A 144179-nucleotide genomic window follows, 5' to 3' on the forward strand; every position below is an offset into this window, starting at 1 on the left:
CCTCATCACCTCCATGGCTTAGGACCACTGCCTGGCCATCTATAGGCACCTGGTGTATGGGGCAGCCATGAGTTCCCAGGTCTGTGTCTCCCTGGTGGTGGTGGCCTGGGGTGGCGGGATCCTCTTCTCGGCCTCCCACACGGTCAACACCTTCTCCCTGCCCTTCTGTGGTCCTACCGTGATCGATCACTTCTTCTGTGACATCCCCCCACTCATGCGCCGGGCCTGTGCCAACGCTGATGCCCACGAGGCTGCCGGATTTGCAGCCAGTGGCTGTGTCATCATGAGCTGCTTTGCCCTCACCGTCCTCTCTTACATCCGTATCTTGGCCACAGTGGTTCAGATCCGTTCAGCAGCCGGCCGCCGGAAGGCCTTCTCCACCTGTTCTTCCCACCTGGGCACGGTGCTCCTGTTCTATGGCACCGGCAGCTCCGCCTACATGCGACCCACCACCCGCTGCTCCCTGCTGGAAGGGCGCTTGGCTGCCGTCTTCTACTCCGTCCTCACACCCACCCTGAATCCGCTTATCTACAGCCTGAGGAACCAGGACATGAAGAGAGCCCTGCGGAAGCTCTATCTCCAGGTGCCATACTCGGGTCTGCCATCTGGATGTGGGAGGGAACCAAAAATCCACCTTCCCAAGATTTCCCTGTGGTCAGGGTGGAAGTGTTACGCCTCCAGAGACCCCCAGGAACACACCTATTCACCACACAAAGTTGGATGGCAGTGAGTCATGCAGGAGGACCCTGACGGATGTCTGGATAAAATGGAGACAAATCCAACGTGCATTTAATTTAGGCAAATAGTACTAAATGTACCCAGGAGAGGAGAGAAAGAGGAGGAGGAAATAATTTAAATAGGGTGGGTGATTCCACCCAAGAGCCCACTCAGTAACCTTACGACCTGGACTACGAATCCAACAGGAGACTCTCCTCTCAGCCCGCCTCGGTTTCCATGAACCTCCCCGTGTGGACATGTTTTATCTCGCTCAATGTGGTTCTCATGTTTAGTGGTACACATTTCTTCATCTAGCGTTTGTCCTAAATGCAGGCCAAAGCCTTCATCACAAGCAGTAGCATCTATTCCAGAAGAAAAATAGGCCATATCGGACGTGCAGAGAAATGGTTGGTAGTCTTCACGCGGCTGCTTCCTAAGGGAAAGTCACGGGAACCTTTATCTTTCTGCAATGTTTCTCTGATAGCAAACCCTGTATTTGTTGTATTTCTGGTTCAGCTGCTTTAACAGAAACAAAATAACAGTGGCCTAAGTAATACAGAAGGCTTGTTTCTCTTTTTTGTAATCATTTGTGCTTGGAGGTGACCCTGGGTATCTCTATGCCACAGTCATCCCGAGGCCAGGTTCGTTCTATCTCGCTGCTCTACCATCCCCAAAGCTTCCTTTATTCCTATGGTGGGAGTTGGATCACTAGCACCTCATTTCACAATCCGGCTGCTGGAAGAGGGACAGAGGAAATGGAGGGCAAGCTACATGGTTTTAAGATGTGACTCTGGCCTTGGGCATTGAGAAATCAGAAAGGTTCTCTCTCTCTCTCTCTCTCTCTCTCTGAATTAGCATTAGGAAAACTAGACACAAAAATCCTGCTTTCTGAAAAAATGAGAAACTTCCTAATTGTAACTAAAATGATCAGTAAACAAGCCACTTGCTGGTTTGAAAGAAACAAAACACACCAATGTGTTCTCTCTCTGCCAACACTCGAATTCTCTGGTCCGACGGTTATGCCTTCTGCATGACTCCCATTAAGAACAAGCAGCACCCTTAAATGCATCTCAAGTGTTGTATGTCCCTAAAGGCCATGACCGGTTCTTGGTTTTCCTTATCTCCAAGCTAAGCCTCAGTTTCTGCAAGTGCAAAATGAGGAAGATAATATCCACCTATCTACAACTCTCAATGCATTGAGTCACATGAAGTTTTGTAGACAGGAAAAGTTCTGTGGCACTCGGCCTGATCAAGTCAGCTTTCCTGGGTGTTGCTGAGTTAACTAGAAGGATTATATGGAAGGACCATCCCTAGACTAATTCTAGACCTGGCTCCTAAGGTGCCGGTCAGCAGTTCTTTCCATGACTGGCAAGTCTGAGGTCATTTGCAAGTTAAGGAAGAGAAATGTACCAATATCTGGCTTTGTTTGCTCCAGAGATGATTTTTTTCAAAAGATGTATTAACTGGGTTGGGTGCAGGTGGCTCACCCCTGTAATACCAACACTTTGGGAAGCTAAGGCCAGAGGATCGCTTGACCCTGGAGTTCAGGACTAGACTGGGCAACATATCAAGATCCCATCTCTACAAAAATAAAAAATAAATACAAAATTAGCTGGGGGTGGTGGCCCTTGCCTGTAGTCCTAGCTGCTTGGGAAGCCGACATGTGAGGATTGCTTGGGCCCGGGAGCTCGAGGTTGCAGTGACCAATGTGATCACGTCACTGCACTCCAGCCTGGGCAACCGAACAAGAACCTGGCTCTTAACACAAAAACTTATTCACTGGAGAGTTAGGCTTCTTCAATGGTTGTTTCAAACGTAAGAGCCGAATGCCCCACATAATATTAAAGCTGATTTTCAAGGATCTCTTTTCTCAGTGTAAGAATGAGTCCCCAAAGTGAGAAAAGATCTGTGAGGGCTGTGGTGGGGCAGTGAAAAGCATTGCAATTTTCTTGACTCTTTGGGCCAAACATACAGGATGGACTTCTTTCCAGTAAAGAGGAGGGAGGAAAAGACAAGGACTTTCTATATATCTATGTATGCTCTGCTAAATGCACAAGCTGTGGAGTGTAAGTTAGAAAGATCCAGCCATCTTTCATGGTGGACAGCAGATGGACACAGCTTTGCAGAATTGCAGAACTTGGGTGATTGAGATACCTAAACCTGGAGTTTTGAATCCCCGCCTTGTCACTACTAGTTGTGTGGCCTTAAACAAGTCACATCACCTCCCTGAACCTTAGTGTCTCTGTGTGGAAGATGGGGCATTGTTACGCGTCTCACAGTGATGGTGTCACTGACTGGTATGTATCGCTTAGCATCCGGAAAGGTCCTCCAGTCTAGGAGGGACCCTGAGGCTATCAACACTGGCCAGTTAGGACAAACCAAACTGAAAATAACCATTATCAAGCCTTTATTCACTGACTTCAATAACATAAACAGAGGCCCAAAAAGAAAAATGGGCCAGCTCCCCTGTTCTTTTTCCCATGTAGCGGCACCCAGTGAGGGTCAGATGAATCTATACAGGTGGTAGGGATCATCTCCCCGCCAGGTAACCCTGAACAAAGGGCCCCAGATCAGACTTCTCAAGTGGGGATGATTTCACCTCCCAGAAGACATTTGACATTTTTGCTTGTCACAATTGGAGAAAGGGGGTGCTCCTGGCATCCATTGAACAGAGGCCGGGGATGCTACTAAACACCCTACAATGCACTGGATGGTCCACAGGAGTCACCCAACACCAAATGTCAGCCACACCAGTGGAGAAATCAATCCCGACTGCTGCTCCCACATCTGATCCTATCACTCTCCCTCTCACTCGCAACTCTTCTCCTGTCTCCTCCACCAACACACAAAGCTATTTTCTGACCAGAGCTTTGCTCATGCTGTTTCCTCTGCCCGGACACTCTCTTCTCCAGGATCCCAGGCTGACTTCTCATCTGATGGTCTTTGTTTAAAGGCCATCTCCTCAGAGAGCCTTTTTTGGACTAACCTGTTTTAAATGAGCCCTCTTGCATGGTAACTCCCTACCCTTTTTCCTGGTTTTTTCTTCATAGCATTTACCACCTTATTTTGCTTATTGCCTGTCTCCCCCATATTGCACATTAAAGTCTGAGAAATACTGGTTTCAAGAAAGGGTTGAAAACTCAGGATCCTACAGGGGCCAGCAGAGATGATCTTGGGAGACTAATAAAGCAGCCAAATGTAGTTAGTCTGGTTCTAAAATTTGAGAATTCCTTGGCAATGCTGAAGTGACCCTATTCTTGAGATGCTGGCTTTTTACGAGAAATATAAGAAAAATTCTATAGAAGAAAACTCACAACTGCAAAAACATGCAGAAATAACTAAGGAAAACTTGTGGCATTCTGATAAGAAAACTACATATAAAGCTTTACTGATTGATACAAAAGCCCAAATGAATGAAAAGACAGTATCATATTCCTGGATGTTAAAATTAAATGTAACAATGTTAATCCTCCCTAATTTTTAAGTTCATTGCAATAATAATCAAAAGGTTTTTTTTATTACTAAAGATAAATTTTAATCTGGAATGACAGAAACGTACATGTATAACTTCACATAAGTTTATGCATACATACACATACACTTTTTAAAGGCACAATGATGGAAAACATTAAATATAGCTACAAAAATTACAAAGAATATAGATCTAGGATAAAACAGGGCAATAAGCCAATAAAAGCAAATAGATGGTCCAAATATAGATCCTACATTCTAAAATATAACTATTTATAATTTACTAATAATGTTGGGGCAATTAACAATGAGAAATAGTATTAGTTCTCTTTTCATACCATATGCCCAAGTAAATTCAAGAATGACTAAAGCATATTTTTTTTTTTTTTTTTTTTGAGACAGAGTCTCGCTCTGTCACCCAGGCTGGAGTGCAGTGGCCAGATTTCAGCTCAGCAGCACAAAGCATATTTTTAAAACTCCAGAATACAACACTAATGTTTACAGAGGGTTAGATTTCGTGGGGTTGGAAGAAAATAGAAGGATTGAAATATATAAAAATTGAAACATTTTCAAAAAATAAAGAAAATGCCCAGCAGGGAAAATCATTTGCAGCCAAGATGACAACAAAGAATTAAATCTTTATTACACAAAGAGATGGATCAAATTGATAGGAAGCTACTGAAGACACATAGACAAATGCTTAAAAGACAATGCAAAGAGAGGAAACACAATGGCTTAAGAAGCTTACAGGAAAAAGTTCAACATCCTTAAAAATCAAATAAAGACAATGAAAATGAGATACCCTTTCCCCTATTAGCAAAGTTGCTACTAAACACCCTACAATGAAAAGTGCTCTTAATACATAATGCCAGCTGGGGGGAGGGTGTGGAGGGTAGTGGGTGTGTGTGAGGAACACACATCCCCAAGCGTTACTAGCAGTAGCAGCAGTGCAAACTGATGTAATGTTTCCAAAAGGAACTTGGATATATCAAAAATCTTAAAAGCAATTATACACCTTCTGACCCAGCAATTCCTCTTTGGCAAATATATATCTTAAAGAAATCTTACATTTGGAAAAATGTTTAAGCACCGAAATGTTCATTATAGTATATTTATAACTATGAAAAATTGAAACTAAATTTTATCTCCCAACAACAGAGGAGGAACCATACATAGAAAGCACTGGGTATGCTGTGCGACTGTTAAGGAGGTGATAACCAAAGACAAGTGAGTGATGAAAGCAGTTTTGTGAGGTATAAGATTGGGTAGAGAAACAAGGTATACTATTGCATACATGGAATGGTCACAGCTATAATGACAACTATCTATGAATACCTTAAAAATAGGTTAATACAGGGCTGGGTGCAGTGGCTCACACCTGTAATCATAGCACTTTGGGAGGCCAAAGCAGGCAGCTCACCTGAGGTTAGGAGTTCCAGACCAGCCTTGCCAATATGGCGAAACTCCATCTCTACCAAAAATAGAAAAAAAAAAAGGCCGGGCAGGGTGGTGCACGCCTGCAGTCCCAGCTACTTGGGAGGCTGAGGCAGAAGACGTGCTTGAACCTGGAAGATGGAGGCTGCAGTGAGCCGAGATCGTGCCACTATACTCCAGCCTGGACAACAGAGCGTCATACAGTCACAAGGGTAACAAAGTGGACAGGTATAGACCATGAAAATGAGATCTTTTCTTCAGCCACCCCCCAGAGGCAGCTACCTTCATAAATCTGGTCATTAATTTTAAGTTACAAGAAAACAGACTAAAATGTTAATGGTGTTTATAGTGTATTTTTCTGTTTCGGGGGCAGAGGGAGGGAGGGAGATCTACGTTTCTGTAAAGTAGTTGCCTTGAATGAGTCAAATATTACTTTAAAAAGAAAAATAAACATTAATCCATCAGAAATGTGTACTTAAGAAAAAGGAAAGCGAGTTCACACAAATTAGTAAGAAAAAGCATAAAGACAAAAAAGCTAAAGGGCCTAGGTTATACATAAAGAAGCTTTTAAAACTTATTTGGAGAAACATGCATAATAATAATGCAAAAATGGATTAATTATTGTTAATTAATAATCACTTTTTGGGTTTATCAAATAGGTAAAGATTTTTTGGTTGTTGTTTAAGTGAATACATACCCAGTGCTGGCAAAGTTATTTAAAGGGAGTATTTACTTGGCTCCAGGGTGACAAAGGCGGTTCTTTGCACATACAGAAACTGCTTAGTGTGTCTTGTCTGTCTTGGGTGCTGTGCTGAGAAAGATCCCAACCCTGTCCTCAGGTTCACCGGAACCAGAGAGTGGGTAACTGGTTAACGATGCCTGCCAGGGACTCGAGAGGGAGGATGGTTTACCACCTGTTTCATACCTCTGGCCTTCCCTATGCTGAGGGCTACAAATGGCAGAGCCCCTCCAGAAACAAATCCAGCAGCATCTTTCGAGGGCCTTAGAAACGTTCATCACGTGTCATCTAGTAAAACCACTTTTTGGAAATAGATTCTAAAAAAAACTGTAAATACAGTACTTTATGCTTTGTTAATCAGTTTTATATAAAGTCATTAAAAACTGTCACAAATCAGAAAACTTTAAACTTGTTATTTTTATTGTTTTTTTTTTTTGAGACGGAGTCTTGCTCTGTCGCTCGGGCTCGAGTGCAGTGGCCGGATCTCAGCTCACTGCAAGCTCCGCCTCCCGGGCTCACGCCATTCTCCTGCCTCAGCCTCCCGAGTAGCTGGGACTACAGGCGCCCGCCACCTCGCCCGGCTAGTTTTTTGTATTTTTTAGTAGAGACGGGGTTTCACCGTGTTAGCCAGGATGGTCTCGATCTCCTGACCTCGTGATCCGCCTGTCTTGGCCTCCCAAAGTGCTGGGATTACAGGCTTGAGCCACTGCGCCTGGCCTAAACTTGTTATTTTTAAAAACCTACACAAAGAAAAAATTATTTGTAAAAAAAATACTAAAATATGATAAAATGTGGTTGCATTTTGATGTGTTAACTGTGGTTTACAACTCTAGTTTATCACTGCTAATAAAACGTTTTTAAAAATAAATTTTAGGCCAGGTGCAGTGGCTCACGCCTGTAATCCCAGCACTTTGGGAGGCTGAGGCGGGCACATCATGAGGTCAGGAATTTGAGACCAGCCTCATCAACATGGTGACACCCCGTCTCTACTGAAAATACAAAAATTAGCTGAGCATGGTGGCACGCACCTATAATCCCAGCTACTCAGGAGGCTGAGGCAGGAGAATCACTTGAACCCAGGAGGCGGAGGCTGCAGTGAGCTGAGATCATACCACTGCACTCCAGCCTGGGTAACAGCAAGACTCCATCTCAAAAATAAAATAAATTAAAATTAAAATTACATTAAATTAAATTAAATTTAAAATATTCCCTAATTGCAGCTACTCGTTACTGAGTGCCTTCTAAATACCAGGCACTATTAGGCTCTTTCCTATAGATGAACTCTAGGCCTTTCAATGGTTCTCCCAGGGGAGGATCCCCATTTCCTAAGAAAACGAGATATAATCAGCCTCTAAGGAGGACCCTGAGATTTGACCTCAGCTTTCCCTAGCTCCAAAGCCCACCCTGTCTCTTCTTTGCCAAAGGTCTCTTCTACCTGTGAATGTAACTACCTCCCTGGACTTGTACTAGTTGCGTACCTAGAACGATTAGGAAGTTTATTAGCCTTCTCTGTTTTGCAAAATTTTCTTTAATATGCTTAATATTATTTGTATAGTGAGGAAACAATACCTAATAAAACTATGTTAAAAATCAGAGTTCAAACAAAAGACTTGAATTAATCTGTGGCTCTTTCCAGACCTGACTTAAATCCTGTTATATCCTAATATGGGTTCATCATGCAAATTCTTCAAGGAGAAGAGGGTTGTGGAGGACAGGTAAGTGGTTTACAGTCCTTCCCTAGAGAAAAAAAATCAATACACTTTTAAACCCTGCTAGGACGAGGCTAGGAGTGCTTCTAAAACCTTCAAGATACACACAATTTGGCTCAGAAATTCCACTGCTGAGAATTTCCCCTTAGGAAACAAGACCAGATGCAAAGACGTTAGAGCAAATCAATAAGGAAAAATGCCAAAACCCCAAAACCCAAGGGCTACAGGGGTGGAAGCATAACTATAGCAGTAACGTGTATATAAGATAAACTGGCCGGGCGCAGTGGCTCACGCCTGTAATTCCAGCACTTTGGGAGGCCGAGGCGGGCGGATCACAAGGTCAGGAGATCGAGACCCTCCTGGCTAACATGGTGAAACTCCATCTCTACTAAAAATACAAAATATTTAGCTGGGCGTGGTGGTGGGCACCTGTAGTCCCAGCTACTCGGGAGGCTGAGGCAGGAGAATAGTGTGAACCCAGGAGGTGGAGCTTGCAGTGAGCCAAGATTGCGCCACTGCACTCCAGCCTGGGAGACAGAGCGAGACTCCATCTCAAAAAGAAAAAAAAAAAAAAGAGAGAAATTATAAGCAACCCTAGTTTCCAACCCTGAAAGGCCAGATGAAATAAACGAGGACACATCCATGCAACCAAGTTCTAAAAGGAAACTCAGAAATGTACATCTGCCTATGGACAGGTGTTCACAATATATGAGAATGAAAATGGTAGCCCTCAAAACAGTGTTTATGGTAGTATAGTTCATTTCATAAAAATACAACTTTTTTTTTTTGAGACAGAGTCTCGCTCTGTTGTCCAGGCTGGAGTGCAATGGCGCGATCTCAGCTCAATGTAACCTCTGCCTCTCAGGTTCAAGCGATTCTCGTGCTTCAGCCTCCCAAGTAGCTGGGATTATTGTTTCGTATTTTTAGTAGAGACGGGGTTTCATCATTTTGGCCAGGCTGGTCTCAAACTCCTGACCTCAGGTGATCTGCCCGCCTTGGACTCCCAAAGTGCCAGGATTACAGCCATCAGCCACCATGCCCAGCCTAAAAATATAACTTTTAAAAACTATACAGAGATTTATGCGTTAAGAAAAAATGGGCACAAACTTTTACCAGCAAGTATATCTGGGAGCGGGAAATAGAAATACTCAAAGAAAAACCAAACATATTTTCTAGTGTTCTTCTGGGAATGTATATTACTTGCATCACCACTAAAAAACTTAAAACATGAGTGCTTCTAAATTTATAGGCGTGAGCCACCATGCCCGGCCTACAGTGTGAATATACTTAACATTACTGAACTGCATGCTTAAAAATGGTTAAGACACTAAGCTTTATGTGGTTTTTACCACAATGAAATATAAGAATTTTTAAATGAGTTCTTCTAAATTTAAAAATGTAAACATGAAGAGGAGTGTCTGAACTGTTTGACATATCAGGAACTGGGTAGGAACAGGAGGGAAATTCTGTATTAACCTCAGGGTCGCACAGGCCTTAACAACGTGAGAGGGGATTGCTTTAGATTAAGAGACTTAAGAGCTCAGACGACCAAATGCGATCTGTGGAGCACGTTTAGATCCAGATTGAAACAAGCCGACTGTCCAAGGACATCTTGGGAGATACTCAGGGAAGTCTGGTTATGGTGTGAGTAAAACGCTTTGTCTGAGGTGATTTAAAAATTTCCTTTTTTTTTTTTTTTTTTTTTTTTGAGGCAGAGTCTTGCTCTGTCGCCCAGACTGGAGTGCAGTGGCGCAATCTCCGCTCACTGCAAGCTCCGCCTCCCGGGTTCACGCCATTCTCCTGCCTCAGCCTCCCGAGTAGCTGGGACTACAGGCGCCCGCCACCTCGCCCGGCTAGTTTTTTTTTTTTGTATTTTTAGTAGAGACGGGGTTTCACCATGTTAGCCAGGATGGTCTCGATCTCCTGACCTCGTGATCCGCCCGTCTCGGCCTCCCAAAGTGCTGGGATTACAGGCTTGAGCCACTGCGCCCGGCCAAAAATTTCCTTTTTAAGTGGAGGTACTGAAGTTTAAAAAACATAAATGAGTCCATTAAACATATGTTAAGTAAATAACAGTTCAAGCAGAATGTAGATTTAGCAAAAACGGCAACGGGAGAAGTGAAATAAAAGACCGATCAGGCTATGAGCCTTCTAACCATGGGGAAAGAAGTGGATTTCATGAGAGAGTGAATGAGGTAGAAACTACCTTAAAGACATGACAGGCGGAGGTGAAGGGAGAAAAATTATGGAAGATGTAGAAAGGAAGTGGTTCCTGAAAAGGATGGGAGCTTATTGAAAAGGCACAAGAGCCAACTTGAAAGAGCTCCCAATGGCCAAAGCTGCAGCCATTTGAACAACAAAATAAATGACAGTACTGAATTACAGCCCATAGAATACATATCCATTAATCCATTCTCATATAAAGAAATGAGGGCGGCCAGGCACGAGGGCTCACTCCTGTAATCCCAGCACTTTGGGAGGCCGAGGCGGGCAGATCACGAGGTCAGGAGATCGAGACCTCCTGGCTAACACGGTGAAACCCCGTCTCTACTAAAAATACAAAAAATTAGCCGGGCGCGGTGGCAGATGCCTGTAGTCCCAGCTACTCGGGAGGCTGAGGCAGGAGAATGGCGGGAACTCGGGAGGCGGAGCTTGCAGTGAGCGGAGATTGCACCACTGCACTCCAGCCTGGGCGACGACAGAGCGAGATTCAGTCTCAAAAAAAAAAAAAGAAATGAGGGCAATCCTCCCTCACGATGAATAACACTGAAAAAGGTAAAATTAGCTATTTTCCTATGCAACCAAAATATTCTTCGTAAGCTTTTCACCTCTGTGACATGTGAGGAATCCCCCCTTGGAAAAAGGTTTTCCTACATCCTTGCAACACTTTTTTTTAACCACACTTTGATGAATTTTCAAGTTGTTAAAAGAGTGTGGGGGCTAGTGAAAGGCCTTCTCACATTCAGAACACTCTTTCTAGGATGAAGCCAAAAATGTTGAGAAACATGTGTGCCGGGACTGAAGGTTTCTCAACAGTGATTGGACGCAAGAGTTTTCTCTTGAGAATGGAATTGATAATGTTGAGTGAGGTATGAGGGTCGGCCGAAACATTTCCCACACAGCCCACACTGGTAAGGCCTCTCTTGAGTGTGAGTTCTATAATGCTGAATGAGATGTGAATTCTGACTGAAGACTCTGCCGCAGTCACAACACTGGCAGGCTCTCTCTCCAACGTAGTCATGTTTCCGCTGATAACGAATTAAGTATGTCTTGCTGCGGGACAACCCAGGAGAAAGGACTCTTGCTGCCTCATGGGCTTTGAGATGTTGAAGAAGATGCACATTCTGGAGAAAAGCTTTGCCACACTGAAAACATTCATAGTAGTCCTCCTGACTATGAATTCTTACACGTTCACAGAGATTCGCATACTGGATGGAAGGCTTTCTACCTTCATTGCAGCCAGAAGGCTTCCTGCCAGAATGGGTCTTCTGATGTCTGTTGAGGTGTGGCATGAGATAGAAGGCTTTACCACACTGTTTACATTCATAGCGTTTCTTCCCAGTATGGATCTGTTTGTGTCTCCCAAGGGCTACTTGAGTACTAAAGGTTCGTTTGCAAAATTCACATCTGTTGTGTTTGTTATCTTGGGAAGCTGACTGGGGACTTGTACATATTCCAGGAGCAGTGTCTTCCTGGGGATCCTTTCCTAGAGGATCCTTGGATTGTTCACTAAGATTAGAGCTTCTCTTAAATTCATCACTGCCACAGCTTCTTTCCTGAGTGAGGGTCTTGGGGTCATTCATTGTTATAGGACTCAAAAGTTTCTGCTGGTTGCCCTGGTGTGGTTCCAATGGATTGTCATGAGACTCTCCTGCAGAGACATGCCAGAAGTTACCTACTGCTAAATTATCCTTTCCTGCCCCCCAGTAATGACATTTCCATAGGCAGGCTTTGCCCTGGAGTTAGTGCTTTGGTTTCAGGTCTCTTTTTCCTAATCTAAAAAAAAAAAAAAAGTAAAAATTCCTCTATTCTTTTTACTCAGAGAGACATACCAATATAATAGAAATAAAGAGACCAAGGGTAACAGATCTTATGGAGGTTGAGAGTTTTCTGAAAACCTAAAGAGAAAACAGGAAAAGGACAGAAAGGACAGGAAGGGGCCAGGCACAGTGGCTGACACCTGTAATCCCAGCACCTTGGGAGGCCAAGGTGGGCGGATCACAAGGTCAAGAGATTGAGATCATCCTGGCCAACATCGTGAAACCCTGTCTCTACTAAAAATACAAAAAATTAGCTGGGCGTGGTGGCAAGTGCCTGTCATCCCAGCTGCTCAGGAGGCTGAGGCAGGAGAATCACTTGAACCTGGGATTCACCCAGGTTCACCCGAGATTGTACCACAGCACTGCAGCCTGGACGACAGAGTGAGACTCTGTCTCAGAAAAGAAAAAAAGAAAGAAAGAAAAAGAAAAGACAGTAAGCAAGGAAGAGTGAGGAAGCAGCAGAAAAAATATCATCCAGGAGGATGGCGTGTCAAAAAGATGCCACAAATGTACAGAGTTAGAATGAGCAGAAATCAGAGAAAGAGCTGGGGTTGGGGTTTGCCAGCATTTTCCAAACCATGTTTGGCAGATCGCTAATATTCTGAAAAACAAATGCCATGAAGGGGGTTCCATTGTCAAGTTAATTTGGGAAATGTTGTATGACACAAATCAAGAAATCAAGCAGATTTCATTCCTGTAGGATTCAGAACTTTTAATATGCACCTCAAACTCCAAAAAGGGAAGGTACAGAATGTGGCATTTCTTAAACTGATCTTGCCATGAAACATTTTTTTTTTAGAACACCTATTACTGTGGTTCTTCAGGACTACTGAGGAGACACTGGAGTAAACAGGTCAACAACCTCTTGTTCAGAATTAAATAAAGATTCTCCTTTCTTAGCTCCAAATCTCTTGTTTTACCCCAATCTACACTGCCAACCAATTCCCTTTAATTCAGTATTTATTAAATGCCTGTTTTGTGCAAGGCATTATCTAGCCAGATGGGTCAGAGGTCTGTAAAAGGGACTCTAATCGGACTATAAATGATGACAGGAGCAGAGATGGGGAACTGACTCCACTTAGGAACAGGAAATGATTAGTGGAGGGGACAGCATTTGGCCTCAGCAAACGGGGAAGGGGGGTGAGTTTATATAAAACAGCCTGAGCTAAGCTATAGAACTGTGAAAGTATACAGTCCTGGGGAGCTAGAAACAGGATTTTAGTTGCAAGATCTGTAGATGAGGCTGGGATGCAAATTTCAGGCCAGACTGGGAGGAACTTCAGTGTTTTGCTAAAAGTTTGAATTTTATCTTGACGGAGGTTAAGAAGCTGATAAAAAAGTCCATGCTTTATAAAGGCAACTCTCTGGTAGGAAAAATACTGAAGCCAAGGGAGTCAAGTATAAGACTGTGGTGAGAGGTGATGAACACAGTGGTTGCATCCTGGCAGACACTCAAAGTATGTGAACAGAGTACAGGTAAAACAGCAGAGCCAGAACACGGCTTAGGAAGTCATCAGGAAAAGAGGGATAGCTGGGCCCGTCACAATGGATTGACTCTTTTAGGAAGTGGTCTTTGAAGAGAACACTCAAGAACGGAAGAATAGAGAACACCTAGTCCTCACTGGCTCTTCTGTTTTCCTCACCCTGCTGTACATCCAATATTTCAGTATGGTCTGCCAGTTCTCCTTTCAGGGAATACCTCAAACCTTACCACTCTACAACCACAGCCTCAGCCTCCATCATCTTTAGCCTGGTGGACTTCAATGGCCTCTTGAACTGGTTTCTCTGGCTTTTCCTCTTAAAGCCCATTCTCCATAGGACAACCAGATGGATCTTGCTAGAATAGCACTGCCCAGTAGAACTCCCAGTGCTGACGGAAATGGTCTACACTTTTGCTGTCCAGCACAGTAGCCGTTAGTCACATGTGGCTATCAAATGCTTGCCATGTGGCTTGTGTGACTGAGGAACTAAATTTTAAATTTTATGTAATTCTTACTAGTGTAAATGTAAGTAGCCACATGTGCCTATTGTCTACCACATTGGACAGCAAAGTTCTAAAATGTCAATAACACTACCTCATTTCCCTGCTCAAAACTTCCCACTATCTTCGCATCTCACTTATAACAAAATTCTTTAACAGATTCCTAAGTGGGCTGGCCCCTGACTATTTCTGTGATCTCATCTTCTATCTTCCACTTAACTCAGACCATATTGCCCTTCTTCCTGTTTTTGGAACACCCAAGCTCATTCCAATCTCAGGGTCCTCGCATTTGCTGTTTGCTCTGCCTGTAACAGTCTTCCTCAAGATTTCTACATGGGTAGAAATCTCATTCAAGTCTTCCACAGTGAGGCCTTCTCTGACTATTCCATCTTAAACAACCTCCCATATCTCATTCTGTATCCGCTTTACACTCAGTTATTATTTGTCTATTTTTTAAAACTACTGCTTCCATTAGAATGCAAGCTCTATGAAGGAAGAGATTTGCCTGTCTTGTTCATTATTGTATCCACAGATGCTAGGACAGTAACCGCTCCACCACAGAAGCCTGATAAATATCTATGGGATGACTGAATGAATGAAGAAGCCAGAGTAGGGAAAGAAGAGAAGACCATGAAAGAAACAGAGAGGAGTCTTCCTGGTAACTTCTTGCATTTTGACATCCCTTTTCCACTCACACAGAAAAAGGTGGAGGAGGGCTGTGTCAATCAGCACTGTACTGGACACAGCTACTAGTTCAGGAAAGGGATACAACCCGATATGGAACAATGAAAAATGAGGAGAGCTGGAAAAGATGTTTCTTCTCTCTTGAGAATGCGTCTTGGACACACCAGCTCTTTCTTGCTCCTTCTTTGTACACGAACAACAACAATAAAAAAATGCATCTAGGATTTATTGTCAGAGTTGAAGCCAGAGTAGAAGGAGAAAATGAAACTAGGTCTTCAATGACTTCACTGGGTCCCTGAATACAGGCCAGCTGATCAGTACTATAGGCTAATAATCCCTCTATGACTTTAGCCAGTTTGGGTGTGGGTTTTCTGTTAACTACAACTAAGGACAACAGTGATCCCAGTTGATGCACATAGTGACCCAATTCAAAGAAGGGGATTTCATGAAGATGGTAAGTGTTATTAGACTGTAGCCACAGAGTTTGGAGGATGTGAAGTCTATCGTTCCAGAACCATAAGGATGCTAGTGGGAACCTTTTGTGGAACTTTCAGAAAAGAGCGTATACGTGTATCTACGTTGGCAGAAGTAGGGGGATGGAAACCAGAGGGTGGGGGTTAAGAAGAAAAGGGAAGGGAGCCTCTGGATGTCAACAAGTCTGAGGAGCTGATGTGAGGGAAAGTGGGAGGGCAGTGAGAAAGACAAGTGGTATCAGGCCAGGGTTTTTTGTTTGTCTCAGTTAAAGAGGAAAGATCTATGACTTCTAGCTGCAACGAGAAAAGCATGAGTGAATGGAAGGGCTGGAACACAAGAGTAAAAGGACACTGGCCACCCTGGAACTGAGCAGGAGAGGAACTGATGTTGCAGGAAGAGATGAGCTCCAGAAAGATGAAGGGGAGTACTGAGGAGAAAGAGGCCCTGAGGTGAGAGCACCTACCAGCCTTCTCCCTGGCCCAGGGGTCTTTGAGGAAAGCTCCCTGACTAGCATTTCCTGGTCCCCCCTCCTACACCTCGGGCTTGCCCCTCACTACTCACCTTGACAAATCACTGTATGTCTGCTGTCTGTCACCATTGCATGTGATTCCTCCGCTTCCAGGCGTGAGATAATGTCAGGTTTAGAGAATTGGTACCCTGTTGGAGAGGAAGATTCAGAACTCAGGGTTTCAGTAACTCCCAACCCGGGGTCCCAAAGACTCTGGGGTAATAAGGAAGGAATAAACTCTTGCAGGAGTGAAATGAAGCCTGTTTCCAGCCTATAGAGATTTTACCCCCAAGGGACATCTAGAATGTATGGAGGTATCTTTGGTCGTCACAACTGTGGGAGCAGAGGGAGGGGTTCCTGGTGTCTAGTATGGCTGGAGGCAGGGACATGGCTCAACATTCTGCAAGACAGCCCCACAACCCAGAACGATCTGGCCCCACGTCAAGAGCGCCAAGGTTGAACAACTCTGCTGTGAAGACTAAAAAGGGGGCATGAGGGCAGTGTGCTGAGCTCTACACTTCAGCACCAACAATCTGACGTAGCTGCTCAAAAAGTCAACAGTTTGGTTCTTTTCCTTCCTGGGATAACGTCCACTGCCTCTTTGTCTCGAAGTGCTGCTCTTCCCCCTCCCTTAGTTCCTTGTTTCCCAAACTTCTATCATTTGCACACCAAATTATTATCTATTTGTCTACTGTCTGACTCTCTCCACTCAAACGTTAACATCCATGAGAATGGGAAATGTCATCTATTTGGTAACCCCAATGCCTATACCAGGCCTTGTACATCTGAATTCACTGACAAGTAAATGAATGACCCTTGCATTCTGGCATTTCTATGTGCCATTTATAGTCGTATTCAATATTTATTTAATGTTTTTCTTTAGATCACCTTTCTTGTTAACTTAAATACACTTATTTTATTTTTTATGTTTTATTTTTTGAGACAGAGTCTCGCTCTGTCACCCAGACTAGAGTGCAGTGCAATCTCGGCTCACTGCAGCTTCTGACTCCCAGGTTCAAGTGATTCTTCTGCCTCAGCCTTTCCAGTAGCTGGGACTACCCAGCTAATTTTTCATATTTTTAGTAGAGATGAGGTTTCACCATGTTGGCCAGGCTGGTCTTGAACTCCTGACCTCAAATGAACCACCCACCTCCGCCTCCCAAAGTGCTGGGATTACAGGCATAAGCCACTGTGCCTGGCCAATATGCTTATTTTCAATGGAAGCTTTATATCAACCCTATAAATGGAAACCAATGTCACTCACTCACACACACACAAAAATGGAAGGTAACATCATGGTAAATATAACAGAAACTAAGGTTATTGAGTGCTAGCTAGCTTCTGTTGCCTATCTAACACTCAGGGTTTGATGTCTGCTCTCTCTTTGCTAAAATGGAAGAATAACAAGATAGACATGCTAACACCAAACGGATATTCTCTACTTGATAGAGTCAGAAGGCTTAAAAGAAAATTAGAAGAACTTTTTTCTCACCAACAGATTGAAGGATTATGTCATGCTGTCCACGTACTGCCTAAAATAATCTTCTATTTAGCCCACTGTACTCATTCCATACTTAGGAAGACAATGTCCCAGGTGACATATAAGATTGCTATTAACACGAAACCTTTAGTGTTAAAGAAGCCAAGGGCTCACAAGATAGAAATGCCTCCAGGTCACTGCATAAGAGCTGGAAAGATAAAATTAATTTATTTCCTCTATTTTGATACTATTCCCTCTATTTTAAGTCATAAAATGTGGTAAGCCAGAGAAGAGTGTAAAATATGCTGGAAAATGTACTTCCTGGTAACCGATAAGAACCAGAGTTAAACGTATGCATCCCTGTGCTAGGTTTGAGGTAGGATGTGTGTGTCTTCTCACTAGGTCTCTGACTTCACCAGGTTACGGCCAGTGGAACAGTGTTTGTTTCGGATTCTGTTTTTCAGGAGACCTCAAGCCCCCAAAAAAGCCACTGAAAAAGGATCTTGGCACCGGCAACATCAACTTTTCACTTTTCACTTTCAACTTTACCTGTGAGAACAGGTAAAACAATTTTGCCTCTGCATGTAAAGAGAGATTGGCAACCTCTGACTGTTAAAACTCAAGCCAGTAGAAGTCTTTGGAACTCCTGGAATTTTTAGCAATTCCTTCGCTCATTCAATAAACATCATTTCGAGCCTTCCATTGTGCTGAGAAGTGGTGGAGCAAACCCCCGTCAGGTAGCACATCAGAGTTTAAGACAGCAGATTCTGGAGTCTGCTTGGGGTTAAATCCCAGCTTTTGACAAGTAATTTAACCTTTCAACGACTCAGTGTCCTCAACGTTAAAAATGTCGATAATAACGACGATAAGCATACCTCCCCCTCATAGGACTAGTGAGGGGATTCAAGGAGTTGGAATATGTAAAACACTTACACAAGTGCCTGACACGTATGTAGTGCTCAAGAAATGTTAGCTATTTTATAATGAACAGTGAATTTGATATTCAAACATTAAAATATTGCCTCTGACCTGGGTTGAGACTCACTGACATGCTGAACCGCCATTACTGATGAGAGGACACAAAGGAGTTGAGAGCCACTGCTCTAGTGGGAAGAGACCAAGTCCTGTGGAGAAGGCACACTTACCCAGGGATACCAGGTTCCGGTAATTCTCCAGCATCACCTCCCTGTAGAGGTTTCTCTGAGCAGCACTAAGGGAGCTTAATTCCTCCGGGCTGAAGTCCACAAACACGTCCTCAAAGGTCACCAACTCCTCAAACACCAGAAATGCTCCTAAGTGTTTGAAGTCCAGGAACTATCCCAGAGAGAGAAGAAGGAATGTGATGAGAGGACTGAACATGATGCAGGCATTCAGACCAGCAGAGAGCTTCCACGTGCTCTAATGCAGAGCCACAGGCACCGGGCATTGCATCTTGCTTTGTCTTAGAGTCTGAGAGAAGTGGGAACATTACTGAAACAGTTCCTGTTGCTAATTACTACAGATTTGGGCTGAGGGGGAAATAGCCTTTGAAGCCACTTTATAAAGATAGAATGCAAGCATGCAAATACTTAAAAGCTCAGCAATATACCTCAGCCTCAGGAATCAGAGTCCTGGCTCTGGTTCTTTGTGAGTTTGGGTAGGTTAAGCCTCAGGGTCCCACCTGTAAAACAAAGTGCTCATAACATGAAGAAATATTCAATCTTGTTAATAAACAAGGAGATGAAAATCAAAATGACAAAATACCATTTTATACCCATTCAATTAAGTATTGGGTACAAATTAAGTAATTGAGTAAAAATTAAGAAGTGGGACAATACCAAGTATTATATAAAACATGGATCCACTGGAGATGCTAAGGGAAATGTAAATTGGAAAACCACTTTTGATCCAGAAATTCTTTTTTTAATTCTTAAAAATTTTTGTGGGTACATAGTACTTGTATATACTTCTGGGGTGCATGAGGTGCTTTGATACAGGCAGGCAATGTGGAATAAGCACATCCTGGGGAATGGGGTATCCATCCCCTTAGGCATTTATCCTTTGAGTTACAAACAATCCAGTTACACTCTAAGTTATTTTAAAATGTACAATTAAGTTATTATTGATTATAGACTCCCTACTGTGTTATCAATAGTAGGTCTTATTCATTCTTTCTACTTTTTTTTTTGTACTCGTTAGCCATCTCCACCTCCCTCCAGGCCCCCAACTACCCTTCCCAGCCTCTGATAACCACCCTTCTCATCTCTATTTAACCCCAAAATTCTATTCCTAGGTATATTTGCTCATATGTACTTAAAGACATGGATGGGTAGGTATGTTTATAATGGCATGTTTGGAACATCCAAAATCTGGAAATAACCCAAACATTCATTAACAGTAGAAGAGATAAATATGGTATAGCCATACAATGAAATAGTATTCTAGCAATAGAAATCAATTAACTGGCCAGGAACGGTGGCTCACGCCTGTAATCCTAGCACTTTGGGAGGCTGAGACGGGCGGATCACGAGGTCAGGAGATCGAGACCCTCCTGGCTAACACGGTGAAACCCCATCTCTACTAAAAATACAAAAAATTAGCCGGACGTGGTAGCAGATGCCTGTAGTCCCAGCTACTCAGGAGGCTGAGGCAGGAGAATGGCGTGAACTTGGGAGGCGGAGCTTGCAGTGAGCCGAAATCATGCCACTGCGCTCCAGCCTGGGCGACAGAGCAAGACTCCGTCTCAACAAAAAAAAAAAAAAAAAAAAAAAAAAAAGAAATCAATTAACTACAGTCATATATAACTACAGTTATATATAACAATCTTGATAGCCTAAGGTTGAATTTAAAAGGCAGATACCATATACCCAAAGGAAAATAAGCCATCCTACCAAAAAGACACATGCACTCATATGTTCATCACAGCACTGTTCACAGAAGCAAAGTCATGGAATCAACCCAACTGCCCATCTACAGTGGACTGGATAAAGAAAATGAGGTGTGTACACACCACTGAATGCTATGCAGCCAAAAAAAGAACAAAATCATGTCCTCTGCAGCAACACAGATGCAACCGGAAACCATTATCCTAAGCAAACTAAAGCAGAAACAGAAAACCAAATACCACGTGTTCTCACTTATTAGTGGGAGCTAAACACTGGGTTCACACGCTCATTAAAATGGGACAACAGGCAGAAGACAGGTGATTTCTGCATTTCCAACTGAGGTACCGGGTTCATCTCACTGGGGCTTGTTGGACAGTGGGTGCAGGACAGTGGGTGCAGCACACCGAGCGTGAGCTGAAGCAGGGCGAGGCATCACAGGAATGCAGGGGGTCAGGGAATTCCCTTTCCTAGACAAGCAAAGCTGTGACAGATGGCACCTGGAAAATTGGGTCACTCACATCCTAATACTGCGCTTTTCCAATGGTCTTAGCAAATGGCACACCGGGAGATTATATCCCGCACCTGGCTTGGAGGGTCCCATGCCCATGGAGCCTCGCTCATTCCTAGCACAGCAGTCTGAGATCGAACTGCAAGGCGGCAGCGAGGCTGGGGTACAGGCACCCGCCATTGCTGAGGCTTGAGTAGGTAAAAAAAAGCGGCCGGGAAGCTCAAACTGGGTGGAGCCCACCACAGCTCAAGCAGACCTGCCTGCGTCTGCAGACTCCACCTCCAGGGGCAGGGCACAGCCAAACAAAAGGCAGCAGAAACCTCTGCAGACTTAAATATCCCTGTCTGACAGCTTTGAAGAGAGTAGTGGTTCTCCCAGCATGGAGTTTGAGTCTGAGAACAGACAGACTGCCTCCTCAAGTGGGTCCCTGACCCCCGAGTAACCCAACTGAGAGACCCCAGCAGGGGCCAATTGATACCTCATACAGCTGGGTGCCCCTCTGAGACAAAGCTTCCAGAGGAAGGATTAGGCAGCAACATTTGCTGTTCAGCAATGTTCGCTGTTCTGCAGCCTCCGTGGGTGATACCCAGGCAAACAGGGTCTGGAGTGGACCTCCAGCAAACTCCAACAGACCTGCAGCTGAGGGTCCTCACTGTTAGAAGGAATACTAATAAACAGAAAGGACATCACACCAAAACCCCATCCGTATGTCACCATCATCAAAGACCAAAGGTAGATAAAACCACAAAGATGGGAGAAAAACAGAGCAGAAAAGCTGAAAATTCTAAAAATTAGAGCACCTCTTCCCCTCCAAAAGAATGCAGCTCCTTGCCAGCAATGGCACAAAGCTGGACGGAGAATGACTTTGACGAGTTGAAAGAAGAAGGCTTCAGACGATCAAACTTCTCTGAGCTAAAGGAGGAAGTTCGAACCCATCGCAAAGAAGCTAAAAATCTTGAAAAAAGATTAGACGAATGGCTAACTAGAATAACCAGTGTAGAGAAGTCCTTAAATGGCCCGATGGAGTTGAAAACCATGGCATGAGAACTATGTGACGAAGGCACAAGCTTCAGTAGCCGATTCAATCAACTGGAAGAAAGGGTATCAGTGACTGAAGATTAAAGAATGAAATGAAGCGAGAAGAGAAGTTTAGAGAAAAAAAAGTAAAAAGAAATGAACAAAGCCTCCAAGAAATATGGGACTATGTGAAAAGACCAAATCTACATCTGATTGGTGTACCTGAAAGTGATGGGGAGAATGGAACCAAGTTGGAAAACACTCTGTAGGATATTATCCAGGAGAATTTCCCCAACCTAGCAAGACAGGCCAACATTCAAATTCAGAAACTACAGAGAACGCCACAAAGATACTCCTTGAGAAGAGCAACTCCAAGACACAAAATTGTCAGATTCACCAAAGTTGAAAAGAAGGAAAAAATGTTAAGGGCAGCCAGAGAGAAAGGTCAGGTTACACACAAATGAAGCCCATCAGACTAAAAGCGGACCTCTCAGCAGAAACTCTACAAGCCAGAAGAGAGTGGGGACCAACATTCAACATTCTTAAAGAAAAGAATTTTCAACCCAGAATTTCATATCCAGCCAAACTAAGTTTCATAAGGGAAGGAGAAATAAAATCCTTTACAGACAAGCAAGTGCTGATTGTGTCACCACTAGGCCTGCCCTACAAGAGCTCCTGAAGGAAGCACTAAACATGGAAAGGAACAACCGGTACCAGCCACTGGAAAAACATGCCAAATTGTAAAGACCATCAATGCTTAGGAAGAAACTGCATCAACTAACAAGCAAAACAACCAGCTAACATCATAATGACAGGATCAAATTCACACATAATGACATTACCCTTAAGTGTAAATGGGCTAAATGCTCCAATTAAAAGACACAGACTGGCAAATTGGATAAAGAGTCAAGACCCATCTGTGTGCTGTATCCAGGAGACCCATCTCACATGCAGAGACACACATAGGCTCAAAATAAAGGGATGGAGGAAGATCGACCAAGCAAATGGAAAACAAAAAAAGGCAGGGGTTGCAATCCTAGTCTCTGATAAAACAGACTTTAAACCAACAAAGATCAAAAGAGACAAAGAAGGCCATTACATAATGGTAAAGGGATCAATTCAACAAGAGGAGTTCACTATCCTAAATATATATGCACCCAATACAGGAGCACCAAGATTAATAAAGCAAGTCCTTAGAGACATACAAAGAGACTTAGACTCCCATACAATAATAATGAAGACTTTAACACCCCACTGTCAACATTAGACAGATCAATGAGACAGAATTTTAATAAGGATATCCAGGAATTGAACTCATCTCTGCACCAAGCGGACCTAATAGACATCTACAGAACTCTCCACCCCAAATCAACAGAATATACATTCTTCTCAGCACCACATTGCACTTATTCCAAAATGGACCACATAGTTGGAAGTAAAGCACTCCTCAGCAAATGTAAAAGAACAGAAATTATAACAAACTGTCTCTCAGAACACAGTGCAGTCAAACTAGAACTCAGGATTAAGAAACTCACTCAAAACCACTCAACTACATGGAAACTGAACAACCTGCTCCTAAATGACTACCGGGTACATAACGAAATGAAGGCAGAAATAAAGATGTTCTTTGAAACCAATGAGAACAAAGACACAACATACCAGAATCTCTGGGACACATTTAAAGCAGTGTGTAGAGGGAAATTTATAGCACTAAATGCCCATAAGAGAAAGCAGGAAAGATCTAAAATTGACACCCTAACATCACAATTAAAAGAAACAGAGAAGCAAGAGCAAACAAATTCAAAAGCTAATAGAAGACAAGAAATAACTAAGATCAGAGAAGAACTGAAGGAGATAGAGTCACAAAAACCCTTCAAAAAATCAATGAATCCAGGAGCTGGTTTTTTGAAAAGATCAACAAAATTGATAGACCGCTAGCAAGACTAATAAAGAAGAAAAGAGAGAAGAATTAAATAGACACAATAAAAAATGATAAAGGGATATCACCACTGATCCTACAGAAATACAAACTACCATCAGAGAATATTATAAACACCTATAAGCAAATAAACTAGAAAATCTAGAAGAAATGGATAAATTCCTGGACACGTATACCCTCCCAAGACTAAACCAGGAAGAAGTTGAATCTCTGAATAGACCAATAACAGGCTCTGAAATTGAGGCAATAATTAATAGCTTACCAACCAAAAAAAGTCCGGGACCAGACGGATTCACAGCTGAATTCTACCAGAGGTACAAGGAGGAGCTGGTACCATTCCTTCTGAAACTATTCCAATCAATAGAAAAAGAGGGAATCCTCCCTAACTCATTTTATGAGGCCAGCATCACCCTGATACCAAAGCCTGGCAGAGATACAACAAAAAAGAGAATTTTAGACCAATATCCCTGATGAACATCGATGCAAAAACCCTCAATAAAATACTGGCAAACCGAATCCAGCAGCACATCAAAAAGCTTATCCACCATGATCAAGTGGGCTTCATCCCTGGGATGCAAGGCTGGTTCAGCATATACAAATCAATAAACGTAATCCAGCATATAAACAGAACCAAAGACAAAAACCACATGATTATCTCAACAGATGGAGAAAAGGCCTTTGACAAAAGTCAACAGCCCTTCATGCTAAAAACTCTCAATAAATTAGGTATTGATGGGATGTATCTCAAAATAATAAGAGCTATTTATGACAAACCCACAGTCAATATAATACTGAATGGGAAAAAAACTGGAAGCATTCCCTTTGAAAACTGGCACAAGACAGGGATGCCCTCTCTCACCACTCCTATTCAACACAGTGTTGGAAGTTCTGGCCAGGGCAATCAGGCAGGAGAAAGAAATAAAGGATACTCAAGTAAGAAAAGAGGAAGTCAAATTGTCCCTGTTTGCAGATGACATGATTGTATATCTAGAAAACCCCATCATCTCAGCCCAAAATCTCCTTAAGCTGATAAGCAACTTCAGCAAAGTCTCAGGATACAAAATCAATATGCAAAAATCACAAGCATTCTTATACACCAATAACAGACAGAGAGCCAAATCATGAGTGAACTCCCATTCACAATTGCTTCAAAGAGAATAAAATACGTAGGAATCCAACTTACAAGGGATGTGAAGGACCTCTTCAAGGAGAACTACAAACCACTGCTCAACGAAATAAAAGAGGACACAAACAAATAGAAGAACATTCCATGCTCATGGATAGGAAGAATCAGTATCGTGAAAATGGCCATACTATCCAAGGTAATTTACAGATTCAATGCCATCCCCATCAAGCTACCAAAGACTTTCTTCACAGAATTGGAAAAAACTACTTTAAAGTTCATATGGAACCAAAAAAGAGCCTGCGTTGCCAAGACAATCCTAAGTTAAAAGAACAAAGCTGGAGGCATCACGCTACCTAACTTCAAACTATACTACAAGGCTACAGTAACCAAAACAGCATGGTACTGGTACCAAAACAGACATATAGACCAATGGAACAGAACAGAGCCCTCAGAAATAAGACCACACATCTACAACCATCTGATCTTTGACAAACCTCACAAAAACAAGAAATGGGGAAAGGATTCCCTCTTTAATAAATGGTGCTGGGAAAATTGGCTAGCCATATGTAGAAAGCTGAAACTGGATCCTTTCCTTATACCTTATACAAAAATTAATTCAAGATGGATTAAAGACTTAAATGTTAGATCTAAAACCATAAAAACCCTAGAAGAAAACCTAGGCAATACCATTCAGGACACAGGCATGGGCAAGGACTTCATGTCTAAAACACCAAAAGCAATGGCAACAAAAGCCAAAATTGACAAATGGGATCTAATTAAACTAAAGAGCTTCTGCACAGCAAAAGAAGCTACCATCGGAGTGAACAGGCAACCTACAGAATGGGAAAAAATTTTTGCAATCTACTCATCTGACAAAGGGCTAATACCCAGAATCTACAAAGAACTTAAACAAATTTATAAGAAAAAAACAAACAACTCCATCAAAAAGTGGGCAAAGGATATGAACAGACACCTCTCAAAAGAAGACATTTATGCAGCCAACAGACACATGAAAAAATGCTCACCATCACTGCCATCACAGAAATACCAATCAAAACCACAATGAGATACCAACTCAAACCAGTTAGAATGGTGATCATTAAAAAGTCAGGAAACAACAGGTGCTGGAGAGGATGTGGAGAAACAGGAACACTTTTACACTGTTGGTGGGACTGTAAACTAGTTCAACCATTGTGGAAGACAGTGTGGTGATTCCTCAAAGATCTAGAACTAGAAATACCATTTGACCCAGCCATCCCATTACTGGGTATATACCCAAAGGATTATAAATCACGCTGCTATAAAGACACATGCACACGTATGTTTATTGTGGCACTATTCACAATAGCAAAGACTTGGAACCAACACAAATGTCCACCAATGATAGACTGGATTAAGAAAGTGTGGCACATATACACCATGGAATACTATGCAGTCATAAGAAAGGATGAGTTCATGTCCTTTGTAGGGACATGGATGAAGCTGGAAACCATCATTCTCAGCAAACTATCGCAAGGACAAAAAACAAACACTGCATGTTCTCACTCATAGGTAGGAATTGAAAAATGAGAACACTTGGACACAGAAAGGGGAACATGACACACTGGGGCCTGTTGTGGGGTGGGGGTAGAGGGGAGGGATAGCTTTAGGAGATATACCTAATGTAAATGATGAGTTAATGGGTGCAGCACACCAACCTGGCACATGTATACATATGGAACAAACCTGCACGTTGTGCACATGTACCCTAAAACTTAAAGTATAGTAAAAAAAAAAAAAAAAAAGAATTGCCAACAAATTTGAATGTGAAATATCTGAAAGGTCAAAGCTGTAAAAAACTCTACTTAATTTTTAAGAATATTTTAGGTAATATTAAAATACTAAAAATAATAAAAGCAGTTAATTGTTGTCCTAAAAAAAATGGGACAACAGACACTAGGGAATACAAAAGGAGGCAGGGAGGGAGGGGAGTAAGGGTTGGAAAAAGCCATTTATTGGGTACCATGCTTAGTACCTGAGTGACATATTCATTCATGCTCCAAATCTTAGCATTGTGTAATACACCTTTGTAACAAACCTGCACATGTGTGCCCTGATTCTAAAATAAAAGTGGAAAAAAAAAAAAGATAGACTGACCTCTTCAAATCTAACATTATCCTGAGGCAATAGGATACTTACCTTCCTTAGCAAATCTGAATATCTACCAACTAGAAAATTGTAACACGTATGAGAAAATGCATAGGATCTCCCCACTCAAATATGCTAATCCAGTAACAGTCTTCATAAACAGTTAATGACAAAAATTGAAAATTAAAACTTACTAGCCATTTTGCTCAAAATGTTATAGCAGTTAATAAGTTTTCTGTTTGTTTCCAGTTATACTTTGGCAATGAAACAAATGATTCAAAACCAAAGGTACATTGTCAGGCTGAGGTCTTAACCTGGCAATCAAGGATTCTTAAGGCTGAGCTTTGTAGTACATGTGCACCTTTCTGGAAGATAAAAATTCCAAGTTTCTCAAAGGAGTCTGTGACTCAAAATATTTAGAATAGACAGCAATCTCAGTTTTTCATAATCATTTTTCTTGTGCCTTATTTTACTTAACTAATACAGTTAATATGCTATAATACCTTGAATATAATGGATAATCAATATTATTATATATAAAAATTGTTAAAAGGGAAATGTTACCTGATTCACTATAAGACAACTGAATTTAGCTGTAGCAAAGGTATCTATTTCAAGTAAGAATCACTGTATGGTAGGTCATGATTTCTCAGTCACAGCGTCCTTTTTAAACGATGGTGGTCATGTGGTAGAGCATTTTTAAGACTGCTCTCTTACTGTTCCCAACTGTTTTCCTACTATAAACTGTCAATCAACCCTCCTTTCTTTTTTCCATCTCATTCTCTGTAACTATTAGAGAAAATTATGGGAACAAACCTATACTGGAATAAGGAGTTTTGAGTTCTGCTATTAGCTAGTTGTGAGGTATGGGTTAATTAATCTTTGATTCTCATTGTCTCATCTTTAAAATAAAGAGATCCATTACATTATCTCTAAAGTCATTTACACTCTAAAATTTTACAATAAAACACATAAAATTGCTTGATACTATAAAAATAAAAAGGCAAATATCAGAAGATTACATAAGACTAGGATAGTCATTTTATTAATACACATCTTTTGTGTTTTAATTGAAACTTTTTAAAACTTTATGCAAATCAACAAACATTGGATTAAATTAGGGATCACATACTGGCTGCCCAGCTCCTTCAGATGGGTTTATTTGGCTCGCGTGGTCCTTCTACTCTTTTTAAAAAATTTGTATTAGCTGCCAACACCAAAAAATTAGGAAATATCATTATTAACTGGTTTTGTAACTTCTGATTAACGACATTAGAAAATCTGGGGACCTGGGTACACACTCTCACCTGGGCACCATCAGCAAAAGCTGAGTCACAGCTGCCCTTATATATGGGACAGGCACTCCCCTGTTTGTCATAATCCACCCAGACCAGTTCCTTATTTATATTCCCTTGGTAGTCCCTTGGGGGCATCTTTGCTTGGAATCCCTGGCACAGACAAGGTAGGGACAGAGGGCTACTCTCAGGAGCAGATATTCTAGAACATCGTTTCTCAGCCTTTTTTCCTTATCTCACTCCCTCCACCCCAGCAATCTTTATAGACCATTTTTTTCTAATCACAACTCCCATGAATTTTTTCTGGTTCTAAAGAAAGCAGAGTATATTAATTTCATTATTGTCTTTTAGGTTTCTAAAACATGACTTAACAAGAACACTGGAGAACATTTTTGAAACAAAAAATCAGAAAACCTCGTAACAGTATCATGTCCCTGTAAGAGCTGCCATTTGTTAAAGGCCTACAGTAAGCCACACCCTTTGTGTGGGTAGAAGGGGTTGTCTTCATTTACACTATTTTCATTTTTGCAAAGTACATTCCAGTCCTTGGCATGGATATACTTTTTCAAACAATTGTAAATTAGCATTGATTCACATACACAGTTATTGGATGCTTCCAATTTTAATGTGCACACAAATCACCTGGGGATCTTGTTAAACACAGATTCTAATTCAGTTGGTGGAACTGGGGCCACAGGTGCCGTATGTCTATTTTTTTAATAACAGCTTTATTGAGATTTAATTTATGTATTATAAAAGTCACCTATTTGGAGTATGCGATTTAATGGGTTTTTAAGCATATTCACAGCGTTGTGCAACCATCACCCCAATAAGTTTCAGAACATTTCATCACCCCAAAAGAAACCCTGTACCTTCCAGCAGTCACTCTCCATTTCCCTCCAACATCTTCCCACCCTCTACCCCAAGCCCTAGGCAACCACTAACATACTTTATGTCTCCATGGATTTGCTGATTCTGGATATTTCATTAAAATGGAATACACGGTACCCCATACATTTTAATATTGCAAATATACTGTGTATCTGTGTATGTACTGTATGTATGCCTGTGCTATATACATAAGAAGAATAGTATGTGTTCATCCCCAAGAACCAATTTTCTTCCCCTTGAAGGCAATATCATCCTCCTTAAGAATGCATGTTCTACGACATGACTTTCAAGGAAAACGCCCTTTTCAATTGCTCTGTGACTTTCTGGCACGTCCTATATGGTTCTAAGAACATTCTTTTTTCCCTCAAACAGAGCCTGACACCGGTAGACATTGGTGAATAAACAAACAGATGATGACACTACCAGAATCATTTGTATAATCTTGTATAACGAGAAGAAAGTTTTATGTTTGATGATTTCATTAAAATATTATTCATTATTTTGGAGGAAATATATGGTAGGACATAATTACCTTTCCTTTTTTTTAAAATTCTGGGGTATTCTAGCCTATCCATGCTTCCCAGTGGACCCTATTGTCTCAAATCTCCAAATCCAAAAATTTAGTTGAAATAGGATGGCCAGATAAAATTCAGCATGCCCAGTTAAATTTGAATTTCAGTAAGTTTTAAGGGGCTGAGTTTTCTAAAATCTTTGACAATTTCAAGGATAGTGTGTTGGGTGGGAAGAGCACTGGGCTGGCAGTTCAGAGACCTGGGTTCAAGTACTGTACTGTTTTTTTCTTGTTTGTTTTCTGAGATAGAGTCTCCCTCTGTCGCCCAGGCTGGAGTGAAGTGGTGCTATCTCAGCTCCCTGCAACCTCCACCTCCTGGGTTCAAGCAATTCTCGTGCTACTCCCAAGTAGCTGGGATTACAGGTGTGTGTCACCACGCCCAGCTAATATTTGTATTTTTAGTAGAGACGGGGTTTCACCATGTTGGCCAGGCTGGTCTTGAACTCCTGACCTAAGGTGATCCGCCAGCCTTGGCCTCCCAAAGTGCTGGGGTTACAGGTATGAGCCACTGCACACGGCCTGTACTGTTATTTAATTGCATTGGACAAGACAGGTAACATCTCTGATCTGGACCTTGATCTATATAAATGGTCATCATACTTTTTGTATCATTGGGTTTTGTGAAGATCAAATTTTGTTATGTGTCTATTAAAAATCTTTTTTTTCTTTTTTTTCTTTTTTGACATGGAGTCTCACTCTCACCCAGGCTGGAGTGCAGCAATGTGATCTTGGCTCACTGCAACCTCCACCTCCCCAGTTCAAGTGATCCTCCTGTCTCAGCCTCCCAAGTAGCTGGGATTACAGGCACGTGCCACCATGCCCAGCTAATTTTTGTATTTTTAGTAGAGATGGGGTTTCACCATGTTGGCCAGGCTGGTCTTGAACTCCTGACCTCAGGTGATCCTCCTGCCTCAGGAAGGATATTGGCCTGAAATTTTCTTTTTTTTTGTTGTCTCTGCCAGGTTTTGCTATCCGGATGACGCTGGCCTCATAAAATGAACTTCTTTTTCTATTGTTTAGAATAGTTTCAGAAGGAATGGTACAAGCTCCTCTTTGTACCTCTGGTAGAATTTGGCTGTGAATCTGTCTGGTCCTGAGCTTTTTTTGGTTGGTAGGCTATTAATTACTGCCTCAATTTCAGAACTTGTTATTGGTCTATTCAGGGATTCGACTTCTTCCTGGTTTAGTCTTGGGGGGCGTGTATGTGTCCAGGAATTTATCCATTTCTTCTAGATTTTCTAGTTTATTTGTGTAGAGGTGTTTAAAGTATTCCCTGATGGTAGTTTGCATTTCTGTGGGATCAGTGGTGATATCCCTTTATTGTTTTTTATTGTGTCTATTTGATTCTTCTCTCTTTTCTTATTAGTCTGGCGAGCAGTCTATCTATTTTGTTGATCTTTTCAAAAAACCAGCTCCTGGATTCATTGATTTTTTGAAGTGTTTTTTGTGTCTCTCCTTCAGTTCTGCTCTGATCTTAGTTGTTTCTTGTCTTCTGTTAGCTCCTGAATTTGTTTGCTCTTGCTTCTCTGTTTCTTTTAATTGTGATGTTAGGGTGTCAATTTTAGATCTTTCCTGCTTTCTCCTGTGGGCATTTAGTGCTATAAATTTCCCTCTAAACACTGCTTTAGCTGTGTCCCAGATATTCTGGTACATTGTGTCTTTGTTCTCATCGGTTTCAAAGAACTTATTTATTTCTGCCTTAATTTCATTATTTACTGAGTCATTCGGGAGCAGATTATTCAGTTTCCATATAGTCGTGCGGTTTTGAGTGAGTTTCTTAATCCTGAGTTCTGAATTATTTTCCTTAAGAATGTTGAATATTGACCCCCCACTCTCTTCTGGCTTGTAGGGTTTCTGCAGAGAAATCTGCGTTAGTCTGATGGGTTTCCCTTTGTGGGTAACCCGACCTTTCTCTCTGGCTGCCCTTAACAATTTTTCCTTCATTTCAACTTTGGTGAATCTGACAATTATGCGTCTTGGAGTTGCTCTTCTCAAGGAGTATCTTTGTGCTTGCTGTTCGCTGTATTTCCTGAATTTGAATGTTGGCCTGTCTTGCTAGGTTGGGGAAGTTCTCCTGGATAACATCCTAAAGAGTGTTTTCCAACTTGGTTTATTCTCCCCATCACTTTCAGGTACACCAATCAAACGTAGGTTTGGTCTTTTCACATAGTCCCATATTTCTTGGAGGCTTTGTTCATTCCTTTTCATTCTTTTTTCTCTAATCTTGTTTTCATGCTTTATTTCATTAAGTTGATCTCTAGTCTCTGATAACCTTTCTTCTGCTTGATCGATTTGCTACTGATACTTACGTATGCTTCATGAAGTTCTCATGCTGTGTTTTTCAGCTCTATCAGGTAATTTATGTTTGTCTCTAAACTGGTTATTATAGTTAGCAATTCCTCTAACCTTTTTTCAAGGTTCTTAGCTTCCTTGCATTGGGTTACAACATGCTCCTTTAGCTTGGAAGAGTTTGGATAAACAACAGTTTTTTACGTAAGTATGTCCTAAACATTGCATACTTATGCAAAAAATTGTTTATCTGAAATTCAAACTTCATACTTATGCTAAAAATTTATTTATACTTATGCTAAAAATTTATTCATAGTTTATCTAAAATTCGAATTTAATTTGGGCATTGTGTATATTTACTTGCTAAATCTGGCCAGCCTAAGTTGGAGTAACAGCACTACATTAGGCAGCAATAACTAAGGGTTTATGAATGTGGACTCTAAAGCCAGACTGCCTGGGTTCATGTCTCAATTGTATTATTTAACAGCTGTGTGACCTTTAGCATATTACCTAGCCTTTCTGCTTCCACTCCCTCATATATAAAAAGGGGTACAACAATAATGCAAACCACATAAGGGTTTTTTAAAATAAAATAGAATACTAAAAAAAGTAAACAATTAATTCAAAAGACAGGGAAAGAGGAAAAATATTAAATAAATAGTATGTGGGATGGTGATAAGTACAACAGAGAAAAGTAAAGCAAGGAAGGAGGATAAAAGAGTCAGAAGGACTTTTCTTGGAGAAATAAGAAAAAAAAGAATCATAAGCAAATGTTACATTACTCAGAAAAAAGGCTCAGTAAGGTGATATTTAAATAAAAACTGAACGGAAATGAGGATGTGGTTTAATTAAATAAGGAAGTCCACAAATTAGGAAGATAAGATCCCCATATTTGATAACCATGTCAGAGGAAAGCCTGACTCACCTGGGGCCCAGCAGATGGCAGATTGTCTAACATCTCTGTGTTCTTCTTTTCTGCAGGGACAGAGTCCTGAGCAAGGAAACCTAGAAGGGAGAGAGGAATAACCAGGGAATTGAGTCCTGTCTGGCAGCACTGACAGACACAGTGGCCAGCCACCCTCATGCCACCCTGTCCTGCCATGGGAAGGAACAGCAGCTCTAGAGTTCCTATGGTGAGAAAGACAGAAATCATTTCTCAACTCAATATAACAAGTTCCAAAAGACAGCTCTGGTTATTTCCCAGCTCTAAATGCTTCAATGGCTCCCATGCCTTCCAAATAAAGTGAAAGTTCCCTCCACATCAGTCATTTCGGGCCTCACTGTCCAATCAAGGTCACCACAGAACCTCTGTCTCTCAACTGTAAAGCAGAAATAATGACAATACCTATACAGTAGTCCCCACTTATCTGAGGTTTTGCTTTCTGCAGTTTCAGTTACCCATGGTCAACTGGGGGTCAAAAATATTGAATGGAAAATTCCAGAAATAAACAATTCATATATTATAAATTGTGTGCCATTCTGGTGATGCAATCTCACACTTTCCTGCTCTGTCCCACGTGGGACACGAATCATCAGTGTATCCACTCTGTATACACTACCTACCTGTTAGTCACTTACTAGCTGTCTTGGTTATCAGATCAACTGTCATGGTATCACAGTGCTTGTGTTCACGTAGCCCTTATTTTACTTACTAATGCCCCCAAAGCACATGAGTAGTGATGCTAACCTACTGTTATAATTGTTCCACTTTATAACTAGTTGTTGTTAATATCTTACTGTGCCTAATTAATCAACTTCATCATAAGTATGTATGTAGAGGAGAAGACATAGTATGTGCAGGGTTTGATACTATCTACACTTTCAAGTGTGTTAGAATGTATGCCCCTCAGATAAGGGGAGTATACTATACCTGTAAGGGCTCTTGTGAGAATTAAACATTATATATGTAAGGCACACAGTAGGTATTTTGTTTGGTAAATGGCAGCTCTTATGATTAAGCTTTTCCTACATATTTCTCACTCATTGATCTAAAAGACAACCACCACGTTCCCTCCAGGAGCCTTAACCTTGATGGCCTTCCTTGCCTATATATTCTTTTCTGGGTAAACCCTTCATTAATCTGTTGTTTATTTCTGGTACCCTAGGGAACTCTTTCCTTCTCACTGAACTCTAGCTTCATCAATAGCTCAGTGCCTCTGGCCAAGTTTTTAGCCTCTGGGACAACATCCACTATATCTATATGAGGCACTCACTGTAACACCGTGATTAAGAGTACAGATGCTGGAGCCAGCAGCCTAAGTCTGAATCCTGACTGCCAATTATTATTATAAGTTGTGGAACCATGGTCAAGTTACTCAACCTCTTTATGCCTCTGGTTCCTGGTCTATGAAATGAAGGTAATACCTATTTCACAGAGCTATTAATAGAAGAAAATGAATTAACATGAAAGAACACCTGTGATAATACATTAAAACATTCTAAGTGCTCAAGTGTTCACTGTTAGCATTTTTAAAATTCTTTTAAGTAATGTGGGAGCACAGAATGGGATTAATCATAATCCTTAGTTAATGATATGCTATCTTTATTGAGCCATGCATGGCCCTCATGGTTATTTTAAATCCATTTGTTTATATTTCTAAGTATAATTAAGGCCTGTGAATTTACTATCCAACCCCAAACTAGAACATTCCCAATAACTTACATCTGCCTGTGTGCTTCTTTCATGTCCATATTCCAGCCTTCCCGCTAGAGATAACTATGCTCTGAGGTCTGGTGTTTGTATTCATTTTTCCCTTGCTATATATATGCCCCAAACAATACTTTGCTTTTGGTTAGTATTACTTTTTTCAAAGGACTATAAGGACCCAGTGACTTTCTTCTCTCATTCTAGAAATACCTCCTTAGCTCTAATCTAATAACTTGAGTTTCTAAGATACCAGTCAAATTTTGGCAGAAGTTGGACTTCCAGTCTTTGTATCTCCCACATTTTATGCCCCCTTGCATCTAAAATTTAGCTAATCATTCTTGTTCTTGAATAGAAAGACTAAATAATGTAAAGACCAATTTTCCCAAATTTATACTTAATATATTAATGCCACAAGCAATCCCAGGAGATTTGTTTTTGTAGTGTGTGTGTGTTATTTTGTGTTGAAACTAAGGTTTACACTGGATAAGAAATGTGAGGCAAGGTGAACAAAGCTGGTACACTCAGAGAAACAGTAAATGTTAAAAGCAAAAACCAAACCCACACAGGCATAAAAAGGAATGAAATCATGTCCTCTGCAGCAATATGGTTGCAGCTGAAGCCATTATCCTAAGCAAATTAACACAGAATCTGCGGTGGCTCACGCCTATAATTCCAGCATTTTGGGAGGCCGAGGTGGGTGGATCACAAGGTCAGGAGTTCAAGACCAGCCTGGCCAACATGGTGAAACTTCGTCTCTACTAAAAACACAAAAATTAGCCAGGTGTGGTGGTGGGCGCCTGTAATTCCAGCTACTCAGGAGGCTTAGGCAGGAGAATTGCTTGAACCCGGGAGGTGGAGGTTGCAGTGAGCTCAGATCATGCCACTGCACTCTACCCTGTCTACCCTGGGTGACAGAGCAAGACTCCATCTCAAAAAAAAAAAAAAGAGAAAACCAAATACTACGTGTTTCCACTTTTAAGTGGGAGCTAAACATTGGGTATACATGGACACTAAGATGGGAACAATAAACACAGAGAATTCCAAAAAGGGGTAAGAAGGAAGGAGGGCAAAGGTTGAAAAACCGCCTATCCAGTACTATGTTCACTACTTGGGTGACAGAATCATTAGAAGCCCAAATTTCAGCATCATCCAATATACCCATGTAATAAACCTGCAAATGCACCCCTGAACTTAAAATAAAAATTTAAAAATAACCCAAATCCCAAATTTCTTTCATCTCACATGAGATTAGGCAGATCAGACTGAATGTATAAAATGCATTCTTTCATTCATTCACTCAACAAATTTCTATTCAGCTCCTATTATATGCCAGGCATAAAGCAGATATTCAATAAATAGAAGCAGCCAGTTGCTTCCTCCTTCTCACATGCCTGAATAAAGTTTGCCACCATGGTTCCTGCCTCTTTGCTGTTCTTGGGTTGTTTTGACCTAACCCATGTCTAAATCTCCTCTGGCAGGGTGCTCAGAAACTGTGCCAGCACTAGTTGCTCTATCATCTGCTCCTTACTGAGGAGCTCCAGCTGCATCCATTGCAAACTGAACTCCTGGATTTGGCTCACAGCTTCATAAGGCCTATTCACTGACAGGTACTGAAAATCCCCAAACTTCTGAGGAGAAACTTTCAGTGCCTCCGTTTCTAGTTTCTTCTCTTGACCACGCATACAAAAGATGTAGGGATTCCTCAAGATATCCGAAACTCCTGTCACATCCGGCATCTCTACACCTTGGCCCTTTACAAGACAGAGCTACTCTTAAAGGCAGGCTGCTCTGGTACACAATGCTGTGGAAGATGGTGGGCAGAGTTGTATCAGCTGAAAGGATACAGAAACCTCAGGAACTGCAGAAATTACGTAGAGACTTACAACTAGCCTGCAGTGTTATGACTGGACAGTGGAGTAGAGGTGATCTGAGCAAGTATTACACAAAAGATGACAGCTATAAATAGCCAATCAACATAAAACAAGGCTAAACTTCATTAGTTATCAGAGATATAGGAATTAAAACCCCAATAGGGTAACACTACACACCCTCCAAAACATCCAAAATGAAAAAGTCAGACAACACCAAGTGTTGGCAAGGAGATACAGCCACAGTAGGCTGATATATTTGTATACTGGAACACTAAACAAAAAATACGAATGTAAGTTGCTGTTGAATGAAAGAAACCAGACTCAAAAAAAAGGTCTATATTATATGATTCCATTTATACGAAGGTCAAAAACAGGCAAAATAAACCTAAAGTATTAGAATTCAGAATAGTGGCTGCTGTTGGGGGAAGAGTGGTAATGACTGGAACCAGGCATGAGGGCTTCTGGAAAGCTAGGAATGACGTGGACACAGTGTATTCACTTTCTGAAAACCGAGCTACACATTTGTGGTTTGTACCCTTTTCCGTATGTATATCTCGCTAAACATTTTTTAGCTGTATTACAGCAGTAGGAAAACATCTATCTAGGTCATAGTATCAGTGGAAAAAGGAAACCTGTACATAACAATATATGCTTAACCATATAAAGCACAGAAAAGGCAGTAAACCAAAATACTACGCCAGTGGGTTAAGTACGAACAGTAATATTATAAGTAATTTTTACAGGTGATTTTGTACTTTCTCTGTCAAAACTATTTTCTGGCTTCAAGATGTTCTACAACAAACCTTCATTTCTTCTGTAATCAGAGAAATAAAACATACCTTCCATAAAGGCTACACTCACTCTAAGAAACTATGAACAAAGATGCCACTGGGAGGAAACATTTTTTTCTTTCCTTCTCCCCACTAAAACTTACACCTTTTATTTCTATAATTTAACTGTTTTTCCACTTGAAAGCATTTATTTTTGTTTTCCATTATTATAAATCATAATATAATGAACATCACTGAAACTAAGTATTTGTTCTCAAATTACACAGACAAAAGGGATAAACTGTTTTTAAAAGTTCTTGACACAATCGGCCAAATTTTCCTTTCAACGGCTTCTACCAACTTCTTCCAAACTCAATGTGTAAGATTACGTCTCAGTCCACCTTACAAGCCAATAGTGCCATCTTCATGGGCCTGTAATTAGGGCAGTCACAAGTGCCCCACTCTTATAAAGCCCACAGCCCTAGTTTAAGGCTTTACTGTCACTCTTGAAATTTTTCACAATTTTTTGGACAAGGAGCCCCACATTTTCATTTTGCACTAGGCCCTGCAAATTATGTAACTGGTTCTGCCAATCAAGAATATTATCATCCCTCGAAATCTGTTGTCAATTAGCCAGATTTAAAAATACATCATTTTGGCCAGGCGCGGTGGCTCAAGCCTGTAATCCCAGCACTTTGGGAGGCCGAGACGGGCGAATCACGAGGTCAGAAGATCGAGACCATCCTGGCTAACATGGTGAAACTCTGTCTCTACTAAAAAATACAAAAAACTAGCTGGGCGAGGTGGCGGGTGCCTGTAGTCCCAGCTACTCGGGAGGCTGAGGCAGGAGAATGGCGGGAACTCGGGAGGCGGAGCTTGCAGTGAGCTGAGACCCGGCTACTGCACTCCAGCCTGGGCGGCAGAGCGAGACTCCGCCTCAAAAAAAAAAAAATAAAATAAAAAAAAAATAAAAAATAAAAAAATATATCATTTTATTCCTTAATTTTACATTTCTTTTGATTAATAATACGGCGTTCTCTTTGTTTCGGATTTACTAGCCAACTATAAATTGTTCACGTCCTTTGTGCTTCTTTCCATTGGGGTGTTTCTTTTTTTATTTTCTTTCTTTCTTTCTTTTTTTTTTTTTTGAGGCAGACTCTCGTTCAGTCGCCCAGGCTGGAGTGCAGTGGCACAATCTTGGCTCACTGCAATCCCCGCCTCCTGGGCTCAAGTGATTCTCAGGCCTCAGCCTCCAGCCTTGGGGTGAGTTCCGGGCCCACCAGCGCAGGGCCGTCCTGGGTTCCTCCCTGCAGGGGCAGTGATTTTAGGGCAGTTAGACGCAGCCCTCGCCTCTGGAGTGGCTTTTCCACAAGGCCCCAGTAGGACGCGGCGCGGAGTCTCCCTCACGAAGCCGCGCGCTGCCCTGCACTGGATGCCTCTCGCGCCCTCACGTCCACTGGGGCCCCAGCCCCGCCCAGGCCGCTGGCTGGGCTGCCCGCGCGCCGGCCTTTCTCCTGCCCCAGGGGCCCAGCGAACTCACCTCGCATGCCTCACGCCCTGGCCTGACTGAACGTCTCCACTGCCTGACTGAACGTCTCCACTCCCCGACCAAAACCAGCAGCGCATGCGCCGTGGCTGGCTTGCGCGTGCGCTCTGCGGTGCAGGGGCTGCGGAACCACAGTCGCTCGCAGCCAAGTGCCCTGTGAGACACGAGGATAGGGTTGGGACTGCGAGGAGAAGGGCGGCGACGAAGGAGGGCGCTCCTGTGACCTTCCTCCTTAAAACTAACGCCTTCTGTTGGTGGTGGGCGCCTGTAACCCCAGCTACTCGAGAGGCTGAGGCAGCAGAATTGCTTGAACGCGGGAGGCGGAGGTTGCAGTGCGCCAAGATCGCGTCACTGCACTCCAGCCTGGGCGACAGAGCAAGACTCCGTCTCAAAAAAACAAAAACAAAAAAAACAAAAAAACTAACGCCTTACGTAAGTTTTGGAGAGTTAATATGTTACTTAGAACTTGAGGATAAGTGGTTTAAATAAAAAATAATAAACTAGATAATTTCAAAAATTTGAAAATACGCGGTAGTCAGTGAAAACCGTTCCTCACACCACGTGTGCACCATTCACCAAAATTTTACCCCAAAAACATAGGTAACCACTGTAACTGATCCGAAGTGTCACACCAATGTTTCTTTATACTTGTAGAAGGAATGTTTATGTGTATGTGTGTAACGCTTCCCTCAGTATTCCTGGGGGATTTGTTTTAGAACCCCCAGGATATCAAATTTTGTGGACACTGAAGGCTCATGTAAAATGGCATAGTATTTGCATATAATCTATGCACATGCTTAGGCATACTTTAATTCATCTCTAGATTACTTACATTACCTAGTACAGTACCTACACATCATTCTTGTGGATTTGACAGTACACAGCACACATGGCAAATTTAAATTGTGGATTTTGGAACTTGGTGGAATTTTCTTCCAAATTTTTCTTTTTCTTTTTCTTTTTTAACTTTGTTAGAGATGATGTCTCACTCTGTCACCCAGGCTGGAGTGACAGAACAGTGGAGCCCCCGAAGCTGGATGCCCCTGCTGCAGGTTGGCCCCACTCATGCCCAAACTTCAAAGCTGGAGGCTGATCCCCGCTGGACAGTGGGTCGGTCCTCTAGGCCCAGGAATGACCAAGCAAAGCTTCCCGTCTGGCTGCTCACCCATGGGCAAGTGAGGCGAGCTTGCTCAGTGAGTCCACTAAAGGTTCCCCCAGGCAGTGAGAGGCAGGGAGGCTGACCATATGCCCAGGATGAGTGGGACAAAGAGCAGGCAAATGAAAGCATTGCCAGAAAAGGATCTTGATCCAAATCCCAAAAGAGGGTTCTTGGATCTCGCACAGGAAGGAATTCAAGGTAAGTCACAGAGCACAGTGAAAAAGGCAAGTTTATTAGAAGCTATTCCATTACAGAGTAGGGCGTCATCAGAAAGCAAGCAGACGAACACACCATCTTTAAGATTTTAGGAATCTTGTCTACATAAAGATTAAACTAAGCTGTGACTATGTGAGGGTGAGCTGAAAGCATGACAAAATTTATTACTCTTTTGATTTAAAGAGGCCGGGAACAGTGGCTCGGCCAGCCATGGTGGCTCACACCTGTAATCCCAGCACTTTGGGAGGCTGAGGCAGGCAGATGACCTGAGGTCAAGAGTTTGAGACCAGCCTAATCAACATGGTGAAACTCCCTCTCTACTAAAAATATTTTTTAAAAAAAATAGCTGGGTGTGGTGGCGCATGCTTGTAGACCTAGCTACTCAGGAGGTTGAGGCATGAGAATGGCTTGAACCCAGGAGGTGGAAGTTGCAGTGAGCTGAGATCGTGCCACTGCACTCCAGCCTGGGCAATAGAGTGAGACTATGTCTCAAATAATAAATAAATAAATAAATAAATAAGTTGTGACTATGTGAGGGTGAGCCAAAAGCATGACAAAATTTATTATTACATTGATTTAAAGAAAACTGTCCTTAGAAAGGTGAGAGAGGAACTGAAGGGTTGACAGTGTAGACTACAGAACCAGGAAATGACCTGCCAGCAAGTCTTTTATGTGTGTGCGTTCTTTTCTATTTCTTTCTGTTTATTCCTCTTAGAGTTTGTTCTCTTATGCCTGTGAAAACCTCCTGCATGCCAGTTTCCATGCACTGGAGGAACTTGGATTCTCCCCTTCTTAAAAGTACCTCTTTCTTCTTCTCCTCCTCCTTCCCCTCCTCCTCCTCCTCCCCTTCCTCCTCCCTGAGGCCCTAAAGACAAGGTGGCCTTGGCTGCTCTACCAAAAGGAGGACGATTCAGAGGCTGTGAGGTTAAGGGATCACTTTTGGGGGATTGGAAGAAATCTCTATTATGAGGTTAAGGTACCTATGGGAGACTACCTGAGACAGGGTGCCAGTGATGCCCACTGGCCTCAATAAGACACCACGGATGCCTGAGTGCAATGGTCAATATTGGTTTTGTGCACAGTAAGGAAAATTTAGAGCTTAAATGGTCAATCTGCTGCTACAGAGTTAAGTAGAGTCTTCTAAAGCTCTGTATCTTCCTCATTTTCTTCTCTGCCAGCTTTGAATCTGCTGTTATTAAGTTGTTGATGCTGAAATAACACTTATTATTTATGGTCTAACTGAAATGGCAATACTGGAAACTTGCCTGAAACTGAAGAAAAAAATGAAAAAGAAGTTTTTACAATCAAAACTACCATGAAGACTGCTTTGCTTTTGGTCCACAGCTTTCATTGAATTACTTATCAGGGCAAACAAAGTTTAACCATGTGAACAGGTTCCAATTTTGTTAGAAATAATTTGGATGCAGCTATCTTTATACAATGGTGAGTTTGTATTGCTATCTCATGGCTAAAATTCTGAGGTAAAAGCTTTTGGATGTTTGTGTGTGTGTGTGTGCATGTGACAAAAACAAGCAATGGGGAAAGGAGTCCCTATTTAATAAATGGTGTGGGGAGAACTGGCTAGCCATATGCAGAAAGTTGAAACTGGAGCCCCTCCTTATACCATATACAAAAATCAACTCAAGATGGATTAAAGACTTAAATGTAAAAACCCAAACTATAAAAACCCTAGAAGAAAATCTAGGCAATACCATTCAGGACATGGGTACAAGCAAAGATTTCATGACAAAGATGCCAAAAGCAGTAGCAACAAAAGCAAAAATTGACAAATGGAATCTAATTAAAAAGCTTCTGTACAGCAAAAGAAACTATCATCAGAGTGAACAGACAACCTACAGCATGGGAGAAAAATTTTTGCAATATATCCATCTGACAAAAGTATAATATCCAGTGTCTACAAGGAACTTAAACAAATTTACAGGAAAAAAACAACGCCATTAAAAAGTGGGTAAAGGACATGGACAGACACTTCTCAAAAGAAGACATTTATGTAGGCAACGAACATTTTTTAAAACAAAAGCTCAACACCACTGATCATTAGAGAAATGCACATGAAAACCACAATGAGATAGCATCTCACACCAGTCAGAATGGCTATTACTTAAGGGTCATAAAACAACAGATGATAGCAAGGTTGTGAAGAAAAATGAACACTTTTATACTGTTGGTTGGAGTGTAAATTAGTTCTATCATTTTGGAAGACAGTGTGGTGATTCCTTAAAGACCTAGGGGAAGAAATACCATCTGACCCAGCACTCTCATTACTGGGTATATACCCAGAGGAATATAAATCATTCTGTTATAAAGATACATGTGCATGTTCATTGCAAAATAGCACAACCATGGAATCAACCTAAATGCCCATCAACAACAGACTTGATAAAGGAAATGTGGTACATATACACCAAGGAATAACATGCAGCCATAAAAAGGATCAAGATCATGTCTTTTGCAGGGACCTGGATGGAACCAGAAGCCATTATCCTCAGCAAATTAATGCAGGAACAGAAAAGCAAATACCACATGTTCTCACTTATAAGTGGGAGCTGAATGATGAGAACACACAGACACATGGTGGGGAACGATACACACTGGGGCCTGTTGCAGGGTGTGGAGTGAGAGGGAGAGCATTGGGAAGAATAGATAATGCCTGCTGGGCTTAATACCTACAGGATGGAATGATCTGTGCAGCAAACCACTATGGCACACATCTATGTAACAAACCTACACATCCTGACATGTACCCTTGACCTTAAAATAAAAGTTGGAAATAAAAAAAAACCCTAAACATATACCTGCTACATGATCCAGTGATTTCATTTTTAAGTATTTACCCAAGTGAAATAAAAACATATGGCCACATATGCAAAAAAAAAAAAAAAAAACCCAAAAAACAAACAAAAAAACTTGTACATGAATGTTCTTAGCAGCTATATTCATGATAGCCAAAAATCTGGAAACAGCCCAGGTGTCAATCAATAGGAGAAAAAATAACCAAAGTATGGTAGGTTCATGTGATGGAATACTACTCAGCAAAAAAGGAACAAACTGCCTATACATGCAATAAAATGGATGAATACAGAAAAACATGCTGAGTGAAAGAAGAGTTACACAAAGAATGCATGCTGTGTCATTCCATTCATGCTAATTCTACAACAAGCAAAACTAATGTGTGGTGAAAATAAATTGGTGGTTGCCTCTAGTGAGATTGAGTTGGAGACTGATTGATGAGCAGCATGAGGGAATTTTGGGATTGACAATATTGTTTTGTATATTAATAGAGATTTGAGTTACACAGGTGTACATATTTTCCAAAACTCATTGAATAATATCCTTAAGATTTGTATGTTTTGATGTATGTAAATTTGACCTCACAATAGAAAAGAAAGAATCCTTAAAAAAAAATGAGGCCGGGCACGGTGGCTCAAGCCTGTAATCCCAGCACTTTGGGAGGCCGATACGGGCGGATCACGAGGTCAGGAGATCGAGACCATCCTGGCTAACATGGTGAAACCCCGTCTCTACTAAAAAGAAAAAATACAAAAAACTAGCCGGGCGAGGTGGCGGGTGCCTGTAGTCCCAGCTACTCGGGAGGCTGAGGCAGGAGAATGGCGTAAACCCAGGAGGCGGAGCTTGCAGTGAGCTGAGATCTGGCCACTGCACTCCAGCCTGGGCGGCAGAGGAGACTCTGTCTCAAAAAAAAAAAAAAAAAAAGAAAAAAAAAAAGAACTAAGTACATATAAATGGGAAAAGTGCTTGTAGACAAACTTTTCATGTCATGTAAAATCTTATAATTATTTTGAATTGAATAATAAATACCCATTAGATGTTGGGGGTGTTTTCCAATTAAAAATGGGTTATAATATGAAAAAAACATGTTTCTAAAAATTATAGAATGGTTTCAGCTATAAAATGCTAACATCTGATAAACAGTTCAAGATTTATTGCTTCCTGAATTTTCACTAAAATTTAAGTTTACTAAAAGTAAGAATTGCAATAATATATAACTCTGTAAGTTGTCTTTTTATTGAGATAACAATAATTTTATGTAGTTTAGAGGTTATTTAAAAGTTATTTATTTTAAAAGGTAGAAAAGAACGAGTAAGAGAGAGAAAGAGAGAGAGAGAGAAAAGATTTGTAGACATAAATATGTATTTTTGGTAAGAAAAGAAAATAATTTTATATAAGAAAAGGATTTCATGTGGTAAAGTTTTGTCCTAAAATAAAATGACCAATTATTTTAAAAGAGGTATTATAGAACAAATCAAAAGGTCCAAGCATGTCATAGATGGTCTGTAAAAGTCATGATCAAGTCTGTGGAAGAAAATTTATAAAAGGAATTTTGTATATTATTAAGTTGGCTATAATTAATAAGAAATTATTCATAAGTCTTTCTGAGATTGGTCCCCTATGTTAAAACAAGGTTTCTTGATGGTATTACTTTTTTTTTTTTTTTTTTTTTTGAGACGGAGTCTTGCTCTGTCGCCCAGGCTGGAGTGCAGTGGCACGATCTCGGCTCACTGCAAGCTCCGCCTCCCGGGTTTACACCATTCTCCTGCCTCAGCCTCCCGAGTAGCTGGGACTACAGGCGCCCGCCACCTCGTCCGGCTAGTTTTTTGTATTTTTTAGTAGAGACGGGGTTTCACCGTGTAGACCAGGATGGTCTCGATCTCCTGACCTCGTGATCCACCCGTCTCGGCCTCCCAAAGTGCTGGGATTACAGGCTTGAGCCACCGCGCCCGGCCTTACTTTTTTTTTTTTTTTAAGACAGAGTCTCACTCTGTCACCCAGGCTGGAGTGCAGTGGTGCGATCTTGGCTCACTGCAACCTCCACCTCCTGGGTTCAAGAAATTCTCTGCCTCAGCCTCCCAAGTAGCTGGGATTACAGGTGCCCACCACCAGGCTGGCTAATTTTTTGTGTGTTTTTAGTAGAGACAGGGCTTTCACCATGTTGGCTAGGCTGGTCTTGAACTCCTGACCTCGTGATCTACCTGCCTCGGCCTCCCAAAGTGCTGGGATTACAGGTGTGAGCCACCTCTCTCGGCCTCTTTATTGTGTTAATTTAATTTATTGTGTTAATGAAATTGTAAGAGGTTTTGATTTTTAATTCTATAATCTTTGACCTATAGCTCCCTTATTCTCAGTGGTCTCTGCAGGCAACACACTCCCTTCTTACCAATCACCTTCAGACTCCTCTCAGGGACTCAGCCCAACCACTACCTGGAGCAGGACATTTACCAGTCTTACTCTATGATACCCCTTCCAGCAGGTCCCCAGTGGGGAAAGAGAGATGTTTGCTGTACATTTTCCCTTCACAACTTCAGAGCTTTATAACTGAAAGTCTCATTCTAAAGGACTAAGGGAAGATCTGAGGGGTTTCAAAACCTCATTCAGAATAGTTTTGGACCCATGACCTCAACTGGGCAGATGTTCAATCCCTTTTGATATTCTCCTCAGTGAAACAGAAAAATACCTCTGCTCTCAAAAGGGTCAGGGAGGAAGTGGACCAATCCCATAGAGAAGAGACAAACAATCCTATTTTAGCTCTCAGAGCACAGCGGACATTAGACATAAACTCCAAAAAGTAAAATTAGAGCTCGATGCTCTCATCTCAAGACTAGTAGACCTAGGCAGTAAGGTGTCCAACAACTGGGATAGGGAGAAAGAACATAAAGAAGACAGACAGGACAAATGGCAAGCCCACCTACTGGCTGTTGCTCTCGAGTGCCAGCTAGAAAACTCACAGGATACCTATCCATAAAGTACCACAACTGAAGTGAGTGATCCCTGGTCCCCTAACAAACAGAAAGGATCCTAAAGACCTAAGGGACTAGGACAAAACCAACATGCCGTCTATAAGGGGGAGGATCACTGGAAAACGGACTATCTCCTTCATGTCTGAAGGGAGGGGGAAGAGGGTACGTCCCACCAGGTGCCTCACAGAGGCAGATGGTCCAAGTAGAAAAAAAAGATTGACAGGTCCTGGGTACTCCTCAATTGGCCCTGAAGGTGTCCGTCCTGCTAGGAGCCCAGGCTGACACTGGGCATGGGGAACAAGCCTGTTGACTTCTTGGTCAACACAGGGGGCCACCTACTTGGTTCTGAACACCCCCAAGAATAAGGTCAGCCACCACAATTGCCTATGGAAATGTGAGGGAAGGCAAAAGATAGTCCCTTTATTGAGATCCTAAAATATAAACTAGATCAAACGAGATGCACTAAAAGGGATGGCCCCAATGATTAAAGAGCTTAGAAAACAGGGACTTCTGAGGGCCTGTCAATCCCCTTGCAATACTCCTATCCTCCGTGTTAAGAAATCAAATGGAAAATACCAATTAGTGTAAGACTTAAGGACAATTAATGAGGTCACAGAAAACATAAACCCAGTGTACCTAACCCTTATACTCTATGGTCCACTCTGCCTCCAAGTTGGACATGGTACTCAGACCTGGATCTAAAAGATGACTTTTTCTGCATCCCACTGGCCACAGACTCCCAGCCCCTCTTCACTTTCAAATGGCAGGATCCTCAGACAGGCAGGAAACAGCAACTAACATTGATTATGTTGACCCAGGTGTTCAAAAACTCCCCCAAAATATCTGGAGAGTCCCTAGCCATGAAGCTGGAGGATCTGATGGCAGACTGTGATCAAGCATTCAAAAAGCTGAAAACCCAGCTCATGAGGGACCCAGAATTAGCCCTACCTGACTTAAGCAAACCTTTCCATGTTTATGTTCATGAGAGGGGAAGAATTGCCCTAGGACTACACATTTAAAGATTGGACCCACTGACCTGGGTGATGATCTACTTTTCCAAGCAGCTGAACTCAGTTGCTAAAGGATGGCCACCTTGCCTTTGGTTGGGGATGGTCATGTCCATCCTTCCAAAAGAGACCCAAAAGTTAACTGTCTGGACTCCCCACTATACCCAGACCCTCCTAAAAGAAAGGGGGCAGAAGGACTGTCCCAAGGCAGGGCTCTCCATTTACAGGTCATGCTTATCGATGACCCCCACATAACTTTGAAGGTGTGTAACAGCTTGAAGCCTGCCACCCTCCTTCCATCTGAAGATGGCTACCTATCTCACAACTGCTTAGGGGTGATGCTGAAGTGTACTCCAGTAGCCCAGACCTTAAAATTGAGCCTACTGAAAATGTGGAAGTCAAATGGTTCACTGGTAGGAGCAGCAATCTGCAAGAGGTACAGAGGAGGGGAGGATGTGCTATGTTCTCTCCCACTGAAGTTATACAAGCCAGTGCTTTCTCACCAGGATGCTCTTCACAGAAAGCAGAGCTTGTTGCTCTAACCCAGGCATTAGAGTTGGGTGAAGGGAAGGTCCTCACCATATACATTGATTCCAGGCACGTGTATTTCATTTTACACCCACGTGGGGTTATTTGGAAGGAAAGGGACAGGTTAAACTCATAATAAACAGGTATTGCCATCATTTTAAGATTATTGGAAGCTGGAAGAAAACCAGCCTACATGGCAATAGTCCGTTGCCGCAGTCACCAGAAATGGGACGTTGAGGTAATTAAAGAAAATAATAAATCCAACCTAGCGTCAAAACAGGCAGCTTTAGGGAAGGTCACATTTCAAATGCCACTTTTGCCTTTCTTCTTGGGTCCTGCTCTTTTAACCCCTGTTTTCTCTCAAAAGGAATGGAAAAAGGCCACCAAACGGGCTTATACCAAGAATCCTGACCATCCAAGATGGCTAATAAACCGTCGTGGACAATTTCTTTTCCTAAAAACAGTTGCACTGCAGGCCATTAAAAAACTTTACTCTAACACCCACTTTGGTGAGAAAAATCCTTTATAACTGGTTTTGTGAAAGCATGACTGTCCCAAACTTCAGGGAGTCAATCAAAAAGATGGTTGGGACTCATCCCACCTGCTATGTTAATAACCCCTGATACCCACCCCATGGGGGGATAGCGGGGGTGAGAGGAACTCAGAGAGGGCTCCTCAGCTGGTCCAGTTCCAAGGTAGATGTCCAGGGGAAGATGAGAAAGTTGATTTCATAGTTATGCCCAGAGCCTTGGGGAACTTTAAATACCTCCTGATCTTCACTGACACCTTTTCAGGGTGGGTAGAAACCTTTGCCACCTGCAGTGACCCTGCACATCGGGTGGCAAAGGTGCTATTAAAGAAAGTTGTCCCAAGATTTGGGCTGCCTCAGTCAATCCAACTGAGGGACCAGCATTCACATCTTCCATTACTGAAGCTACTTCTCAAAGCCTAGAAACAAGATGTCACCCACATACTACCTGGAAACCACAGTCTTCAGGTAAGCAATGAGTAGGTGTAGCAATTTCTATCAAGCCTATTATTCCTATCTAATGGTTGAGTATTTCCTTTTCTACATGGTTGATGTGCTATGATCTCATGTAAACCTCACAAGCTAGCCTCTGTTATTTCTCCATTTTACAGAAGAGGAAACTGAGACTACAAAGCTTCAGTAACTTGTCCCACTCAGTATGATTAGAAAGGGGCAGGCAGAGGGTTAGGATTAGAAGTGTGCATCTAACCTCCGAGGGTGGAAATTCCCAATCAGTTATGTTACAAACATTTATAAAATAGGCATGTCCCAAGAATGGTACAAGTAATGCACTCAAACCTTACAGTAACCCCGTAACGGGGGTACTAACATCAGTCCCATTTTACAGATGAGGAAACTGAGGCACAGAATAGTTAAGGAAATAACCCAAGATTCACAGCTTTTAGTGGCAGAGGCAATATTTGTGACCAGGCAGTTAAACCCCAGAGTCTGGGCTTTCAGCTTCACCAGGCTGGCATTTTCAGCTGGGAGGCATCAAAGTGGACAGGAGGGTTGGGTCTCTGCTCTGTGCCCCTTCCTTTGCAGAACCATCCTTCCTCTGCTCCAGGGGTTTTCAGCCTTGGCTCTACTGACATTTAGGGTCGGTTCATTCTGTGTCCTGGGGGTGGGGGCGCTGTCGTGTGCATTATAGGGTATTGAGCAGCTTCCATCCATGAGATGCTGGTAACATCACCCCTTCAGTTATGACAACCAGAAATGTTTCCAGACATTGCCACATGTGCCCTGGAGGGCAAATCATTCAATCCCATTTGAGAACCACAGACTTACTCCACAATTTCATTGTTTCGTTTTAGGGAGAGTCTGGGACCTTCCACTGGGAAGGGCTAGGCATGCAACTCAGGCTGGGCCAATAAGAGTCCTACATTCCCCAGTTGTGGATTGGTTCAGCAGCAGACATGTGACCCATCATGGACCAATCGAAATATTCCCCAATCCTTCCTTATTTGCTTTATCTAAGTGTTTCCCACTGATTATTAGTTGCAAGGAGGGAAACCAGAAAGTATTCAGTGGGTAAATCAGGCAAACACCTTGACTAGGTGGATCAAAACTAGCATCACCAGTGATGGCACATGGATCTCTTGTAGGTTAAAATGTGAGGTCCTGAGAGGACACCGAATCATTTATGTGGTATTCCAGGAACGACTGCATAAACTGAACCTAATTCATAGGAAAATGGCTCCCCAAACCCCAAAGTGTGTCAGAGTGTGACTTAGAAGCCAAAGAAAGGCTGAGGAGGTTTTCCAGATTAAAGGAGGCTACTTTACAACTGCTAAACACAGGCCTGGTCCTAGCCCTAGAAAGAATCCTGTACTGGAGAAAAAAAGAATGTTTAAATGGAGGGTATTCAGCAAGTTGATAAAATTAGAATATTGACAGATTTGATAAAAGCATTGTGTCAGTGTTAAATGTGTAAAGGTTATAATAGCACCTCAGTATGTAAGAGAAAATAATTATTCTTAGGTGACAGACTGAAGTATTTAGAGGTGAGCTTTGTGATGTGGGAAATCTATGCTCAGTGGTTATAAAAATAATGTATTGGGTTTATATAGAATAATATGCAAATGACAAAACAAATAGGAGAAATGTTACCAAATCAGTGAAGATGGGTGATCTTTTTACTATTCTTGCAACGTTCCCATGAGCTTTAAATTATTTCCCAATATTTGTTTTATTTCATTCCTGTAATGAAGAGTCCCCAATTAATACATGCTTAAATATGACAGATGTTTCTCATGTAAAAGCCTGGATAAGTAGTCAAGAATCATCAGACACAAGCTTTTATCTCATTACTCTGACATCTTCAATATATGGCTTCCATCTTTTGATCCAAGATGGCTGCTCCAGTTCCTACCATCGTATCTACATTCCAGCTTGTGGGGAACGGGGAGAAAAAGAGTAGAAGGCTGGCTGTGACCTGGAAATGACACACACCTTTACTGTGCTCATCTCATGGACCAAACATTACTCACATGCCTACATCTAGCTGCAAGGGAAGCTGAGAAAATATTTACTTCTTCTAAATAGCCACATAACCAGTCAACATTTAGTAAGAGCAGGAGAATGCATATTGGGAGATACATTGCTACTGCCTTCCTCCCCATACATACTTCTGTGGTCTGAATGTTTGTGTCCCCACAAAACTCGTATGTTGATATTCAAACCCCAATCCAATAGTATTAAGAGGTGGGCCCTTTAAGGGGAGATTAGGTCATGAGGGCTAAGCCCTCATGAATGAGATTAGTGCCCTTATAAAAGATATGCAAGGGAGCTACCTAGCCTCTTTTGCCATGTGAGGATGCAGCAAGAAGTCATCATCTTTGAAGCAGAAAGCAAGCCCTCATCAGACTTCATATTTGCTGGCACCTTGATCTTGGACTTCCCAGCCTCCAGAACTGTAAGCAATAAATTTCTATTGTTTATAAATTCCCCAGTCTAAGATATTTTGTTATGGCAGCCCAAATATACACATATTCTTGGTTCCATGAGGGTAGGGACCATGTCTGATTTGTCACCCACAGAATCTCAAATGCCCCAAACAGTACCTGACACTTACAAATGGCCCATCGATTATTGAGTGAATGAAGGTGGCTTGAGACTTCTGAGTCAGAGAAATTTTTGGTTTTTTTTTTTGAGACTGAGTCTTGCTCTGTTGCCCAGGCTGGAGTGCAGTGGCTGGATCTCAGCTCACTGCAAGCTCCGCCTCCCGGGTTTACGCCATTCTCCTGCCTCAGCCTCCCGAGTAGCTGGGACTACAGGCGCCCGCCACCTGGCCCGGCTAGTTTTTTGTATTTTTTAGTAGAGACGGGGTTTCACCAGGTTAGCCAGGATGGTCTCGATCTCCTGACCTCGTGATCCGCCCGTCTCGGCCTCCCAAAGTGCTGGGATTACAGGCTTGAGCCACTGCGCCCGGCCCAGAGTCAGAGAAATTTTAAGAAGACTTTGCATGGAGATGAGACCTCATGGTTCTTGAATAAAGGCAAAATACGGTTATAAACCAAAATGAAAGTTGACTTCTCTCACAGTGATCCCTGAAGACTAATTCAGGATGACAGGCAAATGACCAACATATTTCTTTATGTGCTTCCTCATGATGGGATGAGGGAAAAAAGAGAATAAAGAACTTAAATCAGAATTTTTTGAGAAAGTGAGTTCACATTTGTATCATGTTATGATTATACAGATAGAAACTTTCCATCTGTTCAGCTGTGATAGAACAGATTCCCTTGAGAAGAAGTATTCTTGAGTATGGAATGGTCATCAATATCTCTGACAGGGCAACAACAACAACAAACATGTCTAGGCCAGGCACGGTGGCTCATGCCTGTAATCCCAGGATTTTGGGAGACCAGGGCAAGAGGGTCACTTGAGCCCTGGGAACCATATTGAGCTCCTGTCTCTACAAAAAATTAAAAAATCAGCTGGGTGTGGTGGCATCTGCCTGTGGATCCCAGCTGCACAGGAAGGTGAGGCCAGAGGATCACTCAAGCCCAGGAGGTCAAGGCTGCAGTAAGCTGTGTTTGTGCCACTGCACTTCAGGCTGGGAAACAGAGACCCTGTCTCAAGAAATAAATAAGAAAGAATTAAAATTAAAAAGAAACCACGTCTGTGCTAGAATTCTCTGCTTGCAAGCAACATAAATTCATTCAGGTTAATTTAAGGGGGAAACTGAATCTTATTGGAATAATATTGTGTAGTTTAAAATAGTGAGTAAAGAGTTAACAATCAGTCCTTCTAGTAGGACAGCAATCAGAGAAGACTCGTTAATCTCATTAGGGGGAAATAATAGACTGTCTCTTCTCAGTGTGGCCATAAGAATGACTGGGCTTTGAACACCTTCAATCCATGTATTGCTCTGCTGAAGCTTCAAATTCTTGGGTAAGGAAGTCTGATTGGTCTACCCCAAACCCCATAATTATCCCCTTGCTGGCAAGAGGGAGGGGCAGAGATGGTGATCAGAAGGAATGGGGTCAGGATAGCTCACCAAAACCATGCAGTGTGCTGTTATTTAGTGGATGCTGGACATACAGAAGAGCTATCCTGGACAATTCACCCTTTGGCTTTGTGGAAGAAACCATGCAATTATCCTGGTGAACCTTCTTGAACTACTTTGGTTCGAGAGTAGTCTCTCCAGATTTTTTCTGTACTCCTTGCTGCTGTATATGGTCTGTAAGTGGTACGAGGCATGCAGTAAGTCGGCAGACATTCGTGAGAGGCTGGCGGGCAGGAAAAGAAAAATCTAAGCCCAGGATGAATCTCTATTCCATGAGGCTAGAAAACTGCCCTCTCTGTGGTTAAAAGGGACTGGTATGATCAATCTGCTGTCTGGCTGGTTGGGGAGATAGGGTACCAGTCCCGGCTTCTCACTCCTGCCTTTCTAGGGGAGAAGTGACTTAAACTCGAGAGCTGGCTAGCCTGCAGACAGCATATGTTCATTGCTCTTCACCCTGCAATGTTCTGATCCCCAACAATTAGTGTTTAGATTCAACATCCATTAATCCTTGAGAGGTTTGTCAAAAAGTGGATAAACCATGTAAAAGAAACCCAAGGGCAGGCAGTTCAGCCAGACTCCACAAGGCACTGGGGTGGGTGAGGCACCAGGATTCCCTTTGGCTTTATGGCCTATTTCCTTCTAGGTCTGTTTGTTCATGAGTATACCCAGTCCCAACCCATATGACCACCTAGGTAGCCCTCATTCTGAGTCTGACTGGACACCAGGAACCTATGGGCATCAATCAACTGACACGAGGGAGAGGTCAAGTCTAACAGAATAAGCATAGTAGTAGGGAAGTTAGTTACTCCTTCAACTTGGGTGTGGGGTGGAGGAAGGAATTGCCCAAGAGTGTAAGGATTGGTCAAACAACCCCTAATGACACCCACTTCATTCCCGTCCTTTACAGCCTTTTGTAACGCATTATTTAGGGAATCCATCCTTAAAAAGTCCCGACCCTCCCACCCTGACCTATGCTGATGACCCCTTGTCACAGAATCACCATGGAAGCTGTGACCAAAATAGTCAGATGCCACAAGAGATAAAGTTCTAAGAACATGAAAGAATGCAGGACTCTGTCAAACCCTAGTTAGAATTAGTGGCAAGTACATTTTTGTATCTTAAGAGCATAATCCAATCATGTGATATGAACGACATGAAATACACAATCATCTCCTCCGACTTATGGAATCAGGGACACAGCAGTCGCAAATTGGGTATGGTGCTACCCACTGTGGTCGCCAACTGGGTTCCAGTTAGCAAGTTGGCTGAAAAGCTCTGAAGACTATAGAATCACAGGCATGTTTAAAAATTACTATCAGGGATGACAACCTGCTGAATTGCATGGGATGTTTCTGGTGGGGAAGTCAGGTTAAAGTATGGTTAATGAACTTGGGGGAAAAACGGTACGGAGATGACCCACTCAGGATAATTACCTTTTAACCTCAGGCAAGAGTCAGGAATAAACACCTGAGATTATATAACATAGTATTAATACTTTTATGTTAAGGGTTTATTATTTTCTGTGATTTTTTTATGTTTGAGACAATCTCACATTTCCAATTAAAAATGCCCACTCAAGTAACTAAGATGTACTTGTGCTCATTATCAAGTTTAAAAACATTGTTGGAACGTATGTTTTAGTTTCATAAGGGCAGTTACAAATGTGACATCAGAGAGTATTTTAAAATCCCTTAGAAGTAATCGTTGAAATAGGTAATACTTAAAAATAGAGTAAGATTTGCAAACCAAAACTTTTAGGCTTAAGGAGGGAATAAGTTTTTGGATTTATAACTCTAACAAAAGAACATATTTAACAACCCCAAACACAAAACAGACAAAAGAGACTGGGAAATATTTATTTTTAACTTTATTTTTATTGTTGACACTATTACAGATAGATAGAACGACCACAACCATATTAACAAACCAAAAACCTGTGCACAGAAACAAGATGAAGAAAATATATCAAGATGTTAACCACAGTCTTTGGATGGTGAAAACATGGGTGAGTTTCTCTTCTACATTTCTGTAACTTTGAAGTTTCTATAATGAACACATATTTCATATATAATGGAAATATATGTAATAAAGGCGGACTACCAAAACACTAGAATGATGAAGACCTTTCAAGGAAACCGAGACAAAATAACCATAATCCCACAACAACCACACAACTATTTCTTGTTTTCCATCTTTCTTCCCATCTTTGACACTTATGCATACTTATCATTAACACCCTAATAATCACAGACTAGTGCACAGATCAAGATGTTAACAGTAATTGTTGGGTGTTGGGAATATGAGTGAATTTTCTTTACTGAATTTCCAAAGTTTTCTATGAGTATGTATTATATTTGTAATGGAAAAATACATACATAAAATTTATTACCAAAACACCAAAGATTATTTAAGGAATTGAGACAAAATATTTAACCAAATTCCCACAACAACAACACTATTTTAGCTATTTTCCACATCTTTTCATTTCAGACTTTATGCACACATATTTAACAATTTATAATCACAAACTTGTGCACTGAAACAAGATGGAGGAAATAGATCAAGATGTTAGCAGTAGTTGTTGGGTGTTGGGAATATAGGTAATTTTAAAAAATAATTTACTGTATTTTCTAATTTTTCCTCTGGGTATGTATTATGCACACAATGGAGACATACATAATACACTGTTATCAGGACATTATTATAGGGAACATTTGAAAAACTTAAGGTGAAAGTATTTAACCATAATTCCACAAAGGTAACGTAACAGCTATTTTGAATATACATTTTGACACAGTTATAATCATAAACCTGTGCACAGAAACAAGAATAAACAAGATAGAAGAGACTATATCTATCTTTGGATGGTGGGAATATGATTTTTTTTTCCTCCACTTTTCTGTAATTTCCAATTGTGTGATAATGAGTTCAAATTATATTCACAATGAAAATGTGATCATAAACTTTTTAGTAACACTACCATAAAGAACATTCAAGAAATTTAAGAAAATAATGCTCAACTATAAGCCTACAACACCACCACAACAGCTTTTGACTATAAGCATATATTTTTAAACAGTTATAACTGCAGTATAAATATACTTTCATGTCCTGCTTTCTCCGCTTAATATTCTGTAAATATATTTCCACGTTGCTGCATAACTCGTGATTATCATTTTTAAACAGCTGCATTAAGTGTCCACAGATAGGTTTAAGCAATCACTCTCTTGTTTACCATGTGTTACTACCTTTTCACTAACTTAAGGTTGGAACGGACACCCTGACTTATGGCAAGGTGCTTTCTGAAAAGGGTCTACCACAGCCAACAATGTTAACACCAAGTAACGAACCCACAAAGTTCACCCCAACATCAACACTGATTCTCGTTTCAAGAGTCCTCTTCCCATGTAGTACACCTCACTGCCCCTCAGCTTTCCCGATGTCCGTTCCAACCTCAGGTCTTCCTATGCAGCCAGCTCTCACCTACACCATACCATCAAAGGCTCCTTTTCCAAACTGCTCAGGACACCCTACTCAATTCCTTCTCAGCAACCTGGCCTTCCACAGTTCTTGCCTCTGGTGTTTTCTTCTGTCTGTCTCCTCTCCCCTCCTAGATCTGGTGATATATTAGGACTCCCTTCTTTGGCTTACTCATTTCTGCTTCTTGCTCTCAGCTCTACAATCTTCCTAAACGTTGACACTCCCTGCATCTTGACATACTTCCAAGCCCTAATCCTGCAGATCCAGAAGAGTAAGATTCAGACACATTTCCCCCAGTGGGTATTTTAAGTTTGCTTGTTCAAATGATCTACACTTACATTTTGCAAATCTTTTTTTTTTAATTTTTTAAATTTTAATTTTTTTTTTTCCAGCCAACTCAAGGCCAAAAAAAAAAAAATCTCTTAATATAGTTATTATGCAAGGGGAGGGGAAGCAAAGGAGCACAGGTAGTCCACAGAATAGGACACAGGAAACCTCAAGCTGTGAGGTCAACTTGTGATTAAAAGGAATACTAAGATTAGATGAACGCGACACTCAGAAATACTCTAGGAGAGCTGAAAAAGAAGGAACAGATGTTAACAAAACAAATTAAGGCTGCTGGGGAACCTGAGTCCATGTTAAGCTTGGGTTGACTGTAAAGAAAGCAATTTTTTTTTTTTAAATGCAAGTTAGACATGGAGTTAGAGGGTCAAATAACGAAGATAATTAAGTTAGCAATAGAAAGATCTAAGGATACTAGCTCCTGGGCACCTAGGGTGCAAACTGACTTGTGGCAGCATAGGCTGGTGCTGCACAGGGGACCCAAGCCATGTTGCTACTTGTCACTTAAGGCAGGAAGCGCACAAAGGAAGTGATGAAAGGTCATTAGCCTGCATCATTATTTACAGCATGAGAGCCTCTCCTACGGTTCTCAACCTTCATTAGGCACTACTGTGATCTAGTGATGGTTGTAACCCATTCTTTAAAGGCAAAGATGTAAGATTTACAGGGAAAAGCTTCGGGTTTTATCAATTCACTATCATCAAACACATACTGAGTTGGTTTAAAAAAAAAAAATCCAGAAAACAAACTTGTAATATTTTTGCATGACAACCACTTCAACAAACATAACAATGTGGGAACCAATCAATTTGGGTCACAAAAAGTCAATCCGTATATTGTAAAGCCTTACACAGTATTAGGTTCCAAAGTGTTGGTGCAGATGAAATGGCTGCAGAAAGAAGCTAAAGTACTTCTCTTTTCAAACAGCAAAGAGTAAAAGACATGTTATCTATCATGCCCACACCTTCACAAGACTGTTCAAGGGTAAGAAACAAAACAATTACTCAAAAAAGATACTGACAGGGTTCAAATAATGCACAATAAATCTTTCTTGGGATCTAAGACACTTACAAATATATTCAAATTTGTTGCTCTCTTCCTCCTCCAAAAAAAAAAAAAAAAAAAATTCAGAGTACCAGGTAAGGTACCTCTGTAAACTGTAACTGTATATATCATATTAAATCCAAATATATGTGATCACTGTTCTGCCATAATTTGCTATTTTATATACACCTCGGGAAACACTATATATACATTACACAAGTGTCATTCACAGTTGGTCTGGGCAACCTTTGTAGTATGGAATACTCATAGGGTTTTCTCAATCTGATTACTTAGAAAGGTAAGATGTGTGCTGTGGCTTTCCCACATGCAGACACTGACATCTGAAGGGGAAAGCTTAAGACTGGAATCTCCACATTCATTCTCTTTTCAATATGAGTTTGGAGATGTTAAGTCAGGTGTGTAACACACTAAGGTTAAGTCTCCTACTGACATTATCATGGATTGGTTTGAATTCTTTGTGGTTTGGTAAGGGTCAAGTCCTAGGTGAAGGTTTTCTAACCTTTACCCCATGCCCTCAGCCAGTGTGGGTATTCTGGTGTCTGGCCAGGGACAGGCGGTCACTGAAGAGCTGTCCACAGACGTCACATTTGAAGTACTTCTCATCAGCTTGATTGGCACCACCTGTGCTGGTGCTGGCACGTTCGATGTAGCCTGAGCACTCCCCAAAGGCATTTGCAGGCTCAAATATGATCATGCTGGCATGAGTTTTCAGGTGCTCGCCGAATGCTGTGCTGGAAGTGAAGGTTTCTGTGCATTCATGGCAATCATAGTATTGTTCTTCCACCTGAATCTCTTGATCTTCAGCTTCTTCTGGGTCTTCAATTCCCACACCGTCAGGCTCGTCGGCATCTCCCTCTGGCTCTTCAGCTTTTCCCTCTGGTTCTTCAGCTCTTTCTTCTGGGTCTTCAATCCCTGCACCATCCGGCTCATCGGCATCCCCATTTGGCTGCTCAGCCTCTCCATTGGGCTGTTCAGCCTCTCCATTGGGCTCTGCAGCCTCTCCATCTGGCCCTTCAGCCTCTCCATTTGGCTCAGCCGCCTCCACCTCTGGCTCAGCAGCCTCCACTTCTGGCTCGGCAGCCTCCACTTCTGGCTCAGCAGCCTCTACATTTGACCCCTGAATCCTCAGAACTACTTGTGGAACATGGACATTGGCTTCAACTTCCTGGGCTGCTGCTGCTGCAGCTGCTGCTTCATCATCATCATCATCTTCTTCCTCCAGATGAAGCTCCTTATGTTTAGTGAGGACTGTGCTATGAATAAAGGACTTGCCACAATCCTTGCATTCATAGAATGGTATAGCTCCTTTGAGGGGCTCAGTAAGAAATGAGGTGTGAGTATAGGAGGACCCATACTCATAAGGCTCATTCTTATGAACAGTTACATGATCTGCAAGTTCTGCTGGGTTGACGAAAGATTCTCCACAGACTGCACATTCAAAGAGTCTCTCTTCGGTCTGACTTCTCTGAAACTCAGTGAGGGCTAAGCCTGGAATGATAGCTTCCTCAGCCATCTGGCTCTGCTCCAGTAAATCATCTTCCCTGTGAAGTCTCATATGCTCATTAAGGGCAGAGCTATGAATGAAGCCTTGTCCACACAAAAGGCATCGAATGGCCGACCCAGCAAGAGCAGGATTCCTCTCTGCGGCACGATTCCTCCGTGGCTTCATGGGCAAGAGGGCAATAAAACCATCATCACACCCCTTCATGGAATACAACTGGTCTTGTTCATGGATTCTCTGATGCTCGAAAAGGAATGAGCTATGAATAAAAGATTCCCCACACTTTGGACATTCATACAGCTGCTCTCCAGTGTAATCTCTCTGATACTCGCTGATGGAATGGGTGTGAATTACAGAATGTGTGTACTCCCGACTGTCAACCAGGCACTTCCTGCTGTGGACTTTCTGATGGTCTGTGAGGTCTGTGAGATCCACAAAGCCCAGGCCACAGTCCTCACATTCATAGATTGTGTCATCAGGGTCATCCTTCTGCGGGTCTTCCATGTCTGAGCCTTGAATGACAGGGTCTTCAATTGTCCCCTTGCCATGGGTCTCCTCGCTGTAGGTCTCCTCGCCGTGGGTCTCCTCCCCACGGGTCTTCTCACCTTGAGACTCCTCGCCATGAGACTTCTCTTGGTCATAGATTTTCTGGTGTGTGTTCAGGTCTTTGCTGGTAGCAAAAAATTGTCTGAATTCCTTAAATTTGTTCCACGCTTGCTCTTTAGCATACTGCTCTTGGGCATAACTTGTTTGAGGGTCAGTAGGGGACAGGCTGCGAATGACAGACCATTCGTAGTTTCTGCTTCCAGAGGGCTTCTCTCTATCATGAATCTTCTGGTGCTCAGTGAGGTCAGAGATATGCGCAAAGCACTCCCCACACTCCTGACATTCATAGAGCATCCCTCGAGGGCGAAATGTTTGTTCACCAAAAGGTAGAGAGTGAATTACAGAGGTCTCATTGCTCCTATGCTCAATGTATTTCTTTTTAGCACGAGCCTTCTGGTATTCACGGACATTTGAGCTGGGAACAGAGAATTCACCATCCTTCTTAAATTCACCAGATCCCTCTCCAGGAACACTTTTCTGAGGTCTGGCATGGGATACACTCTGTATGACAGAGTCTTCATAGTTGTAATTCTTACTGCCCCCTTCACAAGGGTTCTCTCTGGCAGGAATCTTCTGTCGCTTATCATTAAGGTCTGAGACATAAATGGAGAATTCTCCCTTCTCATTAGATTCCACCAATTCATTTCCACTGTGACTTCTTGGAGGTTTGGAAGTCACTAAGCTATGGATAACAGACCTACTGTATTCCCTTCCTTCAGAGGTGATCCCTCCAGCATGAACTCTCTGATGGTTGATAGCATCGAAGCTCTGAATGGCAGACTCTGCTGTTACTTTCGGTTTACTGGGCCCCGCTACACTGTGACTTTTCTGAGCTTCCACAGAGGCTAAGCTATGAATAACAGACCTCTCATATGATTTCCCCTCATAGACATTTTCCTTAGTGGGAATCTTCTGGTTTTCATAGGGGTTAGAGCTAATGGTGAATGCCTTCTCGTCCTCATCACTTTCAGGAGGTCGTGTTATAGTATGACTCTTCTGAGATTCAGTGAAGGGTCCACTATGAATGACAGATTTCTCATACCCTCTGCCTTCAAAGAGGTTCTTTCGAGAGTGAATTTTCTGATGCTCACTGAGCTCTGAGCTTTGCATGAACGCATCCCGGCCATCTGTAAAGTCATAGAGCTTTTCCTTATTGTAAGTCTTCTGACGCCTTTTAAGGGACTGACCAGGAATAAAGGTTTCCTCACATACTTTACCCTTATTTTCAAATGGGTTCCCTCTAGTATGGATTTTCTGATGTTCTTTCAGGGATGAGCTATGAAGGAAAGTCTCCCCACACACCTTACATTCGTACATTTTCTCTTTACCATACATTTTCTGAAACTCATTAAGCATTGGGCTGGGCCTAAAGGTTTCCCCGCGCTCACGTTCACGTTCACGCTCATTATCTTTGTCATCCCCAAAGTGGACTTTCTGGTGCTCAATCAGGGCAGAACTATGAAGGAAGGTTTCCTTACACACCCTGCACTCATAGAATTTGTCTTTCCCATACATTTTCTGAAGCTCACTAAAGGTTGGGCTAGGCATGAAGGCCTCCTCACACTCCTGATTCTTACATTCCACAAGATATTCTCTAGCATGAATTTTCCGATGTTCAGCCAAGGCGGCACTCTTATTGAAGGTCTCTCCACAGTCCTTACATTCAAAACGTTTCCCTCCAACCTGACTTTTCTGAACTTCACTGACAGCCACACTGTGAATAAAGGACTCACCATACTCATAGAGGTTCTCTCTAGTATGCATGATCTGGTGCTCAACAAATTCTGAGATGACACTGAACGATCTCCCACACTCATCACATACATATGGCATTGCCCCAAAATCAATTGGCTGTGACTCGGTAAAGGATGGGGAGCTGAGGCTGCTCAGGTTGCTCATGCTCACGGCTTTTCTCACCTCACTACCACATTCAAAGGGCTTCTTCCTGGGACAGCCTTTTTGATCGTGAATTGAGCCCTTCCCATCCGTGTCAAAATGATAGCGCCTCTTTCTTTCCAGAACTCTCTTTCTGGAAACAAGGGTTGAATTAAACCTAAAGCCTCCCCTAAATGCATTCCCTTCATAAACCCTCTGCTGGATCACTGACTCCCTCTTGTGCAATGAAACGTCCTTCCAGTTAGCATCTGACATTCTGGGGAATCTCTGTGACTGGTCGCTTGACTCCCTTGCTCTTCCCGATTTGGAATTGCGCGACACATCCTTGATGAATTTTTCCATTATCACTCCATGGGAAGATTCATCTTCACAAATCCCCCGCCGGTGGGTTGATTTTTTGGCTTCAGGCATAGTTTTTAGACCTGGAAAGAAACCCTAAATGTAAATACTCCCTAGTCCCCATAGGAAGGACAGTAGGACTTGGAGGGGTGCACCCTTCTGTGATGTTTAGGAATGCAAAGTGTAGAAGGTTCCTTGATAGCATCTTACTGGCTGTGTGGCTCCTCTGTGGGATGTGCCTCCTGCTTACCTCGACTGGTGCTTGGGTAGGCACTTCTCTTGGATCTTGATGAGTGGCCCTGCGTCATGTGGGAGTGGCCATCGTCTTCAGCAAGCTGCACTCCTGGTCACAAGGATAATATGGTGCCTCAAATTCAAGTTGAGGACCAAGACTCATCCCCATAAATTGATCTTCATCTTTCACTGAGCCTCTAAATATGAGGTGGCCCATATCTGATTCCTTGGATGTCAGAAGACATTTGCTGTCTCATTTCCCTACTATCTATTCCCTAATCCATTGTAATCTGCAAGTAATTCTTCTGACTCCACTCGGAAACGTGCACAAAGACCTCACATGTCCCTGAAATCAGTGCATTGTCTTTTAGTCTTCACCTTCTTGTAACCACTTTTTTTTTTTTTTTTTTGAGACGGAGTCTCGCTCTGTCGCCCAGGCTGGGGTGCAGTGGCCGGATCTCAGCTCACTGCAAGCTCCGCCTCCCGGGTTTACCGCCATTCTCCTGCCTCAGCCTCCCGAGTAGCTGGGACTACAGGCGCCCGCCACCTCGCCCGGCTAGTTTTTTGTATTTTTTAGTAGAGACGGGGTTTCACCGTGTTAGCCAGGATGGTCTCGATCTCCTGACCTCATGATCTGCCCGTCTCAGCCTCCCAAAGTGCTGGGATTACAGGCTTGAGCCACCGCGCCCGGCCCTTGTAACCACTTTTTAAGTCCTCTTTTTCACTGGCCTTCTTCCTCTTACCTCACGACTGCTCTTCCTCCACCCGCTCCCTCGAGGCCCTATGGCCTTATAGACCTGCAGGACAGCCAACTGCCCACTACCAACTTGGGCTAAATGTCTTCCAGGAAAGTCCACATGGGAACTCAGAATTCCATCCTGAATGTCTACTTAAAAACCTCCAGTGCTACCGCTCTGGAAAAAGGTATCAACTCTTGTGGCAAGAAACATCTCCCTGTTTGTCCCTACCCTGTACAATATATCTTTACACAAACCCAGAGGCATTTCTTAAAAACACAAATTTCATCATTTACTCCCTCATTTGAAATCTTTCATAGATTTCTTACTACCCTTGAAGTCCAAATATATTAATGTGGACTCTAACATCTAGCTTAAAAAGGAGCAAGATGACAAAATGCTCCAACGACTGGACTGGGAGTGACTGAGAAGCAGCTGCTTACCCAGGGAGAGCAGCTTCCTGTAGTTTTCCATGTTGTCCTGGATTGTGTTGTGAGGTTTCCTGTCCTCAGTGAGGTCTACCACATTTTGGTATGATTCAGCATCCTAAAACAGCAAACACAGACCTCTCAATGGAGTCTGTCCCCACCGATATCCAAAGACAGAATAATGTTGGCGACATGGGAGCTACATATATGAAATTATATAGTAAGTGCTCACAGTATTGGGGTTCTGAGTGATCCAAGTCAAGTGTTACTAGGGGCCTACATCGTACCTACCTTGGTGCTACACTCTGAGGCAGATCCCAAAGACGCATGACACATATTCCTTGCCCTCATGCAGCTTATAATTTGGTTGGAGAGAAAAGACTCATGAAACAATTAGAGAACAATAAACAATAAATTGGGGTACAGATAATAAGGGCTAAACGGGTTTTGTAGAGGGACAGTTCAGGGTGGGCCTGAACAGTGTGCAAAGGTTTGTGGAGGGCAGGTGGGGCCTTAAGTAGCGGGTGAGGTTATGATACATAGAGAAAGGGATTGGTGGAAAAACTTAAACAGACTAAATATCAAACAGGCATGGAGTACCCAGGGAACAGAAAGAAGACACACACATTCAGGCAGACGTCTGGTCAGGATGTGACTTAAACCTCCCTCCTGGTTTCTCCATGGCATAGCATGGCTATACTGAGGGAGTTTCCAGTTTGCAGAATTTTCAAATAACCCAGGAATAACTGTAAGCCCTAAGGGCATTTTTATAATTGCCTTTTCTGTTTTAATGGACATTTACCTAAAAAGGAATTTAAAAATTCCTCGAATTACTCAGGAGAACCTTCTACTAGGATCCTAAAGGACCTCTGCTTATTGCCAGAGGGCTGACGAGAACACCACTGGTTTCAGGGAGTCATGGTCCCAGGAAGAATGGCACTGAGGCTGGAGAGAGACTTGAGGAGGGAGACGGTGCTATGGGAAGCCCACAGGCTTTGGAGCTGGACAGAGATCTGGGTCAAAGGAGGATCGCACCGATTATGAGCTGTGCAACCTTGGGAACGGAAATCTTTTTGAACCTTTCTTTCAGGTTCTTCACCTGTAAAATGGGGAGAAGTGCATTTATCTGCTTCGCAATACTGTGGGTGAGGATTTTCGGCCATGTGATGTGTTGCTTAAATATTAAGAAAAATTATGTAAAGGAAATACATATGTTTTGATATTAAATCCACCATAGTTCTATTGCTGGGAAAAGGCATGCAGCAACATGAAAAACGTAGTAAAAAAAGAGGGTTTGCTGAATAAGGTATATATCAAGAAAGACAAAGAGGTACGGGCATCTGGGTTTAAGAGGGAAGCCTTATTTATGCACTGCCTGTGTCCTGCCACAAAAAAGCAAAAACAACGACAAAAACTAAGTAGGGCAAGGAAACAAAGCAGAGCTTCACAATAAAATTCTTTTCTCACATGAAAGAAAAAGCACACTTTGATTTGAAATTAAAATCTAGGCAAGTGGGCAGCCCTACATTGGTTGTTCACTTCGTGTTTGTAATCAACAATGACATCTTAATGTATACAAACTGCAATCAAGTTCAACGGAAGAGATGCTGTTCTGAAAACAATGCTAGTATGGCACAATGTAATTTTCACAACATGATCCATACATGTGAACAATTAAGAGATTTACACATGATGCTAGAAGATGAGAGAATTTTCTGTTTTGTACACCTCCAAAATGTAATTTGTCATTTGCTGCTGGGGTTACTGCTATACTGCATCAGTAGGAATCAGTAGCTTCCAGACTTTTGATTATGCAGTCATGGGGCTTGGATGCCAATTCTTCACAGATTGTCAAGGAAGGGCATTTAAAAAGCAAAACGAGACAAAGCCCAACTACCAGGATACCAATGGCCAGGCCCACATATGCCTGCAGCCTTCTTCCTGTATCCCAGTCACTTGGCCCTTTGTTTAGTTCCTATCCCACAACTTTAGCTGAGCTTTCCCTAATGCCTGGGGTCCCCTCCCATATCACCTGACCCAGCCTGCTCGTGGCTCTAAACGGCAACTGTTAATGCCTCCAAGACATTTCCCTTCAATCCAAATCAAGGCCCTTATTGTAATTTCTTGTTAACTCTCTATTTTTTCTTGAGGGCACTGAGAACGATTAGCAGTTATATACAACATTTGTGTCAATATTCATTTGTGCAACTGTCAAAAGCTTCTCAGGGCAGGGCCCCTCTCTATGTTGCTCACTGCTGTGCCCCCCAGGGCCTAGGCCTGCTATCTGACATGGGGTGGGTACTGATACATGAAGGAAAGGAAGGTTCAGCCCAATGGCTCCTCCCTTCTTTGAGTCCAGTCAGTGCTGGGGTCTTCCTCCACACTCCACCATGTCTAAGTGACCCCTCTCCTCCTTCCTAAAAAACAAGCTCAAGTCCCACATTTTTTTTCCCTTCATGCATCTCCCTGGCACATGCTGCCTCTTAAACCACAACTGCCATAACATTTAATGGTATGCCTACCATGTGCCAGGTACTTTATGTATGTGTGTGAGTGACTTTTCACAGCAGCCCTGGGAGCAATCACCATACTCATTTTACAGATGAGGAAACTGAAATTCAGCTTAGTTGAGTAAATGGCCCAAGGCCAGCTAGCAAGTGGCAGAGCCAGGCTTTGAACCCAGCTCTTGTCAGCTCCAGAGCCTTTGTTCTCCCTGGCCAGTCTACTCTGCAGACCCACAGCTTTCCTGGCTCCCTCCTGAGGACCAGAAACATCTCCACAGTCACTCTGCTTCCCCGGCCCTGTAGGGAATGGCAATGTGACCAACCTACCAAGTGACACACATGCTGAGGGGCAGAAGCTCCTCTGACCACATGAATGACACAGACAGCCAGCAGCAGCCTGGGCTACTTATCACCTACGGGATGGGCCTGGGCTCCTCCTGGAGGGCTGGGGCTCTCACCCCAGGTGGGACTCTAGGGGGCAGATAAATAAACACAACATCCAAGGAAAGAAAGGCATCTCTGCCACGAAATGAAGATGGCCTTTCTAGAAAGAGAGGAAACCTGAGCATACCTGAGATCGGGACTCATAAGCCCTGGAGTCCCTGTCATCATCTCTTTCCATTTCAAAGCTTGTTTTCGCCATCACAGGAAGGGAAAGATCTCGCTGAGGCAGCCCTGGGAAGAGAAAAGGCATCAACAAGAAGCAGGGCCCAGTCCATCCTGCAGGTCCCAGGTCTGTCCTACTCAACTGTGAAGCCGGCTGGGGTGTGAGTGTACGACAGCAAGTGCCTTTCTCTTCTCTGCACTCTGTGGCAGCCTCTGAGGAGTCCCATAAAACCAGTGGCCCTACAAAAACCCAGACCCAGAGCAGGGCCAGGGGCCCTGCCTCGTCCTTCTGCTCCCAGTCTCGCAGGTGGTTCAGATTGTGCCCAAGCTGTGTGGGTCCAGTGCAGTGCCCACTAGCCTCATCCTTTGGGCACAACCTCTGGGTCTCCCCAGCTGCAATGTGTGACAGGGAGATGGCATCGGAGACACCGTCCCACAGGCTCATGTCTCTGAACAATGCCTAATGTGTTGTGAATCATCACTAAACGTCACTCACTCCTGATATCCATCTCCTGATCAATTTTAGGGGTGCCCTGCTGCCCACAGCAGTGCTCTCCAAGTCCAGGAAGAAGAGGAAATGATTTCCAGCAGTATGGACACCAACACCACATTGGTGTGATGATTGATTCCCTTTCAAATCTCAGGCCTGGTGCTCAGATGTGGTACTTCCCTAACACTGCAAGAAGTCATGGCAGACATTCCTAGTTAACAACATTGTTATAATGTGTTTTTCATTCTGCTTTCTGCCTATGGCACTTTATACTAGTTTTCAATTTTTTTTTTTTTTTTTTTGGAGATGGAGGCTCGCTCTATCACCCAGGCTGGAGTGCAGTGACGTGATCTCGGCTCACTGCAAACTCCGCCTCCTGGGTTCACGCCATTCTCCTGCCTCAGTCTCCTGGGTAGCTGGGACTACTGCGCCCGGCTAATTTTTTTGTATTTTTAGTAGAGACGGGGTTTCACTGTGTTAGCCAGGATGGTCTCCATCTCCTGACCTCGTGATCCGCTCGCCTCGGCCTCCCAAAGTGCTGGGATTATAGGCATGAGCCACTGCACCCGGCCTAGTTTTCAATTTTTAGAGTAGCATAATCTTTCATACAGAAACTTCTAGCTTTTTAAAAAAATGCACCAGCTTAAGAACACTGAGCAAATATTTCAGAAGGCAACAGGTCTATGTGGGGAAACCTGTGCTGGTGGCACTGAGTGGAACTTCACCAATAGGAGGCTCAGACTAAACTTTTGGGGAAGCAGAATATAGTCCAAATGGAGCAGCAGAAACTTCGAGGCCCTGGCACTTTCCCCTTGAACCTGTGCACAGCACATGCTCTGTATCTCCTACTGAGAAAGAAAGTGGTTAAGACTCACTGCTTCTTGGGTTCCTGGTGTAGGACCAGCGGTCTCGTGGCTCCATGTCTCTGCTTCTGCCCCTCCGGTCCCAGTCCCGGTCACCTGAGCAGGTGAGACATTCCAGTGGTTAACAAAGCACTTCGACACACCTGTTTTCCCTGCATGTGCACAAACACCCCTCTGGAAAGAGATGCTACCCTCTTCCCACAAGGAAATGGATCCAGAACAGAGAGCTCCAGATTCCCAGGCTCATCTGGCCCCTTCTTTATCATACACCCGCAACATGGTTTCTGCAGGCTTTGCGCAAGTGGGGCTTGCTTCCAAGCAAGTTCCAAAGCTCAGTCCAGTAGCTAACCCCCACTTCAGACTCTTTGCTGGCTTCCCAGTTCCTAAGGGGCTGAGTCCACATTCAGGAGAATGGATTGCAGACCGTCTACTGTCTGGCAGCCAATCTTAAAGTGCATGTCATTCTACTACAAAAAAACACAAAACCCAAGAAAACAACACACACACCCTCCCTGAAAGCAGTGCTCCCTATAAAAGCTCACTGAAGCATCTTTAATGAACCTTCCTGGGGAGGCTGGGGTACAGCTGGAAGCAGCCTGTTGCAAATTCCAAATAGCTTTAAATATTTTATCGTTGAATAAAACGAAACTAAGTATTTAAGGTGTCTGTTTAGATATAAAAATATCTCATTATGCCATCAATTACTTTACCCTCTCCTCAGATCTCTGAGTGAAGCTGACCACTCGGGGATGGCGGGGCATCTTCACGGAGGCCCCAACCCACCGTGTCTCCACCTGGAAGCATCTGGCAGCGCCTGCCCATGGTTGACCAGGGGGATGGGTACTCACCACTGAAAGAATGGACTGAGTGAGGTGGTGAGGACTCTCCTCTGTTCCGGGCCATGTCGTCGTCGCTGGTCACGTCACTGCTGTTGTCGTCTGAGAGGACACCGGTCACCTGGTTACTATCGACCTGGTTACTATCTCTGGCCCATATTCTCACAATAGTTCCCCCCAATCCCTGAGTTGCATCTCCCTGTCACACACATACACATGGTTGGAGTGACGTGATCCTGACATTGTTGAGCTCAAAACCCTTTAGTGGCTTCCAACCACTCCTGACATACTAAAAACTGGGGGGGAGCATGGTGGCTGTGAGCACCCCGACCTCACCCCCAGACACAAACAGCCAGAAGGCAATCTCCTAGGGCGCCACACCAAAAGGGCAGGAGCCGTAAGACGTTTTCTCCCTTCCACAGAAGTGTCTCCCTTCCCTCTCCTAACTCAGGATGGTGGTTCTGCGCCAGGGCGGTTTTGGCTGCCAGGGGATACCTGGGCATGTGTGGAGACACTTGTGGTGGTCACATCCAGAAAATCATGATGCGGCTCAATCCCACAGTACACAGGACACCCCCACCGCTGCCCAGGACAGAGAGTAATCCAGCCCAGACCATGTCGGAAGCGTGGAGGCTGAGAGCCGCAGGGCACGCCTGAGGCCTGCACTGACCACCATCACCCCGTGGAGACTCTTACCTTCCGGTTGATACATCTCCTTGTAATTCTCCAGCAGAGTGACGAGTTTCTCACAGTTCTCTGGCTTTTTTGCTCGCACCCAAGGCTTGAGCTTTTCAGGGATGATGGTCAGGTACTGCTCAAGGACCAAGAGCTCGATAATCTCCTCCTTGGTGCGAGTCTCCGGCTGCAACCAATCAAGGCAGAGGTTTCGGAGTTTGACCAGGGTCTTCTGAGGCCCAACAAATTCCACATAGATTAGGTTCCGAAACCTCTGACGAAAAAACTAAGAGTCAGTTGGACCTTCTCCTATGATGACATCCGGCTCCTTAGTCAAGTCACTGTTTAGCTCATACAGATTTGGGGCCCAGGACTTCTTAGGTGTGGTGGCAGACAAGTGCTTTGGAGGCAGCATTTCTCTAAGTAAAATTTTCACTGGAGGAATCAAACATGAGTCAACGGGAAAGACACGGCAGCCTGTGACCGTCAGTACTCAGGGAACTGTAGATCGTAAGGAGATATACACATGTCCCAGAAGTTGAGGACCAGGCAGCAGTGGAGGCCACCCTACCAGGGGCATCAACAATGCTTTGGGATATGGGAGTCGCCAGGAAATAGACAAACAACTGCACAAAGTTGGCCTCAGCACAGCAGTTACAAGCACAATCCCTGGGCTTCACACAGACCTACTCTTGAGGAGTTAGATCTGCTACTAACTTGTTAGGTGACTGTGGGCAACTTGTCTAATACCCTAGAGTCTGTCTCTGTAATCTGAGAAATGAGAATAACAGCACCTCCATCCCTTTCAGAATTGTGAAGCTGAAATAAACTAAGATACCTAAAAAGACTTAACTGCCCAATGCAAGGCACAAGAGAAATGTTCAAGGTCCTAGCCAGTACTAAAATCAGATGTCAGCATGTTTATTAGCAAAAATGAAAAGGGAAGTAGGAGCTGGGGCAAATCCTCCCCTAACATTTCTTCCCTTAACATAATCATTAAAACACAGTATACAACATGTAAAAAATGGAAGACCACTCAAAAATATTAAAAGTACTCAACTCTAGGTAATATGACATTCTTCCCTCAGACAGTGACAAGTGACCACTGAGCCTCTTGATGCTACTGTATGTTCTTTTGCCCTTCATCAATCTCATCAAAGATCTCATCTGTCTAAAAGAATCGGCTTTCTGTTTTGACATTCCTTTCTTACTGTTTCTTTACCTAGTTCATTTATTTCCTTGTCTTTATTTTATTATCTGCCCCCTTCCATTTATTAAACGTAAAGATTTTCAAACTCTCCTCTTTACGTAACCAAGTAAAGCTATACATTTCCCTTAAAGCATTTTTGCTAGCATTTACGTTTTCTTACGTATTTTTATGACTTGTCAGCACAACCGGTGCAACTAAGTAGGGCGATATGGGAAAGAGATCGAGGTCTGGGAGCATAAACTACCTACTGGCTTTACTTCCAGAGAAGAAAAAAAAAACATATGCAACAAAAATTTTCTCCCTTTGTTTTAAAAGAAAAGCAAGTTTAAATTTTTTAATTTAAAAAAGTCTAAAGGAAAACTGAAGGTGTTTCCGTTATTCAGAGTCTCAATTAGACATTATCACTTGGAAATTAATGTGGTAACTGTGGTAAACTCATGTTTACTCCTCTCAGTGATGGGCTCCCACTTCCCTCCCTATGCAAACTGCCTTCCCGCGTTCTCTCTTGTAAGTTATCCCATGGAGCTTGGGCACTATCCAATGCAAATGCCTTGATCCTAAAGACCTTAGCGACTGGACTATTCCCTTGTTGCCCTTCTCCATAGGACTGAGACACCACAGACAGCACAACACAGATAATGCTCTGCTGGGAAGAAGAATCCCAAAGCGAGGGAAGGCAGCAGGCCAGAGAGTCCAGGCTCCAGAGACCACTGAAAGGCCACCACGTGGGAGACAGGAAAATAAAGATGGGCCCAACCTTTCTGCACTATAAAAACCAACCAAAGTAAAAACAAAGCAAAAACTGAGGGGGAAAGTATTTTATAACATAGATGACAGTTAATATTTGAAATGTAAAAGGCTTTTGGCATTAGGAAAAATAGCCCAATATGAAAATAAACAACACTAATACACAGAGTTCATAAAATTAGTGATAATAAAGGCCACTTACTTAACATCAGAAATCAAAGAAATGTAAAATATTACAATAAACATTTTTTTGACCTGTCAAATGGGCATATGTTTAAAAGATGAAAATTTTTGCTAGTGAGGGTATAGAGAAGCTGGCTGGTGCAGGCATGAACACCATCCTCTACTTGCTGCCCAAAGGGCAACTAGCAAAGGGGCCAGATGCTGAATTTGCACCTGCCAGGGCCACATACTTACCTTACCCTGCCTGAGGAAGATCAGATCCCAGGTGACCTTCTGTGACAGCGAGTCTGGCCAATCAAAAGCATAACTGCTCTACCCACTCGGCCCCCACTTCCCCAGGCCAGCTTCTCCGTGGCAACAGCCACGCCTACCACTGAAGAAAACAGAAGATATGTGTTTGCAGGTGCTGAGAGGAAGAAAGGTCTAAAGGCTTGCCTGATGCTATCAAATGAAACATTAAGGCTGAGGAGTTAGTCTGCCCAAGGATGGCCTAAACGGGCCATCAATAAAAATGTAGCCTATTAATCAGAGCTGTCCTTGAAGATGTATGAATCCAACAGAACAACAGAGCACCTGTATTTATACCCTACTGCAAGGCCCCATGGGCAAGGACTCTGCTACCTTTTTCATCTCTGTATTTTTATAGGTGTTCAATAAATATTATTTGCACATAGATGCAAAAACATTTGACAAACCCAATCTAACAAAGTCCAAATAATAGCCCATGATCTTGAAAGGCTATTCCAGGAATACAAGGAGGATGTCACATAAGGGTAAACTGTTATATAAAGGATGAAAGGGGAAGGGGAGCCCATGAGCAGTATTTCAAGTTACAAAACATTTGCAAACTTCAACAGCCTTTCCTCATAAATTCTTAGCAGAGTAAACGCAGGAGACCATCTAAGCATAATACTTATCTCAAAGAAATACAAACAAGCACATTATTAAACGCTAAAGGTGTTCCTCTGGAAGTGGGGACAAGGAAGGGACAGCTACATCACAACTACAATTTAACACGATCCTGGAAGTCCTAGCTAGTGCAACTGAAGAAAAAAGTATAAATATGGGGACAGCATTATTTTGAACTACAAAACCTTATGAGTAAATACAGCAAGAGAAATAATTCCCATTAATAGCAAAACAAATAAATCAATCTCCATAAGTAAGTTTAACAAAGTTATCTGCAACTTCAAACAAAATTTCAAAAGTTTACAGAGGAACACAAAAATTAGCTAGGGTTGGTGGCATGCGCCTGTAAATCCAAACTACTCGAGAGGTTGATGCAGGGGGAGCCCTGGGAGGGGGAGGGTGCAGTGGGCTAAGATCATGTCCCTGCATTCCAGCCTGGGTGACAGAACTAGACCACATCACCAAAAACAACACAAAACAAAACAAACAAACAAAATTACAGAAGGGCAATAAGTCTGAAATAAATACATGAAGACATGTGTATCACATTTTAAAAGTTCCTTTTTATTTTGAGGTGGGGAGTTTTGACAAACCGATAATCCAGTTCTTCTGGAAGAATAAATGTACAAGAATATCAAGACAACCCCTAAGGCCTATATGGAGTGGGAGGTGGTTTCTCTGTAAAATGACTCCAACACACGAAAATAAAGTGTTTTTTCCAATATAAGGATATAAGCACAAGGACAAATATACCACTGGGACACAACAGAGTCCAGAATTCAACTGTGTGAAAGTCTATAGACACGTGAGAACTTAATGTATAATAAAGGACTGGAAAAGGATTCCTTATTTAAATACAAACTAGGAACTTTCTTACAACTAAATGGCAAAGGATAACTTTAACAAAAAGGCCATGACAGGACCGCTGACACTGCAGTGTTTGGTTACTCAAGCATGCATTTCTAGAATTAGAGCTTGCCTTTGACGTTAGGAAAGGCCGATATAACCACTGCTGGCATGGAGCGTCCCCTAAGAAATTAGGTATTTCACCTACACATTTCTGGAAGGCTAAGGCCACTAGGGCCAATGACAAACATACTTTGTTCTAAGTGAGTTACTGCACCCAAAAAATCAGCATCCCTCCTGAATTTTCATTAAACAACGAATGAAAACAAAGTATTTAGCAAAATGTTACATAACCATTAAGTCGTGTTGTCAAGAAATATTACGGCTTTACTTTCTGATTATAAAAATAAAACACAGCACTACATTCAGGTATTGCAAAACATTCACCACAGAAACTGCAAGCCACACCTACTGATTAAGTTTGTTGCTATTAATAAATCTTAAAATCTATACATATGTTGTTCTTACTGCAAATATTCCCATTTATGTGTACACAGAGAATGATAATGTCCACACAATGGAATATAATGCAATTTTCAGAAAGCAAAGCTATAGACGGAGACCTTGAGTGTGAAATGTTTGATAAATGGCATGATCTCATGTATGTAAAAAATAGTTAAACATATGATAGTACATATAAACTAAACTACATACAAACTAAACTGGAAGAAAACTCACATACACTTGTACTAAGACTATTTATAAAATAGGGGAAATCTATCAGAATAAATGATTAACAATAACAAGTCTCTGTTTCTTTTTCCATCTCTATTTAAAATGTTATTTTAACTTCCCAATCAGGAAAAAAACTAAATATAAAAATGAAGTAAATTCAATGACTGTTTCCTAGTGTGTTTGTTTTCCTTCCTGCCCAGCTTGTTATAGCACATCAGGCCCTCCCTTTTCCTGCTGGGGTCCCCATAATACCATCTCCCTCTGACCCTTAAGCACTCCCTCCGAGGGTACCCTGTGGTCACCATCTGTACCTCCCCTCTCCAGTGACTGTACCATGGAGGGGGCTAGTAGGCATCAAGCTCCACACCCAAATCCTCACTTCACTGACAGCTGTCTAGCCATCATATGGCTCAAGACTGAACTCTGGCCACAGGGCAAATCCATCTCCTTCCTGACTTGAAGGTGGGCTCCCACACACCCCTCATTACTAAAGCTTCCACATCTCCCTCTGCTCTCTCTTCAGAGCAGGACTCAGTGTTAAGTAGTAGCCAACAGCAGTTAGCAGCACACAAGGGCTAGCTGACTCTGGGCCAGGGGACAAAGAAAGGTCACCAACTTCAAGGGGAGGGAGGAGAGGCGCCAAGTGATGGGGCCACTAATAAAGGATCCCTCTACACAGCCAGGCAGGAAGAGTGCTTCTGGGAATCTGGCATTATTTGATCTCCAAAGGATCTGTTCTTTACACTAGATATCTAAACATGAAACCTCTCTGTATACAGAATAAGCTTGGCGCAGCCTGCTGTAAGACAGCATTGCCATTGAAGTCTGGATAGTGGTACTGATGACATTCTTTGAATATATTATGACACTTTACTTCTATTCCATTAAAATGAGTAGAAAATAAAAGCATGGATCTCACAATTAATATAATACATAATAAAGATGAAACTCATCAGGCATCCTTGCCATTAAGTTGGGGAAGATCTATGGCTTTAATCAGAGAAATGACGGGTCAGTGTTCAACTGAGCAAGGAAGAACTTAAAGAACACATCATGCACTAGAAAGCGTCTGGGACTATGTGTGAGAGGAAATCCTGTGACTCCAGTTTGGCCTCAGGCTCCCACATCCCATCTGACACAGGAGAAAATCCACCAAGTCTCTTTCAGTCTCATTGACATTTACTTACTTTGGTCCCTCACCATGGTGCAGCTAGATTCAGCCCCTAACTCATTCTACCTACCTCATTAAAAGGGGGCTGGAATTGAGAACTTTAAAGTCAGGAACCGAGGAAGTTACTCTCTTCGTCTCTCAGGGACAGCGTGGTGTGTGGTCTCCTCTCTCTTCTTGTTTGCTCCATTCTCCTGCCTCTCTCTGCAGACCGACATTCTCTAGTTCAGCATGCACGTGGAGTAAGATGCTGTCCAGCCCAGGCCTACCTCACCTCCCAGTTTAAATGCCCGACACGCAAGTGTCCCTTCATCCAAATTCTCAGTATGAAAGTGCATGCTACAGCCTGATTCCTTCTAGGGCAGTGGTTCTCAAACTCCGACGTGCAGAAGAGTTGCCTAGGGTGCTTATGAAACACGAAGCTACCTTTCCAGGTGGGATGACCCAGGAGGTCTGTGGTTCCCCAGGAAAGAAGCATTCCTACAACCACTCCAGGAGCTGTTTTTTGAGAACCACTGCTCTAAGGTATCCAGTCTGGTCCAATCACCTATGAATAAGGTACATATGGGACACAGGGTCTTTAGAGGGAACAATTTTATATGGGAGCAAGGAGTAAATGACCACCAACTCCATCTCAAAGGCCACAACCTCCACCCTCTGGTCTGTTGGCTGGCTTCTCTCAGATAATCTCAACATCCTGGGCTTACTTCTACCACATTAAGCTTAGCACTTACCACACTGCAGCAAAATCTCCTTGTCGTTGGTCATCCTTGAGAGATTTCCCCAAAAGTTTAGAAAGAGAGGAAATAATATCTAAGAGTTCAGGCTTATGACCAGCACAAAATGGTTCGAGACAAATAATGCTACTTTAAAGAGAGAAAATGCCTTCCAGAACAGTATGAATTATTTGACTATATTCTAATAACAATAATTGGTTGATCTTATTTTTTTAAGGGGAGGGAGTACTAAAAAGTAGGCCACAAAGCATGGTCCATCCAACCATCTACAGGATAGTGAACAACTCTCATCAGACCTAACTCGAATGGAGTTTGGGGAGGGCAAGGATGTTAGATAAGGGGCTTGTGGTGTCTTGGTAACCCTAAGCAAGGGTTTCACTGTGACTACATGGCTGCACCAGGCTGTGTTACAAACCAGTGCTATGAAAGCTCACCCACATCCTCTTGGTTCTGATTCCACACTCACCAAGCAACCTTCTCACTATGGCTGTGTTTCCCATGCAGGTCTGCCCACAGGGAGAGAATCTGCTGATCATACACACTGCTGAGTACCTGGGTCCCCACTACTGTTGATTTTCTACCATGAATTAATAAACCAGAGTTGTGGGAACAAGAACATCCTATCATAAGTCACACGTCAGTACAGGTTTAAGTCTCCCGAGCTTAGTTAAATGTGGATCTACCAACACAAGCCCTCAGGCAAAGGAGGTTTCCAAGTCTCCACAGGGTTAAGCGCCATAATGGATATCTTGAGCATTCACTGAGGCCAGGAATACACCAACCCATCCCAAGGGCCCACCTGGCCATGTTAGCTTCTCCCCAAGCAGCATTCCACCACCACCGTAGCCACCTATCTTGGTCAACACATCCTTATTCTTCTTGTGATGGGAGTCGTTTCCACTCAGTAGACACTGAGGCCAGGGATTATGCCACTCACTTCTGGAGACTCCAAGCCTGGCATGATCCTGTCCTGGATCAGGCCCAGTATCAATGCTTGCTAACAAATAAACCAACAGACAACCTCTGGCTATGTGCTTGCTTTCCCACATCATGTGACTCACTGTGTCTGCTCTGAATCAGTCAGCAGGCCATGAACAGAGAAAGTGAGTCTTGTGGAGTCTCCCTCCTAGCACCTCTCAAATAATCTACCCACTTCGCTCCTCCCTGTGATATGACCACAAGCCAAGCCACCATCTCTCACCCAGGCCCAAGGTGGCCTCCTTACACCCACTGCGTCCATCCTCCCCTTCTGCACCCTGTAATCAGATGATCTTTTTAAAACCACAAATCGGATTATCATGATACTCCTGTGGTTAAAAGGGCTTCCTGATGCACTTCAGGTCAAGCCCAGTTACTCCCCACGATTACAAGTCTTTTCACAATGAAGCCGCAACTTACCTTCTTCCTACCTCAGTCAGATGCCACTCAACGATTCCCTTGCTCTAGGAATCCTGGATTTTCAGCTCCTCTCTCTCTGCATCTCCCAAGAACATCCCTGTCCCCTCTGCTGAGACTACTCTCCCCATGACACACACCATTCACACTCCTTCAGGGCTCAGCTTTAATGTTCTTGACCATTTCAGGGAGGTCCCTATGTGGCCTCTCCAAGATTAAGTCGGCTGTTGCTAGCAGATGTTCTCTTGCAAAAGTATAAATCAAACAATTATATTTTCCACAGTTTTAATTCCCAAATAGACTAAAAACTCTGCGAAAACACTTCCTTTCCCCCATGGGGGCTACGTCCCAGTACCTGGCACAAAGTACACACTTGGTCAATATTCACAGATGAGTGGATAAATCTCTTATGCTTCCTTAATCACCAGGTAAAAGAAAAAGAGCAGGCCTGAAGCAGTTAGCTCAATATGAGAAAAACAGGGAGGATGCTGAAATGGATGGTGTGAGGCCAAGGAGAATTTCTAGGGAATACAAAATTCACCAGAAGAGTCTGGGTATTCTCAGAGGGCACAAATGGTGCTGGGGTGGCTATGTGGAACACGTGTGCAGTAGGAAAGTGTCAGAGTAAGGAAGTGCGGTGGTCACTTCAAAGATGGATGTGGCACCGAGGAGGAAATTCAACTCACCTGGACCCAGCCACCTAGCGTTTGGACCTAGTCCCTCTTCCTCTCACCAGTCGTCTCCAAGAAGGATGGAAGATCAAGAAGGCAAAGCTGTAGAGGAAAAGAAAATGTGATTCGCCAAGTTTATTTTGCAGTTGCTGGGTTGCTCAGGGGGGAACAATACCACAACAGTTCCACATTTATCTTCTATGATGGCACAGGTCAAACGAGACCATAAAGAGCATCCCATCCAGGATGAATGGCCATGGGTATAGCTCCCTTAGGCCATGTCACACCCTGGGATGTACTCATAGACTTTCTCCAACAAAGTTACATCAAAAGCATTCAAGTTAGTTTCTGGGGGGTCTTACAACCTTCCCTGTGGCTCTAGATTAAGGAATCAATTCAAGAACCCCATTTATGGCGCTGGCCATCCCTACGTTAGGACCGCTATCCTATCATTATTAGGTAATGGTACCCTTAATCATGTGAAATATTTTAGGGTTTATCAACATGCTCTCAGTGGACTAGTAGGACATAGTTCAAGTCCCACTACACCTCTGCGTATGTGTTCAATCAATTAGAGGTCGCTGGGGGAAGGACCTTCATGATTACGGGGCTGGTTTATATTCCAAGAATCAGGTGAGCATATTTTGGTGAGGTTAAAGAGCTTATTAAAAACTATTCAAAGGATGGGTGCAGTGACTCACGCCTGTAATCAGCACTTTAGGAGGCCAAGGCGGGCAGATCACCCGAGGTCAGGAGTTCAAGACCACCCTGGCCAACATGGCGAATCCCCTGCTCTACTAAAAATTTAAAATTAGCTGGGCATGGTGGCGCGCGTCTGTATTCCCAGCTACTCAAGAGAGGCTGAGGTGGGAGAATCACTTGAACCCGGGAGGCAGAGGCTGCAGTGAGCCGAGATCGCGCTACCACACTACTGCCTGGGCGACAGGGCGAGACTTTGTCTGAAAAAAAAAAAAAAAAAAAAAGAGATGATGACAGGCTAGGAAGGAAGCGTCATATGTGTCACTTTCCCTACCTCAAATAAAACAAAAGGGCTGACTTAAGATCTTCTTGGGTGGAGCCAGGGCTAGGTAAGTGAGCTCTAGGACTCTGTAGGAGAGCTAGGGCTGGGAGGTCCCCACCCAAACTAAGCTTTGGAAGCTGTGCAGCCCTCTAGCGGCTCTGCTCATGAATAGTTTCTCCCAAGGACCCACCCTACCTTTGGGGCAGCCCCTTCAAACACACCCCCACCTGCCCAGGGCAGCCTCCTAGTTCCAAGGCACTGCCCCTCTCTCCAGGACCACCTGCAGCCGTGAATTTTTCCAGCTCCAGTTGTAGGATTTTGAGAGAAAATCCTTCACCACCAGAGTCTCCAAATCACCTAGACCCCAAATCTTACACCCACAGCGCACTTCCTCCATTTTCTCACTTAAAATCCCACCCTTCCCCAAATCTCTTAAAACGTCTGAGTTTGGCCTTGGACCTCACTGTCCCAAGGCTGCGCAGCTGAACCCGACGGCTTCCCGAGGCCTGGCTTTGGCGCCCCGTGGAGGAACTCCAGCGCCACCAGCCATGAAGGCGCGCTGCCCAAGATGGCAGGGGCAGGGCTCAGCTGGCATGCCAGTGCAGCCCGCGGTCACTCAGGAAGGCTCCCGCGCAGGCCCCACCCCTGAGCCGGCAAAGATGACACAGAATGAATGAACTAGGCTCTACGGCCCCGCCTACCTTGAAATCCCCTCAGCCCCCTCCAACAGCCCTGCTGTCACTCAAGATGGCGCCTGCGCAGTATGCTTCTGCTGCCCCTGCCAAAGTCCAACACACAAAGTACTAGGGTGGGCAGGGCTCACGCCCACTCCTACAGCCAACGCAGCTGTCATTCAAAAATGGCGCCTCTGCAGTGCACCCGCCACATTGAATGCAGGCTGCTCCATCAGACAAGACGCACATGCTACGACCCCCCTCAGTCACTCAAGACAAGGCAGCTCCTCCTCAGGCCCACACCTGCAGCCAGCCTGTCATTCAGGATGGTGCCTGCACAGTAAACCTTGGCTGCCACCTAATGGCCAGCCACGATGATGCCACAGGGTGGGCGGGGCCATGCAGCCCCCGGGTCACTCCTCTGCACCCGGTCCTACAGCCAACCCAGCAGTCATTCAAACCACTGCCTGTGTAACTGCCCTCACGTGCCCCACTGTAGCCAAACACTGCGCCAGAGTGGACCAGGCTCGGCAGCTCCCAGTCACTGAGACAGCCCTCCCTCATGCCCGCCCTGGGGCCGACCCAGGTGTCACTCAAGATGGCGCCCGCGCAATCAACCTCGGGCGCCCCCTCGCGGCTAGCACAGCCAGTACCGTGGAGGCGGCGGGGGGCAGTGGAGGTAGGGGTGCTCTCGGCCCTATCAGTCCCGAAGAACGGTCCTGGGCCCCAGGCCTTAGCCCTGCCAGCAGGGCGCCTCCGCAACCCGCCACGCAGCTCCCCCGCCAAGCCGCCCCCAGACACAAAATGGAGCCACACACATCCTGAGGTGAACAAAGTCTTGGTCAGGCAATAACAGGGGAAGGGGTGAGCCTCTGCCACCGTTAGCCAAAAACACAGCGAGCACGCTGACAACCGTCGCCCTGTCCTTGAGGACAAATGGCTCCGCGGCCGCTACGGCAAACTCTCTAGGCAGGTCTCCTGGCTCCCGCAGATGCGGAGACCGAGCCAGTCCCACTGGCAAAACAGCTCGGCGACCAGCACACACAACCCAACGGGCGTGGCACTCCACAGCTTTCCACCACCGCAAAGAAGGCAGGCACAGCAGCCGCGGCCTCGCCCCTCCCTGCGGACAACCCTACACCTATGCGGCAAACCGCAGCCGCCCCCATCAACGATGGCGCCCGGGTGGGCGGGGCTTGAGACCATCAAGCCCATGCCACCCGCAGCCACTTCAGCCTTTCCCCGTCACATCTGCCGCCAACCAATCTGGGCAACACCTGCACAGCAAACCTCAGCTGCCCCCATCAAAGATGGTGCCCAGGCGGGCGGGCCTTGCCTCGCCAACCAACCAGGACAGCGCCTATGCAGCAAATCTCAGGCGCTTCCATTAAAGATGGCGCCCAGGTGGGTGGGGCTTGAACAAACCACTAGGTCCAATGCCACCCTGTCACTTCAGCCTTGCCCCGCCCCATCTGCCACCTACCAATCAGGGCACCTGCGCAGTAAACCCCAGCAGCCCCCATCAAACATGGCACCTAGGTGGGCGGGGCCTGAGCAGATCGTCACATCCAATGCTACCCAGTCACTTCAGCCTTGCCCCGCCCCATCTACTACCAACAAACCAGGGCAGCGTCTGCATAGCAAACCTCATCAGCCCCCATCAAACATGGCATCCAGGTGGGCGGGGCCTGAGATCGTCACATCCAATGCTACCCAATTACTTCAGCCTTGCTCCACCCCATCTGCTACCAACCAACCAGCGCAGCGCCTGCACAGCAAACCTCATCAGCCCCCATCAAACATGGCACCTAAGTGGGCGGGGCCTAAGATCGTCACAGCCAATGCTATCCTGTCACTTCAGCCTTGCCCCACCCCATCTGCTATCAACCAACCAGCGCAGCGCCTGCGCAGCAAACCTCAGCAGCCCCCATCAAACATGGCGTCCAAGAGAGCGGGGCCTGCAGCCCCCATCAAACATGGCGTCCAAGCGGGTGGGGCGTGAACAGATCGTCACAACCAATGCTACCCAGTCACTTCAGCCTTGCCCCGCCCCATGTGCCACCAACCAACCAGGGCATCGCCTGCGCAGCAAACCTCAGCAGCCCCCATCAAACATGGCGCCCAAGTGGGCGGGGCCTGAGCTGACCGTTACATCTAATGCTACCCAGTCCCTTCAGCCTTGCCCCGCCCCATTTGCTGCCAATCAACAAGAACAGCTCCTGCTCGGCAAACCTCAGCCACCCTCATAAAAGATGCACCCAGTGGGTGGGGCTGGAACAGACCACTACATCCAATGCAACCCAGTCATTTCAGCTTTGCCTCGCCCCATCTGCCGCCAATCAACCAGAACAGTGCCTGCGCGGCAAACCTCAGCCACCCTCAGAAAAGATGTCATCCAGTGGGTGGGGCTTGAGCAGATGATTACATCCAATGCCACCCACAGTCACTTTAGCCTTGCCCCGCCCCATCTGCCGCCAACCAACCAGGGCGGCGCTTGCGCCGCAAGCTTCAGCCGCCCTCCTTTAAGATAGCGCCCAAGAGGGCGGGGAAAGAAAACCCCTTACAGGCAGGACAGCCCTCAGTCCCGCCACCTTGGTGGCCTTCGCCCCTCCCACCACCACTGCGGCAAACAGGCCCCGCCCCCAGAGGGTACCGGGCACGCCAGCGCCGCGAGGCCGATGGCAGCCCGCAGGAAGGGGCATTCTTGCAGCCCCCAGACCCAGTCCAGGCAGCCCAGGGCCTCCGAGAGCCGCACTCCACCGCGGCAACAGGGATGGCACTGGTGTCCACCTTGCTGGACTCGCTGTGACAGAGCCCCTGGCTGTCTGCCCTAATGCCCCTGGGTTGCTGCGGTGGCCCCCGGCCAGTCAGGAAGGCGCAGAGAACCCGCAGCAGCCCCTCAGACCCCGGCTCGCAAGATGGCGGCACCAATGCAGCAGCCCAGGCTGCGCCCACCCCTGCCCCAAAAAGGCACCAACCATCCACAGCCCGGCCGCCACTGTGCCCACTCCCGGACTGGGCAGTGGGCGGCCATGTACCATGCCCGCCGGCCCGCCCTGCCACAAGGGTCGCTGGCTTGCCGCGGGGGTCTTGGGCTTGCGGCAAGACGGCCACTCCGGCACAGCACCGTCACTACACCAAGGTCCGGCGGACAGGAGGTGCACGGGGCGGCCGAGGGTGCACTCACCTCACCTCAGTGCAGCGCAGCCTCGGGCGCGAACAGCCGCCTAGCGCACCCACATGGCGCCTGGCGCCCGGCGGCGCCACCAGCCCAGGGTGGACATCTCTCGCGCCTCCCAAACCTCTCCACCCGCAGCTCCCAGGCTTCTGCACCGAGGGGCAGCTCGACGCCTCCTTGTCAGGGCTTCTCTGCAGAGGCGGGGCTTCTGTGCTAGCCAATCAGCAGCCTCGCCGCCCTCTCCGGGCCCCCTCACCACGGCCCCGTGATGTGCCAATCAGGCTGCGGTTGCCACAGCAACGGCTGGGCGCGAAGGCTGGGGGCTGACGTCAGGGAGTAGCCGTGAGGGACCCCAAAGCCGGGTCTGGAAAAGGGGGGTGCGTTGGGTGGTGGGGGGTGCAGCCCCCAAACAAAGAAATGGGGGTCGAAATGGAGTAAACCCCACTGAGATGCTCAAATGTAAAACCGCTGGAGAATAAAGGGACAAATGTACACAACTGTCTAAATGAAAAAAATGAAAATCCTGGCCGCAAAAACATATACATTAACGTCTAAAGACCAACAGGGAAGACAAGACTTCTCCGCCTGGGACACATGAAAGACACCGAGCTAATTTCCTTAATAAATGAAGAGCTCTTGGAAACCAACGAGATAAAGACCAAACCAAGCCAGAAAAATGGGCAAAGGGGACAAAACTGGCAATTCGCAAGAAAATCCAAACGGCTGGCCGACCTGCGAAGGAAACATCACGACCTATTTGCATAAAGAAATGCAAACTTGAAACACCGGGCACGTGCGGGTTATGGGAGCGGGCAGTCTCACACACTACTGACTTGTTTCCCACCAGCCATCAATACAGACCTTCCACTGCGTGAGCCCACTGCATTGCCATTTAGTAAAACAGCGAGAAAGTGAGAGATAAAAATAATGAGGTAGAGTTGGATGGGATTATTAAGGACCGAATTCTCAATAGATTTAGTGAAATATACAAGTTACTGAAGTTTGTAGAAACGAACTGGTAAGTGTTTTCTCATATATTTGTTTTTTAAGGATAAACCCAACTACAGGTAAAACTGCTGGAAGGGTAGGCAAGAAATTGTTAATGGGTTACTTCTAGGGACAAGGAATGTGGGGTGGAAGAGGGATTTTTCCCTTCTGCCATCCATACTGTGAATTTCCTTGGCAGAAATACGTATCTCTTCTCTGGCAGTAAAATCAATGAATTACTAAAAGTTCACTAATATACTCTTTGGTCCAACTATTCCACTTTCAAGGAACTAAAAAAGCAAAGGAAATACAGAGATATACAGAAGATTCTATACAGGGATATTCACGGAGCATCATTTTTATCACAGAAACTGTGCTCCATAGAAAAGAATTAAACTGTATTCTGGTAAATTTACACAGAGCGATTTTAAGTGGCTAATAAAAATGCTGTATGATTTTAACTTTAAAGGAAAAAATCTGTAAGACGTGGTTAATTACCAAAAGGTGTTTACCTAAGGAGCACATAGACTTTAATACCCCAAATTAAACTTTGATTATACTCAAGGAGTTATCAGTGATTGCTTGCTACACTGACAAGCTGCTTTATGTGTTTTAGATTCCCTAGACCATCAGCAGTCTCTTTTCGCCCGGCAGTGCAACATAAACATAATATACGAATGAAAACACTGTGCTTATGAAAATACATGTTCAAAACAAGTTCCCAGCAGGAAGACTGAAGGTGACTGTGGCAGTACCCTGACTTAGGTTAGAGATATTCAAAATTGGCTCACCTGGAGAGCGGTTAAACAATGCAGATTCCCAGTGTCCCACAGAGATCTTTGTTTTTCAGGTTCCCAAGGGATCCTAATGTCTGGTTTAGGTTTTGTAGGTGATTTTAACATATTTTAAGGATTCCGTCATCCCCCTCTCTCCTCAGAGCCCTCTATCTGCAATACCAGTTTCTTTCTGGATCCTGAATCATTAATTTCCACCAGACACCACATGCTCTCAGAGCTCCTGCAGTTACTACTCCTTTGCTCAGCACCTCTTGGCCCTGAAAATGCCTCCTGATAGAGCAGTCTACTGTTGCTGACTCAATGGTCTTACCATACATTCTCTCCTGCTAACATACATGCCCCAAAGGCTTCCATCCCTTCCAAACCCACTGAAATTGCTTGACAAATTTCAGCAATTCCTTATGTGACCAAGAAACTTGCTCTTAATCACACTTTATCTCTCAGTAATAGTCAACATCCTCATTAAAACAAGCAAACAAAAACAAAATCGCACGCTATCTTCTCTTATTTTTGGTGACAATTACATGCTCCTGGTTTCCGCCCCCCTATCAGTGGTCTCTTCTCAGTCATAAATGGCTTCTGCTCTGCTCACCATCTACACACTGGAGGGTCTTGCCTCAGAACTTAGCCACTAGCCTTCTTCATCAATGTCCATTCCCTAGGTAACAGCCCTTCCCTCCTCACCTACTCACATAATTTAAATGCCACCTGCATACCAATGGTTCCCAAATTCCAATCCTCTGCCACAGGAAGGTCCACAAAAGTGCCGTCTTTTGCTTGGAAACTGACTGATCCCCTTGCATGTCTATCAGGTAACTCAAAGCATTTCAAACAAATATTAATTTCCCCTTTCCCCATTTCTATAAACAGTACCAGTTGCTGAAGCCAAAAACAAAAAGCAAAACAAAAATAAAAACAAACAAAAAAGCCTCACGATTGTTCTCATTCCTTTTTTCCTTACCACCAGCATCCAATTTATCAGCAAGTCTTGCTGACCCTATCTAAGGCAAATCCCAAATTTGTCCCATGATTTCCCTTTCCATGGTAGTCCTAAGGAACATTATCTTCCTACAAAAACCCTTCTTCCATTCCAAACCCTTCCTCCAGTATTCTCCACACAGTATTAAGGGTGATCTTGCAAAGCAAAAAAGATGTCATGTTTCAGCTTGAATGACCTCCTGCCCCCCATCCCAATTGCGTTTAAAGTCCAAAAGCCCAAAATTAGAAGAGCCAACATTATCTTTTGTCTTAGAGGACAATTAAATACAGGTGCTGTAAAATTTCACAATCTTTTCCTTCAATGCCTAATTTAAGAAATTCTTTCCCACACTGATGTCATACTCAAATAGCTGTGCATTTTAGTTTTCTTTATGGTTATTTTTGCCTATGTTCTGTGTTAGGGATCTAATTTTCCCCAGACTTTGTATCATATTTCTATATATGAGCAGGTCTGTGCTTGAACTCTCTTGTTGGTCCCCTGGTCCATTTCTCTATCTCTGTGCATTAAGGTACCATATTATTACACCTTTACAGTATCTCGGTATCTGAAAGGGTGACTGCCCTGCCTTGTTTTTCAAAGTGTCTGGCCCTACCTTGTCTTTCAAAATTATCTGACTCGTAGCCTACCATCTTTCAAATGATTTTTAGAAGCAGCTTTTTAAAGTCTGATGAACTATCCTATTGAGATTCTGACATTTTATTAAATCCACACAGCAATTTAGAGAAACTGAAAACATTATATCAAGATCTCTCATCTTTGACCATCCTCTATATCAGTATTTACTCCTATCTCTTATGGCCGTCAACGATACACTGTAATTTTTTTCCCTATAAAGGCCTTATTTGACTTTAGGAGGTCCTTTTCCCCCCCTATTAATTGTATAATTGGCTATTTAATAGTTTCAGAATTACAAAAAAGTTGCAAAGATAGTACAAAACTTCCCCACCCCATTTTCCCTGATGTTAATACCTTACGTAACCTTGTTACTTTGTCAAAAAGAAGAGATAATTAGCAGAAAACAAACTACAGACTTTATTTTGATTTCACCCATTTTTCCATTACTATCTTCCTTCTGTTCCAGGATCTCATTCTGGACACAGCATTACACTTAGTGATTACATCTCCTTAGGCTCCCCAAGGTTGGGACAAGCTTCTCAGTATTTTGTAGAATACTCTGTTTGATATTTTCTCACAACTTGATTTGGGTTATGAATTTTTGAGAAGAGTATCTGCTATTGCTTTTTTTTTTTTTTTTTTTTTTTTTTTTTTTTGAGACACAGTTCAGCTCTGTCGCCCAGGCTAGCAATGCAATAGCTCAATCTCAGCTCACTGCAACCTCCACCTCCCAGGTTCAAACAATTCTCCTGCCTCAGCGTCCTGAGTAACTGGGATTACAGGCATGTGCCATCATGCCCGGCTAATTTTGTATTTTTAGTAGAGACAGAGTTTCACCATGTTGGTCAGGCTGGTCTCGAACTCCTGACCTTGTGATCAGCCTACGCTGGCCTCCCAAAGTGCTGGGATTACATGCATAAGCCACCGCACCTGGCCTGCTATTGCTTTTTATATGCTGACTTTGGATCCAGTGAACTTGTTGACTTTTTTTTTTTCTACAGAAAAAAATGTTCCTGTATCTTTAAAATATTAACATGCTAATTAATGACTTCATTTTTACTTTCATTGACAATCATACCTCACTTCATTAACATAATGCATTGGCTAGGACTTCTGGGGTGATACTGAACAAGTCATCCTATATTTGAAAGGGGATACTCTACTAAGAAGTAAAAACGTTCATTGCAAACTTGTTTTGTACAGTCTCTTTATTGGGGGTTAAGGAAATTCCCTTAAGTTCTAGTTTTTAAAAATTTTATCATAAGTTTAATTTTATATAATGACTTCTCTGCATCCACTGGGAAGATTATATTATTTAACATCATCTGATGATATGGTGAATAAAGCAGGTTTTATGTTGAAAACTGTATTCCTAAACCCTGCTTGATCATGATTATGAGGATCTGATTCATATACACACGCAGCTGGGTACTACTGAGTTATACTTTTCCATTACACTATCCTTGTCTGGTTTTGCTACCAAGGTTGTAACATCCTTATAGAATGATCTGGATTGTTATCTTCTTATATTCTCTACCATAGTTTATAATCTCCTCTCCATTGGGAATTATGCCCCTTTTTCTATTACTAATATTATTAATCTCTCCATGGTTTCTCCATCAGTTTTGCTAAAGATTTGCCAGTTCTGTCTTTTGAAAATGACTTGATTTTGTTGACCATATTCTTCCTTCTTTTCCATGTAATTAATTTCTGTTCTTTCTGTAGTTCTTTCTTGTTCAGTTCTGTATTTCACTGTTTCCATTAGATTTCCTCTTTGCGACATGAAGAAACGTGTTTAGGGGTCAAAGACCTTGGGGGAAAAAAACTATCTTTTGAATACAGATTTCCAAATTAACTGCATTATACTCATGTAGCATGGCCCATATGCTACTATTTCACATTTGTCGAAGCATCCTTGGTGATCTTAAGATATGGTTAATTTTAATTGTTCAATATATTAGAAAAGAATGAGTATTCTCTAATTGTTAGGTATTTCTATTTATGTTCATAGGATCAACTTGTTAAGTGTGTTTAGATTTTTAGTATTCTTGGTAATTTTTTGTCTGCCTGATCTATCTGTTCTAGATATAATAAAATCTCCCAATATTCCTATGGTTTTATCTGCCACTCGTTATAATTAATAGTTTTTGCTTTATATATATTTCAAGGGTATGTTTTTAGGTGCAAACAAGGCCATGACTCTGTTACAGAGAAACACAGGAAAGTTAATTTGTTTACATTTTTAATTATTGATGTATTTGTTTAATATGCTTTTTGTCACTTATTTTCTCCTTTCCTGCATTCTACGGAATTGATCAAGTTTTCTTTAGTCCCCTCTTTTCCTTCTGCTTATTTGGGAGGTTTCAATTATATTACTTCAGTGTCTATCTTCAAGTTCCTAATTTCTACACAAGCATGTATTTTTTAACAGACTATAAAGTACTAAAGCAAACATGCTGGCACACGTCAGCAATTCACTGGATTTCCCATTCCCACCTTCATTGATATTGTCTAGAATTTTAATTATACCTTTTTTATAAACAAAGGAAAACCATTTTTACAGTCAATGATTAATTATATTTACTGGTTTATTTCAAGAATTGATTCACTCGTTCTTGTTTCTTGAATCTCAGTCCTCGTTCCTCTAGGTTTACTTTTTCTCGTTGCAATAAATCCTTAAATGTATCTTTCAGGAAGTGTATAAGGTAGTCTATTTGTATTTCTAAAAATGTCTTTATAAGACATTTTTGAATGACATTTTAGCCAGTCATGGAATTCTTAGGTAACCTTTATCTTCTCTCCTAAGATATTATTCCATTCTCTTCAAACAAACCTGATGAGGAGGTCTGCATCAGCATAACGTTCCTTTCTAATAACAGCTAGTTTTTGTCCTGGTAGCTTTCAGAATAGATGTTATGTACAGATTTTTATTTATCCTGTTCAGGATTTATGTGAACAATGAAGGTCTTTCTTCCACTCTGAAAAAAAGTATTATCTTCTATGAACTACAATAGTTTTCACTTGTTTCCCAAGTGTGGTGTGGAGTTTGCCTGAGGCTGTATGATCTGTGATATCATGACAAATTGAAGGCCGAAGCAGATGAGAATTCTTGGGCTAGTGTGTCTTTAAATATAACTTTTCTGCCATTCCGTTTCTACTCTTTTCAACCTATAAAGTATAATGACCCATCTTAATCCATCCTCCATTTGTCTCAATCTTTCTATTTTTCACTTTGTTTTCTGTGCTGAGTAACTCCTCTTTTTAACGGCATCTGTTAATAGCATTTCCCTAGATGTTTTAAATACAGTAACTATGTTTTCTGTTCTGTAATTTCTAATTGGTACCTTTTTTTATATCTACCTTTCTCAAATGGATGAACATTTCATGGACACTATTCTTTATTGCTTCAAAAATCGTAAAGTCACACTAACATTATTTGAATTGCATTTTGAAAGGACTGAATTCATGTCTCGATTGCTGGTTTTGCTGTCTTGTTCATTTTAAGATTTCCTAACTTTAACCCAGTGCTTTGCAAGTTTAGTTTCTAAGTGTTTTTCCTATGGGTTATCGTTTCCCCTCCTCTCTGAACTTTTCTTCCCTCCACGTCTTTTTGACTGTCTCTACCTCACCCATGAGAAGCATAGTCCAGAGACAATCATGTATTGTCAACTGGGGATTTTGTGCGATGTGAAAAAAGGGGCGTATTAGTCACTGAGCAAGATTAAAGCTTAGGCTGGGTCCTCTCTGCATGGCTCTGTTTTTTCACCCCCTGCCACCACTCATAAGTAAAAAACCTGGGTAACCATCACTGTTTGTTGTTGTTGTTGTTTTTCCAGGCTCCTTTTATGTCAGGAGAGTCCCAATCTAGTGCCTGTTTGCCACAATGAGCCTGGGACCTCAATATTCATGGGGTGCTTCTGGACCTCATTACCCAAGAGCAGTCAGATTCCTCATTTCCTCTGCCTTTTTCAAGATCATTAGTTCAGAAGGTTTATGTTTTCAATTCCACATATCCTCCTTGCATTTTTCTGTTCAAGTTTTGACCCATATGGATATCTTAAATATTCCTATTATTGCAAGCTTATATTAAAAGGAGGGTAAATTGTGAACTCACAAACTCATAGCATCATAGCACCATCTCAATCAAAAGTATTATCTTCTATGAACTACAATAGTTTCACTTGTTTCCCAAGTGTGGTGTGGAGTTTGCCTGAGGCTGTATGATCTGTGATATCATGACAAATTGAAGGCCGAAGCAGATGAGAATCCAGCTGTTTTGTACTAAGTCAGATGCTAAGGAGATTTACAAAGATGTGAAACAATGCCCTTCTTCTCAATAACCTTTGGTTTTGAAAATTGTTATTTTTCATTAAAAATGTTGCTTCCATTAACCTGTAAGTTTACTACCATTATTTTAAATAAAATACACATTTTAAATATTTAATTTTTTCTTAAGATATAATTGATAAGTAAAAATTGTATATATTTATAGTGTACAACATGGTGTTTCTATATATATACACTGAAAAAGGATATCAAGCTAATTAACATATCACCTCACATATTATTTTTGTGTGTGAAGAACACTTAACATCTACTCTGTTAGCAATTTTCAAGTATACATTAACTATAGTCACTATACTGTACAACAGATCGCCAGGACTTTTTAATCCCATCTAACCAAAACTTTGCATCCTTTGGCCAACATCAGTTCATCTCCTCTGGCCCCTGACAACCACCATTCTACTCTCTACTTGTATGAGTTCAACTTTTTTAGATTCCACATATAAATGAGATCGCGCAGTGTTTGTCTTACCATTATGTCCTCCAGGTTTACCCATGTTGTCATAAGTGACAACATTTCCTTCTTTTTAAAGGCTGAAAAAGTATGCCATTATATATATATACATTTTATTTATCCACTCATCAATCCATGGACAATTAGGTTGATTCCACATCTTGGCTAATGTGAATAATGCTGCAATGAACATGGAAGTATATACTGATTTTTTTTTTTTTTGAGACGGAGTCTGGCTCTGTCGCCCAGGCTGGAGTGCGGTGGCCGGATCTCAGCTCACTGCAAGCTCTGCCTCCCGGGTTTACGCCATTCTCCTGCCTCCGCCTCCCAAGTAGCTGGGACTACAGGCGCCCGCCTCGTCGCCCGGCTAGTTTTTTGTATTCTTTAGTAGAGACGGGGTTTCACCGTATTAGCCAGGGTGGTCTCGATCTCCTGACCTTGTGATCCGCCCGTCTCGGCCTCCCAAAGTGCTGGGATTACAGGCTTGAGCCACCGCGCCCGGCCGATTTTCTTTAGATATATAGCCAGAAGTGAGATTGCTGGGTCATACAGTAGTTTCAATTTTTTAAATGAATTTCCATACTGCTTTCCATAATGGCAATATTAATTTACATTTCCACCAACAATGTACACAGGTTCCCTTTCTCCATAACTTTGCCAACACTTGAAGCTTTCTAGTTTGATTCAATCCCTTCTGTTTTTTGCTTTTTCTGCCTGTGCTTTTAAAGTCTTATCCAAAAATCATTGGTCAGACCAATGACAAGAAGTTTCTTCCGTTATGTTTTCTCCCAGTAGTTTTACAGTTTCAGGTCTTATGTTTAAGTCTTTAATCCATTTTGAGTTGATTTTGTAATATGGGGTGTCTAATTTCATTCCTTTATATATGGATATCTAGTTTTCCCCACTCACTTATTTTTTTTTAAAAAAAGTCCTTTCCCCGTTGTGTGTTCTTGACACTTTTGTCAAAGATTGACTGACTATAAATTACAGATATATTTCTGGGCTATTTTGTTCTACTGGTCTCTATGTCTGGTTTTATGCCAGTATCATGCTGTTTTTTTTACTGTAGCTTTATACTCAATTTTGAAATCAGGTAGTATGATGCCTCTCCAGCTTTGTTCTTTTTGTTGAAAGTTTCTTTGGTTATTTGGGGTATTCTGTGGTTTCATATGAGTTTTAGGAGTATTTTTCTATTTCTGTGAAAAATGACATTGGAATTTTTAAAGGAAATTGCACTGAATCTACACATCACTTTGGGTAGTATGGAGATTTTAACAATATTTTCCAATCCATGAACACCAGATATTTTTCTTTTTGTGTCTTCAACTTCTTTCATCGAAGTCTTATAGTTTTCAGTGAACAGGTCTTTCATCTTTCTGGTTAAATTTATTCCTAAATAATTTGATGGTATTGTGAATGGAATTGTTTCCTTGATTACTTTTTCAGATAGTTTATTGGTAGTAGTACCTGGAAACAATATTGGTTTTTACTGCAACTTTACTGAATTTGTTTATTAATTTAACAAGTTTTTGGCAGCATCTTTAGGGTCTTTTATATATAAGACCACATCATCAGCAAAGACAATTTCACTTCTTCTGTGCGAATTTGTATGCCTTCTGTTTTTCCTTATCTTGCTCCTGATCTTAAAGGAAAACATTTCTGTCTTCTACCACTGATAAAGATGTTAGCTGTGGGCCTGTTATATATGACCTTTAATATTTCGAGGTACGTTCCTTCTATACATAATTTGTTGAGTTTTTATCATGAAAGGAAGTTGAGTTTTGTCAGATGCTTTTTCTGCATCAGTTGAAATTATCACAATTTCTATGCTTCATTTTGTTAATGTAGTGTATCACATTTACTTATTTGTGTATGTTGAACCATCCTTACATCCCAGTGATTAATCTCACTTAACCATAGTGTATGATCCTTTCAATGAGCTGTTAAATTTAGTTTGCTAGTTATTTTGTTAAGGATTTTTGCATGTATGTTCATCAGAGATATTGGCCTGTAATTTTCTATTTTTGTAGTGTCTCTGCCTGGCTGTGGTATCAGGGTAATGCTGACCTCATAAAATGAGTTTAAAAGTTTTCCCTCCTCTTTAATTTTTGGAAGAGTTTGAGATGGCTGTGTGTTAATTCTTCCTCAAATATTTGGTCGAATTCACCAGTGAAGCAATCAGGTATCAGGCTTTTCTTTGTTGGGAGGTTTTTGATTATAGATTAAATCTCCTTACTCTTTATTGATCTGCTCAGAACTTCTATTTCTTCATGATTCAGTCTTAGTAGGTTGTATGTTTCTAACAATTTTTTCACTTCTGGGTTATCCAATTTGTTGGTGTACACTTGTTCATAGTAGTATCTTATGATTCTTTGTATTTCTGTGGTATCAGTTGTAATGTCTCCTCTTCCATTTATAATTTTGAGTCTTCTTTTTTTCTTAGCCTAGCTAAAGGTTTGTAAATTTTATTTTTTCAAAAAAACAGATTTCACTATTACAATCATAGTTTTGTTGATCTTTTCTATTGTTTATCTATTCTCTATTTCATTTATTTCTGCTCTGATCTTTATCTTTCCTTCTTTCTCTAGATTTTAGTCTTAATTTGTTCATCTTTTTCTAGCTTCTTGACGTGTAAAGTTAGGTTCTTTGAGATCTTTGTTTTTCTTAATATAGTATTTAACACTATAAACTTCCCTTTTAGAATTGCTTTCTCTACATCCCAAGTTCTAGCATGTTGTGTTTCCATTTTCACTTGACTCAAGATATTTTTTATTTCCCTTATGATTTTTTCTTTGACCTGCTGGCTGTTCAGGAGTGAGTGTGTTAATTTCCACATATGTGTTATTTTCCAATATTCTTCATTATTGATTTCTAGTTTCATACTGTTATAGTCAGAAAAGATACTTCATATAGGTATCAATCTTCTTAAATTTGTTAAGTCTTGTTTTGTGGCCTAATATATGATTTGTCCTGGAGAATGTTCCTTGTGTGCTTGAAAAGAATGTATATTCTTCTGCAGTTAGATGGAATGTTCTGTATATGTGTCAGGTCCATTTGGCCTACAGTATTGTTCAAATCTACTCTATCCTTATTGTTTTCTGTTTGGATACTCTATACATTACTAAAAGTGAGGTACTGATGTGGTTTCGCTCTGTGTCCCCAACCAAATTTCATCTTGTGGCTCCTACAATTTCCATGTGTTGTGCGAGGGAGATAGTTGAATCATGGGAGCAGGTTTTTTCCATGCTGTTCTCATGATGGTAAATAAGTCTCACAAGATCTGATGGTTTTGAAAATGGTAGTTTCCCTGCACAAGTTCTCTTTGCCTGCCACCATCCACATAAGACTTGACTTCTTCCTCCTTGTCTTCTGCCATGATTGTGAGGCCTCCCCAGCCATGTGGAACTGTAAGTCCATTAAACCTCTTTTTCTTCCCAGTCTGGGGTATGTCTTTATCAGCAGCTTGAAAACAGAATAATACAATAAATTGGTACCAGTAGAGTGGGGCATTGCTGAAGAGATACCCAAAGATGTGAAAGCAACTTTGGAACTGGGTTAACAGGCAGAGGTTGGAATTGTTTGGAGGGATCAGAAGAAGACAGGAAAATGTGGGCAAGTTTGGAACTTCTTTGAGACTTGTTGAATGACTCTGACAGAAATGCTGGTAAGTGATATGAACAATAAGGTCCAGGCTGAGGTGGTCTCAGATGGAGATGAGGAACGTGTTGGGAACTGGAGCAAAGGTGACTCTTCTTACACTTTAGCAAAGAGACTGGCAGAATTTTGCCCCTGCCCCAGAGATCTGTATAACTTTGAACTTGAAAGAGATGATTTAGAGTATCTGGCGGAAGAAATTTCTAAGCAGCAAAGCATTCAAGAGGTGACTTGGGTGCTGTTAAAGGCATTCAATTTTATAAGGGAAGCAGAGCATAAAAGTTTGAAAAATTTGCAGCCTGACAATACGATAGAAAAGAAAATCCCATTTTCTGAGGAGAAATTCAAGCCTGCTGCAGAAATGTGCATAAGTAAGCAGGAGCCGAATTTTAATCCCCAAGACAATGGGGAAAATGTCTCCAGGGCATATCAGAGGTCTTCACAGCAGCTCCTCCCATCACAGGCCTGGAGACGTAGGAAGAAAAAATGGTTTTATGGGCTGGGCCCAGGGTCTCTGTGCTGTGTGCAGCCTAGGGACTTGGTGTCCTGCATCCCAGCTGCTCCAGCCATGACTAAAAGGGGCCAAGGTACAGCTTGGCCCATGGCCTCAGAGGGTGCAAGTCCCAAGCCTTGGCAGCTTCCACATAGTGTTGAGCCTGTGGGTGCACAGAATTCAAGAACTGAGGTTTGGGAACCTCCACCTAGATTTCAAAGGATGTATGGAAACACCTGAATGTCCAGGCAGAAGTTTGCTGCAGGGGTGGGGCTCTCATGAAGAACCTCTGCTAGGGCAGTGCAGATGGGAAATATGGGGTCAGAGCCCCCACACAGAGTCCCTACTGGGGCACTGCCTAGTGGAGCTGTGAGAAGAGGGCCACCATCCTGCAGACCCTGGTATGGTAGATCCACCTACAGCTTGCACTGTGCACCTGGAAAAGCTGCAGACATTCAATGCCAGCCCATGAAAGCAGCTGGAAGGGAGGCTGTACCCTGGCAAAGCCACAGGGGCAGAGCTGCCCAAGACCATGGGAACCCACCTCTTACATCAGCATGACCTAGATGTAAGACATGGAGTCAAAGAAGATCATTTTGGAGATTTAAGATTTGATTGCCCAGCTGGATTTTGGACTTGCATGGGTCCTGCAGCCTTTGTTTTAGCCAGTTTCTCCCATTTGGAACAGCTCTATTTACCCAATACCTGTACCCCCATTGTATCTAAGAAGTAACTTACTTTTGATTTTACAGGCTCATAGGCAGAAGGGACTTGCCTTGTCTCAGATGAGACTTTGGACTGTGGACTTCTGAGTTAATCCTGATATGAGTTAAGACTTTGGGGGACTGTTGGGATGGCATGATTGGTTTTGAAATGTGAAAACATGAGATTTGGGAGGGGCCATGGGAGGAATGATGTGGTTTGGCTCTGTGTCCCCATCCAAATCTCATCTTGTGGCTCCCATAATTCCCATGTGTTGTGGGAGGGACTCAGTGGGAGATAGCTGAATCATGGGGGCGGGTCTTTCCCATGCTGTTCTCATGATGGTGCACAAGTCTTAAGAGATCTGATGGTTTTGAAAATGGTAGTTTCCCTGCACAAGCTCTCTCTTTGCTTGGCGCCATCCATGTAAGACTTAACTTGCTCCTCCTTGCCTTCTGCCATGACGGTGAGGCCCCCCAGCCATGTGGAACAGTAAGTCCATTAAACCTCTTTTGCTTCCCAGTCTTGGGTATGTTTTTATCAGCAGTATGAAATCAGACTAATACAAGTACTGAAGTCCTCTGACTTTATTTCTAGCTTTGTTTTATTTTTTGTTTTGTTTTGTTTTTTGAGACAGAGTCTCGCTCTGTAGCACAGGCTGGAGTGCAGTGGCGTGACCTTGGCTCACTGCAACCTCTGCCTCCCAGGTCCCGTTTAAGCAATTCTCCCGCCTCAGCCTCCCAAGTAGCTGCAATTACAGGCACATGCCACCATGCCCAGGTAATTTTTGTATTTTTAGTAGAGATGGTGTTCTACCATGTTGGCCAGACTGGTCTTGAACTCCTGACCTCATGATCTGCCACCTCGGCCTCCCAAAGTGCTGGGATTACAGGTGTGAGCCACCATGCCTGGCCATATTTCTAGTTTTTAAAATATCTAAAACTATACATATCGATAGGTATAAGCCATGTAATCAAAAGTTCTTTAGGGTCCTCATTTTCATGAGTGTAAGTAGGTTTTGAGACCAAAAAGCTTGAGAATCTGTGGTCTACAATAAATCTGTAATAGTTTGGGTTATTTGAGCAGATTGGATGGAAATCTGTCTTTTTCACTACTATGATCTCAAGGCCTAGCACAAAGCTTAGTACACAGAAGTCTCTCGATAAGTGTTTATTCAGCTATTGTTTCAGCAAATATTTGAGTGCCTACTATCTTATTAGGTTGGTGCAAAAGTAATAGTGGTTTTTGCAATTACTTTTAATATAAGACCCAATGCTAGGTCAAGTTCATGGTTCACTGTAAATCAAACTGAAATGGCCCCTGCCATAACTTATTTATTTAATATGTCTTTGGAGTTTCAGTCCAGCTGGGAGGAGACATTCAGTAAACCTTTAAAGATTATAGTAAATGCTTTAAACAAAACAACAACAACAACAACAAAAAACCAGGATGCTGAGATGAGGAATGTTGTGTTTGTATGGTAGATACAGAATAGTCAGGGATCTCTGAGGAAGAGAAACTAAGACTAAAATTTGAAAAAGCCAGCAGCCTGGGGAAGAGGAAGGGAAGAACATTTCAAAAAGACAAAACAGGCAGGGCGTGGTGACTCACACCTGTAATCCCAGCACTTTGGGAGGCTGAGGTGGAGGATCACCCAAGGTCAGGAGCTTGAGACCAGCCTGGCCAACATGGTAAAACCCCATCTCTACCAAAAACACATAAATTAGCCAGGCATGGTAGTGCATACCTGTAATCCCAGCTACTACTCAGGAGGCTGAGGTGGGAGAATCGCTTGAACCCAGGAGGCGGAAGTTGCAGTGAGCCAAGATCGTGCCACTGAACTCCAGCCTGGGCAACAGAGCGAGACTCCATCTCAAAAAACAAAACAAAACAAAAAAAAAACAGCAATATACAAAGATAATAAAGGAAAAAAAACAGAAAAGACATCAGAGTGGCTAGAGGATAATGAGGGGTGTAAAATGAGGTTGTATAGGTATTCAAAAGCCAGCTCTTTAGGAACTGTAGATTAAGAGGAAGAGCTTGAACTTAATCCTAAATGTAATGGGGGCCATTAAAGATTTTTAAATAAGGCCTGACACAGTGCATCGTAAGATGATTCATGTTGCTCTGTGGAAAACTAGGGGACTGGAGATACTTAACAGAGGAAGCAAGAAGACCAGTTAAGGGGCAGCAAAGGATGGCAGGGCTCTGAACTAGTATGGTGGCAGTAGAGATAGGGAGAAGTGAACAAATCAAGATGTACTTTGGAAACAATATAGACAGATCTTGCTGATGATCTGTGTATGTGTGGCAAAGAAAAGGGAATCAGGAATGAGTTCTACATTTCTGGTTTGGACAACTGGGTGCACAGAAGTGTTATTTGGTGAGTATCTGAGACACAGGTTTCAGGGGAAGAGCACAACATCAAGAGCTATGTGGGACATGTAATATTTAAAATGCTTATACTAAAGCAAGTGGAGACACTGAGCAGGGATTCTGGAGAGGTCTCTGCTAGAGCTCTGAAGTCCTCCACACATAGCTGATTTGTTGCATGAATAGTCAGATTAAAATAAACACTACTTTACAAGATAAAGAAACCAGTTCTTCAGTATTTAGAACTCGTGTGTATATATTCAGTGCTGCTGGATAAATATCTTCATATACAAATTTGTACACCATTCCTCAGTAATGCAAATCTAACAAATTTTCCTTAAGGAAAACTTTTTTTTTTTTTTAACTCTCTCAAGTAGGAGTTTCAGGACAACATAAAGCCAAACATTCATATTAAAGTAACCAACCCTTTCACAAAAAGTACTACTAAGTTCAAATATTAAAAGAACAGTTCCCGGCTGGGCGCGGTGGCTCAAGCCTGTAATCCCAGCACTTTGGGAGGCCGAGACGGGCGGATCACAAGGTCAGGAGATCGAGACCATCCTGGCTAACACGGTGAAACCCCATCTCTACTAAAAAATACAAAAAACTAGCCAGGCGACGTGGCGGGCGCCTGTAGTCCCAGCTACTCGGGAGGCTGAGGCAGGAGAATGGCATAAACCCGGGAGGCGGAGCTTGCAGTGAGCTGAGATCCGGCCACTGCACTCCAGCCTGGGCGGCAGAGCGAGACTCCGTCTCAAAAAAAAAAAAAAAAAAAAAAACAGTTCCCAAAAGCAATGAATTACATACAGAATTAAAGACAGGCAAAAGCCCACCCCCATCATGAATCAGATATGATAAAAGGAAAATATGTCAAGTCTGGCAGACAGCATTATGGTGCAGAACTAAAGTTCAGCTTATATGTCCCTGTCCAAAAGGGCACTGGGCACCACTTCTCATAAGAAGCGAACACATTCAGAAATTAAGCTATAACATGGTAACCAAAGTAGTACACGCAGAAAATGCAGGGTTACTCATCCGCTTTTTGCTCAAGTTGGTTTACCAGGAAGAAAGCTCTAACCCTGAACTGTCAAAATGGTAGACGTTCATTTATCCGACCATCTAATAAACAGGTAATGAGTATCAACTACATTCAGACACTAGAGACACAGTGATAAACAATGGAGACATAGTCTTCTGCCTTCATGGGGCCTATAGCTCACTGATGAAGCCAAACAATCAAATAAGCATATAAATAACATAAGTAACAAGCAATAAATGTGATGAAACAAACATTGCACTATAACACATATATCAGAGAGCCTGACTCAGTCTAGGTAGTAAGGAAAGACATTCTATGCCTAATTAACAGTGTGCACAAGGGTTATGAGGCTGCAGGAATACAGAACCCTGTGTAGCTAGAATACAGAATGGCATAAGATAAAGGCTACAGAAGCAGAGAAGAGTCAGACCTTGTAAGACCCTGTAGGCCATTTAATGACTGGAGGTCCCAGACAACCCACAACTGTAGCACACTACAAGAATTTCTCCCAGGTGAGATTGGCACTCACATCTCAACCACGTCCCCTGAAAAACAGCATGATTTCCACACATACTCACATGTCAATGCCTGAGAACATGACCAGAATGATAAGGAGAGCTACTCTGGCTTCCATAATGCAGATCATCGTGCAGATAGAGAAAATGCACTTTTATCTGGTTGGTTTTTAAGGCCCATCATGAGATAAACCTAAGAATGGAGAAAAAGGCAATAATTGATATAAAAGTAAAACATGAATCAGAAAGCAGAAAAACAGCTGGAGGTAAGAGATACACATTTAACAAAGTCTAACAATAAGTAAAATATTTACAAGGAGGAGACTAGATGAATAAATTATGGCACATACATTTAACAGAAAAATCTACAATGATAAAAAAGCATGCAAAAACTCTTATGGAACAACCACCAAGATACACTGTTAAATGAAAAGCCAAGGTGTTAAACAGTAAACACAGTATACTTCATTTATTAAATAAAAAGAGAAACACACTGCATACGTATTTGCTTCTATATGCATGAATAACATTGGAAAGATATTCACAAAACTATTGACATTGGTTATCTTTTTTTTTTTTTCTTTTTCTGACTCAAACACATCTGAGACACTGGTTATGTATAGAGAGGGAAACTGATGGCTAGAAGATGGGATGTGGGGAGCAGGAATTTTCTCCTTTTTGAATTTCAAACCACACAAATATATTACCTATTAAAAGTTAAAAAAAGTTAGTATTCAATATGATTTTAGATGAGTACTTACGAAAATTTTAATGAAAAGGAACATTTTCAAGGAAAATAAAAATTAGCAAACTGACTGCCACAGGAATGGGGGGAAAAAAAGGTAAGAAAAGCCTTCTTACAAAGAATCCTGTATGTTAAAACTTTCTAGTACATTTTAATAATCTAGCCCCTACAGGTTCCATGAGATAAAACTACTATGTATTGAATATTTCCTGTGTGCTATATACTGCATCAAGCATTACATGTATTTGCAGCTCATCCTCACAATTCCTGAGATAGGTGGCCTCATTACCTCTATTTTACATATAAGGAAACTGAAGCATACCCAGTAAGTAACTCCAGAAGTCAGACTCTGCAACCACTATCCTACGTTAATTCTGTATTAATAAGCTGGAAAACTTTAAAGAAATGCATCATTTTCTAGGGAAACAGAAATTACTTGAAATCTACTTGACTGGAAGTGTTCTTCCAATGCCTAAGGAACAAATTATTCTTAGTCTGCACAGATAGTTCCCAGGACATTAAAAAGAAAAAGACGAGGGCTTGCCAATTCATTGAACTGAATTAGAAGAGTGGCTTTCAAGAACATATTTCTTACAATGAAAATGTGTTAAAAGAACAGCTCTCTTGTATGGGACACTCACCCTGTGCCAGGCACTGGAGTAAGTGCTTTAGAAAAGATCTGGGTACCACTTGGAAAACAATCTGGCAGTTCTTCAAAACGTTAGAGTTACCATATGACCCAGTAATTCTACTGGTAGGTAGAAAACTTGCACATGTTCACACAAAACCTTGCACATCAATGTTCTTAACAGCATTATTCATAATAGAGTCAAAAAGGGGAAAAAACCCAAACGGTCATTAGCTGATGAATGGATAAATTATGTATATCCAAACAACAGAATATTATTTGGCAATAGAAAAGAACAACGTTCTAATACATGCTACAGCATAGATGAACTTTGAAAACGGTATGCTAAGTAAAAAAAGTCAGGCACAAAAGCTCACATCTTACTTGATTCCATTTATATGAAATGTCCAGAACAGGCAAATCTATAGACAGAAAATAGGTGAATGGTTCCCTATGGTTGGAGGAAGAGGGGAATGAGGACTGAAGGGTTTTTTTTAGGGTAATGAAAATGTTCTCAGATTGATGGCAGTGATGCCCGTACAACTCTGAATATACTAAATACCACTGAACTGTACCCACTATAAACAGGTGAATTGTAAGGCAGATGAATTATATCTTGATAAGGCTGTTATTAAAAATATATATCTAGGTATATTTTCCCAACAACCTTAATGAAACTGAAACTAATATACTTATTTTGTAGACGAGAAATCTGCAGCTCAGAGAGGACACTATCTACTCAGGGTCATAATCTAAATAGTTGAGAAAGCGAGAAATCAAATATGAGTTTTTCTGTGTATATTGCTTACTATCTCCCAACACAATCCTATGCAAATACACTGAAAATCTTCAATAAATGGCCCCCTTTTTTCTTAGAAAACATACTTATGACTAACAGGTTCATGAAGGCAGCCTCCTAAGAACAAATCATTTATATACAGTTGAAAATCCCAAATCCAAAAAAATCAGAAATCCCAAACATTTCTGGTGTCAAGCATTTCAGATAAGGAATACTCAACCTATAATGCTATTAAGCATTTCAAACCTAAAGTAAGAGGGAAGCTGTCCATTTAAGAAGCTAGCAGATGGCTTCCAAGTGCATCTGAATTCAAGAGTGCCCCGGAGAATAATAAAAATAATAGCTATAATTTATTAAACTTTTACAGTGGGTAAGGCCTGGCACCAAGCACTTTATGTGAATTATTATGTTTAATTATCATAACAACTTAATAAGGTAGATGCTATTATCATCCAGGTTTTACAGATGAGAGGCAAGCCTTAAGAGGTATCTTTTCCCAGGTTACAAGCTAAAGGGTGGCAGAGCTAGAAATCAAACCCAAATCTGTTAGATTCGTGAGCCTCAGCCCTCAACCACCACTAGGCACATTTCTAGGCTATTACATTTGAAAGCCATAATGAAATGGATCATTCTTGAAAGGAAGGGAGATAATAAAAACTTGGCAAATGTCAGGGGAGTACTTTCCTCAAAAAGTTATCCAAGCCTTTGCCATTTATAGGCAACTTTCTTCACATTTCCAAAGAACAAATAATTCTTATGCTTTATAAATTGTGTAATTTCAGCAAAAGGAGACAAAAGTTTCATTTGAAGAACGCACGTGGATTTTCAACCCCAAATATACCTTATTTTGACATAAGAATGTGTATGTACCAGGAATGTGTCTGAGCACTTTGTAATTGTTAGCTTCTTAAATCTTCATCACAACTAAGGTAGGTACTATTAATAATCCCTATTTTACAGATGAGGAAGGGGAGGCACAGAGAGGGTAGATGACTGGCACAAAGTCACATGGCTAGAAAGTGGCCAGGATTAAAAACCAAGTCATCTAGCTCTACTCTCCAGCACTTAAGTCTACACAACCAACTCTCAAAAAAGAATATGCTATAGCTAATATATGATTCACTGGACTCCTAGAACTGTGGATTATCACACTGACTCCCTTCATATGTATTATCCCAACTGACAACCAGAAAGGTAGGTAAGTTTACTGCCTATTGCAAGATGAAGACCATGAGGCTGAATGATGTGCTAATTTGCCCAAATACACCCAATTAACACATATCAGAGCCAAAATTGTATTAAACTCACATCTTTCTGACTCTACATCATACCACTAGTCACTATGTCATGAAATACTATGGTAGGGGTCAGCAAACTACAGCAAGCAGGCCAAGTCCAGTCTGCTGTGTTTTTATACAGTTCACACAGCCTACATACAAAAATTCAGTTGAATCAAAAATAGATGGGCCGGGCGCAGTGGCTCACGCCTGTAATCCCAGCATTTTGGGAGGCTGAGGTGGGTGGATCACGAGATCAAGAGATCGAGACCATCCTGGCTAACACGGTGAAACACTGTCTCTACTAAAAATACAAAAAATTAGCCAGGCGTGGTGGCACACACCTATAGTCCCAGGTACTCAGAAGGCTGAGGCAGGAGAATCACATGAACCTGGGAGGCGGAGGTTGCAGTGAGACGAGAAGACGCCACTGCACTCCAGCCTGGGCGACAGAGCAAGACTCCGTCTCAAAAAAAAAAAAAATTGATGGTTGAAAAAAATATTTCATGAGAAAATTAAATGAAACCTAAATTTCAATGTTCATAAATAACACTGGCTGTATTTTATTGGACCTAGACACACCCATTTATTTACAGCCGCTTTCACACTACAAGGACAGAGCTGAGTAATTTTGACATCAGTATATCGCACAAAGCCTGAAATATTTGCTGTTTGGCTCTTTACAGAAAAGATTTGCTGACCCTCGAAGATCAAGACCATCCTGGCTAACATGGTGAAACCCCGTCTCTACTAAAAATACAAAAAAACTAGCCGGGCGACGTGGCGGGCGCCTGTAGTCCCAGCTACTCGGGAGGCTGAGGCAGGAGAATGGCGTGAACCCGGGAGGCGGAGCTTGCAGTGAGCTGAGATCCGGCCACTGCACTCCAGCCTGGGCGGCAGAGCGAGACTCCGTCTCAAAAAAAAAAAAAAAAAAGATTTGCTGACCCTCTTTGTTATTATATTTAAAACTCTTATTAAAATGGAGGAGGAGTACACAGAAAGTACCGTCCCCCCCCTCCACCCCCTCCCCGGGAAAAAGCAAGAAAAAGCATGGCCTCAAAAGGTGACTGGAGTAGGAATGGAAACTAACCTCCAACTTTCAAGGAACAAATAATGTCTCCGTTCCATAAAGTGTTCCAAGGCCTAGAAAACAGTGGAGGGCTTCCCAGTTCATTTTAATTAAGTGGTTCACAGAGGTTTACAATCCCTAAGCTGTTTTAATTGGAAAGAACTCTGCAGAATGGAAATAACAACAGCTGGCAGTTATGGAACTTTCCCTATGCTGCCAGGTGCTGTGGTTAAGTAGAAGATTTCTATTTAACCTTCCTGACAACCAGGAAGGTAGGGTGCCATTGTTTTCCAATTCCACGGATGAAACTGGGTCCTCGGGATGTTAAACAAATTGCCCAATGCTCCACATAGAGCTCAGCATTCTAACCCTCATTTCTGCCCTCCAGAGATTAGTCTTAACACACCATTTACTTTTATCTAATAAATCTGCAAATATAAGGCAATACATAATTTCCTGAAAATATATAAAGTACCAAAAGTAACTATCAAAATAATCTTGCTGAGCTGTATAAATTTCCTACCAACTCCCAGGAAGCAAATAAGTATGTGCCACAAATTGATCTGGGTCATAAGAAAACAGACTTAACAAGTTTTAATACCCTAGCCCACTGGGTTGCAATAGCACTTATCTCTAACTCATCACCACTAAAAAAAAAAAAAACAAAAAACACACCATTAAAAAATAAAAAAACCATGCAAGATAATGATAGCTAACATTTTTAGCTGAACTATGTGCCAGACACTAAACACTTCCCATGCAATAACTCATTTAAACTAGGAATAAGTATCCCCTGTAGACTAAGACCATAAGGAGGTTGAATGGTTGTCCAAAATCACACAAGCAAGAGGGCCTGGATCCAAATCCAAGCTAGCAAGGGAACAAACCCGGCATCCTTAACAGACTTTCAGCTAATACGTCTGAAAATCCTAATTATACATGCTCAATCCAGGGAAAAAAGAAATTGACAAAACTCAGTCAAACTTAAGGGGATGAAGGGGTGCGTGGTATACCTACAGCTTTCAAACAATGTCAACAGTCTCCACAATTTACTCAGCAAAGCAGTTCTGAACCAAAACTATCTTCCTCTAAAAGAGGCGAGACCAAACTCCACATAAACGTTACAATATGGATGAACTTCAAAAGTGTTATGCTAAAGGTAAGAAGCCAGCCGCAAAAGATCATAAATTGTACAATTCAGTTTTCATGAAACGTCCAGAAAAGGCAAATCTCAAGATGCATCAAGTGGATTAGTGCTTGCCTGGGGCCGATCCTCAAATGGGCTCGAGGGAACTGGGGATGGTGGGATTGGTTGAGGTAAACATTCTAAAAGTGGATTGCAGTGATGGCTGTACAACTCATAAATTTACTAAAAAATACTCAGTTGTATACTGGGTACATTTTGACGTAAACTGCATCTCCACAAAACTGTCTAAAAGAGGCTGGGTACCCCAGCTACCGCTTCTTGTCGAAAGCCATTTATTTCCTATACTCCGCGCTAGGCGTCTCACAGGTTTTTTCCCAGTCAAATCAATGCTAATAATCGGACATAGCAAGTTCTGAGAAATGCTAGCGTAGAATGGGCGCACTGGGGATCAGGGAATGGGCCCCAGACTGCAGCGGCCGTTCCGGGAAGTTGCTCGCCTTTCTCGAAGCCTCTAGCGGCGAAGCTGGAAGCCGTTGGTGGGGACCGGCAGAGAAGAGACCACGTCTGGCGAATGAGGCCTGTGATTGCCAGGTCACCTGGGTAACGCCTCACCACGACGGGCTGGGTCTCAGCGCGAGGCCTGCAGCCTGGCGCGGACTGGAACCCCCAGCACTTCCGTCTGGAGGACATCGGAGGTATCTCCCCAAGAGAGGGGAAGTCCGTGTGTCGCAGAGGCGCGGGGCGCGAGCCCACGAACGTGGCCGACCTCAGGGAGACGCCGAGCCTCCAGCCCGCAGCGGCCCTGTTGCGCCAGCGTCCCAGTCCCTCTGCGCATGCACCGCGCCCGCCTTCGAATCTAGTCCGTTCACCGTCGTGGTTTGTTCTCCCGGTTGCTCTGAAGGAGTTGGTCAGTAGAACCATGACCTCCATTGACTATGTCCTCAGAGTCGCACCTCTGTTCAGTCGAGCTCGGGTCACAGAAAAGGGTTGTGGTGAGACGCAGGCGGAAGCATTTCCGGTCAACGAGGCCGCGGGTAATGCGCATGCGCGCCGTGCAGGTCCCTGAGCAAGGACACCTGGGAAACCGTGTGTGAGGTGACACACGCCCTGCCCTCAGGGAGCTCACGGCCGACTGGGAAACAGGAGAACGGGTCAAACGTGGGACGTCTGTCAGCTATACCTAAAGGTCTGTGATAGAGCTTGGAGCAATCTGCATTTGGACACATTATTTTTACATTGTGATCTAGAGAGTGAGGTAATCTTTTAAAAAACAAGTTTTAGAATTCTATTAAATTTCATTTTAGAATTATATTTAATTATATTTTGAATATTTTGAAATATTTTGAAATTTCATACGGGTTTTTTGTTTTTTCGGTTTTTTTGAGACAGGGAGGTCTGGCTCTATCACCCAGGCTGGAGTGTAGTGGTGTGATCACGGCTCACAGCCTCAACCTCCCAGGCTCAAGTGATTCTCCCTCCTCAGTCTCCTGAGTAGCTGGGACTACAGGCACGCGCCATTGCGCGCAGCTAATGTTTTATTTTATTTTATTTTTTGTATTTGTGTAGAAATGGAGTTTCACCATGTTGCCCAGACTGATCTCAAACTCCTGGGCTCAAGTGATCCGCCTGCCTCGGCCTCCGAGATTTCGTTATGTTGTGGGGAAAAGGTGTATGATTCTATGACCAGAATGAAAGCTCTGAGAGAGCAGCCACTGATGAGTGTGGGTGCCCTATCCTCTGCGCCTTGCATGGTAATTGGCATGGAATGGATGCTCCTCGAGTATTTCTCAAATGACTGACTGGAGTCTTTGAAAAAGGCACCCTGAGTTACTGTTAATGGATAGATTCGCTAATAATTAGCTACTGTTAATCGAATAGATTAGCTAATAACAACCAGCTTTTGATTTGTCTCAGAGTGACCTACTGTGAAAAGTAGAGTTGCCAGATTTAGTAAATAAAAAATACAGGATAACCCTGTCAAATGTGATTTTCAGATAAACTAAAAAAATAATTTGTTAGCATAAGTTATGTCCCGTTTGGATACGCTGGGTGTCCTATATTTTATTTAGCAACTTAGAAGACATATTAAGGTGGGGAGGAAAAATGATTGTGTGCCTCTTAGAGAAAGAACTGGAGGAGAAAAGAAAACGGTACCCAGAATTTGTAAATAAGTACTTCCAAACAATTCTAAAGCAAGTCAGAAAACTACACTTGAGAAACTGTGTTTTATAAAGTGTGTGGTAAGTGTTGTATTTACATCATCTTAACTGAAACCTCCTACACAGTAGGATGATTATTTTTATTTTATAAGTGCGGAAAGAAGCTCAGAGATAGGAATTTACTTGTCTAAGTTCTAATATTTTCACTGTCACCCCCAAAAATATGTATTATGGCCTCTTGGTGGCTCACGCCTGTAATCCTAGCACTTTGGGAGGCTGAGGCAGGCAGATTGCCTGAGCTCAGGAGTTCAAGACCAGCCTGGCCAACATGGTGAAACCCTGCACTACTAAAAGTACAAACCATTAGCCAGGTGTGGTGACACTACTCTGTAGTCCCAGCTGCTTGGGAGGCTGAGGCAGGATGATCGCTTGAACCCGGGCAGGGGTGGTTGCAGGGAGCAGAGATCACACCACTTCACTCCAGCCTGGGTGACAGAGTGAGACTCTGTGCCAAAAATAAATAAATAAATAAAATCATTATTATTTATTGAGAACTGACTGTGTGCTGCTGGTCTCGGATTTCTATTCCACATAATCTGCTTCCAGAGCTGGAAAATTCCAGTGTCTGACCATTCCTCAGCCTCCCTCCCCTTCCCCACTCCAGCTGCAGTTTCTATGGTAACAAACTGAACCTGCCTCTGTAGCTAACAAGAGCTAAGGGTTTTTGAAAGGGAATAAGCCAGAACAATTGACGTCAGCCTACCCTGGCTGGGGGATGGGAAGGACTGCTTGAAGCCCTAAAGCCTTCTATTCCTTCATCAATGGTTTATGCAAGAATTTTGTCTGTGTCAACATCTGTCCTTGGATGGAGTCTCTGCAAAAGAACAAAAGCTGTCTACGTAAACATCAGCAGACCCCATGAATTCATAAGTTTTCACTTCAGGAACTGCTTCAAACACTGGTGACATCAACTTTTTGCATACTTACCATTTATTAAAATGTATTTAGTCATTATTCAACTAACAATGATTGGGGGCACTTCTGCATCTCAAACAGTGCTAGATCCCAAAGATGTAATTACTATCAAAACAGACACAGTTGGCCGGGCGCAGTGGCTCACAACTGTAATGCCAGCAATTTGGGAGGCCGAGGTGGGCGGGTCATGAGGTCAGGAGATTGAGACCATCCTGGCTAACATGATGGAACCCTGTCTCTACTAAAAATACAAAAAATTAGCCAGGCGTAGTGGCGGGCGCCTGTAGTCCCAGCTAGTCAGGAGGCTGAGGCAGGAGAATGGCGTGAACCCAGGAGGTGGAGCTTGCAGTGAGCTGAGATCCGGCCACTGCACTCCAGCCTGGGGGACAGAGTGAGACTCTGTCTCAAAAAAAAAAAAAAAAAAACAAAAAAAAACCAGAGTCTCTATTTTCCTGTTTCTTAGAATTCAGTGCAAGAGACATTTGTTTATTCTTCAATATACTCTGAGGTCCCATATGTGTGAGACATGTATTAGGGAGTCACGGATGCGTTCAAAACAAATCGTTGAGCTGCATGGAAATGATCCTGGTGGGATTGAGGTCAGACATTACATAGATAATCACAAAACAGCAAATATTTACTGAGCAGCTACTGTGGTGCTAGGCACTCTTTTAGGCAAGGGGATGACAGCAGGGAACAAAATAGACTTGGTATCTGTTCTCATGGAACTTACATTCTGATGGAAAGAGAGGGAAAATATATAAATGAATTCATTTGCTTTTAGTTAGAAGAAAAAGGATATTAAACTCAAGTTGACTTAAATAAAAAGAAGAATTTATTGGCCTAAGTAACTGAAAATGACAGAGATATAATTGATCTGATCAGTATTCATGAACATAATTTATGTTGTTGCAGATCTCTGTAATTTTTCTGCCCAACACGCCTTCCCCAGGCTTCCTGCTACAGAAGCCTTCTTTCCTATGGAGAACTGGTTAGCGTCTGACCTAGGCCTGGTCACTTCATGCTGTTGCTATGCCCACAGTGATTGGTTCAGGAATGGGTACATGACTCCAATGGCCCAGTCAGAGACTTACTTACCTGGGACTTTTCCTTGGGAATTATGAGAAATAACATTCCCTTTGCTGGGATGCTAAACTGGTCTGAAGTGTGCCTGGCCTATAGCCATCTTTTTTGCCTGTCTGAATAGATCAAGAAAGAGCATCCCACTGTGTGTTTTTAAGCTTCCACTAGATAATGCATGTAATGTGCTTAGCACATAGTAAATTCTCAATAAATGTTAACCAGCGTTGTTAGTGATTTATAGAGGAATGAGTGAGAAGAAATTATTTGCAGGAACTGAAAGATTGTGAGTTTGTTAACTGCTTCAAAATTAAGGTAAATCAGGAGAGTTTTTGGAGAGCATGGAATGAAAACATGGAGGTCCACAGTATAGAGGAATGTTTCCTCTGAGCCACAGCAAGGTTTTATGAGCTGTCCAGGGTTCACTGAAGAATATACTTGCCTGGATTCAAAATGCTTGGACCAACCCATTCAGACATTCACTGACCCCTTCTGTAAGATTCTGTAGATGAGAAGGTGCACAAGGCATGATCATAGCCATTAAGGACCTTGTACTCAACTAGGGTAGCAGAGAAGTGAAGAACCAGTAACAGTAAGGCCAGGGAAGTATGGGGCAACCTTCAGATCCACATTCATTTACGTAAGAAATACACAGAAACGTATATAACATGTCAGGCATGGTGTGAGGTATAAGAGATAATGTATTGAACTAAATTGATGCCTTTTGTATTGGAACTTATAATCAAGTGCAGTGGTTAGCAAAACTTCAGGAACAAACCAGACAATGACTATTTTAGGCTTGTGGGCTGTAGTCTCTGTTGTAACTATGCAGCTCTACCATTTTGTGTAAAACCTGCCATAGACAATATGTACATGAATGAATATGGCTATGTTCCACATTATTTTGGGACGCTGAAATTTGAATTTCATATGATTTTGTCACATCAACAATATTCTTCTTTGGATTTGTTTTCAACCATTTAAAAATACCAAAACCATTCTTAGCTCTTGAGCCATACAAAAACAGGCTGTGAGGTGAGGTGTAGTTGCTCATACCTATAACCCCAGCACTTTAGGAGGCCAAGGCAGCAGGATCGCTTGAGCCCAGGAGTTCCAGTCTAGCCTGTGCAACATAGGGAGACCCTGTTTCTACTAAAAATAGAAAAATTAGCTAGGCATGGTGGCGCATGTCTGTAATCCTAGCACTTTGGGAGGCCAAGGAGGTAGGATCACTTTAGCCCAGGAGTTCAAGATCAGCTTGTGCAACGTATCAAAACTTCATCTCTACATAAATATTTTTAAAAGTTAACCAGGTATGGTGGCATAAGCCTGTAGTCCCAGCATCTCACAAGGCTAAAGCAACAGGATCCTTTGAGCACAGGAAGTCAAGGCTACAGTGAACTATGATTGTATCACTGCTCTTCAGCCTTGGCAACAGAGCAAGACTCTGTCTCTCAAAAAAAATAAAAAATAAAAAATAAAAACAAGAAAAAAAAAACAGGCAGTGGGCAGAGCGTGGTAGTTCATGTCTGTAATCCCAGCATTTTGGGAGGCCCAGGCGGGCTGATCATTTGAAGTCAGGACTTTGAGACCAGTCTGACCAACGTGGTGAAACCCTGTCTCTACTAAATACAAAAAATTAGCTGGGCATGGTGACTCTTGCCTGTAATCCCAGCTATTCGGGAGGCTGAGGCAGGAGAATCACTTGAACCTGGGAGGCAGAGGTTGCAGTGAGCTGAGATTGCACCACTATACTCCAGCCTGGACGACAGAGCAAGACTCTGCCTCAAAAAAAAAAAAAAAACAAAAAACCACACACACACAAGAAAACTACATCAGACTCTTTCTAGGGATTAGGAATGTATTGGTTAAAAATCAGGTGAGGCAATTGTCTCTGGAGATGATGTCTTGAAATTAAAACATGAATGGAAACCCAGTGTGGTCTACCCATACAATGGAATATTGTCCAGCCTTAAAAAGGAAGGAAACTCGACACTTGTTACAACATCGATGAGCATTGTGACGTTATGTGAGGTGAAAGAAGCCAGTCACAAAAGGACAAGTACTGTATGATGCCACATGAGGTACTTAGAGTAGTCAAATTAATAGAGATAGAAAGTAGAATGGTAAGTGCCAGGGACTGAGTTGCAGGAAATGGGGAGCTGTTTTTAATGGGTTCAAAGTTTCAGTTTTTCAAGTTGAAAGAGTTCTGGGGCTGGATGGTGGTGATGGTTGCACAAAGATATGAATGTATTTAATGTCACTGAACTTGAGGATTAAGCTCTGATTTTTTGTATCGTGCCCAAATTCCTATCTAAGACGTCTGGGAAGTCATGCCCTACAAACTATAAATTCTCATCAGATAGGTTTTGTTTAACCCTATATATCGTAACTTACTTTTTCATCTGACTCTGGCATAACATTATGTGACAAAGAAGAAAGTCAAAATATTTTACCCCAAACATGTTTCTTTGCCATATTTTGAAATGGCCATTGAAAGCTGCCCTTTGTGGGGGAAAATTCACATCTGTAAAGAATCTCTATAAACATAGCTAGATCTTTTTCTTCTAGGCCCTCCCAATCCTGAGGAGATTAACTAAGACTCTAGCACCTTTTAAAGATCTGAATATGAAACATTTGTCATCTATTGTCTCTAAGGGCAGCCACTATAAGGCTTCAGAAGAACCTTGGGGCCGGGCACGGTGGCTCACGCCTGTAATCCCAGCACTTTGGGAGGCCGAGGCAGGCGGATCACCTGAGGTCGGGAGTTCGAGACCAGCCTGACCAACATGGAAAAACCCTGTCTCTACCAAAAATACAAAAATTAGCTGGGTGTGGTGGCACATGCCTGTAATCCCAGCTACTTGAGGGGCTGAGGCAGGAGAATCGCTTGAACCTGGGAGGCGGAGGTTGCGGTGAGCCAAGTTCACACCATTGCACTACAGCCTGGGCAACAAGAGCGAAACTCCATTAAAAAAAAAAAAAAACTTGTCCACAATCTTTTATCTTAACCTGAACATTTTATTTCTGTAGATTCCAGGTATTTAGACAAAGTCAACCAGAAAATATTTAAATTTACCTGTAGCCTGGAAGCCACCCCCCATCTCATGCCTCCCTAAAATGTATAAAACCAAGCCGCAGCCCGACCACCTTGAGCACACGTTCTCAGGACCTCCTGAGGGCTGTGTCACGGGTCATGGTCACTCAGATTTGGCTCAGAATAAATCTCTTCAGCTATTTCATAGCGTTTGACTCTTTGTGTAGACAAACCGTACACTTAAAAATGGTTAAGATAGGGCCAGGCGCGGTGGCTCATGCCTGGAATCCCAGCACTTTGAGAGGCTGAGGCAGGAGGATCACTTGAGCCCAGGAGTTCAAGACCAGCCTGGGCAACATAGTGAGGCCCCAACTCTACAGAAAATTGAAACCAGAGTCAATGGTGATGGTGTGTGCCTCTCTAGTCCCAGCTACAGTCAGAGGCCACGAGAAGATTGCTTGAGCACAGGAGTTTGAGGCTACGGTGAGCTATGATCACAACACTGAACTCCAGCCTGAGTAACAGAGCAAGATCCTGTCTCCAACACTTTTTAAAAGCAAGGGTTAAGATGGTAAATTTTATGTGTTTTATATATATATATATATATATATTTTTTTTTTTATGAGACAGAGTCTTGCTCTGTTGCCCAGGCCGGAGTGCAGTGGTACAATCTCAGCTCACTGCAACCTCTACCTCCCGGGTTTAAGCAGTTCTCCTGTCTCAGCCTCCCAAGTAGCTGGGATTACAGGCACTCACCACCACGCCTGGCTAATTTTTGTATTTTTAGTAGAGACAGTGTTTCACCATGTTGGCCAGGCTGATCTTGAACTTCTGACCTCAGGTGACCTGCCCACCTTTGCCTCCCAAAGTGCTGGATTATAGGCATGAGCCACTGTGCCCAGCCTGTGTTATATATCTTTTGCCACAGTTAAAAATAATTTTTAAAAATTGACATATAAATAAGCTGGGCATGATGGCTCATGCCTATAATCTCAGCACTTTGGGAGGTTGAGGCAGGTAGATCACCTAAAGTCAGGAGTTCGAGACCAGCCCATTCAACATGGTGAAACCCCATCTCTACTAAAAATACAAAACCTTAGCCAGGTGTGGTGGTGGGTACCTGTAATGCCAGCTACTCTGGAGGCTGAGACAGGAGAATCGCTTGAACCTGGGAGGCGGAGGTTGCAGTGAGCCGAGATCGTGCCATTGCACTCCAGCTTGGGCAACAAGAGCAAAACTCTGTCTCAAAACAAAAAACAGAAAAAAAAAAAAAAACACATAAATAAATGACACCCACCTTGTAAGCTCATCCTCCATGCTGGGAACACATTTTTGCCTCTTGGCTTCCCAAGGAGTATATTACCCCAGAGTTTCAGAGATGCACATGTTCGTGTCCTCACCTAAGCTAATTCCATTCCAGTCCAACTCTTCCAGTTTTAAATGGCCCCCTTGTAGGAACACCCACATCACTCATCTGGGAATATCATGATTTGGCAATTTAAAGATCTCTAGGCAAAGACACCGTAGAGATTTTACCCGCTGGTGTGGCTTGGAATGCTGCCTGTGGTGGCTCAGTGCTGTACTCAACTTGGCAGAACCAGAGTGGTGTTTCACAGAGTCCACTTTCTGTTATGGTTCTCGGCTGGGCTTGGCCACCAGAGGTGTTTGCATGGGATGGAAAACGCATGGGTGGAGTGGCAGCTGTGTGTGCTCTGTGTGTGTGTGTGTGTGTTTACAGGTTATAGTTGAACCAGGTGCTGTATGTGTGTGTGTGTGTGTGTTTAGAGGCTATAGTTGGACCAAGTGCCGTGTGTGTGTGTGTGTGTGTGTTTAGAGGTTACAGTTGGACCAGGTGATCTGTGTGTGTGTGTGTGTGTGTGTGTGTGTGTGTTTAGAGGTTACAGTTGGACCAGGTGCTATGCAGCTCATGCATGTCCCTGCCAGCTGCCAGCTCACTGTGTATGTGTGTATGTGTGGGGGGGTGTGTGTTTAGAGGCTACAGTTGGACTAGGTGCTGTGTGTATGGGTGGGTGTGTTTAGAGGTTACAGTTGGACCAGGTGCTATGCAGCTCATGCATGGACCTGCCAGCTGCCAGCTCACCGTGTATGTGTGTGTGTGGCAGGGGTGTGTGTGTTTAGAGGTTACAGTTGGACCAGGTGCCGTGTGTGTGTGTGTGGGTGGGTGGGTGTGTGTGTTTAGAGGTTACAGTTGGACCAGGTGCCGTGTGTGTGTGTGTGTGTGGGTGTGTGTGTGTTTAGAGGTTACAGTTGGACCAGGTGCTGTGTGTGTGTGTGTGTGTGTGTGTGTTTAGAGGTTACAGTTGGACCAGGTGCTGTGTGTGTGTGTGTGTGTGTGTCTAGAGGTTATAGTTGGACCAGGTGCTGTGTGTGTGTATGTGTGTGTGGGTGTGTGTGTTTAGAGGTCACAGTTGGACCAGGTGCTGTGTGTGTATGTGTGTGTGTTTAGAGGTTACAGTTGGACCAGGTGCTATGCAGCTCATGCATGTCCCTGGCAGCTGCCAGCTCACCGTGTACATGTGTATATGGGGGTGTGTGTTTGTTTAGAGGTTACAGTTGGACCAGGTGCTCTGTGTGTGTGTGTGGGTGTGTGTGTTTAGAGGTTACAGTTGGACCAGGTGCTATGCAGCTCATGCATGTCCCTGCCAGCTGCCAGCTCACTGTGTGTGTGTGGGGGGGGGGGGGTGTGTCTAGAGGTTACAGTTGGACCAGGTGCCATGTGTGTGTGGGTGTGTGTGATTAGAGGTTACAGTTGGATCAGGTACTGTGCAGCTCATGCATGTCCCTGCCAGCTGCCGGCTCACCCTGTGGCCCATGGGGGCATTCCCGGCTCCCACTGAAACCACCTTTGCAAAAATTATATCAGTGAGAAAATGTTGGCAGTGGAGGAGATCTGATCTAGCCAACCCTCCTCTTGCCTTTAGCTTTCAAGTTACCTTAATTATCACTGGGCTTAGGCTGAGCTAACTTTGAGAGGCATTTAGGTTATAATGCCGCATCCTCACAGGCCGTGAGAGACTGATGGAGGTTCCAATTCATCTCCATGGGTGCTGGCAAGACCTCCCAGATCCATTTGCACTTGTTCTTCTTCACTTTCCTTTCTCAACGGCAGCACCAGTGCCAAACAGGCTCCAGGGCTAAGCTCGACTGCTGAGCCACCTCCCACAGTTGCAGAAGGTTAAGTCCCTATTTTAAAACAAAAGCAGAAGAAATCCTTGTGCCACGTCACTCCTAGTGATTCCAACACCTCGGATTGGACCCTGTGCCAGATCCGCCATCTTTTTCTCAATGTCTCCTGTTCCTCCAGTCTGGGTCTCTCTTCCAGCCTCTGGTCACGCATGAATCCTGCTTTCACTGGACATTTCCACTTTGGTCTGGTTCCAGTTGGTCTTAGTCCTTTGACTCCAAACTCTGAATTGTTTCTTTTTCAGTATTAATCAGGTGTGCTCAGGATGCCAGCACCCACCCACTCACCAGGTCAGAAGACTGGGGACATCTTGGGTCCTTCTGCCCCCTCAAATCCATCACTTGCATCTCCAACAGAAACCTTGGTTTGTCCACACCTATCTCCCACTGCCTCCTTCCCCATGCCACCCTCCTTAGCTACCAAGCTTCTGTCATCTCTTCCCTCTTCAAGAATGACCATTTCCTTGTATCTGCTTCCTCACTGCCCCTTTCCCATATGTTCATCACATACAGCCAAGGTCACCTTTCCAAATACATACTGGCCATGAGTACCTTGGGCTGCCTGGGAAGAACCAGACCCCAGCAGGAAGCTGCAGAAACTGTCAAGGCAGGCAAGCCACAGACCTCCTCTGTCTCCACTCTGAGTAGGGGCAAGGAGGGGGGCCGCAGGAGGTGAGTCAGGATGCTGCCAGGGGAGGCTGCATCTGCTCGTCCCCGTCTTTCTCCTCTGCCTCTCTAGAGACCTCACAGTTCTCAGGGTGGGCGGCAAGGGGAGAAGGCCCCTGAGATGCTCGTGACCCTGACCTGCTTGGTCAGCCTTTCTTCCCTCTCCAGAATTGCCTTTTTTCTTCTTAGAGGGTGGAGGCCATTGGCTTTGCCTGAAATTCTTTGCTTACTGAACAAACCTGTTCCCTGTCAGTCGCCCCAGGCAGAGATAAAGCTGTAGTTCTTAAGTGCTCCTCTCTGCCCCAAGTTCAGCCAATCAGTTTCCTGTGGCTGCCAATTTTATCTCCTTTTTCTTTTTTCATTTTTATTTCTTTATTTTATTTTTATTTTTTTTGCGATGGAGTCTCACTCTTTCACTCAGGCTGGAGTGCAATGGCCCAATCTCAGCTCAGTGCAAGCTCTGCCTCCCTGGTTCAAGCGATTCTCCTGCCTCAGCCTCCCAAGTAGCTGGGACTACAGGTGCCCGCCACCATGCCTGGCTAATTTTTATATTTTTAGTAGAGATGGGGTTTCACTATGTTAGCCAGGCTGGTCTCAAACTCCTGACCTCATGATCCGCCCACCTCAGCCTCCCAAAGTGCTGGGATTACAGGCGTGAGCCACCACACCTGGTGCAAAAACGCTTCTTCTTGTCCCTTCATAGACCCTCTATCCTGATTGTCCTGGCCCCACCTTCTTCCAGCTCTCCTTCTGCTTGCAGGTACTAAAGCTGAAAGCGTGCATACCCTTCGACCCCGCCATTCTTATTCAGGGAGCCCAGATGACCCCTCCCCAGATGTGCACCCAGCAAGGAACAATACTAATTCCCAATATGTATCGAGTGCCCACATTAGGCCAGTCACACGCCCTGTCCAGGAATGAACCTAGATGAACAATTTATATCTCCTTCACGTTTCCCAGAGCTCACAGTCTCGTGGGGCCCCAATTGCCAAAAACGTGGAGAATAAGCAAGTTCTCCCAAGCTTGGGAGAAGATAGATTAGTCAGCAGCCAGGGAAACAGGGAGCTATCAGAATCGGTTTTAAGGTTGTACAACTGACCCATGGCAGCCCGCCTCAGTGAACACGCCTTTGCAAGCCAAACAATCATTTGGTTGGAGGGACTCCCCTCTGATACATGTGTCTGTGAGTGCCAGCCAGTCCACAAGGGTCCCACTCGAGAGATCACCGTCCTGCAGATGATGTCAACCCTTTGATGTCTACGGAAGCCCCACAACCTCTGAACTTCACATTGCCCCGACACCCTCCATCCAACCAGACTGTTCTGCACAGAGAGACTGCCTGGTTAGCATCGCTCTCTCTCCTTTATTACAGTAAGAAACCGATTCAGCATTGTTCTTTTATTTCAGATATTGAATTGTGTTAGCTCGGGCTGCCATGACAAAGGACCACAGACTGAGTAGCTTAAAGAACAGAAATGTATTTTCTGACAGTTCTGGAGGCAAAAAGTCCAAGATCCAGGTGTTGCTGGAGTTGGTTCCTGCTGAGGCCTCTCTTTGACTGATACCCGGCTGCCTTTCCCCCATGTCCTTACAGGGTTATCCCTCTGTGTGTGTCAGTGTCCTGGGCTCCTCTTCTTAAAAGGATAGCAGCATATGGATTAGGACTCACCCTAATGACCACATTTTATTTCCCTCTTTAAAGACCCTGTCATCGGCCAGGCGCAGTGGCTCATGCCTGTAATCCCAGCACTTTGGGAGGCCGAGATGGGCAGATCACCTGAGGCCAGGAGTTCGAGATCAGCCTGGGCAACATGGTAGAATCCCGTCTCTACTAAAAATACTAAAATTAGCTGGGTGTGGTGTTGGGCGCCTGTAATCCCAGTTACTCAGGAGGTGAGGCAGGAGAATCGCTTGAACCCAGGAGGTGGAGGCTGTAGTGAGCTGAGATCATGCCACTGCACTCCAGCCTGAGTGACAAGAGCAAAACTACATATCAAAATAATAATAATAATAATAACCCGGTCTCCAAATACAGCCACATTCTGAAAAACTGGGGGTTAGAACTTTCAATATATGAAGGTGGGGGTGGGAGGTGTGCCACAATTCAGTCCATAATGGAACACTAGTATCACTGTGCTTTGGCAAAGTAAATACGCCACCTCTATGGTTACAGATGACTCCTGCATTGGTAGGCTCTCCCTGCTTTCCCGGGAAGATGTTTCTTTCCTCCAGTGTGAGAGTTGAAGTCCTTACACCTGGCTTTTGGGCACATGCCGTGTGTTCTCTGTAGGACCTGAATCTGTCCCACATGAATCCTCTGTGTTCTGGGTTTCCCAATCACCGCTTGCCTGACCCTCCCGCCTAGGGTAGTAGCTACTGGTAAGATTTAATGTTCTTGAGCAAAGACAGTGGAGAATATTGAACCGATGGGTAAATCGTGCTCTGGCCTTCGCCTTGGGATGCTGTTAGCTCCAGGGACTTGAGGTCATATCTCCCTAGCGTCCTGTCCTCCTCGTTAGAACATGGAGAACCACCCTGTGCATCCACAAGCTGAGAACAAGCTCTCTGCCCCAGCAGAGGCATGGTGGGGGTCCCAGGTTGTTCAAATCCAGGCAGGCTGGTAGCAGGTGCCCTTGGCCCCCTGGCAACTGGGGAACGGAGGGGCACTCCCGGCTCTCACCTCCAGGAGAGATTGGTTCTTGCAGCCGCCTCCCCAGCTCGCCTCCTAGGGCCCCGCTTCCCCAGAGGAGAGTAGAGATGGCCTCATGCTGCTCCCAGGCTTGTCCTACTTGAGCTGGTCTTCCTGCTTTGTAAGGATTTGATTTCTTGTTTTCAGATTATAACCTTGGCTGGTCACTCACCTCAAAAGTCTCTGGAGATCCAAAGTCCCACCTGCATGTCTTGGGGAAAGGAAGTGCCTGGGAAGACTCAGGGATGCACTCAATGCTCTCCACATTCAGGGTCCACGTCCCACCACCCAGAGAATCCTGTCTCTCATGCCTCAAAATAGCTCCTTCTCCAGACCAGTTCTTGTCACTTCCTCTGAGCCTGGTGGCAAGTGCCTGTAATCTCAGCTACTCAGGAGGCTGAGACAGGAGGATCGCTTGAACCCGGGAGGCAGAGGTTGTAGTGAGCTGAGATCAAGCCATTGAACTCCAACCTGGCAACAAAAGTGAGGATCTGTCTCAACAACAACAAAAGAGTTTAAGATGGTAAATTTTATGTTACCCGTATTGTTCCACAATTAAAAAACAAAACGGGCTGTGTCTCTGCTGTCATGCTCTTGTTTTTCTGCACTTCTTGGAGGCTGCGCTCTGAGTAGCCAGACTTCAAGCTGTGGACCTCTTGGCTTGAAACACTTCCCCCTTGCCATTCCTTCCTGTTCTGCCTGCACTTTTCAGGACACTTCCTCCCAGGAGACCTCTGACGCCTCCCTCCCATCCCCTTCAGAATAGGGGTAGCCCCAGTCGTGGCTTCCCCAGCCTCATGAGATCCAATTTTGTTCATCTCTTCCCAACTGCACGTTTGGTGATATCACATTGTTAGCTTGAAGTCAACCACAGCGGGAATATTTGCACCATGGAAATGGGCAGACTCTACAGAACATGGTTTTGTTCCCCTGAGAGCTAGTTGTTAAACATTTACCAGCCCACCATGGAATGGTCACCCCTTCCGTGCTGCTTAAACATCCTGTCCTCTCTGATGTGGTGTTGTCTTCCCTGTTAGACGATAAGCTTCACCAAGGCAGGGGCCAGGCCTGTAGCTGGTGAGTGGTGGAACCAGGGTTTGGAGGCTCAGGGAATACAGGCTGAATATCCCTTATCCAAAATGCTTGAGACCAGAAGTGTTTCAGATTTCAGATTTTTTCAGATTTTGGAACATTTGCATTTATATAATGAGATATATCTTGGGGATATAACCTGAATCTCTACATGAAATTTATTTATTTATTTATTTATTTTTGAGACAGAGTCGTTTTGCTCTGTCTCCCAGGCTGGAGTGCAGTGGCACAATCCCAACTCACTGGAACCTCCACCTCCCGGGTTCAAGCGATTCTCCTGCCTCAGCCTCCCGAGTAGCTGGGATTACAGGCACACGCCACCATGCCCGGCTAATTTGTTTTTTAATTTTTAGTAGAGATGGGTTTCGTCGTGTTGGCTAGACTGATTTCAAACTCCTGATCTCAGGTGATCTGCCCGCCTCAGACTCCCAAAGTGCTGGGATTACAGGTATGAGTCACCATGCTCGGCCTTATTTATGTTTCGTAGGCATCTTATACACATAGACTGGAGGTAATTTTATGCAATAATTTTAATAATTTTATGCATAAAAACAAAGTTTTGACTGTTTTTTTGACTGCAACCCTTTGCAATTTTCCACTTGTGGCATCATGCTGGCACTCAAGAAGTTTCAGATTTTGGAGTATTTCTGATTTCAGATTTTCCCATTAGATATGCTCAACCTGTAATGGCCACCCTAATTTCAGTCTGTCTCCCTGGAAATCAACAAGACAATAATAATGATAGAAATAATAGTCAGCCAGGCGCGGTGGCTCATGCTGTAATTTCAGCACTTTGGGAGGCCAAGGCGGGCAGTTCACAATGTCAGGAGTTCAAAACCAGCCTGGCCAACACGATGAAACCATGTCTCTACTAAAAATACAAAAGTCAGCTGGGCGTGGTGGCACATGCCTGTAGTCCCAGCTACTTCGGAGGCTGAGGTGAGAGAATCGCTTGAACCTGGGAGGCAGATGTTGCAGTGAGCTAAGATCATGACACCGCACTCCAGCCTGGGCGACAAAGCGAGACTCTTAAAAAAAAAAAAGAAAGAAAAGAAATAATAGTCATAGCTGTTATTATGAATTGCAGCATTCCTGTATCCCTGTGGACCTTTCACCTTTATGAAAACCTTACCCTAGCTCAGACTCACCTCCTCCCACCTCTCCACTGGCTTATTCAGCCACACAGGGTTTCTTTCTCCCTCTCCAACATTTTTCTCTCCATTGTCTTCTCGCTTCTCGGTATGTTCTTCCCTTAGATCTTTGCTTGACTGATCTTTTAGGCTTCCTTCAACTTAAATGTCACTTCCTTGAAGGGGTCTTTTCTGAGAACCTGAGCTGAAATAGCCTCCGTCACCCTCCAGCAATGTCTGTCGTGCTATAGGTGGCCTCATCGCCGTAATTAACCCCCATTCTTTTGCGTGGACAACTTGTGTCTCCTCAAAGTTATTTATAAAGCAATATACAAATCAGCTTCAACTTCCCTTCTCTTTACCCTCTGAAGTCCCCCCTGTACAGAAACTCCTGAGGAAACAGCAAGTTCCCCAGTTTTATGATCTTCGTTAATTATTTTACTGAGGTAAAAACCACATAACATAAAATTTGCCATCCTAATTAAGTGTAGAATTTAGTCATGTTAAGTATTTTCACGTTATTGTGAAACCGGTCTCCAGGACTCTTTCATCTTGCAAATCGGAAACTCTATAACCATGAAACAGCAACTCCCCATTGCTTCCTACCCCAGTCCCTGGTAACCACCATTTTACTTTTTGTTTTTATGAATTTGATTCGTACGTGACTTTGTATAAGTGAGATGATAACATTTATCTTTTTGTGACTGCCTTATTTCACTTAGCATAATGTCCTCAAGGTTCAGTCCTGTTATCTCACAAAACTTCCTTTTTATCCTGAATAATAATGTTCCGTTGTTTGCATATACCACATTCCCATTGTCCATTTATCTGTTGATGGGCATTTGGTCTGCTTCAACCTCTTGGCTATTGTGAATAGTGCTGTTAGGACATGGCTGTACACATACCTCTTTGAGTCCATGTTTTCTTTTGGGTAAATACCTGGAATTGGAATTGCTGGATCATAAGGTAATTCTACTTTTAATTGTTTGAGGAACTGCCATACCATTTTCCAAAGTGACTGTACCACTTTTATATTCCCACCAGTGGTGCCCAAGGGTTCCAATTTCTCCACATTGCCTTCTTCTTTTTTTTTTTTTTTCGAGACAGAGTCTTGCTGTATCACCCAGGCTGGAGTGCAGTGGCGTGATCTCGGCTCACTGCAACCTCGGCCTCCTGGGTTCAAGTGATTCTCCTGCCTCAGCCTCCCGAGTAGCTGGGATTACAGGCATGCACCACCATGCCTGGCTAATTTTTTGTATTTTTACTAGAGATGGGGTTTCACCATGCTGGCCAGGCTGGTCTCGAACTCCTGACCTCGTGATCTGCCCGCCTGGGCCTCCCAGAGTGCTGGGATTACAGGCGTAAGCGGCCGTGCCAAGTCCACATTGCCTTTTATGCTTTGCTTTTTTTTTTTTTTCTTTTTGATAGTAGCCATCCCGAGAGATATGAGTTGGTATCTCATCGTGGTTTTGAATTGCTTTTCTTTAATGATTAATAATGAACATGTGCTTGTTCGTCATTTGTATATCTTCTTTGGAGACATGTCTGTTCAAGCTCTTTGCCCATTTTTGAATTGTGTTATTTGATTTTTTTGTTAAGTTGTTGTAGTTCTGTATATATTTTCAATATTAACCACATATCAGATGTATCATTTGCAAATATTTTCTCTTATTCCACAGGCTGTCTTAGCATTCTGTCAATTGTTGAGTTATTTAAGGCACAAACATTTTATATCTGATATAGTCCCATTTGCCTATTTTCACTTTTGTTGCCTGTGCTTGGTGTCAGATCCTAAAGCAAGTGTGCCTAACCCCATTTATTTTAAAAATTTTCTTATCAGGCACAGTGGCTCATGCCTGCCATCCCAGCACTTTGGGAGGCTGAGGTGGGTGGATCACCTGAGGTCAAGCATTCAAGACCAGCCTGGCCAACATGGCAAAACCCTGTCTCTACTAAAAATTTAAAAATTAGCTATTCATGGTAGTGGGTGCCTGTAATCCCAGCTATTCAAGAGGCTGAGGCAAGAGAATCCCTTGAACCCAGGAGGCGGAGGTTCTAGTGAGCCAAGATCCGGCCATTGCACTCCGGCCTGGTAACAGAGCGAGATTCTGTATCGGAACAAAAAAAAAAAAAAAAATTCTTGATTCTGTTTGTCAGTTCCCACACCCCATTCCATCCACTCCAGGAGAAAACAGACATGTCTCCGGCTCCCCCGGACTTCCTAGAATTTAACACAGTGCCCAGGGCACAAACATGAAACATACTTGTTGTATGAGTGGATTCTCTGTTGCTGATGTCTAACAGAATATTGTTTATAGCTTACACCTGACTGTCCCTAGGCAAGGTCTTTGAATTCTTCTGGTCGGCACCAGAAAGGAGGGACGAAGCTTCCAGAGGAGACCTACCTGCCACTGTCCTGTGATGGGGCACTTACGGGACAGGCAGACCTTGTCTCTTGGTCCCTCAGAGGGCTGACTCTGTACTGGGGCTGGGAATCTCCCTGATCTTTGATTTGCAGGGTGAATGGGATGGAACCTTCTGCCCCTCCCTCCATTCCCCCTCCTCTGGTGTGCAGGAAGCTGAGGCCTTCTAGGCGACTGGGGATACTGAGGCTGAAGGAGGTAGGGAAGAGTTAGGAGGTTTTTGATTCTCACTTGAATCCTTCCCACTGCAGCTGGAAATGGGGTTTTTAGGTCACCTGCCCCAGCAGGGAATGGGAGTGTAGGCGGGGTCTGCATCTGCAACCCCCTCCTGAATGTGGAAACCTTAACGGCCAACACCTCCCCCATTACTGGATATAGAAGCAATGATTCTTTCTCCCTTTCCAGTTCTGCACTCCCTGAACCCCACTGGGATAGAAATCCCATCTCTTGGTGTCAGGCAGGGGTCTCAGGCTACCCCTCCTCTGCTGGGGTGGAAGATGGAGAGGTCAAAGGAGCAAGCCTCCTTCCTGACCCTTGCAACGGCCTCCAGCCCGGCAGCCAGAGGGATTAAGGACAAGAGGCTCCTGGCGTCCCTGAGTCTGGTGTGGCAGCCCAGGAGCCTCCCAGGGGAGCTGGAGTGGGCCAGAGGGCTGGAGGCTCCCAAATCAATCAGAGGTCTGAAGGTCGCTGGAGCTGTGACCTTCAGATTAGGGTACTTGTAACCCAGGAGGCTGGCACACCCCCACGGGGGATGGAGCACACAGTTTAAGAGAATCCATCTCCCAGAGAGGTGCCCTAGGGCCCCCCTTTGCCATGACCCTGCTAACACTTTACAGATGAATAGCATACCTCTCTCTCACCCCCAATCTTATCGCAGTGAATTGCCCTGGGGTGAAAGAAAAGCCTCTGGATCCCAAACCTGAAATCGCTTTGAAATACTGCTGTCCCCAACAGCTCCCCTTATAGAGGCCCTGGGCTGCCTTTGAGGTGCATATTTGTCAAGGTTGAAAGCAGGAGGGAGTGAAAAAATGCCTGCATTTGCTCAATGACACGGGCAGACTTTAATTTTATTTGCGAAAAACCGGCTCGATGACAATGGGTGGACTTTATTTGGGATCACCGCAGTGGGTACGGGGACCGCTGCCACAGGGGCTTGCAGTTGGTGAGAGAGGTTGGGTTAATTCCCGAATACAGCAGGGAAAGCGGGAATTCAGAGCCAAGGAACAGGGTCAGGAGCGGTGACTAGAAAATTACTAAGAGGAAACTTCAGAGATAAGGGCGATTCTGGTTAAACTGACCTTTCAGGATTCCTGCTGAAGGCAGCCCCGGGTGACAGGAGGAATCCAGTCAGATATCAAAGGGGATGAGATGTCAACAGTGGAGGGTTCCTGCTAAACTCACTTAGCAGGGTTCTTCCCTGAAACTGGGTCTTAGATGGGCCTAGCACAAGATTCAGGAGCCTGTCTAAAGTGTGGCCAAGCCTGGGCGTGGTGGCTCACGCCTATAATCCCAGCACTTTGGGAGGCCGAGGTGGGCAGATTGCCTGAGGTCAGGAGTTTGAGATCAGCCTGGCCAACATGGTGAAACCCCATCTCTACTAAAAATACAAAAATTAGCCGGGCATGGTGGCAGGTGCCTGTAATCCCAGCTACTCAGGAGGCTGAGGCAGGAGAATGGCTTCAACCTGGGAGGTGGAGGTTGCAGTGAGCTGTGATCACACCATTGCACTCCAGCCTGGGTGACAGAGCAAGACTCTGTTTCAAAAACAAAACAAAACAAAACAAACAAAATAACATGTGGCCAAGTGAAGAATCTTTGTCAACGGATCAATGTCCATGTGTCAAGTCAAAGGAATATACTGCAGATAATATAGTATCTTCTGTTTTCCTGAATGTTGATGTGGATGTATAGGAGAAAGGCTTTCACCAGCTTTGGCCGAAGGGTGATTGCGTATTGCAACTCTGTCTTCGACATTCAATAAATACTGAATTCACTGTCAGTCAGTCAATGACTTGTTGGCTAGTCTCTTGCTAGTTTATCCCTACCAAGCCTTACTTCACTCAGGTAAACTGCAATGAGGACTGTGTTGTTGATTCTCTGGCAAGGGATGAAAATCTACAATAAATTTATTATAGATTGTCTCTTTACTTACTTGTCATATATAACATTATTACATAATTATTGCATTACATATTTAATTATATGTTATATGTAAGATTATTGTAATACAATAGTAATAACCTGTAATAAATGAGAAATGTACCTCTTTTGTAAGCCCTGCACTTACTTGTCCGATACCTTTCCTCTTGAATTTCATGGAATACTGTCTCATTCCAGCAATAAATAACATTCACGGAAGATACAGGCATGACCTAAGTGTTCTCACAAAACATTTTCACAGAGTGTTCTCACAATAACCCTTTGACTGGATACTTTCAGAGATCCTTTTTATTTTCCACTTAGGGAGAGATAATTTGTCTAACACCTGCTGAATAAACAGATCCAAGATTTGAACCCTCATAGTTTGGATGGGAGTCTGAGTTCTTTCATTTCTTTTTTGTGTGTTTGTTTAGACAGGCTCTTGCTGTGTTGCTCAGGATGGAGTGTGGTGGCACAACCACGACTCACTGACACCTTGACCTCCTGGGCTCAAACAGTCTTCCCTTCTCAGCCTCCCAAGTCTAAGCACACCTGGGACTACAGGTGTGCATCACCACGCCCAGCTAATTTTAAATTTTTTGTTAGAGATGGGTACTTCCTATGTTGCTCAGGCTGACCTTGAACTCCTGGGCTGAAGTGATCCTCCCACCTCAGTGCCTTCCGAAGTGTTGGGATTACAGGCATGAGCCACTGTGCTTGGCCAACCCACATTTCATTCGGCTTCTTCACCATTTCTCTTCTCCCCCTTAGAACTAACTCTATAGCCCCAGCTCTACTTTTGTATTTCTCTCTCTCTCAACCTCATTCCAATGAAGCTTTCATCTATACCATTTTACTAAAAGGCCACCAATAATCTCCATATTGACAAATCCAGTAGTTGAGTTCCAGCTGTCATAAAGACTTGACAATTTGTCACCTCTCCTCCTCCTCTCTTCTTCCTCCTCCTCCTCTCTTCCTCCTCCTCCTCCTTCTTTCTTCTTCCTCCTCCTCCTCCTCCTCCTTCTTCTTCTTCCTCCTCCTCCTTCTTCTTCTTTCTTCTTTCTTCCTCCTCCTCCTTCTTCTTCTTTCTTCTTTCTTCTTCTCCTCTTCTTTTCTTCTTCTTCTTCTTTTCTTCTTCGTCTTCGTCTTTGTCTTCTTCTTCTTCTTCTTCTTCTTCGTCTTCTTTTCTTCTTCTTCTTCTTCTTCTTCTTCTTTTCTTCTTCTTCTTCTTTTCTTCTTCTTCTTCCTCCTTTGAGACAGAGTCTCACTCTATTGCCCAGGCTGGAGTGCAGTGGTACGATCTTGGCTCACTGCAACCTCCACATCCTGGGTTCAAGTAATTCTCCTGCCTCGGCCGCCCAAGTAACTAGGATTACAGGCACCCACCACCATGCCCAGCTAATTTTTGGATTTTTAGTAGAGACAGGGTTTCACCATGTTGGCCAGGCTGGTCTCGAACTCCCAACCTCAGGTGTTCCACCCGCCTCGGCCTCCCAAAGTGCTGGGATTATAGGCGTGAGCCACTGCACCTGCCCCACCCCATCCTTCTTAGAAGACTCGAGTCCACACTAAATTGGGTTCACCAGACCTCCCTGACAATTCTCTCTTCTGGCTTTCTTCCTACCTCCCCCATTGCTGGATATAGAAGCAATGATACTTTCTCCCCTTTCCAGCTCTGCACGCCCTATACCCCACTGGGATAGAAATCCTGTCTCTTGGTGTCAGGCAGGGGTCTCAGGCTACCCCTCCTCTGCTGGGGTGGAAGATGGAGAGGTGAAAGGAATAAGCCTCCTTCCTGGCCCTGGCAAGGGCCTCCAGCCCGGCAGCCAGAGGGATTAAGGACAAGAGGCTCCTGGTGTCCCTAAGTCTGCCCAGATTGTAGTAGCCAGCCTTCAAGGTGGCCCCCAATAATCCTCACTCCCTAGTAGTGCTCATAGACTTGAAGTCTCTTCTGACACTGACCCAGAGCTGGTTCATGACCAGCGGAGGCTGAGGGAGGTGGGAAGGGAAGATTTAGGAAGTTTTTGGTTCTCGCTTGAACCTTTCCCACTGCAGCTGGAAACAGTAGAATATGGAGGAAGTGATAGAACATATGACTTCTAATGCTCAGTCATAACGGACAATGTAGTTTCCAGTTGGATCGCTTGCTTGGGAGTAGGGGTAGGAGTTCAGCCACCACGTCATGGAATACTCAAATAGCCCCTGGAGAGGTCCAGGTGCAGAGGAATTAGCTTGCCAGCACCAACTTGGCAGCCTTGCGAGTGAGCCACATAGGTTCTGCAGCTCCAGTCAAACCTTCTGACAATCTCATGAGAGACTCCAGACCAGAACTTCCCATAGAGCTGTTTCCAAATCTCCAACTTTCAGAAACCGTGAAAGATAATAAATGATTATTGTGTTAATACATTTTTGCATTATTTGTTATATGGCAAATTGCTAACCGATACATATTCTTTCTCGAATTTCTCTCTGTGTTTTTCTACTATGATTTCTCAATTCTAGAGTGCTCCAGAAGAGTTCAGTGCTCGGATCTTGTCTAGCAACTGGATTTCAAACCTAAATGATCCCACACAGTCCTAAACTTTGAAATACCATCTATATATTGTTAAATCTCAGATTTATAGCCCTAGCTCAACATCTCCCATGAATTCCATCAACCCACTGTTTATAGGAAATTTCCACTTAGATGTCTTATAGGACTTTCCATCTTAACATAGCTATGAGTGAACACCTCATCTCACCTGACCTCTCATCCCTGACACAGCTATGTACCCTCAGTCTGCCCATCTCAGTAAATGGCAACTCCATCCTCCCAGTTGCTCAGACCTAAAACCGTTTTTGATTCACAGCTCTGCATATCCAATCCATCAGCAAATCCTGGTTGACCCTCAATATGATGGTGGCTTGGACAATAATACTGATTAGATTCAGGAAGAATGTTCCAGGTAAATGCTCAGAGGTAGAACCAAGTGTATGTTCTCAAGAAACTTCAAGGAGGCTGTGGTGGGCTACATGTTGCCCTCTCCCAAAAAGATACATCCATATCCTAATCCTAATATTCAGAGCCTATGAATATTGCCTTGTTTGAAAAAAAGGTGGGGCGGTGTTTTGGAAGATATGATTAAGTTAAGGTTCTTTTTTGTTGTTGTTGAGAGACAAGGGTCTCACTATGTCACCCAGGCTGAGTGCGGTGGCACAATAACAGTTCACTGAAGTCCTGACCTTCCAGGCTCAAGCGACCCTCCTGCCTCAGCCTCCCAAGTAGCAGGGACTATAGGCACACACCACCATGCCTGGCTAACTTTTGATTTTTTGTCGAGACAGGTCTCACTGTGTTGCCCAGGCTGGTCTCAAACTCTTGGGCTCAAGCAATCCTCATGCTTCAGCTTCCCAGAGTGCTGGGATTACAAGTGTGATCAACTGCGCCTGACCTTTTACCGGCTTTTAAATTGTGGTAAAATAGACATTACATAAAAATTTCCATCTTAACCATGTATTTAGACACAGTTCAATGGTATTAAATACATTCATAATGTTACACAACCATCACTGCCACCCATCTCCAGAACTTTCATCTGTCCCCCATGAAACACCAGTTCCCCATTTCCTCTTGTTCCCAGCCCCTGGCCACCACCGTTCTACTTTCTGTCTCTATGAATTTCACTACTTGAAGTACCTCATGTAATTAGAATCCTACAGTATTTGTCTTTTTTTTTTTTTTTTTTTTTTTTTTTTTTGAGACGGAGTCTTGCTCTGCCGCCCAGGCTGGAGTGCAGTGGCCGGCTCTCAGCTCACTGCAAGCTCCGCCTCCCGGGTTTACGCCATTCTCCTGTCTCAGCCTCCCGAGTAGCTGGGACTACAGGCGCCCGCCACCTCGCCCGGCTAGTTTTTTGTATTTTTTAGTAGAGACGGGGTTTCACCGTATTAGCCAGGATGGTCTCAATCTCCTGACCTCGTGATCCGCCCGTCTCGGCCTCCCAAAGTGCTGGGATTACAGGCTTGAGCCACCGCGCCCGGCCAGTATTTGTCTTTTTGTAACTGGCTCATTTCAACTACAATGATGTCCTTAGATTTCGTCCATGTTATAGCACATGTCGAAATTATTTAGGGGTGGATAATATTCCATTGTATGGATGGACCACATGTTTTGTACCCATTTATCTAGCAGTGGACACCTAGGTGGCTTTCGCATTTAACTATTATTGTGAATAATGCCATTGTGAATATGGGTGTGCAAATATCACTTTGAGAACCTATTCAATTCTTTGAGGTATATACCCAGAAGTGGAATTGCTGGATCATGTGGTCATTGTATTTTCAGATTTTGGTTTTTTTTGAGACAGAGTCTCGCTCTGTCACCCAAGCTGGAGTACAATGGCATGATCTCGGCTCACTGCAACCTCCTCCTCTTGGGTTCAAGTGATTCTCCTGCTTCAGCCTCCCAAGTAGCTGGGATTACAGGCTCGTGCCACCACGCCCGGCTAATATTTTTTGTATTTTTAGTAGAGATGGGATTTCGCCATGTTGGCCAGGCTGGTCTCGAACTCCTAAGACTTCAGGTGATCCACCCGCCTCTGCCTCCCAAAATGCTGGGATTACAGGTGTGAACCACCACAACGGGCCTAAAAGTAGCTTTTTCTCAATAATTTTAGCAAAAGTCACAGGTGGGGCTAGCATGGCCTTACTTAGATCCTGTGGCCATCCCTGGACAAATCACTGAGACCAAGAGGACATGCAGGGTGGGCTTGGCCCTGCCGGAACCAGATGAAAAGAGAGCCGAGGAAGGAGCCATCTCAGAAGAAGCCCAGTGAAGACTTGGCAGGCAAAAATGGCACACGGTAGCTATGGTAAGAAAAGCAAGGGATGCGCATGTGTTCTGATGGTGAGATACGCGCATCAGCTGAATTCACATCCATGTTTGTGTTTTCCCTCTCCTCTCACATATGTCTAGCACAGTAGCAAATATTTTTGCCTGCTTCTTTCTATTCCACATTCAGCAAATGAGGCTAATCTTAGCTCACTCTTATTTGGGGCTTTCGAAACATGAGACACAATTTTGTGTATTTTGCATACATTTTCTTACTTTACCCTGACCACAATCCTGTAAGGCCATACGTTTTTATTTTTATGTTTTATTTTATTTTTAGGTTTTAGAGACGGGGGTCTGGCTCTGTTGCCCATGCTGGAGCGCAGTGGTGTGATCACAGCTTACCGCAGCCTTGAATTCCTGGGTTCAAGTGATCCTCCAACTACAGGTGTGTGCTAACATACCTGGCTAATTTTAAAAAATATTTGTAGAGACAGGGTCTTGCTCAGCCTGGTCTTGAACTCCTGGCCTCGAGCTTCTGGCCTCAAGCATTCCTCCCATCTCAGCCTCCCTAAGTGCTGGGACTACAGGCGTGAGTCACTTGACATGAATCACCCAGCAGGTCATACATTTCAATCATCATTTTCACTTCACTGATGAAAGAAACTGAGGTGCAGAAATTAAATAACTTGTTTACAGGCACACAGAAGTTAATTATGGAGCTGTAATTGAAATTGAGGCAGTACGATTCCAGATCCCATCCCTTAACTGCTGTAGTCTGTGCTATGTCTCTGGAATTCAATTCATTTTGAAGATAACTCTCATCCAGCAATGCATGATGACGTGGAAATGTCCCCTCAGAAGTAGCTCCCTTTGACCGGGCGCGGTTGCTCACGCCTGTAATCCCAGCACTTTGGGAGGCCAAGGCGGGCAGATCACGAGGTCAGGAGACCAAGAGCAGCTTGGCCAACACGGTGAAACTCGTCTCTATTAAAAATACAAAAATTAGATGGGCGTGGTGGTGCATGCCTGTAATCCCAGCTACTCGGGAGGCTGAGGCAGGAGAATCACTTAAACCAGGGAGTTGTGGGTTGCAGTGAACAGAGATCACGCCACTGCACTCCAGCCTGGTGATAGAGTGAGACTCTGTCTGGAAAAAAAAAAAAAATAGAAGTAGTTCCCTTAAATGGTACCAATTTGCACATTAGAATCAATTTGTTCAGTGTGTACAAAGCTCGTGACTTTAATGGTGGTTCCCTCTGGGTGGTCCTAGAAGACTATACTGGTTGCAAAAGAAAGAAGTCCCATTTACTTCACCTCATACCCCATGACCACCCCCACCCATAAGGGTTTTCAGTCAGCAGTCACGGCCACTCCATGGAGCGGCTGGGGCACCGCTGGTCTCAGACGGTTGAGGATGACAGAAACCACTCGAACTGGTTTCGGCAAAGGGATGGATTTCTTGGTTCAGGTAACCAAATCTCAGGGAGGGAAGGGGTGTAGTTGTCCTTGGGGTGATGGAATGCAGCTGTCTCTGCACCATTTGAGTCTGCATGTTGGCAGCGAGCTGTCACACAAGGCTTCCCCGTGAGGTCAGAATGGTGCTATTCTCAGGTTATCCATCTGCAAGGAGAAGACCTGCCTCCCTTGTCCTTAGCAGGCTCTTCACTGGCCTGGTTTGGGTCACCTGCCTACTCCCATGGCCAAGGCACCCAGCAAACTACAATATGGGACCTTTGTGGGGATACGGGTGGAGGAGAAGCAGTCCCTAAAATAAGGGCCAGGGTGACTTTTCCCAAAGCAGCAGGGAGGAGTGCTACACAGATGAAACCATTCATATCCCCCTTGCGCACCACATCCTGTGCTGTGGGGTCTTAGGAACTCCTTCCTGGAAGAAATAGCTTGTGTGACGGGGCCTTGAAACTAAACAGGAGCTTGCTTAAAAGAGGAATGAGAGGGGCTGGGCGCGGTGGCTCACACCTGTAATCCCAGCACTTCGGGAGGCTGAGGTGGGCGGATCATGAGGTCAGGAGTTCAAGACCAGCCTGGCCAACATGGTGAAACCCTGTCTCTACTAAAAATACAAAAGAATTAACTGGGCATGGTGGCACATGCCTGTCATCCCAGCTACTCGGGAGGCTGAGTCAGAAGAACTGCTTGTACCGGCACCCAGGAGGCAGAGGTTGCAGTGGGCAGAGATTGCACCACTGCATTCCGGCCTGGGCTACAGAGCGAGACTCCTCCCCCCTGCCCTCCCCCCCCCAAAAAAAGAGGAATGAGAGCAGCAAGCATTTGGCAGACATGCAGAAGTCTATGGATGAGTAGTTTATTCTGACTGGCACGTGGAGGCGTGGTGGTGGGGGTGAGTAAGGTGAAGCATGGCTGCAGAGGAGGCCACAGAGAACTCCACGAGGCCTGAACCTGACCTCAGAGGTGCAGGTGTACCTTGGATGGGCACAATGGATATAAAGTTTTGCTCACCCAGTGTTCACTTTTTTATAACAAAATCCCCTTTTCCTTTTGAAGAGCACCCTCTCCCACCCTCTCAGTCCATGGAGCCTGTGTGGCCTCACTCTCCAGCTCCTGTGACCTCTACCTGGTCAAGAGAAGTCACTGTAATTGGCTCAGGGATGGACATGTGACCCAATCTGGGCCAATGAAGGGCAGCCCTAAGAGTTTTGCTAGAAGGGTTGCGGACTATTCCTGCTAGGAAAATAAGACCGATAGATCTCTAATACTATTTTTTTTTTTTTTTTGAGACAGAGTCACTCTGTCGCCCAGTCTGAGTACAGTGGTGCGATCTCGGCTCACTGCAACCTTCTCCTCTCAGGTTCAAATTATGCTCATGCCTCAGTCTCCCGAGTAGCTGGGATTACAGTAATGCACCACCATGCCTGGCTAAATTTTTTTGTATTTTTGATAGAGACGAGGTTTTGCCATGTTGGCCAGACTGGTCTTAAACTCCTGGCCTCAAGTGATCCGCCCTCTTCAGCCTCTCAAAGTGCTGAGATTACAGGCGTGAGCCACCGTGCCCGGCCTCTGATAAAAATGTTTGGGGGGTGGAGTCCAGGTATGCATGAAGCCAACTACCCTAGACTTTTCAACTGCATGATTCAGTAAACAACTTTTGTTGTTGTTTGTTTGATTTTGCTTTAGCAATCAGCGTTTCTGTCGCTTGTCATGGAAGAGATGTCTCTAAACAGGAGACTGATGGAGTTAGACTTGTGTTTTGGAAGGATGTCCTTCTTGGGATCGGAGAATGGGATAGAAAGAGCAAGCAAGAGTGGAGACAGCCAAGCAGTGAAGAATCAAGGGCAGGGGGTACTAGAGCTGTGTCACCTGGAGGATGTATCAGTGTGAGAGATGAGAAACGGACGCACAAAAATGGAAAACGAGAGAGATGTGAGGACTCATTTATGGGCAGATGCTGATCTCCATGAGACATGGTGACTGTTTGGATATGGAGAATAGAGAAGAGGGATGAGTCAGGGGTGACTTGACAAGGGCCCAGGAGAGGGGTTTTATCTCTCATGCCTATTTCAGATGTAAGTGACAGAAAAATAAACTCAAATTAGCTTAAACAAAATAAATAGGAATGTAATATGCTCAACATCTGTCAAGTTCAAGAAGCTTCAAGTACAGTTGGATCCAGAACTTCTAATGATTTTATCAAGACATGACCTTTATGTCTGTGTTACCTTTTTTTTTTTTTTCTTGAGACGGAGTTTCGCTCTTGTTGTCCAGGCTGGAGTATAATGGTGCGATCTTAGCTCACCGCAACCTCTGCCTTCTGGGTTCAAGGGATTCTCCTGCCTCAGCCTCCTGAGTACCTGGGATTACAGGTGCCCACCACCATGCCAAGCTGATTTTTTTGTATTTTTAGTAGAGACAAGGTTTCACCATTTTGGTTAGGCTAGTCGCGAGCTCCTGACCTCAGGGAATCCACCTGCCTCAGCTTCCCAAAGTGCTGGGATTATAGGCGTGAGCCACTGCGCCCGGCCGTGTCTGTGTTTCTGAAACCTGCTTTCGTCTGATCTGGTTTCATCCTGCCACATGGTCTCCCCTCAGAAAGGTAAAGATAGCTGCCAACATCTCAGCACCTGGGTGCTACCAGCTAAGAGACCCAGAGGAAACAGAACACCTCTATCTCAATGTTCCACCAAAGTTCCAGGCCCACCCATGAGTCAATTCCTGAAACACTGATTGGCCAGACCTGGGACATGTCTGTTCCCACATCAGGAAGTGATGTGATCTCCACTTATACTGCACAGGCTGAGAGTGGGGTTGGTCTGGATCCCCAAGGAAAATAGAAAGTGCTAGAATCAGAATAAAGGGGGAGGCCGGGCGCGGTGGCTCAGCCTGTAATCCCAGCACTTTGGGAGGCCGAGACGGGCGGATCACGAGGTCAGGAGATCGAGACCATCCTGGCTAACACGGTGAAACCCCGTCTCTACTAAAAATACAAAAACTAGCCGGGTGAGGTGGCGGGCGCCTGTAGTCCCAGCTACTCGGGAGGCTGAGGCAGGAGAATGGCGTAAACCTGGGAGACGGAGCTTGCAGTGAGCTGAGATCCGGCCACTGCACTCCAGTCCGGGCGACAGAGCGAGACTCCGCCTCAAAAAAAAAAAAAAAAAAAAAAAAAGAATAAAGGGGGAATAGATGTGAGGTGAGAAAACCAACAGAGGCTCACTTCAGTGTGCATGGGATACATTTCTGAGTAATATGGGAGGGTGGTTTTTGTCTAGGGATCCACAGAATGTGTGTTTGTGTGTGGGGGGAGGGGGTGGAGGGATGACTTTAAGGAGCCCAGCAGCATTGAGGATTGGTCTGGGACGGAGGGCCAGGGTTTGGGGACCTGGATTTGGCTGCTATTTTATATTTTATTTTATTTTATTTTATTTTATTTTTTGAGACAGAGTTTCGCTCTTTCACCCAGGCTGGAGTGAAGTGGCATAATCTTGGCTCACTGCAACCTCCGCCTCCTGGGTTCAAGCGATTCTCCTGCCTCAGCCTCTCAAGTAGCTGGGACTACAGGCATCCGTCACCACGCCCTGCTAATTTTTGTATTTTTAGTAGAGACAGGGTTTCCCCATGTTGGCCAGGCTGGTCTTGAACTCCTGAGGTGATCCACCTGCCTTGGCCTCCCAGAGTGCTGGGATTATAGGCGTGAGCCACTGCTCCTGGCATTGGCTACTATTTTAGATAAAGCAGTTGGGAAAAGTCTCTTTGAGAAGATGACATTTAACCTGAGCCCTGCAGGATGAAAAGAGCTTGTCTTCATCTTCGTGAGGGTGGGGGGATGATTTAGAAGTAGGAATTATCTTGGGATGATCAAAGAACAAAATGATGACGGGCGAGACAAGAACATGGTGCACAGTGGGGTGCCAGGAGGCAGGCTCTTGTGGACTTAGTAAATTCTTCGTTGAACACTAGAATGGAAAGCCATGATAAAGTCTTAAGCAGAATCAGTAGAGTACTGTGTCACTCAAGCTTTGAGATTTACCAGGAGGACAGGCCATTCGTAAGCCTGCTCAAGAGAAGGGAAGGAGGAAGAAGAAGGGGGAACTTTCTCTGTCACCTTCCTGCCCTGTCAAGGTAGTTTTCATATGGATGTTGAACACAACCCAACTAAGACTGGGGCCTGGTTTTTTGGTGCAGGTGGCTCACACCTAGAATCCCAGCACTTTGAGAGGCCGAGGCGAAAGGCTTGAGTGCAGGAGTTCAACACTAGCCTGGGCAACACAGTGAGACCCAGTCTCTACAAAAACAAAGAAAAAGAAAGATAGAAAAATTAGCCAGGCATGGTGGTGCATGCCTGTAGTCCCAGCAACTCAGGGAGCTGAGGTGGGATGATGGCTTGAGCCCAGAAGGTCAAGGCTGCAGTGAGCCGTGATCACGCCACTGCACCCCAGCTTGGCGACAGAGCAAGACCCTGTTTCACGCACACGACACACACACAAAGATTGGTATGACAAGAAACCTGCACACAGAGGAGCTAAACCGCCATCCCAAGGCCACAAAACTACCGAGTGTCTAAGCCAGGATATGTCTGAATATGAAGCCTCCTCTGAATGCTGGGTCCTAGAAGTACTAAGCTTGGTTATGAACCTCATGAGCTCTACGTAGCTTCTCACCAACTCGGGTCCTGTTGAGCCTAGTTTGCTCACCTGGCCTGAGTTACCTGGCCGTGGAAGACCCCCGGGCTCAAGTTCCCCGAGAAGCAGGGGTTAAACCATGTGTCCTAGAACCTCAGCTTGCATCCCACCCTGGAATTTTCCTCTGAGTTGCAAAATGAGGCAAGCTGCCAAGCCATATATACATTGCCGGGTAGCCAGGCAACACTGTGCTTTTTCTGGGAAGGAGCACAATGTGGTCACTGTGCTGCTGACACCAGGTTCCAGATGGAAGAAAGACTTTAATCCCCGGCTTCACGGCTGTTTGGCACATTTCACTCCTGAAAACTGGCTTGGGCCAGTTTTTACTCTGACTCTCCAGTGAGGCCATTTTGTCTCATTCCATTTCTGATGTTTAAATGTTAATCCTTTACAAGTTGGTTTTAGTGGAGTAGGAAATGGCGGAGAAGGCTGGAGTGGATTCAGATGCAACAGGGATGGCACTTACACCTTTCAACGAAAAAGACGTGTGATTCTGCGATTTTGCAGTTGTGAATTATGCTGCTATACGCATGTGTGTGAAAGTATCTTTTTCGCATAATGACTTCTTTTCCTCTGGGTGGATACCCAGTAGTGGAATTGCTGCATTAAATGGTAGTTCTACTTCGAGTTCTTTAAGGAATCTCCACACTGTTTTCCGTGGTGGCTGTACTAGTGTGTGCTCCCACCAGCGGTGTAGAGGTATTCCCTGATCACAATGTCCATACTAACATCTACTGTTTCTGATTTTTTGATTATGGCCATTATTGCAGGAGCAAGGGGGTATTGCATTGTGGTTTTGATTTGCATTTCCCTGATCATTAGTGATGTTGAGCATTTTTTCATGTGTTTGTTGGCCATTTGTAGATCTCCTTTTGAGAATTGTCTGTTCATGTCCTCAGCCCACTTTTTGAAGAGATTGTTTGTGTTTTTTGTTACTGATTTGTTTGAGTTCATTGTAGATTCTGGGTATTAGTCCTTTGTCAAATGTATAGACTGAAGATCTTCTGCTACTCTGTGGGTTGTCTGTTTACTCTGCTGACTATTCCTTTTGCCGTGCAAAAGCTCTTTAGTTTAATTAGGTCCCAGCTCTTTATCTTTGTTTTTATTGCATTTGCTTTTGGGTTTTCGGTCATGAAATCCTTGCCTAAGCCAGTGTCTAGAAAGGTTTTTCCAATGTTATCTTCTAGAATTTTTATAGTTTCAGGTCTTAGATCAATCAACAAGTGGATAAACAAACTGTGGTGTATATAAACAATGGAATACTACTCAGCCATAAAAAGGAATGAATTAATAGCATTTGCAATGACCTGGATGAGATTGGAGGCTGTTATTCTAAGTGAGGCAGCTCAGGAATGGAAAACCAAACACTGTATGTTCTCACTGATATGTGGGGGCTGAGTTATGAGGGTGCAAAGGCATAAGAATGATACTATGGACTTTGGGGACTTGGGGGGAAGGGTGGCAGAGGGACAAGGGATAAAAGACTACAAATATGGTGCAGTGCAAATATGGTGATGGGTGCACCAAAATCTCACAAATCACCACCAAAGAACTTACTCATGTCACCGAATACCACTTGTACCCCAATAAATCATAATAAAAAAGAAAAAATGTGTGAGCAAAATGATTCATAGGCAAATGCTAGAAGAAAAAGAGGAGGCCTATGAAGTTAGAAGTGAGGTGTCGCTTCTTGAGTGATCAGGGAATGGAAATCAGAAATACATAATGCTACATAATGCCCTCCCATCTATATACACACATACACACAAACCCCTATGTTTTATATGGTTATATATATAACTATATAAATATATATACATATTTGAGACAGAGTCTTGCTCTGTCACCTAGGCTGGAGTGCAGTGGTGTGATCTCGGCTCACTGCAACCTCCGCCTCCTGGGTACAAGCAATTCTCCTGTCTCAGCCTCCTAAGTAGCTGGGATTACAGGTGCCTGCTACCACGCCCAGGTAATTTTTTGTATTTTTAGTAGAGACGGGGTTTCACCATACTGGCCATGCTGGTCTCGAACTCCTGACCTCAAGAGATCTGCCCACCTTGGCCTCCCAAAGTGCTGGAATTACAGGCATGTGCCACCGTGCCAGGCCAGATATATGTGTGTGTGTGTGTGTGTGTGTGTATATATGTATATATAAAAAACAGGTTTATATACACATAATAGCATGTGTATACATTATATTGTTAAAGAATATGTTATATACACATAAATACTAACACTAGATAGTATATATATTAACATTATATAGGTACATACACATATGTTAATTTTATATCCATATCCATAACAATGTTAATAATAAATGTTTGGAGCCTTGCTATGTGGCAGGCAGTGTGCCCATGGGCCTCCTTGTGTGCTTGCGAGGACGGCGGGTTTGTGGTCATAGCTGGAGGTTTGGGAAGGCACTTGAGAAGCTACCGGCTGTTGCTGTTACCCAGGAGCCAGAGGCGTGTGGCTGGAACCAAACTGGGGACGAGAAGAGGTGAACAGATCCGAGAGAGATTCCCACCAGAAGTCAGGGCACAGCTCTGAAGAGGACTAGACAAAAGGGGAGAAAGATATTTCAAGTCAGAAGCAAGGAGACTTGGTTGCTGGCTGGATGAGGGGTAAGGGGACAGACAGCCACCTGATGACATCACCCCGTGATTAAGGAGAAAACACTGGAAAGGCTGCCCTGGGTGGAGGGGAGGGAGGGGGTGGACGGTCTGGAGTGAGGGCCCGGGAAACCCAGCTATGAGTTGAAGAAGAAACAGGGTGGCTGTTCCTCAAAATCTCAAACATCGAATTGCACACAATCCAGCCATTCCTCTTCTGGCCATATACCAAGCAAAATCGAAATAATAACCAAAGAGTAGACGCGGCCCAAGGGCCCACTGGCGAATGAATGGATAAAGAAAATATGGTAGGTAGACACGGCGGTATATTACTTAGCTCTGAAAAGAAAACTCTGACATCTGCTGTAATACGGATGAGCCTTTAGGACATTACGACAAGTAAAATCAGCCGGACACGAAAGAACAAGTGCTGTGTGAGTCCACGTACGGGAAGTACCTAGAGTAGTTCAAATCAGAGTAGAAAGTAGAGGGTGGTTGCCAGTGGAGACTGAAAGTTATTCGATTCTCTCCCTCAATGGAGAACAGTTTAGAGCAAAAAGGGAGGTAGGTGGAGGACACTCCATCTAGAAACTAAAAATTCTAGGAGGGCTAAGTACACCACGGTCTCTGAGCTGGCCCTGGGGGCCCAGGAATTGGAGAGGTGGTGGGATAGATTTTCACCAGATGGACCACCCAGGATGTGGCTATCCCTCCTCCTTCTTCTTTTTAAAATTAATTAATTAATTATTTAAAATTTCAATAGCCTCAGGGATACAATTGGTTTTGGTTACATGGATGAATAGTATAGTGGTGAAGTCTGGGATTTTCGTGCACCTGTCACCCAAGTCGTGTACATTGCACCCAGTAGGTGATTTTTTTATCCCTTGAACCCCCTCCCATGGGAGAGTCCCCCCTTTTCTGAGTCATCAGTATCCATTGTGTCACTCTGTCTGCCTTTAGGTACCCATAGCTTTGGTCCCACTTATGAGTGAGAACAGACCGTATTTGGTTTTCTGTCTCAGTTACTTCACTTAGAATAATGGCCTCCAGCTTCATCCAGGTGGCTGCAAAAGATACTATTTCATTGTTTTTAATGACTGAGTGGTATTCCACCGCGTACATATGTACCATATTTTCTTTATCTACTCATTGGCTGATGGGTACTTCGGTTGATTCCATTTCTTCGCATTGTGAATGGGCTGCGATAAACAAATGAGTTCAGGTGTGTCTTTTATATAATGACCTTTTTTTTTTTTTTTGAGACAGAGTCTCACTCTGTCACCCAGGCTGGAGTGCAGTGGCTTGATCTCGGCTCACAGCAACCTCCGCCTCCCAGGGTCAAACAATTCTCCTGCCTCAGCCTCCCAAGTAGCTGGGACTACAGGTACCCATCACCACGCCTGGTTAATTTTTTAAACTATTTTTAGTAGAGATGGGGTTTCGCTATGTTGGCCAGGCTGGTCTCAAACTCCTGACCTCGTGATCCCCCTGCCTTGGCCTCTTTTCCTTTAGGTAGATACCTAATAGCGGGATTTCTGGAGGGAATGGTAGATCTCCTTTTAGTTTTCTCCATACTGCTTTCCATAAAGGTTTTACTAATTTACTTTCCTGCCAACAGTGTCTCAGCATTCCCATTTCACCACATCCCCTCCAACATCTATTGGTTTTTGACTTTTTAAAAATGGCCATTGTAACTGAGGTAAGGCGGTATCCCACTATGGTCTTAATTTGCATTTCCCCGAACTTCTTTTTCTTTTTTTACTGTTTTTATTTTTATTTTACTTTAAGTTCTGGGATACATGTGCAGAACGTGCAGGTTTGTTACATTGGTATACACGTGCCATGGTGGTTTGCTGCACCTATCAACCTGTCATCTAGGTTTTCAGCCCTGCATGCATTAGCTATTTGTCCTAATGCTCTCCTTCCTCTTGCTCCCCACCCCCCAACAGGCCCTGGTGTGTAATGTTCCCCTCCCTGTGTCCATGCGTTCCCATTAAAACTTCTTTTTAAAAACAGTTTTGTTGAGGTAAAACGTCATAAAATAGACTCTGCATAAAGTGTACAATTTGGTAAGTTTTGACATCTGTCTGTACCCATGAAATCTGCACCACAATCAAGATAGTGAATGTATCCATCACCCTCAAAAATTTCTTTTTGGCCAGGTGCATGGCTCATGCCTGTAGTCCCAGTACTTTGGGAGGCCGAGACAGGTGGATCACCTGAGGTCAGGAGTTCAAGACCAGCCTGGCCAACATGGTGAAACTCCCATCTCTACTAAAAAATACAAAAAGCTGGGCGTGGTGGCGGGTGCCTGTAATTCCAGCTTTTGGAAGACTGAGGCAGGAAAATCACTTGAACCCAGGAGGCGGAGGTTGCCGTGAGTCGAGATCATGCCACCGCACTCCAGCCTTGCTGATAGAGAAAAACTCCGTCTCAAAAAGAAAAAAAATTCTTTTTGTCATTGTGTAACCTCTGCCCCGGTGCCTCTGCACCATTCCTCACTCAGCAACCCCAGGTCTGTCTGCTTTGTGTCTCCATATTTCATCTGCATTTCCAGAGTTGTGGACACGTGGAGGCATACGGTCTGTTCTCTTTCCTTTTGGTCCAGCTTCTTTCAGTCTGTTTAATTATTTTTAGATAATTATATGTTGTTGCAAGTATCAATAGTTCATTCCTTTTCATTACTGAATAATGTTGTATGGATGAACCACAATTTATCCATTCCTCTGTTGATGGACATTTGGATTGTTGCCTGTTTTTGCTGTTATGAATAAAGCTGATACGAATATTCCTACCTTGTAGGAACATACGTTTCCTTGTCTTTTGGGGAAATACCTGGGAGTGAAGTGGATCGTATCATGTATGTATATTTCTGTGGTTTTTTTTTGTTTTGTTTTTTTTTTTTTTAGAAACAGAGTCCCCATCACCCAGGCTGGAATGCAATGGTATAATCTCGGCTCACTGCAGCCTTAAGTTCCTGGGCTCAGGTAATCCTTTCACCTCAGCCTCCTGAGTAGCTGGGACTATAGGTGCATGTCACCAGGCCCGGTTAATTTTTTGTATTTTTAATAGAGAGTTTCATCACGTTGCCCAGGCTTGTCTTGAACTCCTGGGCTCGAGGGGTCCACCTGCCTAGGCCTCTCAAAGTGCTGGGGCTTCAGGCATGAGCCATGCACCTGGCCTGTGTCCTTCTTTGTGATTCGCAGGACACTGATTTGGTCCAGGAGGCAACACACTGAATAATTAGTTGGTATAAGTATGTCCCAGAAAGTACATACATTGGTATAAGTATACTTACTTGGTATAAGTACGTCCCAAAAAGTGCATACGTTCATTCATGAAACTCAAATTTAACTGGGTATCCTATACTTTCATATGCTGACTCTGGCAATTCTTTTTTCTCTTGCTTCTTTGAGGTCTCTGCTCAGGTGGCCTCTCCTCAGTCTTTTGCTGACTCCTTTCTACACTGAACTTAAATTGCAGCCCCTTCCTCCCCCACCCATCTTTCTCTCACACCTTATCCAGCTTCATTTTCCTCTCCCCGCCTCTCAGACCTGTTACTATATATCAACATTTTATTTTATTATTATTATTATTTTGAGACTGAGTCTTGCTCTGTTGCCTAGGCTGGAGTGTCTTGGTCTCAGCTCAGTACAACCTCCACATCCCAGGTTGAAGCAATGCTCCTGCCTCAGCCTCCTGAGTAGCTGAGGCTACAGGGGCCTACCACCACGCCCAACTAATTTTTCTATTTTTAGAAGAGACAGGGTTTCACTCTGTTGGTCAGGCTGGTCTCGAACTCCTGACCTCAGGTGATCCGCCTCAGCCTCCCAAAGTTCTGGGATGACAGGTGTGAGCCATCATGCCCGGCCTGTTTGCACATTTTCTATTCTCTCCAGTACAAAGTCAGCAGCAAGACGTCAGGAATCTTTACTGCCTCTTCAATATTTTATTCCCAAGATTTAGATCAGTGCCTGGCATATAGTAGATAGTCAAATTGTATTTTGAATAAATCCCAGCTTCTTTTTTCTCCACCAAGGCCCACAGCGCCTGTTGGTAGCGTTCCACTAAGAACTACTGCAGTAGGCAGAGATCATGTGTGCACGTGCCTCCAGGCAGCTGCGCCCAAGGACGTGATTAACTGCCAAGCCTCCCTGGATCGATGCACTCCTTGCTCAGCACATTTTCTTCCTAGTAAAGTGGCTAGAGACCCAGCAATGTTATGTAATCCCCACCACACCCCGTGTGAGACAAATCCTCTAATTATTTCAATTTACAGTTGAACGATTTGAAACATGGAGCCATGAAGGACGGATCAAGGCTGGATGTGAGACTGGTGTGGTTTTATGCAGTGGATGGTAACCAGTACCCAAAACAGGATTCTGGAGAAGTCTATTTAGGGGTGGAGCAGTGGAGGCAGGAACCCGAATGTAAGAATGTCATGCTGTGGGCCCTCCGTCAATGATTTGGGGTCTGGGGGTGAAGAGAAGGATCTGGGCTAGAGCTAGGATACACTGATGGTGGCTGGGCCTGTGGCTGTGACTGAATTATCTCAGAAGAAATGAATTACCTCAGAAATGATGAAAGGAGATTAGGACCATCCACACCCCTGATGGAATGCCTGAGCTCTGGTGGAAGCAATATCTGTTCAGACTGATCTCAACTCAGTATGCAGGAAAAACCCCCACAATGGCTTCAACGAGTAAGGGATTTATTTTTCTTCTGAAACTGAGGGTGGACTTCATAGCTCACTGACTTCATCAGGGATCCAGGCTCCTTTTCTCTTACTCTCTCCACGTTTCATAGCACACGGACCTTCATAACACACAGACATCTTTCTCATGGCTGCAAAACGGCTGCTGCGCTTCCAGGC

The 144179-nt window shown here is 43.7% G+C and overlaps 1 protein-coding gene and 3 long non-coding RNA genes across 12 annotated transcripts; 3 read left to right on the forward strand and 1 right to left on the reverse strand.

Moving 5' to 3' along the window:
• Positions 1–10966: 10966 nt before the first annotated feature.
• Positions 10967–82715, reverse strand: LOC117091797 (paternally-expressed gene 3 protein). 9 transcript variants are annotated; one of them, XM_033224593.1, is made up of 12 exons: positions 82515–82715; positions 77643–77729; positions 69048–69213; positions 68364–68453; positions 67528–67611; positions 66128–66231; positions 63068–63170; positions 61904–61996; positions 32790–32869; positions 18383–18551; positions 15811–15906; positions 10967–11941 (listed from the first exon to the last, which is right to left on the reverse strand). In XM_033224593.1, exons 3-12 carry the CDS (start codon positions 69061–69063, stop codon positions 11100–11102), a joined length of 1677 nt encoding a protein of 558 aa, XP_033080484.1. In that variant the 5' UTR covers positions 69064–69213; positions 77643–77729; positions 82515–82715; the 3' UTR covers positions 10967–11099. The 9 variants fall into 9 exon arrangements, with proteins under 9 accessions (XP_033080484.1, XP_033080482.1, XP_033080486.1 ...); XM_033224591.1 differs by having other exon boundaries at positions 82510–82680; XM_033224595.1 differs by lacking the exon at positions 61904–61996.
• LOC117091799 lies at positions 32839–42891 on the forward strand. The gene is made up of 3 exons (XR_004440525.1): positions 32839–32997; positions 33970–34221; positions 41252–42891. It is a non-coding gene; the product is annotated as an uncharacterized LOC117091799 (long non-coding RNA).
• Positions 66207–68350, forward strand: LOC117091798. The gene is made up of 3 exons (XR_004440524.1): positions 66207–66289; positions 67551–67619; positions 68237–68350. It is a non-coding gene; the product is annotated as an uncharacterized LOC117091798 (long non-coding RNA).
• A 113-nt stretch (positions 82716–82828) lies between the features above and the next one.
• LOC117091800 lies at positions 82829–90337 on the forward strand. Its single transcript, XR_004440526.1, has 2 exons — positions 82829–83518; positions 89736–90337. It is a non-coding gene; the product is annotated as an uncharacterized LOC117091800 (long non-coding RNA).
• The last annotated feature ends 53842 nt before the right edge of the window (positions 90338–144179 follow it).

The sequence above is a fragment of the Trachypithecus francoisi genome, unplaced genomic scaffold (assembly GCF_009764315.1).
Source record: "Trachypithecus francoisi isolate TF-2019V2 unplaced genomic scaffold, Tfra_2.0 Lachesis_group12, whole genome shotgun sequence".
Classification (NCBI taxonomy): Eukaryota; Metazoa; Chordata; class Mammalia; order Primates; family Cercopithecidae; genus Trachypithecus; species Trachypithecus francoisi.

Coding starts and splice junctions, on each gene's coding strand:
- LOC117091797 (XM_033224587.1), bottom strand. Junction 63,171..66,127: donor CTTATGAGTCCCGATCTCAG/GTATGCTCAGGT, acceptor TTGCTGTTTTAG/GATGCTGAATCATACCAAAA. Junction 61,737..61,903: donor CTACCCAAGCACCAGTCGAG/GTAAGCAGGAGG, acceptor GTTTCTTTCCAG/GTCTAAAAACTATGCCTGAA.